Source organism: Phalacrocorax aristotelis, chromosome 4 (assembly GCF_949628215.1).
Source record: "Phalacrocorax aristotelis chromosome 4, bGulAri2.1, whole genome shotgun sequence".
Taxonomy (NCBI): Eukaryota; Metazoa; Chordata; class Aves; order Suliformes; family Phalacrocoracidae; genus Phalacrocorax; species Phalacrocorax aristotelis.
Window position 1 is genome coordinate 67322938 of NC_134279.1, and position 104398 is coordinate 67427335.

Sequence of the window (104398 nt, forward strand, 5' to 3'; positions counted from 1 at the left end):
AATTTTCATTCAAAGCTTAAGACAAGAGCTGTACTTCTGGATTTGAGGACTATCTGGCTAATTTAACACATCTGTCCTTTTGTCACAATGTTCCGTGCTTTCCCCCAAGACTACAGCGTTACCCCTCTATGACACACGGCTTAGGGTGCATATGAGAGAACTAGGTCAAGAGCCTTTCTTTGAGCTCTGTGCCACTCCATTTTGGGTTGCACAACTACATATCGTCCTGCTGAACAAGTCCAGGATTAGCTGTGGTAAGAAGAATTGTCCTTTCTGTGTGCAGCCACTGTGGCAACTTGTTCTTTGATGTGCATTGCTGGCAAACGCCCTGAGCTGAAATACAGGTGGAGTTCAGCAACACCAAATACCGTTTGTGGAAAAACTGTTCAATGTTTGGCCAAACTTATATTAGCAATGCAGTCTGCTGCCACGGCCGTATCCTTGATTTCTTTCTGCCTGCCAAAAGGGAGAGTAACTGCCTTCTCCATCTGTGTTTTAAGGACTTCCAAGGAAGCAGCATGACCTTGGATCTCCTTGGTTCTTGTTTTGCCTTGGTCTGTGATGCTGAATAACAGAGGGTCTAGTAAGAGAGGTAAGAATCATATTTATGTTTTAATATGGCAATGGGGGAACCATATTAAAACCATATTGCAAAGCTGCAAATAAAAATTGCAAAGGGCAGGAGGAGGAAAGTGCAGGAGCCTTTGAAATTGTACGTTACTGTATTGCAACCTGTAGGAAAGTGCTTCTCGTTTTACCAATAAATCACTGGCCCTCAGAAACAAAAACCACTTAGGACCACGGATACCCACCCTAAAAGAAACGATAAGCCCATCAGTAAAAAAGAACACCCCTCGGGAAAGGTAAACCAAGCTGTTTTTCCAAAAGCTAACAGGGTAAGTCACCTTGATGCGAAAAGCGAACCGGCCGAGCTCAGCCCGAGCCCTGGCAGCGACGGCCAAAGCGGGACGGGACGGCACAGCCGCACCTGGGGGCGGGAAGGCAGGATGTGCCTGGGTAGCGGCCGGCTGTTAGTCCCGGCCTTGCGGGGCACCTTAGCGCCCGGGAGAAGGGCGGCGACCCGGTCCCGCCGCAGACCTGGCCCGGGGAGCAACAGGTCGCCGCTGGCTGCGTGCTCCCGCCCGCCCGGTGCGGATTTAGACTGACTCCCTCGGCCGCCTTTAAATACCCGCGGCACGAAGCTTCACACACCCACCAGCTCCCGCTTGCCCCCTCCGGTGTTAAACCCCTCACGCTCCTCCTCTTCCTTCCCCCCTCCAGCCCCAGCCTGCCGGGGTGGTCCTGCATCCCCGGCCCGGGGCAGAGCCCGCCCTCCATAATCCATGCGCGGGCGGCACCGCCACCACCACCACCGCCGCCGCGGCGCTCTGAGGCGGCAGGCGGAGTGGAGTGGGCCGTGCCGTGCCCCGCCGCCTCCGTCTCGCTTTCCCCGCTTGGCCGGTGAGTGCTGCCGGGCGGGGGGGACGTGAGGAGGGGACCCGGGGCAGCGCTCCTTCGCCGCTGCTCTGCCCGCCGCGGGGCCGGGGAGGCGGCAGGTGGGGGTGGGGCTCCTCCGCCTTCCCCGGCTGCTCCTGCTCCGTCCTGGCCGGGAGAGTGCGGCGGCGGGCGAGAAGGGCCCCTTCGCCGCGGCAGGGGCGGTGTTGGCGGCCCGCTATGGGCAGCCGCGTGAGGGGGACGGGCGGCCGTCGGGGGAGGTGGGTGCCCGAGGGAGTGGGGCTGCCTGCGGGGAGGGGCTGGTGGGATCCGGGGGGCTCAGCCGGGGCAGGGAGAGCGACCTGTGGGAGCGGGGAGGGGCGGGATGGAGGCGCTGAGGGGGCGAGGCGGGGGGCGGCGGGGCCGGCCGGCGGGCAGGTCTGGGCTGAGGGGAGGTTGGCTTGTGGGCAGGGGCTCTGCCGGAGGGGCGCATTTGGTCGGGGGGAAGGGGCTGCGGCACGGCGGGGCGGTGTGTGCCGGTCCGCGGGGAGCGAGGGCGGGTCCGCAACTGAGGAGAGCGGGCGCGGCCGCTGCGAGTGGAGCGGGCTTCCTCCCCGGAGGGCCGTGTGTGGCGGGGCCGGCTGAGAAGGGGCTGGGGGCCGGCTGTGAGTCTCTGGCCGCTGAACAGAGAGGAGTAGCGGGAGCGGGGCGGGGAGAGCACCGGAGACCTCCGGGGAGAGGGGGGAGCGGCTCCGCGGGGAGGAGGGCGCCCGCCGGGGGCACCTGCCCGGGGCCAGGAGCGGGGAAGCGGGCGGTGGGGCCTGAGCGGTGCAGGGGAGGCGGAGGGGGACGGGGCCACCGTGGTGGCCTCGAAATCGGCTGGCCGGGGGCGGGAGGGAAGCCCCTGCCTTGGCTCCGCGGATGCGAGCGGGGCGAGGTGCCCGCCCGCTCCCGCCGGGGTCCCTGCTCGGCACGGCGGCGCGCTGCGGCGAACGCCGCCCCGAGTTGCGAATCGAGGCGGTGCTGCTGCCGGTGGCTTGTGCTCAGGGCGTACCTGGGCAGATCGCTCCAGCCAGCCCAGCCCGGGTGGTCAGACCTTTTTCTCGGGGGGGTGGGGTGAGGTGAGCTCTGCGCTGAGCTGGGGGGCTTATCCGAGGGCGGGGGAAGGGACGGCCGTGGTAAACACGGGCTGTGGCTTCCTCTACGCACACATGCAGGGGAGCAGCTGAAGAAACTACCGAATCGGTCGGTGTTCCAGCAGAGGCAGAGCTGCGGTAACCCATGCTGCTATGCTGTTTGCTGATCAGGGACTAAGCAGCGTGGCAGGGGAAGAGGTCCCTACCGTTTCAGTAACTGGAAACAACACGAAGGAAAGGCTTGGTCTCAGCTGTCGGTGGGAGTGCGTGGGGTCTGTCGTCGCAGTGCCTTGGTATTGGGACACGTACTCGGCCCCCATCAGTTCACATCTGCCAAAAACCTGCCTGTTTATGGGCTGGCTTTACTGTGTTTTAAAATTTTCTGTGGGATGCTGAAAGTGCGCTCTACAAGGAATGGTCTGTGAATACTAGGGTAAAGGCATCATTTAAAATCAAGGTAAATATTTTTGTTGTTGTTTTTAGTTAGTGAAATACACTTAGGCAGTCAGCTAAAAATCAGACCTGCTGAAGTTCTGGGGAAGATGCCTCACTTAGAATTTTTACAGGTCTGTTTCTGTTGTTTTCAAATGGCTGTGACTTGTAAAACGGCAGGATTTTTTTGTGTTGCCTTTTATTTATTTATTTTCAAATTCTTAGGTAGCTGCCCAAAGCGAATGGGGTTCTGAATATTCAGTTTTTCTGGACTTGAGCAGTTGCTAGTTTTGAGCATATAGCGCGCATGTCACATACATACTGAGGCTACCTTGTGTGGAAGATTCTACTTGCTTGTTTTTTGTCAGTGCTGCCGGACTCTACTCTGCAGTCCCTAGTGCTTATTAGGTTTATTTGCTTCCTACTCCTCCTATGGCAACAGGTGGTAATTGTTGGTAGCGTTAGGATGGATTTTGTAACAGAGAACTGTACCTTTTTAACTTGCCAGCATCTAACTTGGCTTGCTCTGTTATGTCTCTTGAATGGGAAGGCAGTGTTGTGGTTTTTTTTTTAATGCATACTCAGGAGTTTTAGTCTGCCTGTAACTATCTGTTTTGTGGCTGTTTCAATTTGTTTCGGTCTTCTGGTGGTTGCTCCCAGTGGAGCAACCTCAGTCAGGGGGGTTATGGACTTGGATTTTCAAATGACAAATTAAAATAATGTAACAAATGTAGCCAGATCCTTTCTGTGGGCTTTCTGCAGACAACTCCATCTTCCACCATCCCATCCCATCGTGGTTCACTGCTACCAGGCTCCTCTGTTGAGCTCTAGCAATCTAGCCTCTGGTTGATTGAATTTCAGTTCACAGGGTTAATCATTGTTGCATCACTGCACTGCAGCGTTGTGTTTGCTTGGGTTGCAGTGTTAAACAGGAGGAAGCCAGTCCTGTGAAACAAAGAGCTGGACATTATGCTGTTCCTGAGCTCTGCTGTTTAGAGTTGATGTATCAGGGAAGCTGTTGCTAAACTTCTGCATCTCTTGCTCTGTCTCCTCTCCCCATCTTAAATTTACAGGGGAGTTGCTGAAGCTATATTGGGTTTGGAAAATATTACAATATTTTTAGTAATAAGTAAGATATATCAGAAATGTGATAGTACTGCAGCATACTTGGTGAAAGGGTGATGGTGTTCTCCACAGATCGTGGCTAAAACCCCAGTAATTATGTTTAGTGACTTGTATGTGTAGAATGTTAGTGGCAGCTGCAGAATAAAAAGCAAAAGCTCTAATCTCTTAAAGAGGGGCACTTGCAAACTACGTAATTAACTACTTAACAGGGTTTGGGTTTTGTTTTTCTAATCAAAACATAATGATGAAATGGATATATTGTTTAATAGTTAATGTAAGCACTTTGAAGGTTCACACAGCTTCTTTTCTGAACTTGGGGAGAGTTGTCCTGGCAGTTACTATAGGCCACTGACTGCAGCGATGACATGCTGTTTCTGAGGAAATGATGGCCATGTGCTGCAACGAAGAGTACCATAAACTGCTATGTATTCTACATGTATTGCTATGTGTCACTCATGTCTATGCCATTCCTGCAGTTCTTAAAATTGCAAATTTCATTAATAGATTTTTTCTTCTTAATGCTGTTTGTCCAGCATATTTAACTACTAATGTGCTCCCAGCTAAGTTTCTTCTAGCTAAGATAAGAACACCAGCTGGAATGCTCAGAGGTATCCTGGGTTATAGCTTTAACAGTGTTTCTGCAAGTTCCTGATTGTCATTAATTTAACTTTGAAAATATATTAGTGTTTTACGTAGTATAGAGAAGATTTGGTGTCAGCCTGGAGGAGATAGTAAGATTATATATACACCATATTTACTGTGATACATTTGCTGAGAAAGGGAGAGGAAGAGAGTGTTACCAGAATTTTGCAGATTCTTTGACTTATAAGAAACCCACCTGCTTTGCTGAAAAATTATGAGCTTTATAAAAGTTTAAGTGAAAATGAGGTAGACTTGGAGTGTCTTTGGAATTGAAAGCTGGTTATGTGTCTCTACTTAGCAGGATATTGTTGGTATCTGCAGTACAGGTAGTGTCCTTGCGATTTCAGTGGTGTCCTTGTCTTAAAACTGCCAGCTTTCTGTCTTCATTAATACATGACTTCACGTCTGCAGCAGGCATAGTGATTATTTTCCTGTATTGGGAGGACACTTTGGTGCTTTAATTGCCTGTTCGTACAATTAGATACACTTTAAATTGTCCTTAACCTAAAATATGACTTTAAAAAAAACAACCAACCAACTTGTATGTATTTTCTCTTCTGCCCTCTCCCTAATAAAACAGAACGCACTACAGAGAACATGCCCTGTCTTCTAGCTTTGCCTTAAGACACTAGTTAGGGAGGCCATCTTCCTCTCAATTTAATCTTTCACAAACACAGCTAACATTTCTCTGAATTGTACACTTTTATATCTGTTTCCTTAACTCTTGCAATCAAGGCTCAGTCACCATGTGTGAGCTTTTTCTCCTGACTCATTGAAGTGTTGCAACTGTACTTGAGAAATCTCCAGAAAACTAACCTTTACTTAGAAAAAGTGTTCAAACTTTTTTTTTAAGAAAACCCAATTCAGCTGTACTGCATCAAACTTGCACAATCTTCTGTTCTGTCATTACGGCAAAATAAATTTTTTCCCACTTAGTTCTGGTCTTGTGGTATTTTGTCCTGTAGAGTTTCTGCAGATTTGATAATAAACTGCAGCCTAAGCAATTTTCAGTTTCTGACCATTTCTACATTCAGCCCTAGAGTAAATAGGCGCATAAAAGAAAATTCTACTGAAAAATATCTTTCAGGTTAAAGACGACTAGTCTCAAGAAAAAAATTAAAGGAGGAAAAATAGTATTTTGGAGTGGGACTTCTTTTCTTTTGTTATTCTTTAACAAAATATTCTTTTCCAGGTAGGAAAATAGTCATGGTTTAATGTGTTCTAAGTTTTTACTGTTCTTAGGCTGTGTTGAGCGTCATATTTCAGAGTGGTTTCTAACATTGTATTTTGAATAGGGCTTGGATAATTTTGTTATTCATAGCATTATTACTGTTTGTTCGTCTTGGTTTTCACTAGCCATGAGGGGGAGAGATAGCTTTGAGTTTTTCTTCTTAACTAGGTTGGATTTCAGGGAAACAAAACTGTCTCTAGGTCCTTGATCTGGTCTTGTATTCCTTTGTCCTGTATTTTTCTTGGTCTTGATCTGTCATTTATATGCAACACAGACTACTAAACAAGCCTGCAACATGGTTTCTTGCAAGTCAGTACTGGCTTTCAGAAAGGTAGACGCTGTTTTGTTGGAGACTGTAAAGCATGGGAGATACTTAAGTCTCACCCTACTACAGATTTTTAAGCCTTTTGTCTTCAGGATCTCTTTGACTTGGAAGCACCTTGGAACTCAAGGTATGGGTGTAGGATTGGGCTGACTGAGGCTGTGAAGTGTTTGTTATTTTGCTGTCATTATTGCAAGTGAATGGTGTGAACACCAAGGTGGAGATTAAAAACACTTGTGTTAGGTGGTGTTGCTGGAAAAGGCAACAGAGGCACAACAATGCTAAGCAAAGGCAGTTTGTGCTGAGTGCTCCCCAGTTTGAAGTGGGTGGCTTGTCATGGGCAGTGTGTTCCCCCGCATCCCCACCAGAGGCACTCTGGTAGATCACCAAATACACTTCAAATATAATCCAGTCTGATGGGTGGGAAAGTCAGTACAGTGATCACTGGTGCACTCACCAAGTATGAGCTACTTCCAAAGGCAGAAAGGGGCAGAGTTTTTCAATTGCCTTTTTATTTGTTTGGGGTTTTTTTTCCTGTTTCCTTGGAGGCCACCATGCCCCATGCTGATATAAGGGAGTCTTACCTAGGCTCAGGTAGATGAAGACATGGTCAGTTGTTCCAGTGGAAACCCAAGGGGGTTTCTGTTCACATTTCTTAAGTGGTGATTGATTAAGCTGCTGTGGTTTTGTAGATTCACAATGTTCTTAGACATGTGGAAGCATCCAAAGTCATCTTAATGCTGCTCAGCTTTAGCAAGCTATGAATAAAAATTGTTGAGTTGACTTCTCCAGTTCCTAAGGAGAGCCTTGAGATAGTCTGGGTTAATAGAAGGCAATTACTGACACCCATTGTCACCTGTCAGGAGGGTGAAGTTTTGTTGTTTTCTTGTTTTTAACTTTTCAGTGATGAATAACTTCCTTCTGCAGTCTTGGAAGGTAACTAGGGATGACTGCCATCTTAAATTCTTCCTTGAGGTGGAATCTGTGGCCTTAGCTGTGAAGCAGGTGTCAGAAGGGTGCCATCTGCTAGCTCATGCACAGGGAAGGAAAGCAGAGTCCTGTAAACAGAAACAGTATAGATTAAAGCTGGAAGGCTTTACTGAAAGGTTGAGATTAAAAAAAGCTGCAGGATATTACTTGTAGTAATTGCCATCACCTATGATAACATCAGGTGGCTGATCAAATGCATTGTGTAACTGTTGTGACATGACATATTGTATGTAGTCAGAAGTGCAATTCATACATTGTTCCTTTAGTTTTGTTTCCCTCCAAGCTTTCCCAGTGGTCTGCTTTGTCTTTGAAAACTCACTGACCTGGAACTATGCATAATCGTTCCCCCCTTTCAAGTACAGTGTATGTAGTAGACCGTATTATTCATACACTTTGTCTCCCTCCCCCATCCTGTGTTGCTTGCTTTTGCAACTATTGATATGTTCAATTTCCACAGAAGATTGCAGGTTATCTTGCAGTTTCCTACTTGCTTGCACGCACCTTAACGAGCTCTTTCTTGTTTTTGCCAGAGATGGTCCACTGAGTCATTTCCACAAGAGGCTTCTACCACTCCGAAGCAAGAATACATTAAAGAATAAAAGGTGTGAAGGTGTACCAGTGTGTTCCTGGCTAGAAAGCTATCCCCCAAGTGTGAATGTATTGAAGATTTCTAGACTTGGTGGGACAAATATCTCTACCTCCAATTTTATGAATACTGCTAGCTATGGCTGTGGAACTCTATTTGCTGCTGCTGCTGTTTTGTGGAAGTACTATTTCAGAGGTGCAGCCTATATACAAACCGCCTTCTGGGACTTTGGATTTTGGATTTGTACCAGCCAAGACATATGATACAGGTGCATACCATGAACCTGGGCCAATAGGAATTTTGTTCAAAATAGTACATGCATTCCTGTACTTAGTGCAGCCAAATACTTTTCCTCAAGGTAAGTAGATAAATATCTTTTTTAAAAAAGGTTTGTTATTGGTGCATTCATGCTATTGTAGATAACAGGACCATCATCTGGAACTAAATGATATTAAGGGCTTTGTTAGTAGTGTGTGTTATGGCCTGGAAATGTGTACTTTCATACAAACTAATGTTTTTCTGCTAAGCATAGTGTGTATGGAGTTGATGAAAATGAAATGTTGATGAAATTTCACAAAACGTTGCTTACATATTTCAAAGCTGTCACTGATGCATTTCAGGCTTTTTCCTTAGCTGAAACTCTTCTAATGTACGCTCAGAAGCACAGAATAGGTGTAAAGCATAAACTGCTTTGTATTTAATACTAAAACTGTAAGAGTTCTGAGATTTGCATATTATGATAAACAGGTGGTTGTAATATGAGATTTAGCCTAGGAAATGGAAATATAGCAATGTGAAATAAATTTCATTTGTGTCCCTATCTGTGCATCCACAGTCAAGTTATATATAAGGGCAATTCTGTTTCACAACCACATGTAACTTCTTGTACCTTTGTGAGCTGAAGTTAAGACTTGAAACTGCATTTGTTATATTGAGATTTTTTTTTCCATTCCTTGCCAGTAATATGTCCCTTCTAAAGGAAAAGTTAAGATATCAGAGAAGTGTCTGCTTATTGAGGTGGCATTGATTAAAAGGTCCTTTTCACAGAATCACAGGGGTTGGAAGGGATCCCTGGAGATCATCTCATCTAACCCCCCTGCTTGAGCAGGCACACCCAGAGCAGGGGGCACAGGAACGCATCCAGGTGCGTTTTGAATGTCTCCAGGGAAGGGACCCCACAGCCTCCCTGGGCAGCCTGTGCCCCTGCTCTGGCACCCTCACAGGAAAGAAGTTTTTTCCCATATTGAGGTGGAACTTCCTGTGTTCCAACTTGTGCCCATTGCCCCTTGTCCTGTCATTGGGCACCACTGAAAAGAGCCTAGTCCCATCATCCTGACACCCACCCTTTAGATATTTATAGCTATTGATGAAATTCCCCCTCAGTCTTCTCTTCTCGAGGCTGAACAAACCCAGTGCTCTCAGCCTTTCCTTATAAGGGAGATGCTCCAGTCCCCTGATCATCTTTGTAGGTCTCCGCTGGACTTGCTCAAGCAGTTCCGTGTCCTTCTTAAACTGAGGGGCCCAGAACTGGACACAGTACTCCAAATGTGGTCTCACTAGGGCAGAGCAGAGGGGGAGGATAACCTCCCCTGACCTGCTGGCCACGCTCCTTTTAATGCACCCCAGGATACCGTTGGCCTTCTTGGCCACAAGGGCACGTTGCTGGCTCAGGGTCAGCTTGCTGCCCACCAGCACTCCCAGGTCCTTCTCAACAGAGCCGCTTTCCAGTAGTTCAGCCCCCAGCCTGTACTGGTGCATGGGGTTGTTCCTCCCCAGGTGCAGGACCTTGCACTTGCTCCTGTTGAATTTCATGAGGTTCCCCTCGGCCCAGCTCTCCAGCCTGTCCAGGTCTCGTTGGATGGCAGCACAGCCTTCTGGTGTATCAGCCACTCCTCCCAGCTCGGTATCATCAGCGAACTTGCTGAGGTTACACTCTATCCCATCGTCACCATCCCAGGTCATTGATGACTATGTTGAACAGGACTGGACCCAGCACAGACCCCTGGGGAACACCACTAGTGACAGGCCTCCATCCAGACCCTTCTCCATTGATCACAACCCTCTGAGTTCTGTTTTTCAGCCAGTTCTCAATCCACCTCACTGTCCTCTCATGCAACCCACACTTCCTCAGCTTGCCTGTGAGGAGGCTGTGGGAGACAGTGTCGAATGCCTTACTGATGTCAAGATAGACAACATCCACTGCTCTCCCTTCATTGACCCAGCCAGTCATGCCATCATAGAAGGCTGTCAGGTTGGTCAAGCATGATCTTCCCTTGGTGAATCCATGTTGAGTACTTCTGATAACCTTCTTGTCCTCTACATGTTTGGAGATGATCTCTAGGATGAAGTGCTTCATCACCTTTCTGGGGATGGAGGTGAGGCTGACTGGCCTGTAGTTCCCCAGGTCCTCCTTCTTGCCCTTTTTGAAGATTGGAGTGACATTTGCTGTCCTCCAGTCCTCAGGCACCTCTCCTGTCCTCCACGACCTTTCAAAGATGATGGAGAGTGGCTCAGCAAAAACATCTGCCAGCTCACTCAGCACTTGAATTTTGGGAATTCTATGTGTTTGTGGATGTAGTAGTTGTATCAGTTTAACTTTCCAACGTACTTTTTGTTTCATTAAGCTTTCAAAAGAAAACACTAACGTGTTTTAATAGTATTAGCATTTAAAATTATATTGAGGTGAAGTTTTAACAAAATCTAAGAACAGCTTTGGCTTGTTATTAATTCCTTTTGGTGGTTTAGCTGAAACTATGTACAAAAGAAGTTTATATTTTGTAGTACATATTTCAATTTATATATTAAAGCATTTAGTAATTGAAAATCTTTTAATTCTCTGGTCATGTACCTGTATGATACCTGTGAACTATTACTTGCTTGTATTTTTGATATTTCTTTAATGACTACAGCAAATGAGCTCAAATCAACTTGAATGAATGAATTCTGTTTGGACAAGGGCCCGGAGTTCCAGATGTTAACCTGGAGAGCAAAAACCTGGCCTGTTTCCTTCAGGATCTCTCTTCTGAGTAGGTCTTACAGAAGGTGTAATGAGGGCAATTGCTTGAAGCTGACACTAATGCCACCTCTTGTTGGTGACATGAACAGTGGGATTGAGTGCACCCTCAGCAAGTTTGCTGATGACACTAAGCTGTGTAGTGTAGTTGATGTGCTGGAGGGAAGGGTTGCCATCCAGATGGCCTGAGAGGTAGGCCCGCGTGAACCTTATGAAGACCAACAAGGCCAAGTGCAGGGTCCTGCGCATGGGTCGGGGCAATCCCAAGCCCAAATACAGGCTGGGCAGGGAATGGATTGAGAGCAGCGGGTGTTGGTCGATGAGAAGCTCAACATGACCCAGAAATGTGCGCTTGCAGCCCAGAAAGCCAACCCTGTCCTGGGCTGCATCAAAAGCAGCGTGGCCAGCAGGTCAGGGGAGGTGATTCTCTCCTCCTATTCTGGTGAGACCCCACCTGGAGTAGTGTGCCCAACTCTAGGGGCCCAAGATAAGGACATGGACCTGTTGGAGTGAGTCCAGAGGAGGGCCACAAAGATGATGCGAGGGCTGGAGCACCCCTCCTATGAAGACAGGCTGAGAGAGTTGGGGTTGTTCAGCCTGGAGAAGAGAAGGTTCTGCAGAAGCCTTACAGCAGCCTCCCAGTACCTGAAGGGGGGCCTACAGGAAAGCTGGAGAGGGACTTTTTACAAGGGCATGTAGTGATAGGACAAGGGGTGATGGCTTTAAACTGAAAGAGGGTAGATTTAGATTAGATTATAAGGAAGAAATTCTGCATTATGAGGGTGATGAGGCACTGGAACATGTTGCCCAGAGAGGTGGCGGATACCCCATCCCTGGAAGTGCTGAAGGCCAGGCTGGATGGGTCTTTGAGCAACCAGGTATAGTGGAAGGTGTCCCTGCCCATGGCAGGGGGGTTGGACTAGATGGCCTTTAAAGGTCCCTTCCAACCCAAACCATTCTATCAGTCTTCTGGAGGAACTGTGTCCAGATACCTCTGCTTTTGCGGCCTCTTTCATTAAATATGCAGATGAACCATTTTCTTCTCTCTGAGATGTCATATGTTAGGATTGTCATCTGCATTCAACTGTTAGAATTAAGCCTTTGTTCTGCCTAAAGCCCAGCTTGAATATTTCATTCTCTTACGATTGTGGAAACAGGTGTTTACTGTGTCTTTATATTAACAGGAATTTGCTCTGTAACCTTGTATGTAAAATTTAATATTGTGTGTCCTAAGCATGTAAATAATCATTGAGTATGGAATTTATGATCAAGGTTATAGTCCTGTGGGACTGCTTGTAGTTAAGTTCTGCATCAAGTAGGTGGTGTGAAATCCAGTATTAAAGAGAAAGGAGACATCCAGGAGTAAATCACTTGTTCTTTGCTTATAAGCTTTGAACATCTCATACCTCTCCCTCCTCATCATTCACAGATACTTTTTGCCGAATCAGTTATTTTTAGAAGTTTGGCTTTCAGTGTTTGCATTAGGTGAAGTCCTTTTCCCATGCCCCAGCATACCTCACTGCAAAATACAGATTTGATGGATCATGTTGGTTTAAATCATACCATTTAATTGGTTAATCCCTGTAATCTCTTTTGCCATATGCTGTTCTGTTTTTACATTCAGTGTATTAAAGGTGTAGTTACATCTGAAATGCCTTTTTTTAAAAAAAATGCTAACTTGAAATAGAGTTAATTCTGATTCAGAGATGAAAATAAACATAATCACAAATGGGCACAGAAAGCAAGTCTTTTGACATTTCTCACTCAAAACTTCATCATTCTGATCGGGCTGGTGCTTCAGAAGAGTTAGCTCCAGGCTGATGCCCCAGTGATATTGCATATAACCGTAACAGGGGAGAAGCAAGATATGAAGTACATCAGTGTCTTTGGGAAATGTCATTCTTAAACTATTTGCCTGCTGCTAAGCTTTAACATTTATTTAAACATTCTTATATGTTGCTTAAAAGTTGAAAATAATAACTTCATTTAAAGGAAAAAAAATCAGTCAAGAAATATTTTGTAAGTTTTGGGTTTTTTTTCTAAGTTAAATCTAAATGAGTAATTATTTACTCGCTTCTAAATTTGTTCATGTTGTCAGGTTTGTGGACATACAACTTAATCTAAGTTTATATTTAATAGATAAGTTATTAATAGGATTAAATGTAGTGCTTGCATAAAACACAGTAACAAACCCTGGGCAAGGAAGTGTAGCTCCCTAAATTTTTTTTTAAAGTGTGTGATCTTTAAGACCAGCACTGTGGTCTTTGGATATGGCAAGAAACTAGTTTTGAAAAGTGAGTTAGGATATCTGCTTGCAGTGCTTCAGTGAGTGTAAATAGATTCTGCTTTCAACTCCACCAGTCAAATACTTTTCTCCTCACTAGATGATCTACCACAGTAAATGGGGCTGAATTTGCTCCCAGGCATAAACTCTTGTGCTGAGAAACAGCCTCCACTTTGAGTTAATGATACACTGGAGTGGAAAAGACTCTGTCTGGTGGAAAGACTCTGATTTGCTACCTGAGGCTCAGTAGGTCACTTTAATCTTGCTGTGCCTTGGTTTCTCCATTTGTAAAATGGAGATGGAAGTGCTACTACTTGTTTTGTTGAGGACTGTAGGGTAGAGCATCATTATTCTTTCCTGTTAATAGCACCACTTACAATAAATAGATGATAATAGGAGAATTACAAGTTGCTACTATCACTCAGCTAAGAGGACGTCTAACAAAACAAATTGTCAGTTTTTCTCTTACTTAGAATTTGTCATAAACTGAAGTGTTAATTTATTAATAAAGTTAAGTCAGTTCATGTGTCATGGTGCATGTCATCTGTTGTGTTGGAGACCTGCAGATGTGAACTTGGTGTAGACAGGGCATGGTCTTCTGGCTGCTATGAATATCTTATCATGGCTTTGTCTTTGTTCCCATGAAAACCAGTTGTTAGTTGCAGGAAGATGATGTTAATCTGAGATTCCACTTCCCAGCAGGATGTGCACAACAAATCTTCAGCTTCACAGCTTGTGTGTTGTAAAGAAGATCTGAATAGTTCACAAGGCAACAAGCTAGGAATAAAGCTCCTGCTCTTATTTCTTAGATGAAATAAGACAAAAACTTGCAGGCCTGTTTACCTTACTCTACCTGAGTGTATTGCAGGACAGCTGTGCCATTTGTCTTGAGTTACAACTGCTTTATTCCAGCTTCTGCTTTTTAGTCTGGATCACCCTGTTTCCACTGAAGCAGGAATAAAATTTTAATATCAAAATCAACTATTGAATGCAGGTGCTTCTGGGCAAAAACATAATATGAAGAGCTAAATGTCCTATTTTCCTGTGGAGAACAAGAACAAACTGGTTTTTAGGCTTGGACTACATCTCTAAATTCTTTCTGTTTGTGGAATCTCACTTGTTGAACAGTTTTAGCATAAGACTGAGGTTCAGAACTTGACTGTTTTAATGCAAAGTCCTGTCTCTGACCCCTTTTGGTCTTCCTTTCTCCTCACCTAGTCAGCCTTAAAGCTGCTGCAAATTGTGGAATTCGGCAAGTTAGTCTTGTGTTCCCTATCTCTGCAATTAGTACCTCACATGAGTGTATTCAGCAATTAAAACATTTTGACATAAAAAAAAAAATCACATAACTTGATTTGAAAATAAATAGTGTATTTCTAGTTAGTATAGCAGTAATAGTGGATATGCAAAACCCTGTTGTTGTAGGTAGGTCTGAGCTCGTAGGATATTGATTTTTTTTTAATAGCAGTGTTGGATATGAGGTTCTAAAGCAAATAATAAAAACACTTTATTACCCCTCAGTTAAAAACTCAGTGAGATTTTTTTTGTGCATGTGTAATACTCTCCTCTTTGCCTTTTTTAACTATTTAGTTCTTGGTTCTCCGTTTTGACTTTAGTTTTGCTTTCTGTTAGTAATACATCTTCCACAGCTCACCTAAAAAAACCCAAAAGAGTAGGCATGTGTCTGGATGTTGGTGCATTGGAGCTAAACTCAGCTGTGCGTAGCTGGTAATGCCCTTTTGTTTTTAGACCTGAGACTTTCCCAGGAACGTTGGGCATGTCTGCACCAGCATGCAGTGAAAGGATTGCACTCTGGCCTTAACTTGAGCCCTTGCTTATGTGCAGATGCTGTAGTTCAGCAGCATAAGATACTGCTCATGTACCCAAAGCAATTACGACCTTTTGTAAAAACTTAAATTACAGTATCCTTTTTCCAGATGTGTGAAGTCTCAGTTTTAGTTTGGGTGTGAAAGTACACTGATGTGATAGACTACTTTTTTGAGCTAGTGTTTGACAGCTGTGCCCCTGTGCACGTGGGCTGGTTTTCTTAAAGCTTGTGTCCTGGAGCTGGGTTGGGAGCACAGATGCAATTGCTGGTGCAGGAACTAAGAAGGGAGGAAGAGGAAGACTGGCCCTCTAGTAAGATAGCTGTTAGACTGGCTAAGCTGTCTCAGGAAATGGCAGTTTTAGTACGCTGTAGTCAGCGCCTTCACCACAACCCTGTAACTGTGGGGTTTTGTTTTTTTTTCCCCCCAGCAATGTGACTAGAGCAGGGATGTGAATATAGAGTAGTAACTGTAGTGTATATATCAAAAATGCAGGTTTCAGTGACAGAGGTTATATATAGCAAGTAGTGGTGGTGTCATTTGGGTAGAACTGGGATAAGAAGTAGGATTTACGGTGCTCTTTTATTTGATAATATGGTGCATATATTGAAAGAAATACCTTGTGTCTAATGTTGGAAATACTGGGAAGATGGAACAGCAGGAAGATACAAGATGAATTAGCCTCTTCTCTGCCCACTCATATACATTTAAGGAAATAGTGTTTAAAAAATCATTGCTCATTTCATGCTGGGAAGTTAAGAGGTGCTCTACTCGATGACATACCATGTAAGCAAGGAACACTAACACTAAGTACATTTCTGCAGCAGATTTAAGGCCTGCTTTTTCATTTTCTTAGGCATCAGAAGAGTAATTCCTTTTTCCCTGAACTATTCCAAACTGCAGACTGTCTAACAGATTGCTTGTCAAAAGGATTTTTTGTGGACAGGGAGGAAACAGAGGCTTTAGGGAGGAGAGGTTTATACAGATTATCTACTAGAGGCTACCGTGGAAAGCTACAGTTGCAGACATTAACACTTCTCTAATGTCTTCCTGCCCACTTCTTTTTGGATTATGTAAACAAGGAATCTCTTTTGCAGACAGGTATTATGTAGAACATATGCAAGTCATTTTTTAAATCAGTGTAGCATAGCAGATCGTCTGAAAATCTTGCACTATACACACATGTGGAATCCTTTCTCTACAGTGTCCTCAATGCTTGCCCTGATCAGTTTAATACTGCCTGCCAGCTGTGCCTAGGAGAAAAAACGTGTCTTGACAGCAATTGGAAAATGACAATCCAGCTTCACAGTTTCAACACTGTTAGGACAGAAGGGAAAAACTAATGAAAATGGACCTCAAGCAGAGTTTGAGGGAGTTGGGTTACTTCGTGTGGGAAGGGTATTCCAAAGTGGCATTACCACATGTGGCTGTGGTAACAGGCTGGAGGGCACCTCAAGCAGTGGTACCTCTTGGAGGCTAGATTGTAATAATAAAATGGGCCTACAGTCGTCTGTCTGTTGGGAATATTTCCTGGCAAGTGGGTTGGGCATTTTCTGGGTGAGGTACTTAGTTGGCTCAGGAAACCTGCTAATGCCAGGCCAGTTCTTGAATCTGTCCCGACCCTGTTCTGTTTGTCTATGGACATTAATGGGAGACAGCAGGTATAACCAAAGAGCTTATCAGGACCATTCCCTGCCTCAGCGCGCAGGGGATGAGTTCTGGGTACAGTGAAATCTGGGGGTGCCAACTACAAGGCAGGGAAGTATGGGAGGTACAGGATGGCATTGTGACAGAAGATGGCCTTGTCTGTTTATCGTTCTAGGTAAAGAAGCTTCATCAATATGGTTTATGTATTTAAAAAAAAAAAACCCCAATAGTACCATGTCCTAAAAATGCATGTGTCTAGATAATTAGTATTACTGTGTGGTTTGTGCATTTGGGGTGGGAGTGGCAATGTTAGATATGTTGAATGCTGGCTGAAGGGCAGAACTCAGAGGGTCATGATCAATGGGGCAGAGTCTGGATGGAGGCCTGTCACTAGTGGTGTTCCCCAGGGGTCTGTGCTGGGTCCAGTCCTGTTCAACATAGTCATCAATGACCTGGGATGGTGACGATGGGATAGAGTGTAACCTCAGCAAGTTCGCTGATGATACCAAGCTGGGAGGAGTGGCTGATACACCAGAAGGCTGTGCTGCCATCCAACGAGACCTGGACAGGCTGGAGAGCTGGGCCGAGGGGAACCTCATGAAATTCAACAGGAGCAAGTGCAAGGTCCTGCACCTGGGGAGGAACAACCCCATGCACCAGTACAGGCTGGGGGCTGAACTACTGGAAAGCGGCTCTGTTGAGAAGGACCTGGGAGTGCTGGTGGGCAGCAAGCTGACCCTGAGCCAGCAACGTGCCCTTGTGGCCAAGAAGGCCAACGGTATCCTGGGGTGCATTAAAAGGAGCGTGGCCAGCAGGTCAGGGGAGGTTATCCTCCCCCTCTGCTCTGCCCTAGTGAGACCACATTTGGAGTACTGTGTCCAGTTCTGGGCCCCCCAGTTTAAGAAGGACACGGAACTGCTTGAGCAAGTCCAGCGGAGACCTACAAAGATGATCAGGGGACTGGAGCATCTCCCTTATAAGGAAAGGCTGAGAGCGCTGGGTTTGTTCAGCCTCGAGAAGAGAAGACTGAGGGGGAATTTCATCAATAGCTATAAATATCTAAAGGGTGGGTGTCAGGATGATGGGACTAGGCTCTTTTCAGTGGTGCCCAATGACAGGACAAGGGGCAATGGGCACAAGTTAGAACACAGGAAGTTCCACCTCAATATGGGAAAAAACTTCTTTCCTGTGAGGGTGCCAGAGCAGGGGCACAGGCTGCCCAGGGAGGCTGTGGAGTCCCTTCCCTGGAGACATTCAAAACGCACCTGGATGCGTTCCTGTGCCCCCTGCTCTGGGTGTGCCTGCTCAAGCAGGGGGGTTAGATGAGATGATCTCCAGGGATCCCTTCCAACACCTGCTATTCTGTGATTCTGTGAGTGTAGCGTGGTGTCTGTGTACTAGCAGTTACAGTAAAACACTGAATTAATCTCTGTGAACATTCATTTTTCCTGACTTCTCCAAAAGATTGCCCATCCCTTTTAGTATCTCATTATAAAGAGGTAAGCATTTTGGGCATCAGCTTGGTTAAAGCCCAAGTTTTGCCTTTCAGATGCCAGTGCACAATCACAGTCAGAGTACACCATATGAAGAAGGCAGTTCTTTGCATCCCTCCCTCTCTTAACAGGAAATGTAAACCACGAAAAGCATGAAAGTTTATTTGAGACTTCCAGAGCATACCTGCAGCATCTTGTATGGTCAGAAATAGGGTGGAAGAGGTTTTGGGTTAGCCACATTCTCTGGTAACATGTGCCGTGAGTGAACCTCTTTGTCAATTATCTGAGGCTGAAGACATCTTAGAGGTTTTCAGGCCACTCTGCTGAGGCTTCATGATTTTCCCAGCTTAACAATGGCAACTACTCTGTTGTCCATCCTCCCCCTCCATTTTTTACAAGTTTGTCTATCTGCATAGTTGTTGATCCTCATTCTCTTTTCTAACTTGTAGATCATAGAACTGATGGGGGGAGAAAGAGGGGGCATGTCACTGAACTTACTGGAATAATGTTTTCACAAGCCTCTCAGGGACCTCTGAATTCTTTCATCGTCTTTGCTGTTACAAAACATTTTGAGTTAATCATGTAAGACACTCTGTGGATGCTTCCTGGTACTGGAAAAGTGGTCTTTTGACTTTCTCTTTTCTTTTTTATAGACCATCATAATCAAATAACATTAGCCTAGTCCTCTTGTATTCTTTTGTCTGACAATTTGCTTAGGTTGTCATTTACAGAGCAACAAACTCCCAAGTTTTGTTCAATGATAGCTTTTTCTTGAATGATGCCAGCCAAAGTAATAAGAATTTGATAGGTCTTTGCAACAAAGTCTTTCCACAGTCCTCATATTCAATGTTTAACTACATTGAAAATTTTGAGAATCAGAATTTTTTCCTCTACTTTTTTCTCACAATTTTTTTGCTTCTCAAGATGCTTTGTGTGACTTTTAGATCTTAACAAAAGGTATGCTTTTATCTGAGTTAATATGCAGTATTCAAAAGTTGCAGGAGGAAAATAAATATATAAGTATTAATTTTAGTGGGTTTTTTCATCGTTTCGACAGTATTAAATCTTCCCGTATTGGTATTAAAGCTTTTGAGTATACTTCCTCCTTTTTCCACAAGCGAGTTTTCTGTTTGTTAGAAGGGAAACCAGCTGCCACGAATGTCAGCTGTTGTAGTTTAAGCTGACTAATCTATCAGTACATCTATCTTAGTGTAAGCCTACAAGTTTAAAAAAAAAAAAAAAATTAACTGTATTGCATCATAACACTGTCAAGATATACCAGATTATTTTGGTTTTGTGAACTTTAAATAGGGGTTACAGTTGTGAATGTGAATATTCATACTACTACTACTAAGTATTGCCTTGACTGTTTAACTCAGCTGAAAGATGCCTGGGTGTACCTGTACAGAACAAATACAAACCTGAGGCCTAATTAACTTTCTTCAGAGTAGCAACCTTTACTTTGCTTTTTGAGTGAAGTAGTGACCTCTGTAGACCTCTGAACCAATATGCATGCCACACATATTGAAATTATGTGGAAAATTGTGTCCCTTGCAGAAATGGGAAAACAGAGAGGGAATTCTGACAGCTTCACTGAGATTCCTCAGAACACCGGTCACTGAGGTAATTAAAAGCTGATACCAGCAGAACTCCAGTGTGTCATTCTCAATTATGTGTTCATATTTCCAATAATTCAAGGTACACAATATAGGAGAGGATTTTCTGTGCTTTCCTCAGTTTACAGCAACTTCTGAGGAGAGAAAGGAGTAGGAAAAACTTTAGACTGTTTCTACAGTCTAAATATTGACTACTTTGATAAAAGTTACAAGTCCATTATGTTTACACAACCCACACTATCAAGAAGTTGCTCAGTCACTGCAGTGTGCTGAAACAGGTAAGCATGTACAGTGCACCAAGTTAAATCTTTGCCTGTAATCTGTTGTAAATCCTTACCAGATGGTGGCCTAGAGGGAACTTTAGGTAGCTACTGCAGACAAAGTGAGTGGCAAAAAATAGCTGCCGTGGCACAAACAATGTGCTACAGGAGTTTTGTTGCCTTCAGAAAATGAGAGAATGCAGTTTCTGTATGGAATACTTCTTCAAAGCTTTCTACTTGACTTCGTGTGATACATGCAAATTTATTGCAGCCTCCTAAGCAAAGATTTTTCTAAAGGCCTCTTACTTTTTGTTCTTTTTCCAAAACCTCAGCAAGAACAGAACTTTCTTTGTAGCAAAGAACAACTAGAAAGTCCCTGTAAAGGTTATTTTCAAAGGAGAAATCTTTAATTCTGGGCGTCCTGTAACAGTCAATATTACGGCAATTTCTTTTTTTCTTTAAACCTTTTCCTGACCAGGCTCTTTAATGTTATCTGTGCACGTTGATGAAAAGCAGAATATGCCTGAACAGAAAATGTGACTTCACTAAAGGAATAAACTCAAGTTTGGGGCAGCTGTAAGGTGTGAAGATTTTATGTGGAAGACTTAAATTACCTATTTGGTCTTCCTAACTAATAACAACCTTGAGGAAGCTAAACTTGTAAGACTTGCATTTTCCTCCATATTTTTTTGAAATTGGAGAACATTTTGTGTGCACAAATGAAGTTCACTGGCTGTTAGTATTACCTGATCCGCTGCTGTATAATTTCTTCAGTGGAGCAATGCTGTTTTCTGTCAGGAAGGGTGCAAAGGGGATCTCCTTAATTTTATGTCCTGATTCCTTCAGCAGCTGTTGCTGCCCTGCAATTCCTCATCTTCAGTGACTCCACTGTGCTTAGTCCTACGTGTTCTCTGGCTAAAGCTCACTCTGTTTAGACAACTCCTACAGTTTCTGTCCTGCTCATAGCTGTTCATCCCTTCGTGACTTTGTATTGCAGCTCTACCCCCTCTCACGTTGCCCCTCACTGCATCCTGTATAATCGAAGACTTATTTCTAGGTGGTCTAGTAGCTTGTTCTTTCAACTATGAATAAAGCAGTAGGTGCTTTAAAAGTCTGCTGAAATCTTAAAAATGCATTTATTGTTTTTGCTTGTGTCATATTGTGTGTTGCTGGATTTTAAGACTGAGCCAGAGTACTGTAGGGTAAGCATATTTCTCTTGCTTTTGATCAACATGTAATTAAAGAGCGTGGAGTCAGAGAATGGGAATGGATGACGATTGTGCTGATGAGAGGAAACAGCATACTGAAGGCAGAAGAGGGTGAAAAGGCAGGTCACTGTAGCAGATAAGACGAGAAGTTAAAATACTTAAGCAATTTAGTATATGTTTGTTGTTTTTTACTGCCATTCAAACAAAGTTCTTCCAGCCATTGTAGAATAACAGGTTCTAGGCCTTCATTTTCTATGTCAGTGGTGAGGTACAGCAGCAAGGTTCCTTTCTTACTTGCCTTTTTTTCTTCTCCAAATAAACAGCTGATGGTTTATAGGTTTTGCACATTATTTCTTTAATGCAGTTGAATAAACAGGTGATCGAACAGAGACTTTCCTTTCACCATCTCTGTAGTGTAAGTAGGTGGTCTTGTGTGTGGGCTTCAGAAGCAAGGGAAGGTAGGTGTCCCTCAGGAGCTGTGCTTGAAGGGAAGAAGGCCAGAATGGTCTCTTGCGAGGAGCAGGAGGGTGAAAGCCGAACCAGCCTGATGTTCCCAGTAACTCAAGGTAACAATCCAAGGAATTTTATAGAGAGATAGCTTGCCTAAAAACTGTGAGGAGAATTTATCTGACAAGGCTGGTTTTTTTTCTTAGTTTGGGGATAAGGGTTATGGCCTAAGTCTGTCTGAGGGAGACTTTGTGGAGAGGGAGGGGAGTGAACCTTCTGAATCTGGAGTTGGAAAGGAACAGTCTAGACTATCTGAGTGAATGCATGGATTAGTCTGCTCATTTGTGGACTAAAGCAGTCTCTTGTGTGGGAATTTGGAAGATCTCACCTCTGAGACTTCCCATTTGGCCTACAGAGTGAGTTTTCTTCTTGCTCTGCGGAAAAAGGACAGACTGCAGTCTCTGCACCAAAGTGCATGGTGGATTCTTTGGCCATGAACATTAGTGAGCTCCCACCTTGCTCTGCAGTGGAACCAGAGCCAAGCGACTGCTGTGTGATTAGGGACAGTAAGAGTGAGCGGAGCTGTTGGGTAGTTATGTGGCAGTAAGGGGTTACCTGCTGAAGGAGACCTCTTCAATGGGAGCTGAATCTGACTGTAGAAAAGGCTAATGGCTAGAGGCTTTCTAACTTTGGGGAAGCAACCAAAGCCCCACTGAAGTCAAAGCAAGTGTTTGAAAATGTCAGTAAAATGAACTTGCAGTAGAACTCCTGTAAGATACCTGAAAGATTTTTATCTCTGTTGATAAGTGCAAAAAGCTAATATAGTTTTCCTGGTTTTCTTGGACTTAGACTAATGAATAACTCTTGTAAGTCATAACTAGAGAGGAGAAAACCAAGCTTGAAGTAATTTTAATTCATTTATTTCAGACTAATTATTGCTCCTTATTTATGACACTAAATGTGATCAAACTGACTCATATTCAGAAAGATGCTGAACTGTTCAGTGTGTGTATAGTCCATTGTCTCTATTATAGGTGGAGGGGAATGGGATGCAATACTATGATGTATATTAGAATGAGACAGCATTAAAGCAGTTATTAATTTATCATGTATATTATCAATGTAATTCTTCCTTGTTGTTCTGAAAAAGCTCCATTCAGTGTGACATGAATGCTTCAGTCATGGTTCTTTGCTTGAAGTCCTTTTCAGAATAGAAGCCTAATATAATATATTATGCAGAAAAAGCTAAATTAATTTCTGGCATAATTTGATTAATGCTGGCATTGCACTATGACTGAACGGGTTCAATGGAGTCGTTTGAGAGAAGTTGAAGCATAGCATTCCCAAAGGTTTTACTCCAACTGTTTTCCTGTCACCTAGATTTGAAAAGCTTTCTTGGCAGAAGGATTTGTAATTAATTTATGTTGGTACTTAATAGCCAGAGAGCTCGTTTTTAAATCTCTATTTTTGTTGTCCCTTTTTGTAGAGCAGTTTTAAGAAGCAGGCCTAGTGCTAACCTCATTTTCTTGTCTGGGTAATGAGATATTGAGTGTATGTACACATACATGTGCAATGCAGGAGTTGGTGATTATGTCTTCCTAACCAGGGATTCTCAGAGGTGCTTAATATTTCATCACAAATTGCATTGGTAAATTAATAGTTCATCTGGCTAGTTAGATTTGCTAGGGCAGATGGCATTTTGCATGTGTGATGAGAACGGGAAGGAGACAGAGCAAAGCAGTAATGTAATTAGCTGTGTAAATGAGCCTCCCAAGGTAAATCTCTTTAACCCCAGTGATAAAATGTGTCTGTGCTAAAGCCTTGGATTACTGGTCCTGTGAAACAATGTGTGCAGCTGGTCAAGCCGAGATCTCTGAAGTAATCCCATTAATTTGAAAATAGAGGACACCACTTTTTATCACACCGTCCTAGGCACTTTTATATTTGAAACAGAAATCAGCCTCAAGGTGGTACTCTACCAGTAACGCAGAAGAGAGTCATGTGGAGTTACCTTAGTTCAATTTTAAATAAAATTTTATTTGAATGCTGGAGATGAGGTGTTCTAGCTAGGGAGGAAAGGTGCTTCAGAAAAGCAAACCAAAATCACAGACTGAATTAAATGTGAGCTGAGGTGTCTCTTCATTACGCTACAGTGAGCAGTGTAACCATACCTGAAAATATAGTGCTTGTGTTTACACAATACCTGGCACAGGACGTTCCCTTGCTTAACCCTTAAGCGCTGCAGTAGTAACCCTGGTTCCTATCAATGTGCGTAAAACCTAATAGGGAGATTCTGATTCTGCAGAACTGCTAAGGCGAGTTTGTGCTTACAGATGCATGGCTGAGTAACTGCACGTAATCTCGCATTCTTTTATAGGAATTTTTTTTAATGGGAATATATATGAATTCTACATTTAATTTCAAATTAACTAACTGGGAATATGTCTCATCCAGTTGATACTGAAGGCTATTGAAATAGTAAATAAATGGCAAAGACTGGTCAATCACTGTGTGCTGCCTGGTGAGAAACCCCCCTGAAGCTTCATGTTACTTCTAAAAAATCATTACAAAGTAATACAAGTAGTAAATCTTTATTCAGCGTGGAAATCTCACATTCAAGAAAACTAAGGGAAAAATGGGGTCTGCAATACTGGCTATTGTGTTATGTATGAAAGCTATATTATTCTCACTATTTAACCTATTCAATCCATGTGGGGACTTTTTGTACATATTTCCAGGCTTTATTGTTTGTAATAAACCTAAAGGTGTTTTAGTTTCTGATGAAAAGGCTTTAGAGCCTCTAAATTTCAAAAACACATTGAAAATCCTGTTTTCTGCATCGCTTTGTGACAGTGTATTCAGGTTTATTTCTGTCATTTTCTTTTGACTGGCAGGCTATAAATTGTGGAAACGGTATAAATAAAAACTGTGAATCAGGAACAAATAATCAGAGCAGTTTTGCGGTTTTGTTTTGATTTTTTTAAGTATTGGATACTCTCCTTGGAGAAGCTCAAAACCTGGCTGGACACAGCCCTGAGTGACCTGCGGTGGGTGACTGCGCTGAGCTGGGGGGTTGGACTGGATGATCTCGAGGGGTCCCTTTCAGCCTCAACCATCCTCTGTTTCTCTTATAGTTTTACATGCAAGTAAAACTTGATGTAAAATGTTTTTCTTTTGTTTAATTTTCATTTTAATTTGTGATGCGGACAGACACTCTACTATAGAAGAATGGGTAAAAACTTTCAACTTTTATTTAACAGGAAAAGCTAATGCTTTTAAAATTTTATCTTGTACTGATTCCTGACAGTTACATGCTTCCTGGCAGTGCTTTCACTCCTCCATTAAATAATTTGTAACAAAAAGTCAGCATGATTGAGTGATAACTTCCGAATAATTTAGATCAAAAGGGACCTCTGGATGTCATTGGGTCCAGCCCTTTTCCAAAGCAAGGTGAACCTCTGAGTTAGGAGCAGCCTGGAAGCGAGGGCAGGTTGCTGGGTGCTCTCCTGCTTGGCTTTGGAGTAGCAGTAAGGAGGGTGATGCCACAGGCTCCTGGGCGGTCGGCTCCTGTGTTTGACTGCCCACACACAGACAGTCTGTACCGCTTCATGGAACTGGAGATCACAGAAGCTACTCCCTTTTCTTCTTTCCCACTGCATTCTGATTAAAGTTGGTAGAAGTTTCTCTTTAGAGGCTGTTCTGTGGTGTTTTGTCACACAGTGCTAAATGGTTGAATAAATATGTAAACAAGAGGGTTATTTTGGCCCTGTTCTGCTCCTTGCTAAAAGGCATCTAGTTGTGTTTAAAATACATAATGCAATGAATTTTCTGCACCTGTGTTTCTTATACCTACCAAGTAAGTAAATTTATAGGTATAAACAAGAAGAAAGAAATCTTGCCTCTGATGAAGAAGAAAAAAAAGGTCTTACAGCCCGTGTGAATTAGTTTTTTGGTGGTTGCACAGTTCTGCCTCACTTGGCTGTATACTTCCTCACTGCTGAAACTTCCTGAGAAGCACTGATGCTGCCTGGGGACGGGTTTGATGCAGGGAGGACTCTGCTGGCCCCAGTGTGCAAGATATCTCAGAGCTGCAGCAGTGGATCAGTTGTGTGTTGCCCATGCAGTGGTGTGTGCCCGCTGCAGCAGTCTCCTGGCTCTTAGGGTGCAGAGCTTGAAAGGATTTGCAGGGATTGTAACTCTCTTGTTCTTCCTGGGTGCTTATTTTACATAAGTTTTGGGTTTACTTCTGTTACTATGGGATTCAGCCTTATCTTCTAGCATACGTATGGTCTTTCCAAAATGAGGTTGCCTCACAGTAGAGAGTGCTTGATCATCTACGGCTAGCACGCTTTCTGCATTTTAGAATCCCATCTATGGGTGATTTGTAGCTGGACACTCCTATTACGTTAACAGATTATTTTTTTAATTTTTTAATTGACAGTCCCACTGGCTGCAGCTTTCTTGAAGGGAGTGCCTTCCTTGAAACAGCAGTTGTTGCCTTACTGTTTGGTTTTTTTTTTCCCTTTGGCACAGTTTTCTGTGAGGAACTCTTCAGGGATCTCTTCAGCTTGCAGATGAGTTGAGTCCATGCTCCCTCTGCAGGGTCTTGGGGAGGGAGGACTATGGATGCTGTTAGCTTAGGGGTTTGTTTTCTGGAGCCACATACAGGATACAGAGAGGCATGAGATCACAGTCCCTGTGAACTCACTGAACATAATTCACAAGTGTTGTAGTAAATTCTGAAAAGGCTTGGATTTTGGGGGAGGCGAACAACCAGTTTTGAACCTACAGTTCTTTTATTGATCCATAGGATAGGTAATTTACTGGAGGTTTTTCTCAAGTATGTTCAGTTGCACATGGGGAGACTAATGATGGGGAAATAGTGCCATGAAGTGCAGCTCTGTATGAACATGTGGGCAGAGTGTTCCTTGAGGTCAACTGTGCTCCCTCCTCATGTGTTTCTTCTTCATCAAGCAGACTAAAAGTTCAGACAGTCCTTTCTACCAAACATCCAAATGCTGCTGCTTTTACGTGACCTAGCATGGAGCATACCCAGAGCTGCTGATGCCCCTCTGAGGCAGAGTGTCTGCAGAGCTAGTGATGCCCCTCTTCAGGTACAGGATATCCCAGAAATGGTCGGGAGCCACAGTTCCCAGCACAGTTCCCACAGGGTTGGCAAAACCTCGATGAGGGTAGGCTGGTGATATCCCGAAAAGGGGATCCATTCACTGCAGCTGCTGGTGTTTACTGAAACAGACTGGCATGGTGGAATGATATTTATAATGTTAAGTGGCACTATTTGTGTTAAGTTCTTTCTTTTTTTGGTGGTTGCTGTATTTGTCTGTATTGTCAGTAAGTTGGAAATGACTGTGTTAGATGGAGCTGCACACACAGTAAGTTGGCATGTCCTAGGCTTTCTGATTTGTTTTGGCAGTGTTGCATACTCTCACGCAAAGTCACGCAAAAACCAAAAAAAAAAAAAAAAAAGAAATATTGGGATAATGTTGGCAAGAATAAGGACCTTCTTCCTTGTACTGTTCAGTCATGAAGTCATTGTTAACACGCTCTTTTTGCATATTATCTAATTCCATATATGTGTGTTTATATATATATGCATGTATGTACTTGTCATAAACATGAAGCAAAGCCGATACCTGAACTTTTTCCAAGTAGTAAGTTTGGGATTCAGTTTTAATAATGATGCTGTGTTACAGAGGATGACCTCAGAAAAACCTTCACTGTATTTCAGCAGGAATTGATTAATTGGTAGATAACCTGGTATCTTCCTGTGACCTCATAAAATGTACAGTTGATTTAAAATATTAAAGACAGGTTTATGGAAACACTTATGTGCTTGCCTATCCTGTTGATGTCTGTTCTTAATTTCATCTTGCCTACCTAACAATAGAGTTCATACCGTCTTTTTTCCCCCATTTTTATTATTTATGTAGTTTAAAACTCTGGAATATTCTTGCTTATTTTCAGATCTCATCAGAAAACTAGCACAGCAGAAGTTTGGAAATACACAGGGCGATTATCAAAAGGTAAATTGTCTACGTGTATCTGCATAAAATAAAACAATGACTTTGAAATTCAGTTTTTTTCTAAAATAGGAAATAGTATTTTAAAGCTATATCAACAGGATGCAAGAATGAAGTTTGTGAATGATGTATATGGTCGTTTCATGCAAAATTTGGGACCAAAACCTTTCAAAAATATTTAAAAATTTTTTTCGTAAGCCAGTGCAAAGAAGCTATGCATAGTTAAGGCTCACTTATAAATTCCAACTGTAATGTGATTGTGGCATCTGTTGCACAAAGATTGAAGGCTCTTTGTATTGAAAAATACTGCTTTTGTTTAAAAATGCTTAGAGAGAACCATTACTGCTCAGCTCTCATGTTAGCTTCAGCTATCGTCCTCAAAAAGCTGAATTTTTGTGCTGGTTCTGGTGCCTTTGTAAAATGAAGTTTCCGTAGCATTTTAGTTTCATGGCATGCTAATAACACCAAGGATATTTTCCATTCTCTCTTTAGGTTTGTGGTTATCCTGTAGGAGTTGAAATTCATGGGGTACTTGGAAGCAAGAGAAGATAGAACATAGAGCGGATCTGATTTTGGGCTGTTCTCGAGGACAGTACCCCATCTTTGAAGCAGGTCACAGGTTGAGTGCCTGCAATAGGAACCTTAACCAGGCCCACACAATGGACATGTTACTTTGTGTGAGCTACTTGCTTGTACTCCCTGCAGTATGGTATACCTGTCAGAAGATCAGTATGAAACTTGGCATACAGGCTCTGAGCTATTGCCTTGGATCTGGATGACCTGAATGACATTAGGCTTTCCCCCTTCAAATCCCAGTGCTTCCATGTCTTCCCAATAATGAACCTATTGCTTCAGTAGCTTGATAAAATCTGTATGACATCTGAGTGTGTGGGTATTGCCATTATGCTGCATCAAGCGACTCTTGCCGATCCCATGTGCTTGTTTTGTGGGGCTCTGTGAGGGTGTCTGCACACCCAGCGAGGAATGTAGGGTCGATTTCGTTGACAGTCTTTGGGCAAAACCATTAGACCATAGGTGGTATACACGAGAGCAGGTACAGTATTTAGTAACTACTATGTAAGAAATTTGGGACTAATGACGGCTGTAATCCTGAGTAGTGGAGACACTTGTTAAAGTACCATGTGACTATAGAATGGCAAATAAAATATTAGGTGTGCTTAGAAAGTAAAACAGATATAGGCCATTTATAGGTCCTAATTTTGACCTGAATACAATGCAAAACTTTAAAACAAATTTGGAAAAGGAAAATCTATCAAGACAAGTAGACAGTCCCTCAGAAGATAGAAGCATCAATGAGAGGTAGCTGTGAAGAGGCCAGCATGGCTGTAGATGCGCCCCTGGAGGAATTTCCAGTGGGATAAGGAACTGTGAATGTCACTGAAGGGTGTGGGTAAGTAGTTAGAAATGTTGCCTGTGGTTTTGATCACTCAAATTCAGGGAGAATGAACTCAGAGTAGGATGGGTTCAGAAAGAGTGTAGTAGGATGATCTGGGAAACACACAGGTCTTCAGAGGAGACGGGAAGAATTTGCTTAGCTTAGCAAAATCATTGATAAGGGGAGTGATTATTCTTTATTAATACAGACAGAGAGGAAACATCAGGAAGAAAGAAACTGGTATTTGGACAAAAGAAGGTTCTATGACAGAAGCAAAGGGACAGAAATGCGCCGTGTATATCCATGTAGGAAGATGTACTAGTTCACCAAGCATTGGGAGCAGCCCTTCAGTAGCGAGAACAGGAAATCTGGTTCTGATATTTATCCTGTTAAATATCTACTGTCGTTCCTCTGTATCTTTTTAGTTTTTTTAACCTATTTGTAGTATGTGTTAGTGACCCAGGAGGCCCTTCCCACTTCTCTGCTGCATGTCCCTGTGTTCCCAGTTGGACTCTTACCATCAACGTCTCCCCGTCCCCTGTCAGGGACAGCAATCTGCCAGGACAGCTGCTGTGCCTGCTCAGGGGGAGCCACCTCGCTGCTGCTGCCATTGCTTTACTTCTGCAGGGAGACGGGCTTGCTTAAAACGTTCAAAATCATACTTGGTACCAGATTTTTAAGGGAGGGTAAGCATTTGTTTTTCTCCCATTAGAAGTATAGTTCCAAATATGATTTTGAATGTTTTAAGCTTATTGTACAGTAGCAGTTTTATAAAGATGTGTGTGGTGCTGAAAAAAATTTCCTAAAACTTGAGAATATTTGATTGTCACACATCAGACTTCGGGTGGAGGGGTCTTGCTGTCTTTAGGTTGTCTGCTTCCCCTTTCTGCTTATGAGAAAGGGGAAAGCATTATCAGCTGTGAACTTGTCATACAGAGATAGAGGGGAAGAATACAAGAAATTCTATTTCCATTGTGGAAACAAAGGGCAAACTGGATTCTTCTGAAATTCCTGTCATTTAATACTTAGTTTTCAATGTTTTTCTGAAATTACAGATAAGAAATCAGTTAAGAATTTGATAAATAGACTTCTTCAGTCCTTCTTAAATGCCTTTTCTTTTTTTTGACTTTTGAATAATTTAAAATAAACCCTGACATAATTAGTTAAAAGTGGGGGTGAATTTTGTGTGTAATGTCTTGCGGCCCCAAAACTGCTACTAAAAGTGCTGCTTTTATGCCAAAATAAAATAAGCATTAAAAAGAAAAAGTTGGTCAGGAATATCATAGGTCAGTTATGATAGGTGGAATTAATGAAGAAATCACTAAACCACGAAGTAATGCCATCTCTGGCCTTCTATTCTGTGAGATGTGTTGGGAATTATATGAAACAGATGTTCAGTGTAGAAATAACAGGTCTGTTGTTGTTTTAAGATGGAAATATTTGTTGGACAGATCCTAGATTCCTTTCACTTAACAAGGAAACCAGAAATTATCTACTATGTATTTTATTGTAAATAATTTTCCATAATTATTTAATGATGCTTCTATGCATTATTTTACTTTAGTGGCTTTTTATTATTGTTTCTGTGTTATTAATTGTTTTGGTTGTGGTTAATTATTCATTATTCACATGATCTGTTTTTGTGCATGCTGCCTGTGTATTATACACATTCTCCATTTGTTTTGACTTCCACAGCCAGAAAATGTTGTCCTGACTCTTCAGGTAATGTCTTATGGTAGATGTACAGCTTCAAAAAGAAACTAACCATGTCTGTACGCACTATTTCTATTAAAACATCCATAACTGTTTTTAATGTTATTTAAAAATGTGTTTTTCCATCTAACGTATTTTAAAATCTGTTATCAAATAATTTCTGAGGTGTTCATCTAACTAGAAAATGGTGATTCTTCTGCAAAGTCTAGCCAAGTTCTTCTTCCAAGCATCTAGTTTGTATTCTTCAGAAGGGATAACAGCTTTTAACCAGCAGTTAATAATAACAATAAAAAAAAAAATTTCATCCTAGAATTGGTAATTCAGTCAGAAATTTGCCACTCTGCTAATGGTGTTGGTTGCTGTATTTGGATCAGTTGGTAATTAGGGATTGTGAGGAAGGGCATCAGCAAAGCTGGAACTGGAGCATGACTGATAGCTTGTGAGCAATTGTAACTTACTTTGCAGGACAATATGCAGCCTCAATTTCATCCTTGTGCTGCCAAGTTGCCCTTGTGCTGGCGGATTAGTAAAAGAGAAGAGGACTCAACATACTAGTGTGAGAATTAGTTCTCCTAAAATTGGGAAAGGAAAGGAGAAAAGAGATTCATTGGGGAAGAAGGACCACTGGGGCTGTCTACCTCTGTGCAGACACCTGCCCGATCCGGTTCTGGATGTGTTGGCTTGTGTTTGCAGCAGAGGGAAACAGCATGGCCAGCTTGCAGCTTGTCCCCTGGAAGCCACGTTGCCTTGCGTGGGGCTGTGCCAGGGCTGCTTGGCCCAGCTTCTTGGTCCTGGGGCATCTGAACTGCTTCCAGTGTAAAAGCAAGTTGGGATATTGCATTGTAGCATTCCCTTTCACTCCTCCAGCTTTTAAAAATGTCCTTTTAGTTGCTGCTGCTTTGCTGTTTGGCAGCAGACTAATGTCTTTACCTGAGAGAGCTTAAAATCCACTCCTTCAAGTTTTCCAGTGCCTAAGCAGTTTTTACTTCAGCAGTTTGGAGAGACCTCTGCCATTGCAATTGATCTTCCAGTGAAGTGCTTCCCTTTGCGGTTCATACAAATCTTTACACTCATAACTGATTAAAAAGGAAAACAAGCCTCCCTCCCAGTTGAAGTGTTGATCTAGTCAGCCTTGCTGACATTTGTGGAGCCTTTTGGAAACAGATGTGAGAAACAGTAACTTTGTGGTCCAGGAATTCGAATGTGTTCATTTTTAACCTATTTTAATTGCATCTATTCACGTTCATTGTTTGTGAGCATATCTCTCTCTTATCACTCACTCCTTAGTTTACCTAGCTAATATTCTAGCTAAATAATTATTAGCTATCAGTATCTACAATGTTATATATATTTTTGTTAGAAAAGTTGTCAGTTATTGACAAAATACACCAAGTCCATAACCTTGGTAATTTAGTAGATGGTTTAGTCTGTAGTTTGATTTTTAATTATTTGCTCTATATTGATTGCAGTTGCCAGTGATACCTGCTATTACCACTATTTTTGTCTGAATTACAGGCCATCTACTATGAAATCGGTTTTATAGTCTCCGCAGCCTTGGGATTGCTATTTATTTTGTTACTGCCTCTTGTGGGACTTTGCTTCTGTATGTGTCGTTGCTGTGACAACTGTGGTGGGGAAATGCATCAAAGACAGAAGAAAAATGCTGACTGTCAGAGGAGCTGTTTTGCAACATTTCTTTTTGTTGCTTCTTTAATAATAAGGCAAGTGTAATAAAGAGAACAATATAAAGCTTGGTATAGCACTAATTTTGCAGTGTCATGTGACAAGTAATGTTACTATATTAGCCTACAGGTGCAGAAATTTTTTTGTTAGTCTAATATTATTGCTTATTAAAGAAAATGTGACTGCATTATAAAAATGCTGCTACCATTGCTATGCACAGATCCTTATGTACTCACTTAAGAGGAATGTAGGTGTGAAACAAAAAATAATTAAGTTTTAATTTGGCAAATGAATTTTTTGCCAGTCTCAAAATGGCAATTGCGAATGTTAAATTAAATTTAAGAACATAAGATACTGTGTCCTATGTTTAATTACCACCTCATGGAGAACTTGAGGTACAACATACTCCTTTGTCCCTGATAAGAGTGGTAGTGGTGAGAAAAGCAGTTGTGTGACCTCCTTCAGTATTTGCTGTCCTCCAGATTTTCTTGTTAGTTCAAAACAATGGATTTTCTTTTGGGCACTGAGTTGTTTAAACCGTGCGTGCACTCACTGTAAAATCCTGGAGTTTGGAAACATTTTTGCGCTATTAGCGTTAGGAGCATACTCCTGTGCTGTGTGTGTAACAGGTGATGAGGGGCTACAATCCAGACTTTTCTTTTGCCTGTAGATGCTTTCAAAGTACATGGTTTGCTTTCAGGTTTTTTTGTTTTCCTTCAACTTCTTCGTATTTTCACCTGCCTACTATCCTTATTTTTTTATTATATTAAAAAAAAAAAAATCAAGTGTTTTGATCTTTTCTGTGTGACTATTCAGTCAGGTGGGACTGACTTTGTCATTTTGCTGTAACCTAGACTTATTTTTTTCTTATTACTAGTCTTTGCTATGACAAATTGAGACCTTGCCTATGCTTAAAAGTAGACCACACTGATATCTGGTATGGGAACATGCTCTTTTCTCCCAGGCATCACTAGCAAACATGATACTTAAGTATTCTGAAGACCAGAAAGCTGAATAGTATTGTAGGCAATAGGTGCATCCCTGCCGTGAAGACTGGGCAAAAGTTCTTCATAGTACAATGTTGCCTCAAAGAAAGTAAGTTACTAAATTACCTCTCAGTATGTCAAAACTGAAGGTAACTCACAGAGCTTGCCAGCTATCTTTAGGTCATATTGCGGGATGTTGTGTTGCAGGACACTATGTTTTGGTTATAATGGCTGAGGAATGTTTCTTGTCAGCAGAGGAATTAAGAGATCACCTCAGTTGTTGGTCTCTTTAACTCGTATATTTGCTGCTAGCTGTTCTTGTGGTGTTAAGCATACCCAGCATTGGCAAATGCTTCTTCCCAGGTCATGACTGGGAGATCAGTGATCTCTGGTAACATGCTTTTCAGGACTAGAGAAACTGCCTCTTTAATTCATCCTTTTTTTCCCCTTTTGTGTAAGACATCAGGTGTATCAGATGCTTACCCTGAGGGAGGGGTTGGCCTGAGCTCTGTCTGCGGGTTTTCACAGGTGGAGATAATCTCCTATGACTCCCCAGCTAAGTCTCTAATGCTGTGAATGCTCTTCAAGGCAAGACAGGACTTTACAGGGTTAATATTGCTGACCCCTACCTGCCTGAGTGCTCAGGTCTCCAGTACACCTACCTCCCCTCTGTACAAAGGAGGATTCTGCTGCCCTTCCTGAATCGTCTTTCACAAGGGAAGAGAAGATGCCATGCCTGGATGTATTTAAGCCTGTGTCAGCTTGCTTACTGCTATGCTGAAACACAAAAGGACAGTCTTGTTGGTAGCCATTGCCCCAACAAAAAAACTGGAGAAATTCTGAGATTTACTTACAACTCTTGCTCTATTTCTTATACTGGACTCAGACTAAGTCTCCTTGTGGATTTATTCTCTACTTTTCCTCCAAGTTACCATGCAATTTCAGCTTAGACGGAAGATTTACCTGTAGTTGTTCTTCCCAAATCTACACATCTCAAGACTGTGCCACAGCTGCATACATAAGCTGTGACAGTAATCAAAAGAATTTAGTCCTGTCCAAGTAAAATGCTTATGGCTACTTGCAGACAAAACCAAAAGAACAAGAACTTGAATGATCTCTGCTAATACAGGGTTACATCAAGATGTGCCATGAAACTACTAAGGTGGGTCCTCTCATTGTTTGGGTTTAGTTTAAAGTTTATGCAGCACTGGGGGCCAGGTGACTGGAACGCCATAGATTCCTTCACCAAGTGCTGTGCCACTTCAGAAGATGCATTTAGCCAGGCACGCATCCATCAGAGTACCCTGAACCCACGTCTCTGCCAGAGGAGCTTTGCTTTAAAGGCCCTCCAATGGAACATGTGTGCAGACAGCTGCTGGAGGGAACAGGAAGGATTTGTAGGGAATGAACTTCTTCAGGATGTACCGTCTAAGTGTATGTTCTGCATCTTTTCTCTCTCTCTTGCAATGCCAGCTGTTCTGGGATTCTCTCAGTCAATGGATCAGAACTTTGAAGAGCGGGAAACATGAGCCTGCCTATCTATCTACCTACCTACCTACTTCAGTCCTTGGAATGGAAAGACAGGTCCAAGCTATTTTCCCTTGGCTGGGAAAGACAGATCAAATGCATGGGAGAGAGTATCATTAGAAGAAAGATGCCGAACATGGAGCTTGCAGTAGATTGTGTGTATATAGACAACAACTCTTGGAAACTCTAGCAGCATGGAGATGGCTTTTCTATGTGCCAGCATGCAAGTTCACACTGACATATGTATGCTGGTAATGTAGATTTTAGAAGACTTCAGTTGGAAGTTCTACCTAGATATGCTCTGTGAAGGTGAGACATATGTGGGAAGTATGCTTTCCTCAAGGAGAGGTATAAGAAGCAAGTCGGAAGTATTGTGATTACATACACAGTTGTTTATCTTAAAATGAATAGGCCTTCAGTGTGTCATTTCCAGTAGATGCATTTTGCGTTTGATGTATTTCTTTTGGTAGATTGAGTCAGAAATACATGTAGGTTTTTGGTAATTCATAGGTCTTATTCAAGAATGTTGTAATACAAAGTAGGATTCTGTTGCCAAAGAGCACAGTATGTAGAAATAACCTGTCAAATAGGTAGCTTAGTCGTTTGATATTCCAAATTTATCATTAAAACAATTACATGCTTTTCTTCAAGGGTAACTGAGAGCTGCGATTTCATTTTATTTCTAGTCCTGTGCAAGCTTAGGCAAACACATGTTTTCTTTGGGAAAGAAATGTAATTTCCTTAATTCCTCTACATCGTAAAGACAAGGAAGGAGCATTTGATGTTTAAGAAAGCATACATTGCAATACCAAATGTAATCCCAGTGATATAGAAAGTATCCTGGCCAGTAGATAGAAAAAAAACCTAGTCAATTTTCTGTCCTTCCAAGAGAGCTTGTGTTATCCACAACCTCAGGGAAGAGCGTATGTTATTGTGTATGAAGGTACGGAAACCCAAGTCTGAAGGAAGGGAATGATACTTGGTGTCTTGGCAGGTACCTCATGCAGGCTTCATAGGAGGCCTCTTGGCTTTGCAAGATTGGTAACGCACGTTGTTCAGAACCTGGAAATCAACATTATCTGAAAGAATTGGTGAAAAGTTGGTATAGAAATCTCTAGCCCATTATTTTCTTAAATTCGTTAGCTAGTAGTGAGGAAGGTGACACTTCCTCAGTATGTAAATCTGTTCAGGGTTTCTGTTCTGTGACTTAAATTTTTTGGCAAGCACAGCTGAAGGAAAAGCTTGGGTCCACCCAGCAACTGTATTAGTAACATTTATATCGGTCTGTGAAATCTGACAAGAAATTGAGTGTGGAATATCTGACTCCCAAAGAGACTGTTAAAACAATTCTCTCATCTGTTACAGAAAAAGGCTTGTCCTTTTTATTCCTGCTTTATGTCTCTGTCCTTGTAGCTGCTTGTTGAATGTTGTCTCAAGGCTCAGTTATATAACAAATAGATTATTTTTTCCTCTCCCATGTTGTGTATTTGTTCAGTTACATTCAGAATGCAGTCACAATTGTTCAAGTGCCTTGTCTGCTTAAAGCAGCTCTGCTATCTTGCTTCCTCCCACTCCTTCCATTTAGGAGACTGAAGAGAAAAATGATCGTGTTAAGTCTTACAAAGTACTGTTTTGTTAGCTTCCAGTTGACCTTTCTGCTCTGTGAGCATAACATTGAAAGGACATAAAAATGCTGGCTGTCCAAAGAACAAGGACATTGTTATAAGCTCCAAACCTCAGAGTGATATACAAATGTTTACTTTTCCTGATAGCTTGAGATAGTTTGTCTTCTGATTAAAAAAAAATATTTAAAACCAATTACCATCACTGTAGAGAGAAAAGAAATAGATTGTTTGTGTTCAAAATGAAACTGCTTACTTCTGCTTACGTTGAAAGTTGCTCAGTTTCGTGTAATTTTATGCATTCTGAGTTCTCATTCCATGGGTGGTATCTGACGATAATGCCTGCTTGAGTGTTGGTCAAAGTGGAAATAAAACTATGGCATTTGCTGTTAGTTAAATAAGTAGTAAGATAAATATGGGTGTGCTGTCATTCATTAGTGACTTTTGGGAAGGTAGTGAATAGCCAGTTTTGAAGACATAGCTGTGAATTTTTGGGTAGAGAAGCAACCTCTTTATGTCAAACTCTGACATCCTGTTCTGATTTCTTTTGGATATTGAGAAAAAATATTGGTGAAGGAATCCTAATAGACCAGCACCTGTGGCATACAGTCTTGCCATTTCTCCTGGTATCATGGTCTGAAATCAGAATTTTCCTACTGAGAGTATTTGTCAGAGGAGAAAAAATTCTTTTACTTGAGGCCAGTTTTACTGGGAGAATAAGCCTGTACCTGTTCAGAAAGCTAAAACAGGAGAAGCAAAATAAAGATAAAGGTGTGGTTTTAGATCACCGGTAATAGGAGACAAGCATCATTGGGCTGTTTGCTCCTGTCTTGCCAGGATATGCAAATCATGTTGTTCTAGGTACCCATTCACTTTCTACCATCTCATTTCTCATTTATGTGGCTGTATTATGGCTTCCTTTGAACATTCTTTGGAGCAAGAATTATACTTACCATATATATTTTTTGTCCAGCAGGGAGCCTGCTATGGGTTTTCTCTAAGTCTTATTTAAAAATATTAGAGTTTAGGTTGCCTTGACACCCCAACTCAGGAATTTTGACAGTCTGGGAGGAGTACAATATCATTTGTGTTTGTGACTCCCTTCTCCTGTCGTTTGAATGTCTGTGATGGCCTTTCAGGGTACTGCCTCTCTGGTGTTAAGCTGTTGTACTACAATGCAAAACAAGAGACTGAACAAATGTGCCATCCAGGAATTCCCTGTAATGCACCTGACTGCAGCCTCCAGGCAGCATTTGCCCTTTGGGGATGTGTCATGCCTGTGTTGAGTGGTCTGTGCTTCCTAGCAGCCAAATCTGTGGAAAGTTAGTGCTTAACCTATCAACTGGATTTGTAGTCAGCCTGCTTTTGAGGCTGTTACCACTCCGTGGTTACTTTTGATTTTTCTGGTGCTTGTCTGAAAGGTTAGGTGTTGTGAATGTGAGATGTTTGAAAACAAAAAGTCGTCCTTCTGTTGAAGTCTATTATTTTACAGCTAAACTAAACAAAAAACTAAGGATGACGAGAGAGCTTTTGAAGCCTCTCATGGGACTTCTAATTGCCTTTTTATTTACTGTTTGTGCAGATCTGCCGTGCTGTAATTAGAATTTTACAGTGGGGAATGATCAAACAGAAAATAATCAGCAGCAGTGCTGACTGCAAGTCTAGCTCACATTCCTCCGTTTGTTTTACTGTTATGTATTATTTTAGTGTTAATAGGGACTATTCTTGTGCTTTTAAAAGATCTATGCAATTATGTAAATAAATTGGGCCATTATGAGTAAATGTTGCTGAAGTTCTCAAATGAAAAATATTTCTTTTTACAATTATTTTATGAGCATTTGCTTGTAGCTGTGTCAAGGGTAATGATACTTCTAAAAGAGCCTAACATTTCTAAGTCTTGTACAATTTACCTAGGCTATACACATTTTCTGACAGTATCAATGCAAATGAATAGGTAGCTGTACGTTAATAACTTCTGAAGACTTTGGGTTAACATAGATTTTTCCCTTCTTCTTTTGAATCCGTAGTACAATATCAGCCCTTATGGCTAATTCTTCTACTCCGCCTCGTGGTGCATGTGAGAACTTGTAGTAAGAAAAACAGTGCGTGTAAATTTATTGAGAACTTTATTTTGATAATATTGACTTTTTTGCTGTACTTTTTTGGTTCTGTTTTATGTCAGAATGGGCATTTACAGTAATAAAGAAATACCTGTTATCTGTATTTTTTGTAGTGTTGGAGTGCTCTGTGCATATGCTGCCAACCAGCATTTAACTAACCAAGTCCGAGGAGCAAAGAAACTGGTTAACAGTAATTTTAAAGATCTGAAAATTTTCCTTAACGACACTCCAGCGGTAAAGTATTTTTTGTTTATGGGGAATGGGGGTTGTAGGGAAGAGGTTTTAAGTAAGAAATATTGCAGAAAACAGTTCTTTCTTTCTATTTGGTATAAATCACACCTGCAGTATTTTGTTTATCCTTTATGTGTCAGTCTCACGAACTAGAATAAGTGATGCAAGGTAAGATATTTACACATAGCAGTAAATATTTGGGAGTTATCCTCATGGATCAGCATTCTTTGAGCAACTTTTGAGCTGTACTCCTGGATTATGCTGTGATGATGCTTGTAGGCCCTTTTCCTCCTATTGAACTAGTGTCAATTGGTAGCAGAAGCTGAATCATTTGAAAGAAAATATGGTTTTAAAAGGAATACATATTTTAAAAAAAGATATTGTATGAAAACTTGGATTTCTTCTTGCTCCTCCCTGTTTCCTTGCATTTTGAACTTACTTGTATGTGCTCTGGGAGTGAGCTACAATAACTTCTTTTCCAGAAGTATTTTCTACTGTTTTTTCTTCAAACCAGTGTCATTCTGTGCCACACTAAACAGGAACGCTTCTGTCCTTTCTACCGTCAACCTTTCCTTAAAGTCCCAAAAGCAGTCCTCTGCAGATCTTTTTTTTGCATTTAAAAAAAAAAAACAAAACCAACAACAACATCAAAAAAACGCTGGTAAGGAAGACCTGTAAACTTTTCCATGTACAAATTTCAGTTCTTTATAGATTAGGAGGAAAAAAGTCCAACAGTCCTATTATCTTGGCTTTTGTTAATTAGTTTAATTTAATTAATCTGTTTTATTTGCACATGACTGATAAATTAGAAATTGGTGGAATTCATACAATTATGTGGGATCCATGAGTGTGGTAGCATCTCAGTCATAGTAACACAGTAACTCTGGGCTCCCATAACCTATGAGGTGGTTTTTGGCTGACAGGACTGTATGAGAACAGAAGACATCTGAGGGATGCTGTAATAGATTTCCATATCTGGAGTTGTTCCATATGCAATTATTTGTTTGTGCATGGCATTGTGACTGTCCAGTGATGGTGGTATATGGCAGGAAGTGGAGGTCATGCCAACAATCTCTCTTGGAACGAGTGCCTTTTGTCAGTCTGGAGCTGACTCAAGGCACAAGAAGGTGTAATCCAGTTGCATTGGGAACCACTAGACTCCCCTTCACAGCACGCTGAGTGCCAACAACAGGAAACACTGGAAAACACAGAAAAATCTGTTATGTAGAAGCAACTGCCTTAATAGAGGAAAAAAAATGGACAGTAGCTAAAAAGTTAATAAAAATGCCTGAATTATTGAATTTAAGTGTCAGGAGTTGAACATTTGTGCCAGGAATTCTTCAAAGTCTCAGGTAATGGTTTTTAGTTTCTGGGCAGGATTATTTATTTTTCATTTTTAGACTTGATAGCACTTAATGATGCAGTCAGATATATCTTCTAAGTAATTTTGACAGACAAAGTACATCGGTATCATGTATACGCAGACATTTGTAAGAATTTCTCAAGGGTAGGAGAAGGACTTCAGCTTCTTGAAGAAGTTGTAAAATCCAACCAATTGGCTATAAAGCTCTGAAATCCTAACCAATGTCCTTGATCATCAGGATGAGGTGTACAGCATATAAGAGGATTTGTAAAAAGAAGTCGCGTTAAGGGTTCATGTCATAGAAGATTTGTAGACGATGAGTGATAACACTATTAGTTATACAGAATCGCCTTTTGTCTGTGACATTGCTGGAGACAATGCAAAACCTGTAGCCCTGCAAAATTTTAGTCCTCATGTTAGCCTAGGATGACAAAACAAACAAACAAAAGTGCACCTACAGCCTTTGTAGTAAGGAGTTCTCAATTTTTTCTCCTTTTTTTTAGAAAAAGGAGGTCTGCCTCATACTTTTGTCATTTAATTACAACCACCACTGCTGTATGATTGATAGGTTGGTTTGATGTTTTTTTTTTGTCTGTTATTTTTTTTATTTACTCCACGGGAAGTTGGAGATTGCAAGGCAGATACACTTTGGTACACATGTGAGTCACGTTTAAAATGGGAACCCCATTTGTCAAGTGTGTTAGCCATTACATTAACTCAGTTGGCATAGGATTCATAATTCAAAATTAATGTATTTTCAAAATTAGTAGAGTAAGATTTCAACTTGAGATGGTTCTTTGATAGCATTTTAATCCAAACTCAGGATCTGGTGATAACTAAGGTGTTGTTTCATATTGTTATGGTGTCTTGGAAGAGCCCAAGTTGACTGGGCCAAACCCACTTAGGAAACACAGTTGCATTAAGACAGAGCAGCCAGCTCCTTTCCGCAAGGGAAGCTCTGAGGGGCTGCCCAGATACAAGCTTGTTGAATTGCTTCAAAATTACCACCCAAACAACTTGCCATGTGTCCTTCTGTGAAGGAGGAACTAATGCCACTGGAAAAATCAAATAGCAGAGACAGAGATACAAAACTAATAATGCCCAGACTGACGTGAAGCCTTTATAAGGTCACAGTTCCTGCTACTTAACACTTCTAAGTTGAATCATTTACACCAGAGATGCTCCAAGTAGATTTCCCAATTCAACACATTTTTTATTATGTGCGGTTCTGCCAAGCAAGGTTTTAAAATAGCTAACTGAAAGCAGTAGAGAGCCAGGATTTTGGTGGTTTGCACAAATATTTTGATAGTTTCAAAGTGGCAGTTTGACTAATTATTTTAACATATTACTTTTTTCCAATTATATTAATAGTTTTTTTACCATCTTCTTTTCAGCAAATTGACTACTTAGTGAGCCAGTACAACACAACTAAGGATAAAGCGCTCTCTGACCTAAACAGTACGTACTTTGATGTAACAGAGGTTAGTGATGTGTATTTAAAGACTTCAAGATGATGAATAGCTCATAATGCAAAGTGAAATTTTATTTATAAGTATACAGTTTTCAAGCAGAAGTGCTGTTCTCGGTGGTAAATGAGAGTAAAACCTTGTGGTTTAACCCAGTAGGCAGCTGAACACCACACAGCCATTGGCTCACCCCCGCCACCCCAGTGGGATGGGGGAGAGAATCGGGGGAAAAAAAAAAGTAAAATTTGTGGGTTGAGATAGAGACAGTTTAATAGGACAGAAAAGGAAGGGAAATACTAATAATGATAAAAGAATAAGTGATGCACAATGCAGTTGCTCGCCTCCCACTGACCATTGCCCAGCCTGTTCCACAGCAGCGGTCCTTCCTCCTGGGCAGCTTCCCCCAGCTTATATACTGGGCATGATGTTATATGATATGGAATATCCCTTTGGTCAGTTTGGATCAGCTGTCCCGGCGGTGCCCTCTCCCCTCCCAGCTTCTTGTGCGCCCGGCAGAGCACGGGAAGCTGAAAAAGTCCTTGATTAGTACAAGCACTACCCAGCAACAACTAAAACATCTGTGTGTTATCAACATTATTCTCACCCTAAATCCAAAATACAGCACTATACCAGCTACTAGGAAGAAAATTAACTCTATCACAACCGAAACCAGGACAAACCTAAAATTCTTTTCACATCAAATATCTTGGAGCTAGTGTAATGCATATTATTTCCTGAAATAAAAGCCTTCTATTAAATTGCTTATACAATAAGTCAGGCTAATATTTTATTTTCTTTTTTTATAGTTCAGTAAAAAAATCACCACTACTATTTAATGCATTTTTAGAATATTATTCCTCAGTTTTTAACTGTGGAGCCAGATGTCAAGGAACAGAGCTACTAGCTCTTTTGATGGTTCCAGTGAGTGAGAGATCTCTGTAGTTGTTTATTTTTGTTGTTATACCTTTGTCCTCTACTCAGCTAGAAGCTGAGGTATAAGCTTATCTTCTTTCTAAAGCTGCTTAACATATTTACCATTTCAGAATGAGCAACTGAAGAGCAAGAGGTAAACCTTGAAATACAACTGCTGCACTTTCCTTTTCAGCACAGTTATAATATGAGGCATCACCTTTTAAAGCTCTCAGTAAACAGGAGCAACCAAACTAATTTTTTTTTTTAATTTGAGCATCACTTTCCACAACTCATAATAACAAAAAGGGCTGACCATATTCAGTGCAGATTAAGATTCAAGATGCAGTGTTAGCAGGTCTTAAAAAATGTGTACAGGTCTGCATTTCAAACAGAAATACCAAAACCAATTTTTAACAATATTGTTGCTCAGATCAAACTATGCAGTTGTGGCAGCATGCCACTCTACCATGAATTGACTTATCATGCCCAGGATCTGTCCTTCTGACTTGGTTTAAAACATAGATTAAAGGTAGTTTTCAATGCAGCCAGCTTGGCGTACCCTGAGGTCAATGTGTCTTGTCTATTTGAGGCTACTAAAGCACATTGAATGTGGTTGCGAAAGAAGTAGTAGTAGTAGGCTTCCTACTTAATTTCAGGCAGGAACAGTTTGGTCTAAAAAAATGTGTGTCATCTTTAAGTCAATAATAACAATAGTAACAAAAATAATAATACTAGCTTGTAGCTTCCCAGGCACTCCAAACAAAATTTCAAAGTCAATATTTATTTGTTCTCAGTGCCAATTTAATGTGTTAGTTAACAGGAACCTAGCTGGATCTGTGATGAGAGCACTCATCAATAAATAAAGATAGCTTTTATTTTATTGAAATACCAGATTTAAGTGTGTGACACCTGGGGACAAAAGGATTTCATTCTAAGGGAATCAGCAGTAGCATAAACGTTGAGAGAAATGTAGATGAGTTCAGTTTGCCCGCCCTAAGGAAATGCTGAAAAGGGTTTTCTGCTTGATAAAGATTCTCATCCCAAGCCAGACATGACAGTGCTGACAGTAATGGATGCTTCTGTACCATGCAGTATTCCCATCTCATCAAGAGCGAAAAACTAAAAAAGCTGTTTCCCGTGATCTGAAAATGGAGGGGATCCAGAGACTGCCTAAGGGATATGTTACATTAAGATGCTTCACCAAACTTTGCTTGGCATTGGCATGTCTTCTTGCTGAACTAAGCTTCATTTCTGTCTGTGGGCAGTGAGGCAGGAGGGTTTGGAGGTGGGGTTAGCATTGGATAAGCATGAAGCCAGCACTGTGAGCATCAGCACTGAACGCACTGAGTGAGGGGGCAGGGACTGGCAGACATGTGCTTAACATGCTTAAGGGATTTCAACAGAGATGGCTGGCAGGTCTGGGTTGTGGGTGACCTTGACATTGCTGGATACGTGAGGAACAAGAGAAAGGAAAAGAATTAGTTTTCTTGTTCCTCTTGCACTACAAAAACGTAGGATGTAGTGAAAGAGTGTGCCATAAAATCCCTGTCCAGATGTTGGACCTCTTTAAGATAGATTGTAGAAAAAAAAATTGCTTCCAAAAAGTAGTAAATGCAATGAGATACATATTGTGTGTCTTCACCTATAGGGTCAAGTGCTAGTGAATATTCTTTGCCATATTTCGATTTACTGCTTTCATTTATAGGCCTATAGCTAGCTAAAGGAGAACTGTGTTCCTGCATTATCTCCTGTCGCTAAGTTCTGACTGCCAGGCCTTAGAGAAATTTTAGTAATATATGTATACTTTGTTAAGTAAGAATCGGACAGCTAAGAGGTAGTTTAAATTGAACTAGCGTGTAATGGGATTTTTATCTCTCTGTACTACAGATGTTGGACCTTTGCTTGGAAATAGAGTTCAAGAACAGCTGGGAAAAGAAGTGCGTCCTGCACTTGATGCGGTTCTCACAATGGCAGGAGGTAAAGATGTACATATTGTTGTATTAATGTCCTGTTGCCATGGTAAGACAAGCATCACCTTTCTAGTGCACAGCATGGGATGACTTTAAGCAGTACCATGGTTCAACTTTCCATTTTTGTACAACCCTTCATGTTTCTTTTAAACTGAGGATTTCAGCTATTTTAAGGTTCATAAATATATTTAAAAACTAAATCAAGATTTATGAGCCATTGTTGATACATGGTTTCAGCAGTTATTGAAGAGAGATGAAGTCTGAATTCCCTGCTCCAGATAATTGTCCCTTTCCATTGAATATAAGGGAGACTAGGAAAGCTGCTTTGAGAGCTGTCCAAAGGGCTTTGCAGGCTAGTCCACGGCAGGTCAGGGAGTGAACATGCAGTGGCCCTGTCCAGTACACTGCCAAGCCTGTTTTTAGAATGCTAACCATAATTTCTTCATTGTATCTTTGAGTGTAGCATTGCTTATGCTTAGTTCTGTCTCTCTGTAAAGAAAATATTCTGTTGTTATTTTTTCTATTTAAGGGTTTTTTTGAGGAATAAGGTACAGCTTATAGAGCAAAGGGAAAGGCATCTGTGAACTTGAGTCATTTTGGGTTTTTTACCCATGAATTCTTTCTCATTCACTCGTCATCATTCTCCTTTTTTGCTTTATTTCTCTTATTTGTCTTGAAGTCAAAGTGGAAAGGGCTATCAAAGGTAAAAAAATACAATAAAACCTTGTGTTGTGTGAAGTGCACTTTATTTTTGTAATTTGTGTATTTTTAGTTGTATCTGTGTGTTTTTTGTCTGCTAAACACCTGTTCAGTGGCTGTTTTTTTGGTTTAGTGTGATTGGGATGAAATCTAAAGCCAGACAGTGTTGAACACTTATTAATGCGTGCTGGTGCAACATGATCTCTTTCCCTTTCATCTTGCAGCTACATAATTTGTGAGTTGGATTATAACCAAAATACTGAAAATACTGTTTTGTGGATATGGGCTTTCTTTTAATTTCTAATGACTGAGTGTTAATGTTCTTTACTGAAACTACTGGGTAAGAAGAGGTAGGGAAAGGGTAGAAAAGAGTAACGAGGGGAGTGGATAGGATCTCAATAGAAGTAGCCTGAGCACATTCATTTGTTTGTAGGAAGACATAAGTGATACATTTTTATGTGCAATAAATATATATTCTGTACTAGAGGGTTTTTCTGGGAGGGGCCAGGGTTATTTAAATCAGTATTGTTAAGAATATCATAGCGTTTATGAATGTGCACTTTCTCTTCATATCTGTATCTATAGACTGGTTTCTAACTAAAGCTTTTCTAACAAACTTTACATCTTTACAGCCATCAGAGAAACGAAGGAAGCACTGGAAAATGTGAGTGTCTCTGTAGAGGTTTTGCAGGAGGGAACAGAGAGGCTTCATGCAAACTTGACAGATGCTAAAATGCATCTAAGCAACACCCTCAATGATTCTGCATGCTCTGCGGCTCAGGCTGCCTCAACTTGCAATATCATCAGGAATTCATTAAACCAACTGAACATCAATGCCAATTTTAGTGGGGTAAGAGAATATTTTTCAGAGTTTTACAGTGTGATTGCCTTGAATAAGCCTGGTAGTATCTCTGCAAGTTAATGGCTCGGTGTGCGCTGTCACCTGTGAGACAAGTGACCTTCCTTATTCTGTGTTTCTGGGTAATTCTAGTCACTGTGTAGAAGACGAAGTTTGTGTCAAGCAGATACATTAAAGTGCTGCTCTGGGCAGTGAAATAGTCTGCCCTCTCAAAAATACTGAGGTTAAGCTTTATTTTTGTACAGTAAAGGTTTCAGGAGTGTGCCAGAAGGATTCTACTACAAATTGTCTTTAGTTTCTTTACCCTCTCTCCTACCTTTGAAATATTTAGTAAATGAGCAAGACTACTACTTTGATGTGACTCAAGAATGCTTTTTGCTTCCTAGTTGCCAGGAGTGAGCTCACAGCTTGCCAAGGTCAATGATGTCCTTAAAATAGACCTTTCTAGTCTGGTTCAAAAGGTACGTTTCTTGACAGGCTTGTAAACTGTTAATTAATAAACTGGGATGCTTACATATCACTTGTTTTCCCTTGGCTTTCTCAAGCAGAATTTTCTTGCTCCTACCTCATCCTGCCTCATGGTGGGTATCTCTCCTTACTATTCCATTGTTTGGCCAAGATTTAATATTTGAAAGTATGAATGTAGTGCTTTATATCCCCAGGATACTACAGATCAAAAATGTATTGCTAATTATCTGCTTGAAAGAACAATCCTTAAAAAACAAAAAGGCAGAAGCATGGATCTACTAGCATGCTCTATATTTTTTCATGCAAACTAAATTAAAAAAAATCCATCCTCTCCTAATTAGTTGTATTGTATTCCAGCTATTTTGAAATACATCTTTCAAATTCTTTGTGTATATTTGATATGAAAATTGGTGCAACAGACCTAATGTCATTGCTATTAGTGTTTTTGCAAGACTATCCACAAAACACCATGATTTTCACCTAGGAAGAATGGCTTAGTTTGAAGCAGTTTAAAAATCTAGCAATCTGAAAACGTTTGCTAGGAATAGAAAGTATTGTCTGAAACCAAATGCTGTGTATAGGGGACTCAGACCTCTATGTGCTTCTGAAGTGATCCAGCCTGCAGGATGTAAGACCTCAAGCATCCACTGCCGTGGCTTCTCCTTTCTGTCCAAATGAGCTACTGAGTTTCGTCCCCATGGTTTAGACTTTTTCTCCCCTTCTCACTAAAGAAAGCATTGCAGTGTCTTTACAGGCAGCTGGAGTTCATTGTTTGTAACATGTGTTTCATGTTAAGAAGGCACAGAATTGCAAAGAGGTGGTGTTTGACTGGTACGCAGTAACTCCTTTCACTTAGTGAGTCTTCATATGTGTGTTCTCAGTTTTGTATGAGAGAGATCTGACAGGCAACAGTCTCGATTTTGTGTGAGATAGGTCTGACAGACAACAGTACTATAAAGTTTGAGATGATTGTGACAGACGCGTGTGTATTTAAATGTAGATTTTTTTCTAAGGAATACCCTGGAGGGCAAACTGAATCTGAAATATACTTAAGTTCCTATTTTACTTGGACCTTTGCTAATCTGCAGTGATAAAAATATATTTTTCCTAGTATTACCATGTACATTTCAGCATGTGTATGCTTTTAGTCCTTGTATAAAAGGAAAAAAATTGCAGGTAATTTGGCAATGAGAAACTTAAATTTTTTCCAACTTTTATTCTTAGGGTTATGCGGCATTTAATGATACTCCAGACTTAGTGGTGAATCAGACCAGGAATATTTTATCAGGTGAGAACAAACTATCTTTTCACTTTGATTGTTTAATGTTGATGGTTTTACATCACTTACTGATGTTTTTGTTTTCTTTTATTGATAATATATTTTCTGGGCTAAAGATCATTAAAAATGGAAATTTAAAACTTTTTTTTTCAGTCTGGTGCCACAAAAAAACCCATAGAAAATTACTGTGCCTTAATGAGGCCCCAAAATTAAATCTAAGAATAGACCATATGGCATTTTATGGAGGATTTTTATTTGTTAGGCTTTTTACTGCTCAAGTAACGAGAAATCTTGGGACCCCAACTGTATGGTGACACTTTATTTGGTTGAAAAGCTAATTTTCCTTGACTGATGTGTCTATGATGTATTTAGGAGTGTGATGTTAAAAAAACTAAACCTGCCTGCTGCTGTATTAAAATCTAGCGGATGGCAAAGGGGAAGTAAAAATATGCCTGAAGTGTAATCTAAATGTCTTTGTTTTGTTACTTGGGCTTTAAATTGTTCCTCTTTAACAGTACCTGGACACTTGACATTTGAATAAAATGTAGTATAGCATATGTATACTAATCTGTTTTAATTTTTGTTCTTGCATTGTGGACCTGTTCTGCATATATAAACAGCTGTTCCTTGTAAGTTTTTCTTTTTTTTTTTTTTCCACCTGAGCAAAATGAAACACAGTATGTGTACAAACATAGTGTACTGTGTGACCTTGCCTAAAATAAGCCAGTTTTCTAAAACTGATATGGTTTTCATTAGGAAATCTAGTGCAGATTTACTCATTTCTGGTATCTGCTGATATGCATAAACACAGACAGGCCATCTTAATTTTTCTATTTATAAATTATTGGGGTTTTGTTCTTATAAAAACTGAGTTTGAGTTACAAATCAAATAAATAGTTTTACTAGAAAAAAATTGCATTTATTTTTAAACTTTTAAAAGAATAGTGTTTTGGTACCTGGTTGAATTTAGAAGAGTAAACATCAAAACAAACAGCCAAAAACTTCTCCAGTTATTGTTTGAGAGTAGGAAGGTGTTGCCTATACCAAATAGCAATCTATAGTTATACATCCTGCTATTTCAAGTACGTTCCAAGTTGAAAGAAGAAGAGTAAACAGAAAATGCATTTTACAGATAGACAATATGTATAATAAATGAATTAATCGTGTCTTGGTGTATCTAAATAGTGTATCTAAACTGTAAGTATAGAGTAGCATGTTCATTCATAATTTGAGGAAAAAGATGGCTTAATTGATCATTATCTCAAGAGTGTTGCTAACTAATTGGGATTAATTTAACTAATCTTTTTTAATAAATTTGAAAATAACTAGTTTAGATTCTCAGTATAGGCAGTCTAATTTCTTTCACAGTGTTGTATTCCCAAGGGATGGAGTTTAAATAGATTTTGATCTTCTCGTAAACTTAGTGGCTAATTGTCTTGCTCAGTGTTACTATTTGCAATATTGCATGAAAAGCAAGATTGAAGCTGGCTAAATAAAAAGAGACACATTCATTTTAATGAAAGGAAAGAGAGAACTCTGGCTCGACATCTACATCATTCATCATTAAACTGAATGCTAAAAATAAAGTGTGCGTTTTAAAATGCCATTGTGTTACTTTGAAGCTCAATGTTTTTGTTGCCTGCTTGTTTCTTCCTCACACTTGTCTTCATGGCTTGCTTATTACATGTGGCAAATGGCTTGATGGTATTTTATAATGCACGTGTGGAATGTAAATGACTTCTATGAATCTTTAACAGTATAATATGTTTATTCCTTTAGATATCAAAAATGTGTTGGAATCCATTGGTTCAAATATCACTACCTTCACAAAAACGCTCCCTGTTCAGAAGGTTTTAGCAGATTTGACGATATATCTTACACAGAGTGAAGCATACGTTCAAGATTATTTTCCAGTAGTGGAGCAGTATGATTTCTACAGGTATGTACAGGAAATAAGGCAGGAGTGAAGTGCTACTTGTGGTTAATACTTTGTAATATTTTAATGTTCTGTCAAAGCATTTAAACTATTAATGATGGTACGGTGAAACAAAGATGCTATAAGGCAATTGTTTGTTACGGGCATTTTGGTAAAAGCCAAAGCTGCAGCTAATCAACGACTGGGTGCTCTTTCACTACAGAGCAAGATGTAGTTTCTGCTCTGTAGGCCTTCAGGTCTTTTTCCGGAAGGATAGACTTGGGTAGATGTCAAAAGTGTGATGCATAAAGGAATGGATTCTTTCACAATGCCAGGGCAACTTCTTATGTAGGGCTTGTTTTTGTTGAGTTGCAGGTAAGTTGCGAGAGCATAGGACTGGAGAGGCCTTGAAGTCAGTCCCTTTTTATTGCACCCTTTCTAACACAGAGGAGGAATAGCAGGGATTCTGATTCCAGCCTTGTAAATCTTTGCGCAACCCTGCTCGTTCCTACTGGTGTAGTACTTCTTGTGAACACATGGGTTGATTGTACCTTGACAAAAACATATTTTTTCTATCTGAGACTTTTGTGTCTCCTGTAGTTGAGTAATAATCTCATATTTTGAAGCATAAAGCTTTTCATTTCATACCATTTAACTTTGTCCAGTTTTCCTCAAGCTCATCAAGTTCTCCCTACATTCTGACACTTCAGTTGATCCCTTATTGATAATAGCGTCTATCTTTGTGTCATAATCGGTGTCACCGGTAGAGAATAAGCATGCCAAGAGCTTTAATGTAATGTTAAATAAAAGTGAGCAGAAGACTGAACTTTAAGAACCTTACTTATAACCTTACCTTTAGCCCATTCCTTACCTGGCAGTTTTTGTGGTGAGCCTTAATTTGACAAATCTATCACTATTTTCTTGGAAGCTCAGGTTGCATTTAACCAAATAAATATATTTATATTGCTTCATTCTGCCACAGTATACCTCTGTTAATCTTTAGATTCAAAAAAGTGGAGAAATATATCTCATCTACTTGGCACTTAAATACCCATTCTTGTCAAGCCTAACATAACAGTACTTGAAGTACAAATGAAACCAACAAGCTTGTAGTTGTCCAAATTATTTTCTACCCATCTCTTTCTTAATTACAGGTGCAATATTTGTAGTTCTTAATAAGTATTATTTCATGAATGTGCCTGTCAGCATTAACGTTTTTCTTTCTCTTTATTGGCTGTGCATATCCATTATGATACTCCTTTCTCTGATTTTTCTGATTCCTGCTTTCTCTCCACAAAGGAACAGGGTAGAGAACAGGGAACTTAAGAAATGATTCTGTGATTCTATGAAATATAAGCCGGGAGGAGTGCTGATGAAAGGGAAAAGGAAGAGCAGAGGGAGTTAGGAGAGGTGAAAGCCTAAAATGGTACACGAAAACTATGAATACATGGATGTGCTCCAAATACGTGGACAGATAGAACTGTTATGTGATTTAATAAAAATGAAAGTTCAATTCCTATCAAGATCTTTCTCCTGATCAAGTTCCATTAACTACTCTATATGTTGAAAGCATTCCAGCACAGACACACAAAGCCTAGGGTTTAATAGCCTTAAACGCATTGATTTACGGTTACAAGCCTAATACACTCTGTGCAAAAAGTAGCAAGCCTTACAGTAAGAGCAGTTATGTACTTCATGACCAATGGCCAGTCCACATTAATACATTTCTCTGTTGCTTCTTGAATAAATTACTGTTTGAGCATCTGCCGCCTCTGAGACACTGTTTGCTCTGCTTGGAGCACCTTGACACTTCAGTACAGTCCACCTGCGGTAACTGGAGTTGGGAACACCTTGTTCCTGTGATGTTTGTTCCTCAGCCCTTCAAGTAGCAGCTGTCTGTAATCCAACAGTGGTTATGTTCTGGCCCAAAAAATATGCTAGTTTAGGAACAGTGTTTTTTCAGTGCTAACATTTGTTGCTCAAACAGAATCAAGAGTGGGCCAGCTGGGAATATAGTATTGCCTGATGTGTTCCACATGCTAATAACCAAGTCGTGTGGCTTTTATTCCTTAGGTGGCTAGGTTGTCTCATTCTGTGCTGCATGGTGGTCCTGATTCTGGTCTTTTACTATCTTGGACTGCTATGTGGTACCTGTGGTTATGATAAACATGCTTCTCCAACAACCAGAGGCTGTGTCTCCAACACTGGAGGAAACTTTCTTATGGCGTAAGTTTCACTTATTGGTGAAAAAATAAAATAAAGGTACCTGTAGAAGATTGTTTTTCTTGATTTTGAAGGACATACGTATAAAAAGAATTTGTTTTGTTACCTGTGTATACGTGCTGAGAAAAAATAGAATAAAAATGAATATTAACCTCATGTACTAGCGCTAAGGGACTTGGGGATTTTGGGTTGCTCTTTCATTGAGGATCATAGCCGAGTGATAAAACCTCTGAATCTACTGTTTTAAAGCAAGTGCTGCGGCTAATGAATTCTTATGCAAGCCCATTTGGAAACTGCAAAAACTAGGAACAGATAGTTGAAAATATAAAGGGAATTTGTAGCTTTTTAGGACACTTGAGCACTTGCTCAAAAGAGAAAAAGCCACACGAGGAGACAAGAAACACTTGACTTTCTCAGAGCACTTTAGGATGTTTGGGGTTGCTCTTAGAAGTTCCCAGAGTGATTTAAGGTCATTTCTGTTGGGTGCAAGAGAAGATTGCATCTGAAATGAGTCTAAAATTCTTTTTAGAGCACAAGGCTAGAGAGTTGAACTTAGAAAAGAAAATAGTATGCTTTTGTGGCTCTTAAACTTAACTGTTCAAAGACTTTGCAAACCCAGTGCAAATGTGAGCATTTTAGATGCCCTTCTGCCAAAGACTGAAAGGGCTGAAATGTATAAGATGTTTCAGAAGGCAAGAACATACTTGGAAAACAGGAGTATTTCAACCATCTACCAGTTTTTTTATCTCTGTTATAGGTGCTAACTGTTGGCTTCAATGTTGCCCCAAGTACACATACTTGTTCTAAAAAAGCAAAAACTTACACGACTTATTTCTTTTTCAGTGGTGTTGGATTCAGTTTTCTTTTCTCCTGGGTGCTGATGATTGTGGTGGTGCTCACTTTTGTCACAGGTGGAAATGTAGAAAAACTGGTCTGTGAGCCCTTTGAAGATAAAACTTTATTCAAGGTGAAGTTATTCAAGTTATTAAACAACAGACTCCCCATGAGTCCCAATGGTCTTGTCAGTTATGTATGGCGTATTAATTTTTATGGGACACTTCAAGTGAGTTTGGATCTGGTTTTATTTTCCTCTTACACACTGAATAGAGACATAAATCCTTGCTTGATGTAACTTGCTTTGCAGTGTAAATACTGCATGCCTGCCTTCCTTTGGAGATAAATTTTTCTGTGTTTCAGTATTTCTTGGTGATGTGGAGCTTTAATATTCACTTTCTGCACCAGAGAGACAGAATTTGCTGTTTTGCTTGTATTTCCATTAGTGGGTGATAAGCTTAAATGTGGGTATGTGTCAAAAGATCTGTCCTGATTTTGGCTGGGATAGAGTTAATTTTCTTCCTGGTACCTGGGTAGCTGGTATAGTGCTGTGATTTGGGTTTAGGGTGAGAATAATGTTGATAACACGCTAATGTTTTAGTTGTTGCTAAGCAGTGCTTACACGAAGTCAAGGACGTTTCAGCTTCTCGTGCCCTACTGATTGAGAAGGCTGGAGATGCACAAGAAGCTGGGAGGGGCCACAGCTGGGACAGCTGACCCCAGCTGGCCAAAGGGGTATTCTATACCATATGACGTCATGTTCAGTATATAGGCAGGGGGAAAGCTGGGGACTGGCTGGGCATCAGTCGGTGGGTGGTGAGGAATTGCATTGTGCATCACTTGCTTTGTATATTCCTGTATTGTTGTTATTGCTGTTATTATTATTATACTGTTCTTATCTCAACCCACGAGTTTTCTCACTTTTACTCTTCCAATTCTCTCCCTCATCCCACCAGGGTGGGGGGAGTAAGCGAGTGGCTGTGTGGGGCTTAGTTGCTGGCTGGGGTCAAATCATGACAGTCCTTTTGTATATGAATGAATTAATGAATCAAAAACTTGCAATTATAGTAACATTACTGAGTTTTGTCTTCTAGGTTTTGGATACTCCCTACTTACTAAATCAACAGTGGAAAAACTATCTTTCCGGCATCCTGTTTAAAAATCCGAATATTAACTTGACTTTTGAAAAAGTGTACAGGTACTAAAGTTGTGGTCAATATTTAATTCAATTAATACATATTGTTTGTGTGGTATCTTCCATACTTCATATTTCAAGCATGTGCAGAAATCGCACATGTTCCAGAAAGCATTCTGATTTTTTAGTGAATCACTAGCAGAAGCAGTTTTCTCCTATGTGTGAGTTATTAGAGGTAGTCTTAGAGTAATATTGTATAATGATAGTTGAGCTCTTTGAAAAGGTATTTTGCATCTTTGAGACCAGCAGAAGTTAATCGCTTGCTTTCTTATAGACTGAGCTTCTAAAAATACAGTCAGAACTTTTTTTTTAAAGGGCTGATTTTCTTAGAATATGAAAACATTGTTAATCATTCTGTTAACACTTGGTCCTCAGGGTGGTTTTTAGGCTGATGTATTTTTATTTTTACAGTGATTGCAAGGAAAACAAAGGAATTTATACTTCCCTTCACCTAGAACACCTGTTCAATATCAATGAATTTCTAAATATTAGTATGGTAAGTAAAGAAAGCATGTGCGAGTTCATAATTATATTTGAAGGCTGGAGAGATGTTTGCTCTTGAACAGTCTGGGGTTTATGGGACACATCCTGCAAGGAGGCAAAAACTGCCCAAGGTAGTTTGAAGAAAGAAATCTATTTATAAATAAGATGTCTTTACCAGTCGTAGAAGAAGACTCAAGTCTAGCATCTTCCAAAGGCTGTTTACAGTGTTTAATGAGAATCTTGTTCTCTATATAAATGCCTTTCTTGGTGTGTTCTCTTGTTTCCAGTCAGATTTATGTTGATCCAGGATATGATATGCTGTACTTCTAAGAATGGTTCTGACTTTGGTGGGAAGGGGTTGGGATAAACAAAATCTTTTCAGTTGTTTTCAATCTATTCAGCTGTAATAATCCATAACTGCACTGTCATTACATGACTCTACTAGTTTTGGGGTTGCCTATAATACTGATCCTCATTACAGCAGTCCCTAGGGGACCTGTGTTCCCTTTTGCCAGGCACCGTACCCACATTTAGTAGGTAAAGTCCCTCCCCCAAATAACAGAAAATTAAAATGGAACAGGGAAGATTCACGAAGAGGGAAAATTATTTTGAGTTTCTGCAACAGACTAACGGTGGAGGCTGTCAAGGAAGACAGGTTTCCAGATTCCTCATCTATTGCTCTGCAGCCTTTGCAGGACAGGTAACATTATAGATTTGGGTGCAGTGCAGGAAGACCTCAAGTAACAATAAGCAAGTCATCTTTAATCATAACTAAACATATTTAGCAGAGTCTCATCCAGTCCTGTGGCCAACACAGCAGACAGTGTCTGTCCTGGCTACAGCTGAGATACTGAATTCTCTAGGTTTCCTTGATTAGGGCCAGGGGTAGAACTTAAAATTTTTAAGGATGACATTTCCTGGAGGGGAAAGGGAATTCTGTTTTATCTCAGTCTCCTCTTAGGAGGGACTAACATCCATTCAAAGAAGCCTGCTTAAAACATAATAGAAGGAAAGTAATTCATTGGTATGAAAGATGCATAGGTGGGTTAGAACATGGCATGGCTAGACTGTGTGGATACTGCAGGGAAGGGAAGAACATTACCTGGTAGGTTCTGTTAAAGTTAATTGAATTAAACTGATGCAAGCAAAAATCAATGTGTGCTGCTTCACAGAAGTGTTGAGACCTCAAAAGAAGATGCTTTGGGGAGGTGGGGACTATAGAGGAATATGCACAGGGAGCAAACTACTTCTGTGCTTTGTTTTGTTTCCCTGACAGTATACAGAAGATGTAGCACTTAAAATTGAACACATTCAGATAAACCTCAGCAAAATCATTCTGCTGGATGAAATTGGGAAGGAGAATCTTCTGAATTTCAGCTCTTCAGGAATAGAAGGGATAAACTTTGCAGCATATTTGACAGAGGTGAGACTACAGTAAACTCAAGACAAGACTGGGATAAAGCATAAAATGAAATGTTTCTTTAGCAAAGAGCAAGACTGAGAAAAACCTGCTTTTATGTGAAACAGTATGTTTTGAAGAATCAAAAAACTTGGACCAAAAGCAATTCAGAGGTTAAGGTCAATAAATATTTAAAGAAATAAAGGCTAGATGAAGTAGATGGTGTGGTTAAATGCAAACAGTCTGTATATGCAATATAATCGTACTCTTTTTCTTTCCCTATTGTTCACATCTTGTTTCAGATCAACAAAAGTGTTACCAAGGTTGATCTTCTGTCATTTGCTAATGACTTGGAAGCAAGAGCAGACCAGCTGGTAAGTTTAATTCACTAATACAATAACACATAAAATGTATTGTGTATATACTACATAAGTATAAATACATAGCCAAGTATTTAGACTTCCTTCTTGCACTTCAGATGCTTATATACATGACGCAATGTCACATAAGAAAAAACTTACAAGAGCAATGCTGCATGTGAGCTATATTTTTAAATATTGCTAATCATTGATTTTTGTATGCTAACTGTTCTACAATTTCTGCTTCGGAAGTGTAATTTCTTAAATTCCCGTTTGCTTAAGAAGTGAGGGGAGTACTCTGTTTGAGTATTTTCTGTGATGCTGTCTACATTTTAGGGTCCCACCTGGAAGAAAAATTGGTTAGATGAAGATGGAAAAGATTATTTGAATTCATTTCAGTTCAGTTAGCAAGCAGAAGATTTTGCCATTAGCAATAAACTTAATACTGTGGCAGCTCATAAGGGCTCTAATGAGAACTGAGGCTCTGTTGTGGAGGGAAAATGTACAAAAGAGATCCTGTCTGCTCTGAAAGCTTTTTGAATGCAGACACATGGACAACAGTCAGTGGGTAGAGCTACAACATTGCCCACAAAATGAATCTGCAGAATGACACAGCTGTGTTAACACATAGTAAATATTCAGTTGATGTGTTTGCATGCATGCCAAGGTCACTTTATTTTTCAAAATGAAAGTAACAGTTTGGACACTGGCCCAAGACAGATTCCTGCATGGTGATGTGGGAGAAGGAGTTATGCTGCACACGTACTACAATCTCTTTGATCACTAAGGGACACAGACAGCAGAGTGAGACCATGCTGTTCGGAATTTATCAGATATCCAGCCCTCATCCAGGGAGAGGAGGGCACCAGTAAGGCTCCTGCTGTGTTTACTCCAGCTTTTTGCATAATTTGATCGCACCTGTTGCATTTATTTTTCTGTCACACGTGCACTCATGTCAACGTTAGGCTGCTCATGGTTTTTTTTTATATTGTAGTTAACATCGTCTCCGAGCACCGTACGCGAAACACATTGCCTGTTTACTTGCGTGGGTTGTCTGCTAACTTAGGCAGATACCAGTAGCTTTGACAACACTTCACTTCCATTCTAGGTTTTTACTGTGCTATTTTGAAGGTTATACAGGTGAGGTGTTTTTGCTGTTGTTTTGGGGCTATTTTCTAAGTGAAAGTTGAGGTTCTCCAGACATATTATATATTACATAAAATTGCCTCTGAGATGTCTCTTTAAAGGTATGTACTACAGAGCTCCATAAAGGAAAATATATTGTGGTGATAGGTTGTTTTTTCATTATTTTTTGGTAATAGAATCTGAAGGAAGCATTAGAATTGAGAACAGAACAGGCAGAGTAATTTCTTCATAAAAAAGACAAAGACTGTTAAATGTGTTCACTGTCACAGTGTACTTTTTTCTTCCTTGTGACGCAATTTAGTGTAATTTATGAAATGTCTAAAAAACCAAACCAAAAAACCTCCAACCAGCCCCCACCCCAAAACCCCACAACTATATGGTGTATTACAAAATTTATATATTTTCAAAATTGATACTGGTTTCCAAGGATATTTTATAATCCCACTTTGTTAGTAGTCATAACTCTTAAAGTTTACAAGAGCAATGAAGTAAAAAATAAACTAAAAACTTCTGTAATTAATTGACTTTGGGTGTATAGTGTGCTTTCTGCCACCTTACACAAAATTGAATGTATGTTTTTACAATGGAAGGAGGAAATGGAATAAAACTCGCATCAAACCAGGGGGGTCAGGGTATGAAGGAGGGAGCAATACCACTCACAGGTGTTACTAGGTGAGTGGATTAAGCTTGTCAGTACTGCAGAGAAAGCATCCTGAAGCTGTCCAGTGACCACAGCTGACTGCTAACATGAACGCTTCACAGGAAGCAAACACATCTCTGAACACAGAGGTCTCCCATTATTACACTTCCGAACTGGAGTTAGCAGTGTGTGTTCACTGTGTGTTCAGTGTGTATGCAGGAAGCCAAGTGATTTTGCCACCAAAAGGAAATGGAAAGGAAATGTGTTTCTGATAGTAAAATCAAATTTTACAGTATTTTGCAACACGTGTGAGCCTCAGACAGACATTTGGACTTGAAAATCAGGGCACAAACTCATATCTTCTGACTGAAAGGCAGAAGCCTCAAAAATGAAGAATATTCTTCACAGCTGTCTTTCCAAGTTACTCGCTGAGAATACTTACACTTCTGTGCCCCTCAGGAAGCAGAGAGCGCCTCAGGGTGATGTCCATGGTGTCTAAACAAAGGCAAGTACCCATGGCTGGGAAATGTTTGTCCCAGCCAGGGTGCTGTCCTGCAGGGCTCTTGCGATGAAATCTGTCTTGTGGCGAGCGAGAGGGGAATGCACTCACTCTTCTGTATTTAAAATGACTTAGTGCGCCATGTGAAAGTTCTCTTCAGTTAAATCTGTGCTGATAAAGCTATAGCCAGAAAAGCAGTATAATATATCTGTTTGGTTGCTGTGGTTTGAATTATTACAATGGTGATTTTTCCCCTCCTTGTGTTGAGGAATTCAATTTGCCATATCCCATTGTTAGCATCAGCTGTTCTGGAGTGGATGAGTAGAATGTGCAACTTTCATTGTCTTTTGCTTTGTTGGAAAGCTTTGAGACCACTGAACAATACTGCATAATTCCATTTTTTGCAGCCAAAAGGAGCACTGGAAAATGCCTTAAAAGGACACGCAAACAACATTCGAATGATTCATAACCAGCAAGTCATTCCGCTAGAGCAAGCTATGGTAAAATATTGAAGCAATATTAAAACATATTTGTAGAAAATATGAATCTCTAAATCTCTTAAATACAGTTTAGAAAGCTGGGCTTTTCTATTATGTAAGCACAGATTGCATTTGTGGTGTGTCACTGAAGAGTAATCTGGTTAAAGAATGTATTTGATAAATAGTTTTCCTACTTATAATACTGCTATTTTATAATACTGTCTAAAATCATGACCTTTTTCTTCCCCATTTTTTTTCTGTACCTATTTGTGATTATATATGAACAAAAGAGGAAGCAGGGAAGAACTTTACAAAATCCTAACCCTAAATCACTCATTTTCTTTTTTGCTTACCATTTGTCTTCAGTAATAAAAGCAGTTATCACTTTTACACTTTATTTCTTGGAGTTAGCAATCACCTAACAATATTGAAATTGGAAACTCCTGACAGTAGTATTTAGAGCCAAAGAAAAATCTTTTTTATTGATGCTACAAAAGATGTGAAAGGGCTTCTGCCTGATTTTGCCAGGCACTGATTTGTATAGTATCAAGCGGTGAATCTCATACGTGCTAGGAGTTGCGTTTTCCTCTACGTAACATGAATACTTTTAGTTTTTCCTAGCATCTGATGCAGTATTTCTGCCCCTATCAAAGTCCTCTTGTAGAAAAGCATTAGGTCTTCTGTTCCACTCTGATTCTGTGCTGTTCTTTCCTAATTAACTCCTAATTATTCTCATCTCTTTTTCCTTTTACAAAACTGACTGTCAAGAAATATGTTAAAGCTAGGGTAAGTGCTTTTTCCCTTCTGAAATTGCACGGTATAGAATTCTCTGAACACCTGGTTCTGATTTTAACTGTTCTTTCTTCCATCCAAATAAATCTTTCTCAGTTTATTGCTACTAACTTTAGTTAAATATGAAGTCTTCCAGTACACAAGTTGTAACTACTTAGTGCTGTTGGTGAAATAATGATTGAATGATTAAAACCACAATATGTTAGTTTTAATACAACCATTGTTACTATATATAATGTGACATGTTGTATTAGAAACAAAGTAATCTATAGAAGATCAAAGCATGCATATAATGTCAAAACAGGTGGGCTCTTACTTGCAGTAATGACTTGAATTTCGCCCCCCTTCCTTTCCCATAGAGCACTTTAAATCAGAGCATTAGGTTACTGAAGAGGACATCATCTGAACTTATGGTAAGCTTTCCTTTCTGGCAGCAGGAACATTTTTATGTGTTTTAAATCCATCTGCCACATACGCGGGGCATATATTTTCAGTACAGTGTTTTCTATTTCTAATTGTTCTGTTATTGGAAGACATTGTAATGCATTGAGGTAGTAACAGGAATTTAGGTATCTCTTCTGCACAGCTTTTTCTACCCTGGCTTTCCCCTCCTTACAGAGGAAAAAAAAGAAAAGAAGAAAAAAAAAAAAGAATGCTTGGGATACTTTTTGAAGTACTAATTGTAAACTTAATTGTCACGTGATAAAGTAGACTTCAGTACAGTTCCATATATTGTTATTCATGCTCCTAAAAATGTAGTTTTTTCTAGAATCCTTGGATGCAAAACTTGGGGGGGAACAACCAAGAAACAAAACGCAAGAATACAACTGAGAATGCTCTGCCAGGCTCAGGAGGATGAGCAACAGGATGGTTACTTTTCTGGCAGCAAAGCTTTCTGTCGCCACCAGCCTGCCTTGGCTCTGGTAGCAAGAATGCAGCCACACTAGCTAGCACGTAAGAGTCATAGTCAGAACAGCTTGATTGGCCATATCTACTTCAGTTCTTCCCATTAGGGTTTTCACCGATCCGTAGCAGCAGACCGGCTAGGTTTCTTTTAGAATCTGTGATTTGAACCTGGATGGGGAGGTGAGAAGCCATGAAATAAGGTGTTGGTAAGAAAAGGATGATGTTTGGTCCCTAAATATATTTAAGAAACATCTCTACAGTTTCAGACTGTACGTACATTATCCTTTGTGTGCATTCTTTGACAGACTTTATGCAGTTGTTCATATATTATAGGAGTGTCTTAGTCCCTTTGGCTATTGATTAGCAGCATACTATAGCTGTATAGAATCATACTCTAGTAATGAAGAGTTGTGATATTATATGGCCCGCTGTTTTCTTCCTGTGCACCACGTGTGACTCTAGTGCATATACATATATTGGTGAAAGTATTGCTTCACTTAAGGAAGAGAAAGAGAATGGAAGAGAAAGCTGGTCTAGTATATAAATTAGTTACATAGGTTCCAGGAAAAGATACTGTTCATAACCACCGATGCCTTCCTTTTTCAGTAGTGAGGGAATTTTTTCATATGATCATGAATCCTTAGGCAGGATCATGTTCTGTCTGGAACTGCGTGTTTTCTAAGGTTTATCAAGAGAATAGGTTCCTGACAGTGGCTGCAAAGCCAATGTAACAGCCTGAAAGGGATTTATTTATATTAAATGTCATCTCTTCCTCCCTAGGTTAAGGTGAAAAATGTCATTAGTGCTGTTAACGCTGCTCAGCTTCTCATAAATAACAATGCTTCTGTAGTTATTGTCCAGGTAAGCTTTATTTGATTAAAGTACAACAATTTATGATGTCATGGAGATAGAGGTTCACTTACTTATGTTTGCTTCTTTTTTCTGTTCCTAGGAGACAAAAAAGTACATGGATACCATAGTTGGCTACTTTGAGCAATACATTGAGTGGGTCAAGGAGTCGGTAAGGAAAACTTGTCTTTTATAAATAATTTTGTTGTTTTTGAAGTAGAATAGAAATGATGAGTTGTGTTGATTGGAATAAAATGCAAAGTTAACATAGTATCATTTTTCCAGGGCTAGCCTGAAATCTACCATTTATGCTAATATTGCACTGAGCCTGACCTTGCATAGTTGGAATTGATGTCATTAGCATCTTGTTTTATTTTTCTTTCTTCAGCTGCAGCCTTTGAGAAAGTAAGCTGATGTTTTAAAGATGTGTGTGTTCAGTTGACAGCTTACCCCACTGGAATTTATTCTGAATTTTGATAGGGTGGGAGATAACAATTTAGTAAGCAGTATCTGTAACTGTAAGCAAGTTTTAAGATTCTTATTTCATTCTGTTAGATACTTGAAACTGTATTATTTTAATCTGTTTTTCAGATTGCCATGGAGGTAGCAGCATGCAAGCCTATTGCCAATGTGATAGATACAGCAGTAGATATTTTTTTATGCAGCTATATAACTGATTCTGTGGTAAGAAATATTTTCTGTTACTCAAAATTGGGGCATGAAGTAGGAAATTCTTTGAACATAAATCTGCATTTAATTTTTCTGGCTAGACTGTTCTGAAGTATGATAATAAAGTATCACATCCGAAGTTATGCAAGGAAAAAATGTTCTGATCTGGATCAAGTCCAAAGCCAAACCAGTGCTGGACTTGGTTTAGGTTCCCATTAAACTTGGCTTCTATTAGCAAGAATTCTGTAAAATAAACTGTTCTTACTAAATTTCTTCCAACTAGAATTGCAAAGTAGATACAGTACTGGTTTGGAATAAAAATTCTGGAAAGGGTGGTTTTCAGTTTGATTGCTTGATTCTGAACTGCCTTGAAATGGAAAAGGATAAAGATCTGAAGGTTCAGCTGTAATAATTTCTAACTTAGGGTGATGGGGCAGAGGCAGGAAGTGAGTGAGAAATATCAAGGAAGAAGTTTCTCAAGTGTCTTTCCTGGAATCTAGAAAACCTGAATGAGGTTTTATCACTTGTAGCAGACAGATCTTAGAATCATAGAATCATTAAGGTTGGAAAAGGCCTCTGGGATCATCAAGTCCAACCGTTAACCCAACACTACCATGTGTCCTAAACCATGCCCTGAACTGGCACATCTACATGTCTTTTAATACCTCCAGGGACGGTGACTCTGGGCAGCCTGTTCCAATGCCTGACCACTCTTTCAGTAAATAAATTCTTCCTAATAGCCAATCTAAACCTCCCCTGATGCAGCTCAAAGCCATTTCCTCTTGTTCTATCGCTAGTGACCTAGGAGAAGAGACCAACCCCCACCTCGCTACAACCTCCTTTCAGGTAGTTGTAGAGAGCGATAAGGTCTCCCCTCAGCCTTCTCTTCTCCAGACTAAACAACCCCAGTTCCCTCAACCTCTCCTCATAAGACCTGCTCTCCAGACCCTTCACCAGCTTCGTTGCCCTTCTCTGGACATGCTCCAGCACCTCAATGTCCTTCTTGTACTGAAGGGCCCAAAACTGAACACAGTACTCGAGGTGCAGCCTCACCAGTGCCGAGTACAGGGGCACAATCACCTCCCTGCTCCTGCTGGCCACACTATTCCTGATACAAGCCAGGATGCCACTGGCCTTCTTGGCCACCTGGGCACACTGCTGGCTCATGTTCAGCCAGCTGTCGACGAGCACCCCCAGGTCTTTCCTGTACAGTGCAGACTTTGAGCACGACTGGTAGCAATATATAAGGACAATACTGGCTTCTTCATCTTGCCAACAGTGCTTGGAAAGAGGACAGCATGTATTAAAAATAGAATAAGAAACCACGTGCCTGGGAATCACCTAAATCATCTAGCTATTATTTAGCTTTATGGCATTTTTAGCCATAATCACACCAACGGTAAATGCATGTAAATAATCAAAGCCAAAGCACTCTAACCTTGATAGTGCTTAAACTCGATAATGCTTAATCATTAAAACCTCCAGACCTGCCAGAATCACGTTGTACTGATTATCTGATATGTTACAGAGCTTCTGTTCTTCTTTGTGTAGCCACTAACCATCTGGTGGGAGATGAGCCATGATTTTCCTGATGATAGGACTTAGCTGAGTCACTTATAAGTCAAAATGCCTCCAGCCAATACAAATCAAATTTGAAAAAACATCATTTTAACATCTGGTGATAACTCAGTTCAACTGTATGATAATGGAATTAGTTACACAAACAGGCTGCAGTTAGCAAGTTAAAAAGTACCTCAAGAAAGTGCTGGAAACTCAGATTTTGACAAGAACCACAAAGACGACAAATACTTTAAAATATCAAGAAAGCAAAAAGAAATAATGTGGCTAGTAAAGTAATGCTGAGACACAAAATTACTTTCTAGCCCAACGCTGACTATGTTGAAATAACTTCTTAGGGCGCTATGGCTGTGTGGCTGTGTAGCTTTGAGCGGCTTTGGACATCCTCCTGTTTGGTTACATTTGTAAGACGGTGGTGTTCTTGTAGTTCACATTGACAGTGGAGAATGTTTAATGTGCCCTGCTCCACACTAGTATGAGGAGCCTCAGATCAGTAACAATGCTTAGAATACCAGTCAAGGATTCAGTACTTTTCTGATAAATGTTCTCTGTGATCTCTTTCCTGGATTTTCAGAATACCTTTTGGTTTGGTTTGGGAGGCTCTTCAATATTTTTAATTCCTGCCATAATTTTTGCTGTAAAACTCTCCAAATACTATCGTAGAATGGATACAGAGGATGTATATGATGAGTAAGTATATACTCCTAAGTAAGCCAAATGGCAAATGGATTGAAATGTTTTTTGTAGTCTGTCACATGAAGGCGCTATAATCCTTAAACCTTGTGAGCTGTCAGATTAGAACTGCATGTTCTTGTGAAATGAGGTTTGGGTTGGTGCCTGCAAAGCGCTTCATGCAGGCAGGCTTTGGTTGCCTTGACTTGCTGTGATTTTGTGCAGATATTGCCAGCTCTGACTTTGAGAAACTTATTTCAGAGTGAGATCTTCAGAGCGTCGTGTACAGTGTTTATGTAATTTTCTTCCAAATGTGCAAGTAATTAGCTTTGCTGAGTAACCTGTTAAAGTGAATTATGCCTGCTTTATAAACTCCTTGAATTAACTATTTGCTTTCTTACTGTCTTAGTTATTCCTAACCAGTCTTTCCTTTTTCAATTGCAGTTCCTCTGTCTCAGGGACTTGGCATTTTACTTTATGATAACTGTTCTTACATATTTTCCCGTCAGTTTTGTTTTTACTGTTTTCTTTTCTACTCTTGTTTTGCTCATTGTTCAGTTAGCCTGTGCACTGCATTTCTCAAATTTCACACTGGTCATTTTTCATTACACGTTCACAAGTCAGGAGAGCAGAAACAGGCACGTACAGCTAAAATTACTCACTTAAGTAGTGTCTAGTTAATTACTCCTCCCTTTCTGCGTTTTTTAGTGTTGAAGCTATACCTATGAAGACGTAAGACATTTTTGCTGGTATTTGTTAAAATTATTTTATTTAGGTGGGAGGGTTTCTATTTTTAATATAACTTGTTACTTCAAAAGAGGTAACGTGTTCTGTTTCACCAGACTTTATAGCTTAGAGTATCCAACTCAACAAGAATAGCAGAATAATTAATTTTTTGAAATATAAAAATATTAAAAATATTAAAAATGTAAAATTATAATTATGCCATAACTCCTGAATGTTACAAAGGAATAGTTGTCTTCTATTGTACAGACACAGTTTATCTTTGCATATAATACCATCATCCACGTACATGTCTTAGAAGCCATACTGTACATAGTGCATCTTATAGGTAACATGGTCTTTCTTGGTGTATTTATTTTATTACAGTACAGAAAATGGTAATAATGGTTATCATAAAGAGCATTTATATGGTATACACAATCCTGTTTTTACAAGGTAAACCAAGTCTGAAACTGCATGCCTTCATGTGTCCTTACTTAATCTACTATATTAATCACCTGTCCAGTTTTCTGCACGTTTTAAAGTGAATCACTAAATTACATATTGTTTTTTGCATGATTACTCACTATAGAAAATGCTGTGTAATTTATATTTCTCAAATATTCTTTACATAACAGCAGATACTGTTACTACAAAAAAATTACTATTTCCAGCAATTTAATGAAACAATTGCCTAAATTTGGTCTTAAAACTCCAGGTAATTAGGCATTTGTCTAGCACAGTGGGTGGTCCTAAATTGATAAACATAGTAAAACACTCTGATAGCAGTTGAAAATGATAGGGTAGCATGCATTCTTACTCCTGAGTTATTTTTCAGATGGTGAGAAGTAGTGCTTTTTCTGTGCAAAGAGCAGGCGATCCAGGGTATGCAGAAAACACAGAGAAAATGGGTATTTCTGCATGGGTAGAACTAGTGTAACATCACAAAACAAATACAAGTCATGTTTAAAAAGGAGGAGGTTTGGGTTCTTTTCTGTCTCTACAACTTTTGTGCTGTAAAACCTTAGCTAGTTGTGAGACTTTGTTTCCCTGGGGATAACATAGGATGCCCCACAACTTCAGTATTTGGGTTTCCAAAATAGCTGAGTTGCTTAAGGAAGGATCTGATTTATGATTGAAATCCAAGGCTCACTATGCCTTAACTTGCAACTTCATGACTGAAAGTATAGGTTGAGTATTGGCAGAGAAGTAAGATCTCATCATTCTTTCAGTAATGGGTAAATACTGAGAGAGCTCAAAGTTTGCAAGTCTTGCCAGATTTTATGGCTGCATCAGTGGTATATTATTTATTAGAATTGTATTTTACAATAATTATTTACTGACCAAATCTTGATTCTACATTTCCTTCTGAAGGTTTACGTACAATGATGTTTTTAGTGATATTTATCGTCGCAATTGCCATGGGCTGTTCTGCAACTTAAGGGCACTCCCTAAATTAATCTACAAGGTGTTTAATTCAACAGTACTCTCCACTGGCATATCTAAGGACCCTCAGTTTTAAGGCCTTTCGATATTTTACATAAGAGGAAACTAATAATTGCTCAGGTCTTAGAAGTCCCTTTCTGATCTTTGAATCTTTAATACAAATGTTAATACTCTTGAGGTTCATAGCATGTTTTCTGTGATATTTCAGTGATTGATGAATAGTTTAATACAGTGTTCCTGAATAAGCTAGAAATAACTAACATAAAATAATTGTTTAAACAAAGACCCACTAGTTCAGTGCTGACTTCCTTTTCCTAAATTTTAAGTAACTCAAAATGGGCTTCCATAACAAAATGTAGAGATTCACTTTAAAGCAATGCTGTCTTCTGGTGTGCTAACTGAGATAATTTGAAAAACGGCTAATTATGGGATATATGCTTTGAATTTCTCAGTCGGGGATTCCCATAGCAATAGATTCTTGTTTTTTCATTTTTATTTCAGCAAGCAATTCACTTTTATGCTCTCCTTGCTTTTTCTCATTTCCTACAAACTATTTTGGGAGATACTTTGAGAGATAGGACTTTGAATAGATCTCTGTACACCTGTACTTTTGCAGGTGTAAAGAATCCCATAGTATGGGGTTGGGGGTTTTTTGTCCTTCAAAATCAGCTGGATTATTTTGCTGGAAAGAGATGCAAGTATCTACAAATATAAGATATGTAAATACAAGTATGATATCTATATGAAGTATATCTATATTTGCATAGATATCTCACAGAGGTGTTTTTATATACATGTCAAAGATACAAATAGCCTCAAATGCAGCGCCCATTTTCATGAGAGCGAAATTGGAGGCTGGATTAAGTTCTCAAAGGAATGGTGTTGAACAGGTAATCCAAGCACTTTCTTCTATCATGTAACACAGGTAACCAGAAAGGTTGGGGGAGAAAACCATGAATCTATTTCCTTGTGTTTGAAAACTTATTTATTAAATGAGTAAAAGTCTGTGAACAGTTTGTGCCAGCTGAGCTTGTCTCACCTTAGTTAGATACAGTATTTCTGTTCCATTTGTGGGTAAATGAAAATTATGGTTGTGTTTTTTTCTTGTATAGCTCTGTGGAACAGTGGTAACATAAACTGGAAACATTAAGGGGTAAGTAATAAGTTTAAGTCAATTCTGGGTGTATCGCTACTTTACTATTTTTAGGAAGACTGCTCTGCTTTCTGTAACATGAGTGCTCTAAGATTTAGAAATAAAAAATGTAAAAATTATTGAACTATATTGATGTTCATATGAAAATCTATGCCTTCATTCTGCTTAAATGACATTATAATTCTGCCTTCACCAAATTATCCTGAATTGTTTTTGTGATTATTTCCAGGCTGTATAAATGAGGCTCAAGGTTCTTCTACGGGAATATATCATTATTCTTCCAAGGGTATTGGCATTTGCATTCATCTTCCAAATCCTGAGCCACTTGTTTTATGTCACCTGTACTGTAAATCGCAAATGTACTATCGAATGTTATGCCATAAACTACTGTACAGAATATTTGTGATCAGGGCACTGCCTCTCAAATACCACTGTTCAAGGCTTGAATTAAATTTTTTTTTGTCCTTTTTTACTTTTTTACACTGGGCTTTCTACCTTACATCACAGTATAGAAATTGATTAGATTAACAGCCTTTGCCTAGCAATCCTCTGACAAGTGGTCAAGTTCTTATCTTAAATTGTTGATTTGTGTTAAATACAGTACATACATGTTTACCGAAAAATACATTTTGTATGCAGAGACTTTTGTATATACATTTTTCTTAAAACCTATAGGCGTTTAGTTAAGATTTTAATATTGTATAATACTCTTCACAAATGAATTTACCAGCATGATCAGTGTTGCTACTTGGTGCTCTTGAATGACCACTTTGGACTAAATTTGAAGTGTAGTGGGATCCACAGTGTCTCCTTGTGTCTCTAAAATGTTCAGTTGCAGTTTCGTTTTCTCCCTCTTCTCTAATTATTTAATATTTAGTGGGATTTGCAATGTAGACCTAAAAGAGACTTTTTGGTGAAGTTTGTTTTGAAACTCTTTGGGTGGGAGGGCTGGGAGTGTGTGTGATGTGTGATATAGCAAAAAAGCTAAGCTTCCTAGAGTTCAGTAGTACTCAAAAAGAGCATGAGACACGTCATACGTTGGTGATTTTTAGAATGCTTTACTTTCTCTGTCTCCCTTTCCCTTGTTCACACTCACTTCTGTAATGTCCTTAATAGTATCACTTTTAAGTTGTGGCTCTTTCAGGGGGCAGTGATACTCTTTTTGCTAAATAATTTCAGAATATGATGTCCAATATTGAAATTCTAATGTGTTTAGCAATTGGAGTTAACCTTTGTACTATTAGAGTTGTTGCACTGAATTCAGGCATACAGTTGCATTGCTGAATTAGTAAACAGCAGAATTCATCAACAAGGCCAAAAGTAACTGTTACTAGTGTAAAACATTTCAGTGGGTGAAGTAATTGGGTATATTGATCTAAAATAGTGTCTCTTCATATATCAGTATTGTTAACTTTGTTTCCAGCAAGGTTCATTGGCTTGAAGTAGGGACAATCCTGTAAATCATTCATATAATTATAAAGAAATGCTGAAAAGTGATACCAATCTTTAATTGGAATAACCTTAAATTTTTCATTTCTAGGTCATAAATGGAAACATTTCTAATTGACAGTATGTAGCATATGTGTATATGTAATGTTCAGAACTGCAGATTTTTAAAAGTTTCTATTTTTAATTTGAGAAAATGTTTCCCAGTTCATTTAAATAAAAAAGAACTTGCTTAACTACCTGATGTTTGATTCTCAATTGTTTTGTTGTGTAGACGTGTCTCAGAGGAGTTGCACTGATTTAAAATCTTATGAAAATGAATTTTTTTTACCCTGATTAAAAATTTCTGTTGTATTTGACTGTTATTGATGACTTTAGCTTAAGCAAGATAAGAGACCAAGAATTGGAGCAGGGAGGACTGGAAGAACATTGACTCTTAGTGAGGGAGCTTCCGACTTCCACAAAGGATATGATTTATGGAAAGATGGTAGGATTCGAGCTAATGAGCTGTGGAAGATATCAGTATACCCTGCAAGTGCTCAAGGTATTACCGTTTGCCTCTGTTGTTTCCGTAGCACTGACAGCAGAATGAAACATTTGCCAGTTCTTCAGCTCTCATAGTTCACTGCTGGCATCCTAGCTTAACTTGTAAAAGAACAATTGTTTTCCACTGATATAACAAACCATGAGCTGTTTCATCTGAAGCACAGGCAGACAGAAGACACAAATGTCAGATGGGAGTGAGACAAATACTTAGCAGTAACATATTAACTAATACGTAAATATACCACAGGTCTTGAGTCCAAACTTTGATATTTACCCTTATCCTTGTAGTCTGATTTGTTTTCATGATTACACTTCAAAAACTTTCAGAACAAGAGATCCAAAACTTGTATAAAGTAACTTTTAAGTAGTTTTGAACTCCTTAACAATTATTGGAACAAGAGAGACGAGTGCCTTTAATTTCTAGTCTAGGAACTGTGGTGTATAACCAAGTGTAAATAAAACATTTGTCAAATATTAGGAGGTTTTCGAGTGCTTGCAGTAGGAATTTGAAATCCTTGAAGTGTGGGGTGCGCAACAAGATTCTTCTGGCTGGCTGGAATGCAGGTGAGAAGACTCCCCAGAAAACAACAGAAGAGTGAACCATAGATCTTAAGTAGGCTTGTAGTGTTGCTGTTTCTCCTAAGACTTGATTGAAGAGCCACACCACTGTGCTTTGAAAGAGACAGTCAGGAGGAACAAATGGCAAGAATCTACAAAGGAGACCTCTAGTAAAAATGTTATTAAAATAGCCTTAGAGAGGGATGAAAAGAAAACAGTGTTGTTCTCTCTGTCAAATGGTATTTAGTCATGTGGAGCTTCATGGCACGTTCACTGGAAGAACAAGGTTCAGGCTGAAATGGCTGTTCCAGGTGCCTCCATCTTCAGGCAGGCAGCTCTCAGACTTGCTGGGGTGCCGCAGCAGCTAGGGACTCTCTTGTCTAGTATTAGAGAAACATTTGTTGCAATTTTATGTTTTTGTTCTGCTTCACTGTTTGTGTTAAATGCATGTTTTTGCCTTGGTATTCTCTTCAGCGATACCTACTGAGTGGCTAGATACACAAAATGGTATTCTATTCCATTATGTATGGCCATTCTTAAACCCAGGGTCTCTAGTACCCCACAGGCATTCAAGCAAACCTAAATAATATGATACCCCTTCCAAAAGCTGTTCAGATTGGGCTGGGTGTAGCACACATGTCTTTGAAAGCAGTGCCTAGTGGGGTCTTACTAGCCAGAAGAGCACTGTGGCTTGCAACAGCATAGCAGGGATTTTTCCTCATGACCTCCTGAATGCCAAGGGAGTTACCATGATTTTCCTTAGCTCTGCTTTCAGTTACAGCAGCAGAAACTAGCAGTACAAGATTCTGCACTAGAATACTTGTATTCTCTTGCCTTTGTTTTATGGCATTTTTACAGCTCATTTATTATGAACAGGAAATCCATAATACCTTATTTTGCTAAAGCTTTATTCCTTATCTTGCTTAAGTATTGTAAGTCTAAAAATCTTTCATGCTCAAAGAGCGTGCATTGGTTTCTTCCATGTGTTCCCACTGTATGTCATGTGCTGACAAAATGAAGTACTAAAGCTGCATCCTTACTGTGCAAATCCACAGAAAACCCATTCCAAAAATCAGCCTTTATTAGTAGGACACATTTATAATCATGCAGATGTAGCTGCATAGATTGCTTTGGCACTTTTATCTTTTTTTCACTTCAATATGGTCTTACAAGCTCTGGCATGGAGATAGGTGTAAAGCAGCTGGAGAATGGAAAATATCTGTTAAAAATCAAATATGACATGTTCATCCTGGATAGGAATGTGCTTCTCGGTTATACAACTATCGTTCTGTACTTAACTGCCTTTACAAGATTTGTCTTGTTCCTTCTTGGGAGTTCACAGCTAATTCGACACTCCCTCAAGCTATAAATTATGGGCACATGCCTACTGAAGTGTGATTTATTATTTTTATTAAAAAAACCCAACTTGCATCCCACGTTTCGCTGGAAAGAGGCTTCTTTGTGCACCAAGCCTTTAAATTGCAAGCAGCCACTTACTGCTTTCGCTTTTTTGGATAGCGTTGCTCAAGGATCTCCATCAACTCCTCTCACCATGAAGAGTTTTGCTCTTCTTTTCCTAGTAGTGATCTGTGGCATGGGAGGATTGGGGCAGAAGCTGAAGCCAAAGAAAAGAAGCAATGGTGAAGAAATCAATTTTCGGACTAAAACCAAAGATGTTTGCACAATGAGCATGAGTGGGGATGAGGAGATGAAACTCAGAATTGAATGCAAAAGCCAAGGCATGTCCTACTGGTGTGAATTCACTGGCAAGCCATCAGTCTGTCGTCCTTTCAGAAACAATCCAAAGATCTACTGGAATCAGATTGCCATGGAACTTAGAAAGCTCCCGCACGCTTGTGAATCCACACAAGTGTTGAAGGCCACCATGTGCCAAAAGGCTCCCACAGAGGCTCTCATGAAGCAAGTAGCTGCTGGTATGGAGCCAGAAGATCTAGCAAACCAGGACAAATCAGTCCAGAAAACTTCTATGAGGGGAGCAGGGAAAAGCCCTGTTAAGAAAATACAGAAACCTCCAATACTACCTCTTGTAAAACCAACCCAACGTGGTCAAGGGTCTGAAAATGAAACGGAAGCGATGAAACTGGCACGGGAACACTGCTGGGAATCCCTGCATGGTTTCTGCTCCTACATTATTGGCATCTTTGGAGGTTAAGGATTTGCTTCAGGTAAAACTCCCATTTTGAAGCGCAGCAGAATATACCTAAAAGTAATCCTCTGGTAGTTTTGTTTTATTTTAATTTGATCATGGGGGTCTTTCAGGGGTGTGGACGAGGAGGTTCTAGGCTCGCTTACTAAAATCTAACATGGCAAAGCCTGTCCTGTGGCTTCTGAGGGGCTGGATGGCTTAAACTCCCAGTAATGGCTACTAGTTCAGGACGCCCTGACAGCCTCCTGTGAGGTCTTTGGTACATACTGAGATGTTTGTCCTATGTGTTATAGATCCTGTAGTATTTCGATTCTGTTCGAATTGGGCTTGTTTGCCATCTTCTGTCATTGCTTCCGTTTTGTGCTGACTTTTGGATTGAAGCCAGTGAAGTAAGATAAATAACAAATGCATCGGCTAGAAGAATTTTAAATGGCATTCAGAAACTGAGAGGATAAAGCTTGTTCATCAAAACTGCTAGTTAATAATTAACTGTTTTAATTTTAAAAATTAGTTCATAAATAATTTGCAGAAATGAGTAAAACCAAACAGACTGTCTTGGTTTCCAGATCTGTTTCTGTAAAGCCTATAGGGGATCTCATGCGGGCACTTGTCTGGTAAATCTCAGGTTTTCAGCCAGGTTTTAAAAAGGCAAAGACCTCACAGAAGTGGTTGGTTTTATACCTGCTTCCACTTCGCTTAGAGAGAAAGCCAGGAGCTGGTGACTAAACCTGGCAAACTTTTCACAGAAATGGGAATATATGCAGCATGAGGCAGCAAGTGTTTAGGCTGCTAATGATCTTACTTGTGCTTAATACAGCAAAGTGAATAATTTTTTTTTCTTTTTTGTTTTGCAGAGCAAAATTTTTACAGCTGAAGAAGGGTCCTTGCTGTAGTTTAATAATTTAGATGTAAGAATTCTGGTTTAAAAATTAGTCATCTCTATAAATCTTGTAGCTATTTCTGCTTTGCACCCCTAAAATGAAACTTTTTAATAGCCCTGAAAAATGCATGAAACTGGAGTGACTGTACTTAAAGTGTAAGGATGAACTAACTGTTCCTAGGTCTGTTACGCGCCAAGGTGTACCGCATTTATGTAACCAAGGTTCCACTTTAAGAGTGCTGACCTCAATAGGTTTTTGTGTGCGCTGATTTGCCCCAGTTTGTTAGAGATGAAAGCTGTAAATGATGCTACAGTTAGTGCAAACAATAAAAATAAGATTTTAAAAAAACATATCGGGTATGCTTTCTTCAAATTTCAAGTGGTGCTACTTGTATAAAGTCATGGTATTTGATGCTTGTTTCTTAAGGGATTGCTGGTAGAATGAGTAAGAGAAGTTACAGGTCTGAGTCATTACTTTCCCACTGTGAACATGTTTTCATTAATATTAATATTTTCAATGTTATTACATTTATATTATAAAGATAAGTTTCAGCCAGCAGGGGAAAAAAGATTGGAGAAATAAGAGTAACGTAAGATTACATTTCTAAACATAGCAGATTGGGAGTGTCCATCTGTCATGTATCTGTGGAGTTCAGTTTTATTAGGATTTGTTAGCGGTAATATAATGTTTGGGTTCAGTAAATACTCTGAAAGGTAACTCATATCTGTGCACTTGGGCACTTGCATAAATCTCATCAAACCAGAATGCAGGACCTAATAGCCTGTTTTCAGAGATTACAACACATTTATATTCAGATCATTTTTCAACAATGATCCCCTTTGTTCCCAAGTGAGCTTCGCAGCAGGGATATAACTGGAAAAACTTTGTACCACAGGAATTAGTAGCTCTCTGTATTTGCCTTTGAACAGTTTCTGCAAGGTGTTGTGGCACTTAAGTACTTCTGCTTTACTCACGGATTTGTAATTCATGCTTCATGATTCCAGATCGTGACTGTCCCATTACTAACTTTGTGCCTTGTACCAAAAAACCTTGAAAGAATTTTCTGTCCCTGAACCTCTTGAAACATAAGGACAGGAACAGCAAGTAATGAACATGGGATCAGTGCAGGTTGTATTTACAAGGCAGAAATATATCTTGAATGCTGAGAAAATGCAAGCTCAAGCAAGTATGTATTTTTGTCAGCCATAAACCTAATGTGGTTAATCTTCATTTGTAACTTCAATTACCCTTGCCAGGCTCTTGTGCTGTGAGTAAAAAATGCAGTAGTACACCTATTCACTTATTTCTGTCATAGAAATTATTATAATTGTTTGATTTGCAGACGTGCAAAATGCATCAAAGTGATATTTGGGAACTGTTTGGAAATGTTAAGGGGAGGTTGAGGGTTTTTTTGAGGTGTGTTTCTTAAATATTTTAAAACTCCTTTTTTGTGTGATGACAGGTCCACCCTGCAGAGTAAGTATTTTGCAGTAGTATCCACTACATCAGGAATGACCTCAAAAATGCGGCAATGCCTTGTATTGAAAGAAGTGTGGGAGAATCAGTCACCCACCGTACTGAGAGCAGGAGAAAAGAGGAGGTTTCATCAGTTCACCAAAAGAAAATAGTCTCCTCTGTGCCCTCTTTATGTATATGCAGTGAGCACAGAAGGCAGCAACGTTGTCTTGACACTTTGTAGAACTCTTGATGATACAGTCTAAAATACGGGGCCATCACTGATTCTGCTTAGTAGAAGACAAATGTCACGCGTCCTTGCTAGTGTGCTATTTCCCAGGGAACTCATATCTTGTTTTGGTGGAGCAGAGCTCTGCTGCACAGGGCTCTCCGCTTGGCACTGCGTTGTCTGGAATGACCGCCTGAAGCTTCACTGTTGAAGTGGAAACTAGAAATCAAATAGTCTTGCACCAAAGGCCCCTCTTTGATGAAATGCTTTTTGTAAAATATCCAGGATCCAAAATACATGGTTAAGCACTAAATTCTACAGAAAAGTCAAGATTTTAGTACCAAGGTGATGCATGGCTTGGATTGCATTTCATTAGGCAGCACTATGCACCCTCAGCAAGTCAGTTAACTATAATGATCTTGCTTTCAAAATGTTTAAAAATTGGTTGTTAATTGAAATGCCCCACCTTAGCGTAACAGCGCTGTGATTGTATCAGCTACGTTACCATTTAATTGTGTGTAGCACGAGAAACGTACAGTCATGACATTTTAGTTACCTTCTTGGTATGAAAGTGCTATTCATTAATGAAAGGATGAATTGAGAAGTGTTTGTGGTGAATTTAATGTGGTCTTCAGGTACCTCGTGAATGAATGAAACCTGCTGTTTCATTCATTTTAGGTTAACCTGTTAGTCCCCATATATGTGAGTACCTCAGGAAATCCGCTTAAGTGGGGAGAGAATTTGTCTTTATTTTCTTGACAGAGGAACAGTAGGCAAAAATGTTTGCCTGGCTTCCTGCAACTGGGGAGACCCCTGATATCCAGGCCTGCTGCTTCTGCTACTAATTCAGTGCAATGTGAGGTAGTCCACCTGCCTCAACATCCTCATGTTTAGGTTCCCACAGAAGCATCGTGAGTATTGGCTACTTTGACCAGGTAAGCCTCTGAGAAAAGCAAAATTAAGCATTTGGAGAACCTGTGTATAAGAGAACATGTACTTAACACACATAGTTAAGATCCAAGAAAGACTGGAGCAAGTCTGAAGGAGAGCTACCAAGATGGTTGGGACTGGAGCACACTCCTGTGAGGAGAGGCCGAGGGAATGGGTCTTGTTCAGCCTGGAGAAGGCTTTAGGAGGGACCTGTTAGCCACATATGAGGAAGCTATAGAGAATATGGAGCTAGGCTCTTCAGAGACTTGTGTGATAGGAGAAGAAGAGATGATAAGTCACAAATGGATACAGGTGAGGAAAAACATGCACTGTAAGGAGGATAAACACAGGAGCAGGTTCCCCACAGTGGCTCTGGAAGCTCCATCTGTGGTGCTTTTCAAGACCACCTGGACAAAGTTTAAGCAACATAGTCTGAATTCACTGTGACCCTGCTTTGAGCAGGAGGTTGGACTACAAACCTCCAAAGGTGCCTTCTGGCCTGCGTTGTTATGATTTACAATGGAAATGCAGAAGGAAGGTTAAAAGTTTTGGTTATTTAATAATGGACCCCTCTGTTAGCATCTGTGCCTCCTTGAAGTGCAAAAAATGCTCTTAGATCAGCCATTCTAACTATGTCAAATCGAAAGAGAGATGATTTTCTTAAGTATGTTCTGATGGCAGACCCCATCATTAAGTCACATGCATCATCTTGGATGACTTCATGTTCAGTGCCTCTGTCCTTTGGTACATTATTTTATTTAGCCTGGGTTTGACTGCAGCGAAAATCAACACAAAACTCAGGTGTTAAGGAACACCAAATATCAGGTCTGATTGCCTTAGAATCAAATAATCAGAAACTAAGAAAATTGCCATTTGCAGTGTGTAGGTTATTTCTGTTAAAGTAGACCAAATCCATACCTCTATCATAATGTTGCTTAGTCTGCCTGTAAATCACCTCAACTATGCAGTAGTGCACTCTGGTGTTTCCTGAGTGAAGTGTTTTGGTATCTTGTCTGGTCATTGCATGGTTTGCAGTCTTATGTTTTGCATTCTTGATTTTTTTCAATAGGTGTCGTAGTTGATACGGCATGGGTTGTAGGGACAGAGATCTTCCACAAAAAATCAGAAGACAAAAACTTAAATCTCCCCAAAGTTGCCCGTTGCTATTCCTACGTCTTTAGGAGACTTATGGTTGTCAATTTCTTTTTTTCTGTTTCTCTTGCTGTTACTTTTCCCAACCTCTGCCGCCTTCTCTGAAGAGGAGTCAGATGCAGCACAGGAGATTTCTTTTGGCTGTCTCTGCTTTTTCCCTTACAAGCAAGAGAATTGCTCTCATCAGACTTCACAGATCATTTTACAATGACAAGAAGTGTGTGATACATATGCAAAAACAGGAATAAGAAAACAAAGCAGAAGAAATGCAGTCAGTATGATGACAAGACATTGATGTTATCTTATGGACATGTCATATCAGACATCCTGAGAGTCTGTTTATTTCACTTTCGCATCATGTATACAAAGTCAACTGCATAAACAGTAGGCAGGAGGCCTGGTGCTGAATTTCCAGGGTAGCTCTATTACAATATGTACAGAGCAAGAAAAAAATCAAGGTGATGGCTGATTTGGAGCGGAAGTTCATGTTCCCCACCTCCCTCTCCTCAGCAGGTTATAAAACTGCAAAGCCAGCTGCTCGCCCTCGGCACCCAACCCATGGTACGCTCCCGCTGCCTCTGGCCTTACAATGATCGTAGTCAGGAAGGGAAACAGAGGTGTCCTTTTAGCTCTGCTGGCTGCAGACATAAGAAACCTACATTACTCTGTCACTACTGCTGCCGCCAGTAAAAAGTAATGTGCAAATGGTGAAATTGGTTGCCCCTTTATTTGTCTTACCAGTGTAACGTGGTGTGTGAGGGGGCCCTCCCCACAAACGAGACTCTAATAAAATTAGAAATTTGCCTAGGAACAGAAGAGGGCTAGAAGCTTCCCACCGAAGGAAGCGGTGAACAAAATTCAGACTCTGAGAGTGGCCTCGCTGTCTCCTCTGCCAAAACAGCCCGCCAGGCAGGAGTGCTGCCCACCGTTCTCCCCTCTCGCCCCCCTTCAAGACAGGTACAGGCACAGGCCACGTGGGTGCTGCCACCAAGGTACTGAGATGATCCCCATGTCTCCTACACTTCCCCATGTCCAGAAATTTAATGTGGCATCCACAGATGTATGTTTGTAGCTGGGGAAGATTATCTGATGCCTTAATGATCATGTGGGAGACCTGGTCAGTGTGGGAAGGTGACAGGAGGAAGGCGTGGGGTAGGGTTTCCACATAAGTGTGCAGAAAACATTACCCAGGACTGTCGTGGCTCTTTGGTGCCTCACAAGGCACAAGTGAAGCTGAAGCTCAAGTGTTTGAGCGGCACCTGTGTTTGTGTGGGGAAAAAGGCCCTGGGGAAGTGTGTGCTGTTGTGTTGCAGGGCCATGTTGCCATGTTGGGGTTGTGTTCTGGCTCTGGGGCCCTGCACGGTGCTGAGGTGGGTGGTTTGCTGGCAGATGTAGGCATTTAGGCGGTTCTGCAGGGTCCGGCTGGGAGCAGCAGTGCTCAGGGGAGCTGTGGCTAGCAGGACCTGGTTGGGAACTGGACAAGACCTCCATCTTTCCCCAAGACATGCTTCAAATACTGCTGTCCCCCATGACACATCCCACACCACTTTGTCTCATCAGAAAGATGTTCCGAGACCTGTTGTTAAAACCTGTCCATAGGAATCCACATTGTGACTGCCATGGAGGTAAGCTACGCTGGGTGACAGGAGATATTTTTCACAATATACTAGATGAGAAGAGATAAGGGCCACTGAGTAGCACCAACAAGGAACACCATCTGTAGCCATCTGCTTCCCCTGCCTTCTCAGGCCTGAAATCTTTTACATAGTTGGAATCAATTCAATAGCCTTTGGTTTTGCTTCGTACTGATCGCATGGCGTCTGGACATCTTCTTGGCTCAGGGTGAGTCAACAACTGAAAGAAACACTGTTTTCTTTCAGCTTAGGGAACGATAAAACTTTTTATGGAACATTACATATTTCACTCCAGCAGCAGCAGCAGTGTCCTTTGGCAGGAACACACTTCATTTGAAGTACAATAGATCAATCACAGTGATTTGATGGAATGGGCAAACTTTTTTTCTTCCTCACTATTAATCATTTTTTTTGTGGACGATTGTGTCCTAAGCCTTTCTGACTTGGAAAGAACCCAGGATCCAAAATTAAAGATTACCTTAAATCCTTACCACCAGACGAATTATTCTTCTGGGTGTATCATGGCACTTTTTAAACATCTACATATTAGTTGAACTCATATAGCAGAACAGTATATGACTATTCTGCAGCTTCAGCATAATTTACATGAGCAAAGAAAATATACTGTCAAGGACCAGAAAGCAGTGTAGAAAGCTGCCTGCCTTCAGCTTCTGTGAGAAGAAAGGCACACTGTAAATATCAGAGAGAGGAGGAGATCCGTCTGAAAAGGAAATCCTCAGGAAATTAATTTTCCATGTCATCATCATGTTATGTTTTCTCCTGCATTATCTAAAAGTTATTCAAAAACAAAAATAATTGTTGCTATTTAAAGAGACATCACAATTTAATTGCTAGTGTGCTTTCTACAACAGCTTTGTGTAAGTACAGCGCTTGTCAGCCTGTAGACCTGGAAAGGAAAACTGAATACAACAGCATACTTAGCTAGAAGGTAGTTTCTTTGTTGTAGAAATCGTTTAAAATTGTAATTAATTTTATTTCCACATTGCCTTCTATTTGTACATTTCAGGATGTCTACAAAAAAAGAAACCCAAAGGTAACTTTCTTGCATCTCTGTGACATAGGCAAATATAGTTACCCACCTTTAAAAGGTTATGAAACAGGGACACGTAAGGGGGCCTCCGACAGCAGATGTTTCGACAGAAGCTAGTATGTTAAACAATACTAAGTGTGTATTTAAGCAGAAACAAAAATTTAACACGTTTTTGTAACTCTACTAGATGAATACACACATGGGAACAAAGTCTATCCCTCACATGCCCCAGCTTTGCATCTTGAACATGCCGAGAGGGCTCTCAAAGAGCGGCAGCCCGTTACACAGGGTTACTGTGGCTGTAATCAGTAGGTGATGCATATAGATACAATAATGAAGTTCTGCACTGCAAACTCTATCTCTTTCTCAAGCCTTGCTGCTTACAATTTTATCTTGCTTGCCTATCTGTTTGTCTGCATCTCATTAGTTCTTCCAACCATAACTCTGTCATGCTGCAAAGTGCAGATTAATATACATCGTGTGCCTGGTGAGTACAGACCTGCCTATGTGTGCCAGCACGTAGTTTAATGTAAATCTCCCATCTGAATGTAACAGTGTTTCTCTGTTATGTTGGTACTTAATTAAAATAATTACTCTTTGGTTCTTTCTGTTCGTTACCTTAAATATAATGATTCAGAAAAGGGAGAAAGAGCTGATAAGGAGAGGAAGAAAAATAATATTTAAAACCTAGTCTGTGTCTTTATATTAAAAAAATCTTTCTACAAATAGTAAGCAACTGCTCTGGGGTAGCTGGAGGAACAGAATATATATTGATGAGTTAACAGGAAAGGGCCCTTGAGCATGCCAAGATTTCACTGATTATTCCAAAGCTAAAATTTACAAGTGTCTACATTGCCAGAAGACAGCAATGAAAAATGTTGGTTTTGCCCTCTGTAGTCATCCTATTTTATGCCATCCTTAAAAGAAATACTGGTTTTGAAGTGATTTTATGAGATCATTTCATAAATTTTGTTCATCTTCAAAAACCTCTTTTTGTTCTTTCGGAGCACAAACTGTCCAAATGTTGTTATTTTTCTTCTTGATTTCAACTTAATCCTGGAGTGAAAGAAGCCTGTCTGGTGCACCCTGTCTCACTCCCTACCGTAGCGGTGGGCAGCCATCGAGCCCTTTTGTGCTGTAGACCATAGTTACATAGTTATGCAGAATGCTTCAGTCAGCAGCTTATCCTACTTCAGAGCAGCTTTGGGATTTTAGTGGTGCTGAAATAAGGAAGGAATAAGGTTTCTTTGCTGAGCTCAACTACACTTCAAAAAGCTATAAAATACTGCTCCCAAAAGGAATTGGCTAGCTCTGTTTATTTTTAAGATCCGAGGTCAAAACCTGACCAGAGCTAACGGAAAGAATCCCAAAACCACCCCTACCTATTCTGAGGCCTGGGTTAAGGAAACGCTTTGTAAAAGCATCAGGAAAGACTGCTTTACCGTGTGCGAGATGCACTCTTGTAGTAATCATCAGTGGATGTGAGTTCAGACCATTTAACATTTATTAAACGGGTGGTTTACCAGCCAGGTCTAGCAGCCCCTGAAGTCTCCCTTTTTTCCATATTTTCTTCCATTTCCTATTCAACCTCAAACCTTCAATTAAAAGTGTTAAATGACAACTTTTTGTAAGTTACAGGCATACGTTGGATACCCTTGTGATGACTGAGAGCTATCTGAACAACCTTTAAGAACACTGGCCACTTCCAGTTCAGCTGTGAGAACAGGCAGGGGAGATACAGCCTCTCTTCATACCACCTTTGTTCCTCCTGGAGGGGTGCGAGGGGATGGTGAGCGCCAGCGCCTACTCTCCAAAATTCCTGCAGAGTATCGTGTGGTCCTCTTTTTTTATCTTTTCACTTTGCCCCGAGCCTAATGCTTATTAGTAGTTAATGAAGTCATTTGGACTGTGTCATGACCAACACGCAGGTAAGATTCACTATCTATTAAATAATTGTTTTAAATATTGCATTAAATAATCTAGGACTCAGTTTCTGAAGGCTGTGGCCAGGCAGTGTGGGAAGTGGTTACGGGAAGGCTGTTCTTTACTAGATACATCCTTCAGCTCTGTTCCCAACCAGCAGGTTAGTTAACCAGGATTTAGGTCCTCTTTACCAACACACAGGATAAAATTGCCAGATTCCCTGATAGCGTGAAGTAGGACGTAGACGTGAGATTCCCTATACAGGCACAGAGGAATAAATAGAATTAAACATGAGTAAAAAGTTAGTTTGTCTAATTAGTGTCAGAGGAAAAAGGGTAATTTAAACTAGAATTTGAATTGTAATGCTGCAGCATTAGCAGTAGCATTCTGACGTACAGAATTACTGTGCGGCTTTCCACCTCTTTTCAGAAAATATGTTTCTGGCTGAACAGGGTTGAATACCTCTGAAAAATGTCCTAAATATTTAGAATACTGCTAGTCCTCTGCAAACCCATTAAAAAAAAGTATTAATACCTAGTGTTTAGGATTATTAATTTCTTGTTTGATAATGATTTCCACATGGAGGTGCTGTAGAGTTAGAAATGATCCAAGAGAAAACACTAAGTTTTGAAAGAACATAGAAACATTGTATCATCTCTTGGTTAACTGAGCAAACCCCAAATCTGTCATTAATGCTGAGGGATATGTGTCCTTTCAGCTTTTGCTAACCATAACAAGTTTCAGTAGAGCTTGGAAAGATGGGTCAAGAAACCTTTTTTGTTTGTTAATGGCTTCTATTCACTATATACCCAAACATGCTGATCTCAGTAAAATGAAAATGGCAAATAATATTGGTCCATTCCCTTCATCCTTTCTCTGTGCCTTCAGAGACTTATGTCAGATGGAGCTACCAGCCCACAGGGTGGCTGTGAATGCAGACCTTTGTTGTCATTCTTTTGACTTACTGAGCTTTCAGCAGGACTTTTCTGAAGCCCCTTCCAGATATGAGCTCTTGAGCCTTACAGCCCAAGTGCAGTTGAAGGATACTTATACTATGTTTCAAGGATAACCCAAAGATTATGGAGGATAAACTTTATGGCTAATCCTGTCAGTGCATAGGTCAGGCTATGGTGGCTGACACGACTTGCGGGGGCATAGCTTGCATTAGCCCAAGATCACTTTTCCATGTAGCTGAAATAGTTTCTTCAAATGTAGTAATCTAAGTCAGCAAAAGAGTTGTCACAACTGTGACTGTACCTTCTTGCTGTCCTTGCTGTGTTACCTGTTGTGGTTTAGAGGCATGGAGCCAAGGCGGTATCAGTGTAGTGTGGCCATCAGTATTTTTAGCTAAGGGGAAGTTCTGCACATGGACTGAACTCTCCGTTGGTTTCTTTCCAACTGGAATCCCCTGAAATAAAAATTTGTGTTAGTTATTTGCAGGATTGAAACCTCTGTGGTAGGTTGACCCCAGACAGCAATGAAACACCCACCAGCCACTCATTCCCCCACCCCAGTGGGATATAGGAGAGAACTGGAAGAGCAAAAGAGAGAAAAAAATGTGGGTTGAGATAAAGACAGCTTAATAAGAGAAAGGAAGAGGAGGAAAAACACCAAGTGATATAAAGATATTCACTCTACACCTCTCACAAGCAGGCTGATGCCAGTCTCCAAGCAACAGCTAGCTAGAAAGTCTACCCCCAGTTTTATTGCTGTAAGTAACATCATATGGTATGGAATATCCCTTGGGTCCCTTTGGTCAGCTGGGGTCAGCTGTCCTGCTGTGTCCCCTCCCAGTCTCTTGCCCAACCCCAGCTTACTCGCTGGAGGGGGCACAGAGTGAGAAAAGGAGAAGGCCTTGATGTTGTTTAGCAATAGCTAAAACATCTGTGTGTTATTAGCACTGTTCTAGTCACCGATTTAAACCACAGTACCATATGGGCTGCTATAAAAAATTAATTCCATCCCAGCCAGATCCAGCAGGGTCTCCTACACCATAAAGTCCCTGGTTTTCCATTCCTGGTTCTTGGTTTCCTTTTCCTGGAACAATTTCTTGGTTCCTGTTCCCATTTTTCTGCTATATTTAAAAAAGTATACTTGAAATAAATGTTTCTTCTGTAACAAGTGCTAGAAGCATCTTGCTGTGCTTGGAACCAGTGCTAAAACCCACAAAATTACCAGGCACTGATAAATTCATAACAGTTTATGCAATATACTTTCTTAGTCAGGGTAGATCCATCTATTATTCTTTCTCCACACAAATACATGCACCCCTTATTTCAACAAATATACAAATAAAACTATTAATATTAGTGAACTATAATGGAAGGTAGAAAACTATTCAATGCTTATTCTATTATATTATATATACATTTGTGTATATATGCACACGCATTTTTATTGGTACAGCTTTATTTATTTATGCAATAGCTGTAAGATTTATGGAGAGGATCCTGAGAACAGACAAAGGCCAGAGCTATCACTGATATCAAAAACAGACTTTTGAAAGTCCATCTATTCTGACTGGGACTGCATTGGAGAAAAACTAGAAAGGAAATCTAAGTTGATTTGATTTCTTAAACTAAAAGGTAGAAAAGATAATTGCTCCATCTTCCTTGAAAAAAAAAATGCCGGTGATTATATCAGTTCAGATCAGATGTGGTTTACAGAAGCCCAGACACAACCTCAAAAAAAGTGGTCAGCTGCCAGGAAAGAATATCTTTCTAACACACCACCTCTTGGCACCTCTGTCTTCCGCTCCATTCATGTTTATCCTGTATCACTCTGCAACCTTTCACCACTGAGCTGGTCAATATTTGAAATGTCCCAAACCGCACTATAACCCATAGCTGGTCTTGGTTCCCTTCACCTATGCAGGGTCAAATAGTATTTCTGCTGCCTGTAAAGGAACCAATTCAGTGGAAACTGCTGTGTACGCAGCAGAAAAAGACTAGAACAGGTGCCTAAGTCATTTCAAATTCCCACTAAGAAAAAAAAAATCTTACCTTTATGAGAAGGTGGATTAGAACTAGAAGAGGGCTGAATCTCATTTCTTACCCTCCTCTGCCTTTAATTGCCTTAATGCAAAGGCTTTTTTCAGCTGTTCATCTGAAAAAGCTTATGGGGAATTTTTTACTGCAATACCTTAATGACAGATAAGGCATTCGTGACAGCTGGAAGAATCTTTTTGGTTGGAGCGTTAAGCTCGGTGCTTATTTTAAATATTGCTGCTCATAAGACAGTCCCTTGTGTTCTAGTGATATGTGTCTGGTGATTTCATGTAGCATGTCAAATTCTTTCTTCTCGTAGATACGCATGACTTGCCATTGCCCTGAATAGACTCCAGTCTAATGGCAGGCAGTAATTTACAATGGCAGCTTTTTATTATTTTACTCATTTTATCTTTCTGTAAGTGAACAATCCTTTGTCTGATTGTGTTTCTGAAGCTGTTCTGGTCAGACAGACAGGCTCTTGCATTGCTCTGAGCTATAAAAATCTTAGCAGGCTAAATAGTTCAGATGGCAATTAGTCAATAGTTGTTTCCCCTGGCTGCCAAAACAACTTAAGCATGCCCTGAATATAGTGAATATTTGCTTAAAAATCAAGCACCCAGGCTGCTCAAATAAATTCACAGGACAATGAAACGATTGTGTGTGAAGAGTCTTTAGCTGTGGTTGAGGTGGAGAAGTGATAACTTCCTTTAGAGCCAAAATTAAATGAAAATATGTAAAATTCAGATTTTGAGGTTAAGTTCTTCCTGATATTGGAAAAATCAGTATGAAACACACATTTCAGCGTAGTATCCCTCTATTTTACATTACTTTTTTCCCAAGTTCTTTTTTGCTTTATAAAGTATAGCCCCCATATTCTGTGAAAGCTAAACTCTAAAGTAAAAGGAAAAAACAGATTATTTTGTATGTCTCTAATCCCATCTCTTCTTTGGTGACCCTGTAGCATTACTGGATGCAAATATGCAGGGACCAAAATCTTAGGATCTGCTTAGAAACTGATATATTTTCCACTAACTCTTGCATAGTAACAATCATCTTTATCATGGTATCAGCATTTAACATCCTGTATAGAAGAGGGTAATCATGTTTAGTTAGCAACGGCAATTGCTCATACTTCTTTGTCTTTGAATTGTTCCAAAATCAAGGCAAACTTTCCTTAAGGCTGGTACGACATACTTGCACAATAAAATTAAGGGAGAAGAGGCATCTAAAATTTTCCTATTCTCTTTGAATTTGGAAAGCCTCCTCCTGCCAAGGTGAAACGTTGTATCAACCCCACGTGGCATCAAAGTTTTCCCTCTCCTGTGTGCACATGGTCCGCAGAATTTTCCTCTGTATTATGTAATGAAACAAGAGGAATTTCCTCATCATTTCAGAAACACATTTCTAATGATCATGCTCCATCACTGGCTTGGATCTCCTTGGGTTAATTAAAACCATTTATAATTTTCCAAAAACACCACTGTCCTTGCCTACCAAGACAAAGCAATACTCTGCAGGTCTGAAAATAAACTCTGCATGGGAGAGTCTGTTCAATAAGCAGCTAGGTAATAGATGTACAACTGCTGACTGCCAGGTATGAGCTGGGAGCCAAGAGGGTTAGGGCTCTGCTGGAAAGAAACTACACCTTGGCAGTAATGAATTTCAGGATATTTTGCCACCATAATGCAGCAAGTAAATGAAGAATAACAGCACAGGTAAGAACTACTGAATTTGTAGATGACGAAGGTAATCAGTAATACTAGGGCTACAATAATGGATGAAATTATTAAGCTGTTCGTTTCATTCACAGATAACCACTGTATGAAGGAGCAGTGTTTGCTTAATTTACTAGTGTTTCAGGAATTTAGTTCTTAATGGAAATGCCTGGGCATCTGCAAAGACCCTCAGCACGAACTGGAGTTTGCTATGAAAGAACCTCACTGTTTAGTCTTGTAAGGTGCTCTTCTTTTTATTAGCATATAATTACTCTACAGGAGTCATACAGTTTCTGTTGTTCTGTGATTAATTTAAAGTTAAAACCTGTTTGATTTAGCTAGTTTTTGTTTCTTTCTTATTGGGGTTTAATGGTATTGCTTTTCATGAGGACGCTGTTCTGCCAGATTCACTTGTCAGTTTTAGCCAGTTTGTGAAATAATTGGGTACTGTTAAAGTCTCAATGAAGAGAGAATCTGGGGCCTTTTTTCATACTTATTTAACTAGTATGAATTTAACTCCGAGTTAGAAATAACTGAAAATTATAGTTAACTGATGAGTTTTCTTCAACCTCCTCTCAAATAATTATGCCTCCATGTAAAATAGTAAAGCGTTCTCAGTGCACTGAAACGATCACCACATTTTAAGTTAACCAGCATCTTCCAGAGAAATGCCAGGACACTACGGAACAGTCTCCTGAAGTGTTGGGCACAGGCGGTGAGATACAGAAAGGCTGGCATTGGTGCCACTGCCCACATGACAACCTTTTTGTCGTTGTGTAAGAGGGCTTCAGCACTTACGGCTGTTGGCTTACCGTATTTTGTAGATACTAGATTCACAGAATTAAAAAGGAAATAAAGTTGCGAGTTCCTTGCCTGAAGCTTGTTTACCCAGAGACAGAAGTGAGGCGCCAGGGAACAACCCACCGCCACAGTAAAAAGGGTACTGCACTTGGAGGTAGGGGTACGACTACCACATTTGTTAACATACTTCATCTTTCCGCAGTTATTTTCAGCAAAATAGTGTACACCCACAGCCTGTATGTGATCATATTTCGTTAGTAAACAGTACATGAACAGGCTAGTCTGTTTTAATAATAGTAAGAATTGCACATTAGTAATGTGTGTACCTCTACACTGAAAATGTCTGATTTACATGCTTTGGTGGTATTCATTTACTTGCAGGGAACACCTGGCATGCTAGGCACATCAAAAACGAACAACACGCACCCCTCCCGAAATTAGCTGCAGCTTAACATCATCCATTTAGTCAGGCTGGTAATTTTTAAAGGAACTCTAGATGTAGAGTGTTAATGTCATTCTTTCTTCAGGTCTTGCAGCAAATATATATTCACTTCTGGTGTATGTGTAAAAGTGCAAAGTGAGTTTTATAATACACGTACCTGATCCTGTTCTTTTAACAAAGCTTGCAAACTTACTGTAGAGAATCGCCGTGAGGTACGTTGTGCCAGGTGACACAGTTTTCAAGGAAGCCTGTGTGCAAACTGTTTAAGCTAAAAGGAAAATTGTGACGGAGGAACTGATTCTACACATGTCCCTGGAGTCCCATTAAAATCATGTCCTTCTTTTGTGTCCTTGGAACATTACCTGATGCTGTCTCCATCATCAGATGGAGTCACTCTCCATCATCAGGATTGCTTGAATGCTGCAGAATGATACTCTCGGATGTTAATTTGGAATGTAAGCAGCTGTTCACTTTGCTGATGCTGGATCTATTTTACTTCACTCTGCCTCAGTATTTGCATGAAAAACAACGTCCTGATGTCTACACATGTGACTGATAAATAGCTGATATTCTTAAGTGTCCAGTTTTGGGCCCCTCAGTTTAAGAAGGACAGGGAACTGCTTGAGCAAGTCCAGCGGAGACCTACCAAGATGATCAGGGGACTGGAGCGTCTCCCTTAGGAGGAAAGGCTGAGAGACCTGGGTTTGTTCAGCCTGGAGAAGAGAAGACTGAGTGGGGATTTCATCATTACCTATAAATATCTAAAGGGAAGGTGCCAGGATGATGGGCCTAGGCTCTTTCTAGTGATGCCCAATGACAGGGCAAGGGGTAATGGGCACAAGCTGGAACACAGGAAGTTCCACCTCAATATGAGAAAAAACTTCTTTCCTGTGAGGGTGCCAGAGCAGGGGCACAGGCTGCCCAGGGAGGCTGTGGAGTCCCTTCCCTGGAGACATTCAAAACGTGCCTGGACGCGTTCCTGTGCCCCCTGCTCTGGGTGTCCCTGCTCAAGCAGGGGGGTTGGACAAGATGATCTCCAGAGGTCCCTTCCAACCCCTGCCATTCTGTGATTCTGTGATATAGAGTCATATTTGTAGGTGGTCAAGGGAATTAATTGATCATTTACTATTTGTAAATTAAATTAACTTTCTACTGTTTGTATATAAAGTTACCTTTTTATTCTGCAGGGGAAAAGAACCTGTAAATGAACAGGAGCCTCACAATGCCACATAGATGACACCACAAGCAAATTGCAGTTTGCAAATAATGTACCAGTGCAACTAATAATTCAAATGACAATAATTTCCTATATAAAAATACATATATTTGTGGATAATATGTAAGCAGCAATGAGGACTAACTTAGAAAATACTGCACTTCTTCCACATCAATGAATCATAGTTAGGAATAAGGATAAAACCTCTTCACCCCTTTGCTTGAACAGCAGAAAGACACCAGCTAGATTTAATTATAACAATTCTAATGAAAATTTTAAAAGTCTGATTAACTGTCCCAAGTGTCAGTCAAAAGGCAGCAGGAATATGTCTGGATTAAGATTTTCTATATAAAACTCACATTGGGATTTGGGAATCCATGTTTGTAATTCTCAATAATTACTTTTATTTGCTAGTGTTGGCAAATGTTTTCTGTGCCTGTTTTAATAACTAAACAGCTCCCCATAAACTTGATCTTGCCAAATTAGCTGTTCAGGTTTGCCATATGTTGCACGGACCAAACTGTCTTGCAGTTACAAGTCTGCACTATTTGTTCTGCGCCAAAACTGTGTCTGCAGTTTACAAGCAAACAGCATTTTAGCTCAGCAAAAGGCAAGGCTAAGGTATATTTTAAAATATTCATGATAGACAGAAAAAAAAAAAACCCCAACTTTCTTGGAAATCATTTTATAAACAAGTTTTTGCAGCAGTTTTTTGTTGACAGTTAGGTGCTAATTAAGCACATAAGAAATGGAGGTTCTACTTTAATTTTGTGTACTTTCTTTTCAAGATGAAAGTTGAAGAAAAATGTTCTGATCACCAGGAGATAGTAATGAGGTAGCTCCCAGCAGGATTATTGGGGTACAGTATGAATATGCACTATATGCCCAGATAGGGAAAAGGCATCCATTAAATATTAGTTCATGTTTAATTAAAACAAAACAAAAAGATATTCTGGGGCCATAGCAATAAAACTGCAGGCAAACCTCCATAGACTGAGACTGTATTTTATGGACCTAAATAAGTAAATCTTGGTTTACTGGGGTGTTGAAATCATCCAAGCAGGTTAGGCAAGAGGTCCAGCTGGGTTAAGATGGATCATCTTGAAGATGTAATTGTTTGTATCAATAAGCACTCGGCTGCAGGATTTGCTACAGAAGTTCCTACACGCTAAAGATGGGAAGAGCTGACGTGTCCAGTCTGTCACAACTGCAGGCAGGGAATATCAAAGCAGCAGAAAGGCAAATCTTCTCTTGCACGGCCTTTTCTCTCCCTGTCCCCCTGTTGTGGTTCAGCCTCAGCTGGCAACTGAACACCACGCAGCCGCTCGCTCACTCCCCCCCACCCCTGTAGGATGGGGGAGAGAATCGGAAGAGCAAAAGAACTTGTGGGTTGAGATAAGCACAGTTTAATAATTACAGTAAAATAATAATTATAATAATGATTATAATAATAATGAAAATATTGATAATATAATAAAAAGGAAAAAAAGACAGCAAACACAAATGATACAACCACTCACCACCCGCCAACTGACACTGCCTGTCCTTGAGCCGCGATTGCTGCCTCCCCCCCCCCGGCCAGCCCTTCCCAGGTAACACACTGGGCATGACGTTACATGATATGGAATATCCCTTTGGCCAGTTTGAATCCGCTCCCTTGGCTGTGCCCCCTCCCCTCCCGGCGTCTTGTGCACCCAGCAGAGCACGGGAGGCTGGAAAAGCCCTTGACTAGTACAAGCACTACCCAGCAACAACCAAAACATCGGTGTGTTATCAACATTGTTTTCATACTAAGTTCAAAGCACAGCACTTACCAGCTGCGGTGAAGAAAATTAACTCTATCCCAGCTAAAACCATGACACCCCCCCATTATTTTTCAAGTAGGAAGACTACACTGCTATGTTCCATGTGCAATCTCTTTAGCAAGGCCTGTTGTGACAGGACAAGGGGTGATGGCTTTAAACTAAAGTAGGGTAAATTTAGACTGGTTATAAGGAAAAAAATTTTACAATGAGGGTGGTGATACACTGGAACATGTTGCCCAGAGAGGTTGTAGATGTTCCATCCCTGGAAACATTCAAGGTCAGGTTGGACGGGGCTCTGAACAACCTGATCTAGTTGAATACATCCCTGCTCAGTGCAGGGGGGTTGGACTAGATGGCCTCTAAACATCCCTTCCAACCTAAACTATTCTATGATTCTACGATTGACAACGGGGCAGCTGACCGACACTGACACTGAAACCTGATTTGCTATGCAAAGCTGTCAAAATAGGCAATTTTGGAAGTGAAGAATGGTGGAGGTCTTAAATATTTTCAGTACATTGTAATTAGTTTCACCAGTAAATGGTATTTTGGAAACACCAACCAAAAAAATCATTGCAACATCATCTACAAGAATAAGTATTCTATTCCCTTTCCAGGTGAACATCTGGCACCTCCTCGTGAATACCTCTGAGAAAGTCTGTGGCAGAGCTGGGACAGGAACATGTAATTCTTTGCTGTAAACATTATGCTTGGTCCTGTTGCCTGTGGTTCCTTATATACTTCTTTGCAACTTTCCTCTCTTCCCTAGTTGTAGAAATTGTTTGGCCACAGCAGGGATGTGTGTGTGGGTGGTTTGGTGGCAGGTTTTTTTGGCGATATGCCTGAACCAACCCTCTAATCTGTCACACAGAAATCAATTTATAGTATGCTTACACAAGGCAGTGGGGCATGAAAAAGACATTCTTGAATTAGTGCCAGAACCTGAGATAGTGTAACTGCTTTGGCTTGATGCTGTCCCCAAAGTAATTAGTCCTGATGAGACGCTCATTAGCTAGGGCACATAGCCACAGTCATGCAGCTGCACTGTTTTGAGGAGCCACATTACATAGAATCATAGAATCACAGATCCATTTAGGTTGAAAAAGACCTATAAGGTCATTGAGTCCAACTGTAAATGTGGTACTAGTACCTAATACTGTAAACCTAAATAGTAATAGTCCAGATGATACTGTGGATACTATGTGGTGTTACTTTAGGATTCCTGAGCAAGGTACTCCCTCACATACTTATCTCTTGCATTACCCTAATTCTCTGATTCCCATCCAACCTAACACACTGTTAAACATTTTCTGACCTTTCATTAGCCCTTACTAGTGCTAACCACAAATCCAACTAGTGGACTATTGCAAAGGGTTTTATACTACCTCATGCCAATCAAAGGTGCACAAGGCAGATCAAATGGTTGAACTCGATCAGAAAGCATCAAAGGTAGCTGAACGTACATAGATTGATTAGCAGCTGGTCCCGGCACACGGATCATTTCAAATAAATGAATCCCATTCCCCACATTTCTGCCCTGCACTCGTTGCAGAATTACACTTTTTCTTCCTTTTCAGCTTCGGATTTTTTTACAGAAAGTTAGGTCTTCTCATCAACAAATCAGCCCAGACAATGCCTTGCCTATAGCTTTGTCTCATTCCATTTATATGTAATGGGAAAGAGTCAAGCGGAAGACCTGCCTGTATCTTACACTAATTTCTACTTTTATCTCTTCTTGCATCCCACCTTTTACTCTTGTGTTTCCCAAGCACATACTACAAATGTCCCACTTTTCTCTAGTAAAACCACCTGAAGCAGCTGAGCTAGAGAGGCACTAGCTGCTCTATCCATTCTTTAAGGGATGCCTATTCCCAACTGAGTGCATTTTTATATTTGTCTAATGCTTATTCTTTCACTGTTATAATATTTTTCAGGTTAATATGCATTAGACATGGTCTAGTCATGGAAATCTCATGATGTAACCCACTTTACATACACAAAAGCTGGCAGAGAGGGAGGAGCATAGATCAGTACTGTGCAACTGATCCCCACCCTTAGACCCCATTCTGAGGGAGCTTGTATTTGTTTCTGAACTTTGTGCTTATGACCATCTCACCATAATGAATGCTGTCCTTAATGCAGAATAATTACGTATTTTGATTTTTAAATGTTCTCCAATACATTCTTGTGACAGGAGGTAATGAAATGTTCAAAAGGTGACTTTGAAATGGTCTGTGGAATGGTTTTCTGAATCACTGAACACTACCCAAATCCTGCTAAACACAAGGGTATTGGAACTTGCAGAGGGCATTGCAGAATACTTCCCCCAACGGCTGGGAAAAGCTCTCTTAGAGAAGATCATGACCTAATAAAGTTCTTATCATTGTCCATGAAGGGGGAAGGACTTGGCTAAGTAACATCTAATTTACACAAACACACCTTGTCACCCCATTGTGGTTGGATTTCTTTTTTTTTGTGCTGAGAATGAGAACTGGCACTTTTCCGAGGAGGTGTGTCAGAGGTAAATGAACATGGCACTGAAGTATCCTATTGTGTTGTAATAGTCTTGCTGGAGACCTGAAGGTGTGTCTCTGCCTTTATAAATGCCATACTGCTTTTAGAACTAGCTCTGATTCTTTTGAAAGAGACGAGTTGCATCAGGAGTTGCATTTGGATATCTCCAAGCCCAAGGTATGTCTTTTAGTTATCTTACTTCGGCACTGTTCCACTTGCAACAGAAAGTTATTGTCACCTCATTATTCATTTTAATGTTATTAGTTGCTGTATTTGCAACGGAACTGTGAATACTACATAATGTTCTCTAAAGAGGGTTTTATGGAGTGAAAATCTCGTGCGTAGTATAAGGAATGACCCAAATCAAGTAAGAACTATGCAAGAGTAGGACCTGCTCACATCTGCTGCTATCTGTGTATTCTAGATTCTAAATTTATGTAATTAAAGATAGTTGCAGGTAGTTGAATGTTGAAATTCATGCTTTATTGGCATGCCTACACACGAATTTCTGCTTTCTAACATGAAAACTTAGCTACAGAAATGGCTATGATGGAAACATCTGAAAAACACATTTAGGGATTTAATCAACTAAATACCAGATTTAAACCCTCTATTATTATGGTATGCTCTGATCCTGAAAGCTGCTTCATAAAGAGAAACACCTACAGAAATAAACGTGCTCTGTGCAGAAGAGGGAATCAGCTTGATAATAATTTGCTAACTAGCTACATTTTAAAACTGAATTTGCATATTTGTCCCTTGAATTTGGTAGCTTTAGACAGAGCCCAGTACACTGCAGGTGTCTCCACAAGCAAAAAGATAGTTTTGTTTGTTAGCAGTCAAGGCAGCAAAAAATGCATCAATAGTTACTATTTGGTGTCTAGAAAGACTGCTGTCCTTATTTATTTAAACAGAAAACTGAAATACTGGCATAACCAGTGAATTAAGAAAATTTTCAGGATGCCTAAAAAGTCATTTTGCTCAACTTGAACCAAATGGTTTCCTTGCTGACTGGCATATTTTTGAAGAATAGAGGTTGGAGTCAAAATCACTTATGTGCTGTTTACAAAATGGGAGATCATGGGAACAACAACTGCTTATATGTTACAACTTAAAATATCCATCTGAGACTGACAAATCCCAGGCTTAAATTCCTCCTCTGACTGCAGAAGAGATTTTAATTAAGGTACCTCAGTCACTGGGCAGTAGCACATCCTGGGAGTGACTCTCTTCCATTCACAATGCATAGATAATTAAGTAATTGGATCAGAAGGGCTTACTCCATAACCATCTACAGTTCTAAAGGATAATCCATAATGGTTCTAGAAACCAGGTATTATTCATACAAAGGACAGAGGATTTTGCTGGTAACATGATTTTAATAGGAGTCAAGGAGCAGTGCAATACCATGTCTGCAATACCGCAACTGTCAAAAGGAGTCCAGCATTAAGTGAAAATGTTTTTATATTTTTGTTTGTTTGTTTCTTTGTTTTGAAGGCAGATAACAAGCAAAACAGAGAACATGAGGATCAAAAGCTTAGGACTTCTTTGTGCGTTGATTCTGGTCTCCCAGATGATACTAGCCAACTGTGAAAGACAGAAGGAAAGAAAAAAGGGAAGGCAAGGCATAGAAGACAGTGGAAAAAAAACCCCGGAATCTAACCAAGAAAACGAAAAAGGGCAGAAGTCAAAGGGAGGAAAAACATCTCCTAAAGGCAAGTTTAAAACCGAAGAAAATGTTGAGTGCACCTGGGCAGTGACCGACATGACTGCTGCCACTGTACGCGTAGAGTGCAAGCAAGGTGACAGCAAGTTCTGGTGTGAGTTCTCTGGAGACCCTTCCAACTGCCCACAGTATGCAGCAAACCAGAAATCCTACTGGAAACAAGTCTCCCGATCCCTAAAGAAGCAGAAGCAGATCTGTCAAGACCCCAAAAGTGTCCTGAAATCTAAAGTGTGTAGGAAAGGCCCACGAGGCGCTCATCTCAAGTTGACCCACTCAAGCCTACTAACATCAGTGGGTCCAGCAAAAGGGAACATAGTTCATCATGCAAAAGAAGTTCAGACTCCAGCAGCTGCCTCTGTGGCTGAAAAAAAGCCAGAACACCGTCCTCAAGACTGTGTTGAAGACATAGATTATATTGATCAGAAAAAGGTGGCTGAGGAATACTGTCCAGAAAGCTTGCTTTCTTTCTGCAACTTTTTTATCACGATGGTGCAAGACAAAAGATGCTGAGGAAGCATTTCTAAAGCTCTGTATCATGAAAGTCTAGTCTCATCTAATTTGCTGCAAACTATTCCAGATTTTATTCTCATGTTATATAGTGTAAATAAGAAAGAAAAGCATCTATTTTTCTGATTTTGTATATACACAACAGACTACACTTGACATAGTGGAATATATTATAGATTTTATTTGCATGTAGATTGCTACACAGACGTTACCAATGGGTGTTACATGCTCTACACAGAAGTGTATAAGTAGTCTCCTTGCCCTCTTTGAGCTGTGCTAGCCAAAGTGATGAATTCAGTGCTATGCACTTCATGGTTATGTACAATACTTTTGACCTAAAAATTATTAAGAAAAATAAACTTCAAAATATATTAAAAGTATTTTCTCTCTCTCTGTGTTTAACTAGATGTCTCTGCAAGTGCTAAGCCTTTATCAAAGATTGATCTTTCACAGAATCTAGGCAAAGTGTTGCTTATAAAGCAGTTTCAAAAATACTTCTGCAGCTTTGCAGATTTCAGCTTTCTCAGCCAGTGCAAGCACCATTTTGATAGGGAACTACATTATCATTAGTTTTTCATCATCATCATAATGAAGGGCAACCAGATTTTTAGATCTTTCCATAATTTTGCAAAACTTTTCTCATCAAAAGTTGTTGGAAAGCTTTGCAAACTTCAATTCTCTCTTTTCTGCTATAGTATGAAACACATTATACACACTTTCTGGCAGGTAAACTGAGGCACAGAGAGAAAATGACTTATACAAGTTCGTGCGCAGGCCCAGGACTGGACCCCTTACTCAAGCAGCTAAAGCACTCATGCTCAATACTGCCTGTATGTTCTTTTGAAGTTACATTTTCTGTTATCTTTATGTATGGACAACACAAATACTTTCCTATGCATTAGACTTCACCTGTATTTAAAAAAAAAGGAAATCCAAACTCTACAAGATTAGTGATTTTAGAAGAATGTAAAGCTAAATAATGACAACTGAGCTTTGCTAATATTTGAAAATAGCTGGAAGAAATGTAATATACAAGTTACACTTTTCTGGTGGCAAGCAGCTGGGAAGGATGGTCTCCTATCACAGTGGTCCACTTCTAGAAACCTGAACTTTCATGAAATACAATTTTCCTGAGCTCTCCCAGCCTAGCCTCATATGGTAGGCTTCCCTGTCCTTTGATCATCGTGGTGGCCCTTCTCTGGGCCCCTTCCAGCCTGTCCACATCCTTTTTATATAGCGGGGACCAGAACTGCACACAGTACTCCAGGTGTGGCCTGACAAGCACTGAGTAGAGTGGGATAATGACTTCTTTCTCTCTGCTGGTGATGCCCTTTTTGATGCAACCCAGCATCCCGCTGGCCTTCTTGGCCGCAGCAGCACACTGTTCACTCATGCTGAGCTTTCTGTCCACCAGGGCCCCCAGGTCCCTTTCCACAGAGCTGCTCTCCAGCCAGATGGACCCCAGTTTGTGCTGCACTCCGGATTATGTTTTCCCAGGTGCATGATCTTACACTTGTCCTTGTTGAACTTCATAAGGTTCTTGCTGGCCCACTCTTCCAGCTTATCCAGATCTCCCTGCAGAGCAGCTCTCCCTTCTGGAGTGTCTGCTTCCCCACTCAACTTGGTGTCATCAGCGAACTTCATCAGGCTACACTTGATGCCGTTATCCAGATCACTTATAAAGATATTGAATAACACTGGGCCCAATATCGATCCCTGGGGGACTCCACTGGTGACAGGTTGCCAGTTTGAGAAAGAGCTATTTACCACCACCCTTTGGGTGCGGCCTGTCAGCCAGTTCCCCACCCACTGCACAGACCACTTGTCTAGGCCATAATGCATTAATTTCTCCAGGAGGAGACTGTGGGGGACCGTATCAAAGGCCTTGTAGAAGTTATGTTATGTGTAACTCACCTCCTGCAACTTCTTTCTTTTCCTTCATTGTCACATACACTCACTTTCTATTTAAATGACCATGTCTGGAAAGGGCATTTTAATGCTACTCTGTCTTGTCACTACAGCAATAAACGCCCTTGCCATTATCTAATATTAGTTAGTATTTTCTTTGCAGTGAAAAATTAACTTAGCAAAAATACTTAAATTTAGTTGGAAGTCATATATAAGAGAGGAAAGTGCTACTAAAAACAGCTTTTCGCTTCTGTTTTGCCTGTTAGTAGGAATCAAGCGTTCTTACACAGGGTTGAAATTATTTTGGCAGAGTTGGGAAGAAGGCATGGCATCAGCTCGGGTGTTAGGCACAGTATTTTAAAGATGACAGCATTCTGGAGACTCTCATAAGTACTTCATATGATATTAATTTACATTTTTGGCTACTTATAACACTGCAATCTCTCTGTGACTAATATCTTTAATGTGGGATGCTGCTATTAGTCAGGCAAGCTGCATTTGAGAAGGATTTGGCTGTATTTTACCAAGTCTGAATGGCAAAAAAAGAAGCAGATTCTTCTTACTGAAGTTCTAGCCTCTGCACGCCCTGCGGAAACACTGGGTATTACCAGGCTGTGCAGGATAAATTCTGTTAGACTGATGCCCACAGCAAAGCAAAATTCCAGTAAAAAAGGGCATCAGTACTAACTTCCTGGCTGGAAGACACAGCCATTCTGGTGCCAAGCAGGGTGGAAACCCATCTACCAGCTCCTTGTTATTAAGGTAGATACATAAGTATTGAAAGTGCAGATGAGTTCCAGCTGCTTAGACACTCTGTGTGTTGGCCTACACCACTTCGCATTAGGAGCAAAGATGCAGAGGAAGGATTGGAAGCATGCATTTGGCTCAAGCAATCATACACTGCAGCAACTGATTATGAATATCTAATCCTGTACACAGACATGTGTATAATAGTCCCAGACCTGGGCAAGCCTGGCTTCAGAGTCTCAGTTGCTCCAGATGTTTTGGAAAATGTCTGATCCTAACTACCCTTAGCTGCTGTTACACTCAGGAGTAATACAGTAAGTACTTTTGACATGGAGCATGATCTGTCCCTCTCGGAGTCGCCTGCAGACGCTGCTCTCCCTGTGGCTGCCAGCCAGCCAGGCACACAGAGTTTGCAGTGACATATCCCAGAGCAAATTCCAACTTCAGACCTGTAGGTTACCTCTCTGTGTGCAGGACTGGCAGCACTTGGACCCACATGTGGGAGCTGCACGGTCCTCTCTGGGGATGAACTGCATTTCCGCTGCTCCATCTTCTTGTTTTCTCTCAGGACTGACTTTTATCTTTTATCTTCATGTGGCTCTTTGGAGGAGGTAAACATGCTTGATCTCAACAGACCACGAGTCTACAGCTAAGTGCATCTAGGTTCTCATTGCACTTACCAAGCCTTGTGTTTCAGTCCTACATTTGCAAAGCAATCACTTGACAGCAGTTACATACGAGTCGCTTTCTTCTGGGCATTTACAGAGCCAGTTAGGTCAGTATAACTTTGATGCTTTTGGATTCAAGCTGGTTAGGATAAATAAAACATTTCCTGGCATTCTGCATCTTAGGATCTGTGGTCATTATGAAAAAGTTTATAGCTAAGCTCTATTCTGTGCCTCTTTTCCCCAGGTGCACTAGCTGTCATTGTGTTAGAACTTCATGTTTGAAGAACTTAGAATAATGGTGGCAGTGACTTTTCTAACACCTTCCATAGTAGGGCAAGTAGGAACACAGTGAAGGAAAACAATGAATGGTTTTAAATTATGTCTGTGCAGCCCAACTCCGCTGTCCTACTAGATTGAAAACATAAGGATCTCTGCTGTCTTAGCATTGACCTGAGTTATGGAAAATCAGCCCCATTTTACAGCTGGGGAAATGACGTATAGGAAAACCCTATGACCTTGACAGTCATAGGGAGAAAATCAGTGGCTGAATCAGGAACAGAGGTCTTCAGAGTTCCAGTGGCCCCTTCTCATGCCTTGTGATTAGATTATTCTGCACAAGAAATACATGAATTTGCTCTTGAAAATGTCCAGCTAACTTCTAGGTATTTTAAAATTATTAGGAATATCTTTGGGAAAAAGTAGCTTACTTTCTAGGCAATATAGTTTGTTTCTCCAGACAACCATGGGTATTATAATTTGAAAGAAGGATAGGGCTTATGAAGATAGGAAACTCATTCTAGTTCCAGAGATAGAGAAGTTTCCCGCTTTTGCAGTATGGATTACTTACATGTTTGGTAATTGCTTTAGACTATGGATGATCTTTTTAAGTGGACCCAACCCACACACACTCCCACAAATTCTTAAACTCTCATCAAACTTCGGAGATTCAAAAAATTATTATTTGAAAAAGAGGAGAGAAAAATTTGAAAGTAACAGCTTTTCCAAAGTAATTGCTTAATATATGACAGTCTTATCTAGAAAATTTTAGATGTATTTTTGTATTCACCTGGAAATGAGGAGTTATTTCTAATGCCCAGCAAATAGCTCTGGCAATGCAGTACTACTTAAGAATCTGTAAAATTTCAGCTCCTTTAACTTTAAATCTTTTATTTTTTTATTATTTTCTGTGGCATATTTTCTACTCACTTTCACACACAATTTCATTTGAATGAGTTTCCGTTCCTTTTGCAACCTTCTTACTCATTTACCACTTCGGCGACAGTACAGATTACATATCTAATCTCATATGTTACATGACTACTTGTAGGAGAATAGAGCTGAGTGACTCAGCCTTCCTGCTTCCAGGAGTGCCCTACCCTCCTCTTCCCCTGAGGGGGCCAATGAGTACCTACCACCTGATATCACCTCACTTGTATTTGACCAACCATAGCAGAGACTGAGTGTTCAGACAAGACATATTTTACATGGCCGTGCTCAATCCATGTAGGCATAGCTGAACCTAGATAATAAATTCCACTCCCTTTTCCACCTTTGCCTTATTTTTTTTCCTGATGCTGCCTTGAGCAAGGCAGCTCAATACTTGTTGGTAGCTGCTGCACCTCATCCGTGCCTTTGCCTAGTTTTCATTCCATTTCAATCTATTATATTGTTTGTTCCTCTAGGCTATTTCCAAGAGCGATACCACTCTGATTAGCACACTGGGAATTGATCAAATGGAAAAATCCAGCTTCAAGGATGGGAAGTTCAGCAGGTTCCAGCCTGCAGAAGTTGCTTGCCACCTTGTCACTAGGATGGTGCTACCATCCCACCCCTGGCTGGGGCATGCATGGCACCTGCCTGTTAGCACCACAAATGGTGTAACAAGCCCTACAAATCTCAAGACTGCTGTAGGCATTCCTGTGTTCTAACATCTTTGAGCTTGTTTCTGCTCCCCCCCTTGAAACAACAGGGGAACTCTGAACCTTGGCTGCGGTCATCACCTCTCTTCAAAGAGCCAGACAGCAGAAGGCAGCGTGTAAGAATCCTAGTAAGATTAGAATTATCAGACACTGAACACCTAGAGGTTTTGAAAAGTTATCCATGTGCCTTGCTTGCTCCTTCCATTGCCATTACTGCAGTGAGGTAACACAGGGTCACACAAAAAAAGAGGGGACTGGCCATGTCACAAAGCTCTTTACCTGTTTGTAAAGCTACCACACGCAGAAAATAATGCATTAGGACCCAGTTTATCTCTTCAGCAAGGATTTGTGTAACAGGTTTCTCCAGAAGCATGCTCCTAAAAAGTAAAGCATGTTTGTTTTACTCATCTACTGGAACTTCTTCCAAAGTTGCTTATTGATCCCGCTAGAAATAGGTGGTTTAAGACAAAGAAGTGATAATGAGTAGGCAGAAGAACTGTGAAGGCTTCCCATGGAGTTGTTGCTACCTGGCTGCCTCAGTCACTGATCGTACCAGGCCCCACACGGAAATGATAGACTTTATTAACCTGAAGCTTCCAGTGGACTGTGGAAGTCCCACACTGATTTCCAGGCAACAGAAAAACACATCAAAGGGATTTTGTTATATAATGAGAGCCTCCAACGTGTTGAAAACTGCCTGCGAGTGTGCATGTATAAGCACTGTGTGGTGGTCTGTTCATGCCAAGGAAGAAGAGAGTTGTTCCAGTCAGCCAGAGTGTTTGATGTTAAGGTGAATCTTAAAATCCAGGAATTACAATATTATCTGTAATAGGAATGTATTCTATACATCCATAATATGTGCACTAATTATATGTAATGAGTATGCTTAGATAATAGAATACTATTTATATCATATGAGTTAATTTTACATCTGTTGCCTGAAGGTGATGTGGTTTCTAGCATCACTCTAGGGGTGGTAAGATTCCCTGGAAAATCTTAGACTGCTTTTGGGCTAGTCCAGAGCAGTGAATCCCTACAGATGTACACACCATGGCAGCTCTGTTCCTACTCCTTGTTCCAAAGGGCTCTTCAAAGCATGGCTGCAGTTCTTCCCTGCAGTGCAAGATTCCAGGGAATTTTGTGTCTTGTCTCTTATGCCTGCAGGTATGAACATGGTCTTTGCTCTGCATATGTGGCAGCCTATATACCTTAATGCCCTATAGGGAGGACTCCAGTTAAATGTTGATCTCATAGACTCTATATTCCTCCCTTACATGCGCAAATGACACAGAAGTGAGCTAAAGAGGTCAGTTTGCAGACAGAGAAAAGTTGGGACATCAGGGTTGCTGGTTTGTGTAAGATCTCAGATGACATCCTGTCTCCAAAAAAATCCTCACACAAAGCATTAGGGGTTGCATGTGCTGCAGATGGGGTGCTTGGGTTAACAACTGTCCACTTGGGTTAATGATCGGATTGCTCATTGTACAGGTTTGTTAGAGGTCCCAGGCTAATGTCACTGTAAGAATGAAGATGATAGCTGATGATGTCCTGGCCAATGTCCAGCCAGGTAATTACACTCTGCTGCCCAAACTCTTAGAATTTCAGTCAGATGCAGGTTTCTTCACTGCCTTAAACTGCTTTGTGCTCTGACCACGAACATTTAAATGTGGCTGATTTTACTTAGGCAGGGGACTAGGAGGGTATTTACTGAAGTCCCCCCAAGCCTGAAGGAGGACCAGTTGTTAAGGTAATCTCCAACTGTTATTTAGAGAGAAGGCAAAAGGAAAAATACATGTGAGGGTGTAAAAACAAAACCAGGTAAACTGCAGTTTTCGGAGAGCTAATGTTAACAGTTAGAATCAAAGTCTTCTTATCCAGTGTTTTCAGCTTGACTGTACTTGTGCTTGATGTTTCTTTTATACTACAACCCACAGAATCCTATGAAAATGTGAGTATCTTAGCTTTCATTCAAATAAAGGAATAGTCTAGCCCTTCCAGTATGAGTAAGGCTTAAAAACACAAACAAGTCCACATCAGCAATTCAAAAGCCAAAGCAAAATTCAAAAGACCACCTTATTTATTACTTCCTTAAAAATTGCATTCTAACTTAATCTCATAAGGGTCATCTATGACTATTAAGTGCTTCCAATCAGTAAAATGGAGGGAGAGGTTCCAGGCAATAGAATGGAAGCAGTATTAATAGAAATTACATTTGTAAAGTTGACTTGCTTTTTCAAAATAAAATGAGAGAAAAATGTACTTTCCAAAGAAATGGTAAGAAATGATCACATGAGATTCTGTAGGTGGGATGCTTAGTGATGAATAAAAATATAATTCACAGAAAACAGACACTGGTAATTTATAGCTACTTTGATATCAGTGTATTTTATTCAGAGTATAGGGTAGACTCATTAAAAAAATTCTATCCTCGTAATTAAAAGGCTACATTATGCAGAAAAAAAAAGAGGAAAAACCTATTTTAGCATACAATAATTTTACTACCAAAAGTAAAACAAAGCTGTCACAGTATTAAAAAGGCCTCTCAGAAGCTGAGTAAGTAGTTTTTCCTCATCTAGCTGGAGCATGTTTCCAAGCAAAGTTCCAGTGGAGTTTTCCTTTTCAAAAGCTCACAACGTTTAGCTGAATGCCACCTCTATCATATACAATATTTCTTGCTTGACATTATGAACCTTATCTTCAGGTGGATATTCAAGCACCAACTTGTTTTATAGCTCTTTGTGGTAATGCAAGAACGGAAGACGTGCATAAACCAGGATCACTCAAGAAGAACTTCACACAAATTTATGTCTCTTTCTTCTCTAAGAACAGATGAAGTATGAGTCAGGGGCATATGGAAAAAAAACCAAGCAAACCAGCACTGTATTAGAGCAAGTTTAGTGAGGCTTAGTGAGTCATTACAAACTCCTGAACTGGCAGTTGCTTGTCGGCTTTTTGAGCCCTTCCCCTTAAAAACTAGGCGTTTCTTTATTTCCTAATTTTTCTTTCTTTTTTTTTTTTTTTTTGTACCTAGTACTGCAGCACTGAGGTTACCTTAATGCCTGAATTTAGGCTTTTATTAGCAGCTGATGATGGCAGATCATGCCTGCATGGCTCATTTGAATTTTCCCCATGCTTGCTTTGGTAGACAGTTCTAGCAAGAGTATAGCTAACATTTCTATTAGTATATTGGCTTCAGTCTTTGGAAGCAGGGCAAGATTTACTTAGAGATGAAAACTAACTCATCTTCCTACAGAGCACCAGCCTTCATATAAACCTTCCTAACTCTTCCCAAATGAATGTTGAATTTGGTTTCTCATTTGCATTTGAATACTTTGTATTTGTATTCCTTGAGAGGACCTGTGTTTTCCTCCTGAGGTCCACCCATTTACCCAAAACCACTGTTTTCAGGGACCTACGTCTATTCAATACTAATGGAGCTTGGACTTACTTAAGTACTACTCAGAAGTAAATTTGGCTAATA

At 40.2% G+C, this 104398-nt stretch overlaps 3 protein-coding genes across 15 annotated transcripts; all 3 read left to right on the forward strand.

Moving 5' to 3' along the window:
- The first annotated feature begins 1271 nt into the window (after positions 1-1271).
- Positions 1272-69677, forward strand: PROM1 (prominin 1). Of its 8 annotated transcripts, none has more exons than XM_075091823.1 (27): positions 1272-1461; positions 7843-8256; positions 27678-27736; positions 30825-30851; positions 32358-32563; positions 38894-39014; positions 41769-41832; positions 44640-44729; positions 46054-46271; positions 46667-46741; positions 47973-48036; positions 49807-49966; positions 52016-52168; positions 53009-53132; positions 54094-54197; positions 54606-54690; positions 55954-56100; positions 56379-56450; positions 59128-59220; positions 60351-60404; positions 61678-61758; positions 61850-61918; positions 62338-62430; positions 64568-64683; positions 65776-65844; positions 67947-67987; positions 68217-69677. In XM_075091823.1, the coding sequence occupies exons 2-26, from the start codon at positions 8037-8039 to the stop codon at positions 67963-67965; spliced, it is 2583 nt and encodes an 860-aa protein (XP_074947924.1). In that variant the 5' UTR covers positions 1272-1461; positions 7843-8036; the 3' UTR covers positions 67966-67987; positions 68217-69677. The 8 variants fall into 8 exon arrangements, with proteins under 8 accessions (XP_074947924.1, XP_074947926.1, XP_074947928.1 ...); XM_075091825.1 differs by having other exon boundaries at positions 69528-69677; XM_075091824.1 differs by lacking the exon at positions 1272-1461 and adding an exon at positions 1970-2099.
- Positions 69678-70169: 492 nt separating this feature from the next.
- Positions 70170-74879, forward strand: FGFBP2 (fibroblast growth factor binding protein 2). Of its 2 annotated transcripts, XM_075091832.1 has the most exons (3): positions 70170-70543; positions 72056-72723; positions 73559-74879. In XM_075091832.1, exon 2 carries the CDS (start codon positions 72090-72092, stop codon positions 72708-72710), a length of 621 nt encoding a protein of 206 aa, XP_074947933.1. In that variant the 5' UTR covers positions 70170-70543; positions 72056-72089; the 3' UTR covers positions 72711-72723; positions 73559-74879. The 2 variants fall into 2 exon arrangements, with proteins under 2 accessions (XP_074947933.1, XP_074947932.1); XM_075091831.1 differs by having other exon boundaries at positions 70170-72723.
- A 5363-nt stretch (positions 74880-80242) lies between these two features.
- Positions 80243-97719, forward strand: FGFBP1 (fibroblast growth factor binding protein 1). Of its 5 annotated transcripts, XR_012660402.1 has the most exons (3): positions 80243-80348; positions 81669-81964; positions 87847-89245. XR_012660402.1 is itself a non-coding variant. In XM_075091833.1 (2 exons), exons 1-2 carry the CDS (start codon positions 80260-80262, stop codon positions 95676-95678), a joined length of 828 nt encoding a protein of 275 aa, XP_074947934.1. In that variant the 5' UTR covers positions 80243-80259; the 3' UTR covers positions 95679-97713. The 5 variants fall into 5 exon arrangements, 2 of the variants coding, with proteins under 2 accessions (XP_074947934.1, XP_074947935.1); XR_012660400.1 differs by having other exon boundaries at positions 81669-89245; XR_012660401.1 differs by having other exon boundaries at positions 81675-89245.
- Positions 97720-104398: the final 6679 nt, after the last annotated feature.

What these genes read in the sequence shown, in the direction of transcription:
- PROM1 (XM_075091823.1), top strand. Translation starts at nt 8,037, where the DNA reads ATGGCTGTGGAACTCTATTTGCTGCTGCTGCTGTTTTGTGGAAGTACT. An exon ending in AAGATAAAACTTTATTCAAG is followed by an intron (nt 53,133 to 54,093) that starts GTGAAGTTATTC and finishes TTTGTCTTCTAG; the next exon opens with GTTTTGGATACTCCCTACTT. An exon ending in AATTTCTAAATATTAGTATG is followed by an intron (nt 54,691 to 55,953) that starts GTAAGTAAAGAA and finishes TTTCCCTGACAG; the next exon opens with TATACAGAAGATGTAGCACT.
- FGFBP2 (XM_075091831.1), top strand. Translation starts at nt 71,910, where the DNA reads ATGGGCACATGCCTACTGAAGTGTGATTTATTATTTTTATTAAAAAAA.
- FGFBP1 (XM_075091833.1), top strand. Translation starts at nt 80,260, where the DNA reads ATGCCCCAGCTTTGCATCTTGAACATGCCGAGAGGGCTCTCAAAGAGC. An exon ending in ACTGTGGCTGTAATCAGTAG is followed by an intron (nt 80,349 to 94,939) that starts GTGATGCATATA and finishes TTTGTTTTGAAG; the next exon opens with GCAGATAACAAGCAAAACAG.